The sequence below is a fragment of the Pelodiscus sinensis genome, chromosome 12 (genome assembly GCF_049634645.1).
Source record: "Pelodiscus sinensis isolate JC-2024 chromosome 12, ASM4963464v1, whole genome shotgun sequence".
NCBI classification, from domain to species: domain Eukaryota; kingdom Metazoa; phylum Chordata; order Testudines; family Trionychidae; genus Pelodiscus; species Pelodiscus sinensis.
The window spans coordinates 23,270,566-23,414,744 of record NC_134722.1 but is presented as its reverse complement, the minus strand read 5'-3'; the positions used below and the strand labels follow the sequence as shown (position 1 = coordinate 23,414,744).

The following is a 144,179-nucleotide window of genomic DNA, read 5'->3' as shown; positions in this document are numbered from 1 at the left end:
ACAGGCAGCAAACCCTGGCCCACATCTGGGATCCCAGCCCAAGCTCTGAGCCCCCCTCTGTCTTCCCCCTGTCCCGGTTCTGAGCTCCCCCTTCCTCCCCAGTTTCTTTTCTTATGACAAAAAAAACCCACAAAGATTTTGGTTGAATAAACTGTTGTATTTATTGACTGTACAGGGAAGCGGGGAAGAGACGGGTTGTGGGAAAGGCATAGGTGGGCAAGGCACAGGCCCTTAGTGAGGAGGCCTTGGAGAGGCTTACTGGGGTCCTTGAGAGAAACTCTCCCTCAGGGCCTCCCGGATGCGCACCGCCACTTGATGGGCCTGGCAGATGGCAGTTGTGTGCGGCTGCTCAAAGTCCCTTCCCTCCTGGCTGGCCTCTGCCCCCCCCATCCCAGAAGGAAGGCCTCCCCCTTGCTCTCCACAATGTTGTGAAGAACACAACAGGCCAAGATCACCTCAGGGATGTTGTGCTCCCCGACATCCAGGCGGGTCAGGAGGAACCTGAACTGAAGGCGCATTCCACCTGCATGCAGGTCCTGCCCAGTCCAGATGGCCAGTGTAGGGCTTCGTGAGCTACGGCATGATGGGGTAGACCTCATCCTATACAATATAAAGTGGTATCTGAACATCCCCGATCATGATGTTGCGCTGGGTGAAGAATGTGCCTGCCTCCAGCTGAAATGTCTGACCCAGCCTGACCACCCGATAAAAATGTCTGTAAACTGTAGTCGACCAGAGCCTGCAGCACCATCAGAAAAGAGCCCCTGTGGTTAATGTACTGGGCAGCTCAATGTGCTGATGTTCAGATGGGCAGGGCTCAACAAATCAGTGTATCTACTCACCCATGGCGAGTAGATTTCAGCCGGTCGCCCCGTTCACTGGCAGCGCGTGCATGCGCAATGTGGGTTTGACTCATGCACAGTGCGGGGCTGGCAAGTGGATTTCGCCACTGTTTGTCAGCCCCTGTGGATGGGTATATGGGTTTCATCTATGGCTCCCCCATAGTTGCAGAACCCCAGGGTGGCAAATCCAGCCATGATAAGGTCCAGGTCTCCCAGGTGGATAACCCTGATTAGCAAGATGGAGTTGATGGCCCTCATCACCTGCAGAAGGAGACAAAGAAACAAAGAATCAGAGGGGGTCCTGAGCCCTTGGGAGGTCCCCTCCCCACCTCAAACACCTCAGGAGCCACTCCCTATGAGGCTGCCCCCCTGCAGGGCTGTGTGAGGGCGAAACTGCAGAATCTCCTAGAAATGGGGCTTTCAACCTGAGCCCCACCCCCAACCCCCCTTTTCTATAGGGTCCCCCTTTCCAGTACTCCCCTTCCGACCCCCACCCCCAGGGACTGCAGCCCAAGAGTGCCTTACCTCCATGAGGAGGACCCTGACGGTGGATTTTCCCACACAGAACTGGTTGCCCATAGACCAGTAACTGTCTGGGGCGACGAACTTCCAGATGGTGATGGCGACCCACTTTTCCAGGGAGATGGCAGGTTGCATCTGGGTGTCCCATTGATGGACGGCACAGCTCCATGAAGGTGGCCGACAGAGGCATGTAGTGTAGACACAGCCCAAGAGACCATCTTGGCTGAACCAGAAGATATTGAATGATCTAAAAATCATAAAAGAGTCCTACAAAAAGTGCAAATTAGGTCAGATTAAAAAAGAATGAATATAAACATATAACACAGATATGCAGGGACAAAATGAGAAAGATTAAGGCACAAAATTAGATCAAACTAGCTAGAGATATAAAGGGTAACAAGAAAACATTCTATAAATGCATTAGAAGCAAGAGGAAGACCTAGGACAGCGTAGGCCTGTTACTCAATGAGGCAGAGAATCAATGGTGATTAGATATCTAATATTATGAATGAAAGTGAAAATGGGGTAGGATAAGAGGCTAAAATAGAAGAACAAGTTAAAAATTATTTAGACATATTAGATGTCGCCAAGTAACCAGGGCCTGATGAAATGCATCTTAGAATACTAAAGGAGCTGACAGAGCTTATATCCGAGCCATTAGCCATTATTTCTGAAAAGTCGTGGAAAACAGGAGAGATCCCAGAAGACTAGAAAAGGGCAAATATAGAGCCCATTTATAAAAAGGGGAATAAGGATAGCCCAGTTAATTACAGACCAGCCAGCTTAACTTCTGTAACCAGAAAGATAATGGAGTAAATAATTAAGCTATCCATTTGCAAATATCTAGAAGATAATGAGGTAATAAATAACAGCATGGATTTTTCAAGAACAAATCTTTTCAAACCAACCATATAGGTTTTTCTGACAGGGTAACAAACCTCTTGGATAGGAAAGAAGCAGTAGGTGGAGTATTTTGATACTGTCTTGCATGATCTTCTCATAAACAAGCTAGGGAGATACAACCTAGATGGAGCTATTATAAGGTGGGTGCATAACTGGTTGAAAAATTTCCCAAAGAGCAGTTATCAATAGTTCATAGTCATGCTGAAAGGGCATGAGTTCTGCAGGGATCCATTCTGGGTCTGGTTCTGTTCAATATCTTCATAAAAATAAGTTTTAAATTTGAGGGACTCTCAAAGGACGCAGCTTGACAGCAAGCCCCTCCTTTAAATTGAGTGTTATCCAGTGTATCACCTCTGATTTCAACTATAGAAGTATCAGACTGTGAGAGAAGCAGTCAGCACAATTGATTTAGGTCTTTGAAAGTTGTAACAAATAACTTAGACCAGCAGGCACCCAGTACAAGCACTGAGTCTCACACAATATCTGCTTCAGAAGCACACTCAATATTTACCATTAGCTTCCATTTCTAAATATATTTAAGGTGTTGCATAATCTCTAGGAGACAAAGCCATGGAATGGTCTCATTCGTTCTGCTCTTATTTGATCATCGAGCATAAGCTGGGAACTGCAACAGTCCCCAGCTTGCCAATGATATGAGGGCCATCAGAGGGGCAGATATACTAAAGCTCTTTAGCTCAACTATAAGGTAGACAAGATCAATACCTCAAGCCAGTCATTTCCTCTTATCTAGTAACTGAGGTCTGTTCCAGTATGTAGAACTTGATTTGTTCATTTTGTCCTCAGGTTGTTTTGTTTGTAATTCTAGTTCTATCCAGGAATGATGGATGAGCTGTCAGAGTTGAGAGAATTCTATGATCCAGACACAGTGGAGCTGATGAACTGGATTAAGTAAGAGGATTTTTATTTTATTTAAATTAAATTCCATTTATAATAATCCAGTGTACTTCTTAAATGTATTGCTCTCCTGTTCTATTTGCCACAAGTGTTCAGTGAGCTATAGTGACCTGTGTGAATAATTAAAGGGAATATCTAAGGGCTAGAACATCAGTGACTATGGAAATAGCTAGTTTTGATACTTGCCATCCTGCTGTGCCCTGGTACTGCAGTTTACCACTGTTTGACAAGGTTTCTGGAAACAAGTTGTCTCCATTAGTCCCTGAGGGTGGATAAGCATAGATGATTCCCTAGGTTGAAAAGGCAAGAGAATCTTCAGTTGGGAGAAGATGATGGTCGAAGAATATATTGTTATAATTGAATGTCCATGTGACCGTTCATCTCTCTTTTCATGCAGTTCTGCTTCACTTCGTCTTTATTTATTTTTTTTGGTATCATTAAAAAGTGAGGGGAATTCATCTGTGAAAATCTGTTTTCAGAGAGTATGCATGTGCTAATCTCTTACTTTTATTTTAAAATAACTCAGTCTATCTTGTGCATTTGTAGTGGACTTGCTGGCACATGATGGGCACGTTTCAAAGTAGCAGCTCCACACGGAGCTCGGGGTCAATTGGGGAGTCCCCAGTTGATCCCGTGCTCCACGTGTTCCCGCCCCTTTGAAATGCTGCCACGGCATTTCAAAGCAGGAGCACTGCACGGAGCCCAGGGTCAGCTGGGGAGTCCCCACTGATCCCAGGCTCCACATGGCATTGCTGCTTTGAAGTACCTTCCTTTTCTCCTGCCTCCCCCTTGCTGCCTCTATCTGATAGAGGCAGCAAGGGGGGGAGCAACTAGTCAACTATTATGTCTACTCTCTGATAAACATTTGCTTATCACATAGTCGACTAGTCTTTAACATCCCTAACTCAGACTGGGAGTTTACCAGAGTTCTAGTGTTTGTCATCCCTGGAAACTGCATGTATTTGGAATTCTGACATTGTCATTTGCTATTTTATTTTTAAAGCAGAGCTGTATTCTTGAGGAAATATTTTGAAAGTAAAGCCTGAACCTGCTGCTTTGTAGCCTTTAAATATTTTGAACATCCTAGTGTAGCACTGCATTTTATTCTTTCTTCTAAGCTTGCTGTTAACTTCAGTTATTCAAATGTAGTATATTATTAGGGTTGCCAATTTTAGTTGGATGTTTTCCTGGAAGTTTTAACACAACAGTCTTCAGTTCAAAATTAATCTTTAATTCTTGAAAACTCCAGGTCTGTGAGGGTTGGCGACCCTAGAAGCTAAATGGGTGCAATGTATTGTGATAAAACTAGTCACTCAGCAGTTTAACAGCAACTAACCTTTTTCACCACTAGCAATAATCTTATGGACCACAATGATATATTTTCCAGTTCTGTATCCTATGGGAATCAATGTAACTATTCAAAAGTAAATATGTTACTAATTTCACAGTGCTATTCTGAAAGCAGGCCCATTCTGCCTCCATCATTTAACATCTTTGTAGCCACATTGACACCACCTTATGACTAATTTTTATCAGCCAGTGCCATTTAATGCCACACATTTATTAAGATATGGTAAATATTTAATAGCTCAGGTCTCTTGAGTACCATACACAGAGTTGGATATAGGTTTATACATAAAATATACCTTGCTTTGGTTCCAACCATGAACTGGATTTCACTCAGTGCAATGAGAATAATTTCTCATATCTTCCCATTGCTGAGAATGTTAATAGTTTAATTTTAAATCATGACACAGTAAAGTATTTTTCTTTAGGATTTAATGCATTTAGAAATAATATTGTTCACATAAGCTAACTAATTTTTTTATGCACTGTTTGTAGTCAAAACAAATTTATGATGTTCACTTGAAGGTTAGACTAATATTGTCTTAATTTAGAAAGAAGTTGTGGAATCAAAACCTTATACAGTACTATCACTTGGCAATGTTGCTATAGTTAAAGGTCTGCCAGAATTTGCATTATGAACTCTTGATGTCAAGAAATTATTCATTCATTGAAAATTAGTGTAGTTGAATTTCAGTTATCTCTCTATATATACTAAAAAAAACTTGCTGTGGGATGATAGAGTGATGTCATCACGTCACTCTGCATCCTGAAGCCCCTCTCTCCTCCCCTTTCCCCAGTGCCCCTCAGTTCCTCCCTCCTTCTTCTTTCATCCACCCCCTCCCCTCACCCCGTGACTGGGAAGAGAGCCAGACAACCCTCTGGCAGCCAGAGGGAGAGAGTCGGGCCAGTCGCAGCCTGGGTCCAGCCCAACCCCCTAGCAGCTGGAGGAAGAGAGCTGGGCCAGCCTTGGCCCGGCCCAATTCCCTGACAACCGAGGGAGTAGGGAGCCGGGGCTGGCCCGGTCTCGTGGGTGTCCAGTGTGAGAACCTGGACTGCCTACCCCCAAAGAGGGAGGTTTGCGAGTGTAGCAAGCAGAGGGCACAGCCCCCTAGTCTCATATACTATTGAATTAAGATAGCATTGTTCCATTTTACAAATCATTCAACATAAAAAAATCTGATAGATCCAAATACAGTATAAGAGAGTGTACCCAAATACACACAGGTGACAGAAGCCATTAATCCAGTTTAAAAAAAAGTCCAAATACATATTTCCATAGATTTACCCCTTTTTAAAAATATTAAAACAATCTTGACAACCTGTATTGTTTTGTATTTTTAGTCTTTTACCATGTTTTGGGCCATTACTGAAGAATATTGTATCTTTTAGTTTGCGATCTTATATAGGGATGTAAAAGGTTAACCAGTTACCCGGTAAGCATTAGGCCTAACTAAATACTTACTTAGTTACTGATTAACCAGACAGCCAGCTGCGTGGAGCTGGCTGTTGGAACCAGACCAGGTCAGGGCAGCATGCAGGGCCGCATGGTAGGCAAGTTGGGCCACGGCCATGCTGCAGCTACCCCAGCAGGGTCAGGCAGTATCCAGCCCCAGCCATACTGCAGCGGTCTTGGATCCCAGCTGCTCTGCAGCAGTCCCAGAGGGGCCAGGCAGGACCTGGCCCCAGATGTGGGACCCAGCCTCAGATCCCGCCCTGGCCGCACCGTAGTCCCAGAAACCTGGTGGCCCTGCCAGTAGCTCCAGACCTGGTGGTGCCATCAACAGTGGCCCCAACCCCAGCCATCCCACTTGCTGCAGGCCCAGTGACTGCTGTGCAGAGGACCCGGACTCCGACCACATTGCAGTAGACCCAATCCCCGACATGCCTACCTGCAGCCCCAGTAAGAACTCTCGCCCTGGCTGCTCTTCCCTCACCAACAGTTAAACCTGTTAAAAAATATAATTTTATATTATAACTGGTTAACTGTTTCAATCAATATTTACATTTCTAATTTTATACATTCTCTGATACACTCCTGCTTCCTGCAAGACTATTTGTTATTTTTGAGGGTTTTTTTACACATTTGTGTGTGTACTAGAATGTTAAAAAATAGAGGAAGCAATCAGTGTCTTAAGGGTAGCCCATAGAGTTCTGTGTTCCCACATAGGAGCTCTATTAAATTATTAGCTTTGGTCTCTGTCCCTAAGACAACATTATCATTAGTGAGATGGGGAAGAAAACCAAAGTGAGCTCCCTTATTCAATTTACTGCTTGGAGGTGATCTAGGAGTAATGTCTTCCACCTTCAAAGGGGATTCTGACTATAATCATGGAATCCTTTTTAAAGAAACTAACCACCATGCAAAAGTTTGTCATAACCTAAATAGGTGCATGCCCACTTTACAGGTGAATTCAGTTGTGTGTGCAAAAACGTGAATGCAGAAAATCAAGGATGAGATGAAAAATGCATTTGTTATTTTCTATATACATATTTTTTCCCTATTTTACCAGTTGTAATCCAATTCAAATGCCAAATTGATCATGACAGAGTTTCCTTGAATATGTTTTACTGTGTACGAGTTTCAGCCAATCCCATAATATTTTTAAGAAGTAGTATCCTGTGAATAAATGGTATTTTCTTTTCAGGATAAATCTGTTCTGTATTGCTGTGTTTGGGAAGCCCTTTTCAGAAAACTCATTCTTTTTCTATTTTGAATAGATTCCTTCCTTTTTCATAACTGGACACTTGACTAGTAAAAGTATAACCTGAGATTTGCCACCTTTCATAACATTGAACTCCACAGTCAGCTTTCAGCTCTAGAGTGACTATTTCTATTGATAACAAGTAGTGTTGTGGCACATTAAAGACTAACAAGTGTCTTAAGGGTATCATGAGGTTTCATGGGCAAAGCCCACTTCTTCAGATAAGATCATCTTGAGTATATTTGCAATGTTAGCTATTTCAGTAGGATCTCCTTAAAATAAATGTATTAAATTTCCGTAGCAGTTTACCAGGATCAGCAAGAATTACTACCACTTTCTAAAGTATATACAGGTTAATCTCAGACCTATAATCCCTTTTATTGTTAATGAATTATTCTGTAGTATTTACATAATTATATAAATTCTTAAAAGTATAGATAAAGCACATTATATTATAGTGCGTAGTTTAGCCATTAGTTCAGCAATAATTAACTTGTTGAAGCTTAGAGCTTCAAATATAAATGAGATTATTTGTTCAAAATGCCATCAGGTTTGCTTGGAATGACATTTAAATTATATAATGCAAATCAGTTTGACCTGTAAGTCCTTGTCATTATTTAGTGACATTTCTTAGAGAATAAATTGTTTGCAGGTTGGGCAGCCTGCTACAGAGTTTGGCAGAAAGCTATAAAACCAAATTATCCTTTCATTTTATACATCATTTGTTCAGACATTTGTAAAAATTGCTTCTCTTTTTTCTGTAATAGAGAAGTGTCATTCAGTGGTTTGAAGCATGTTAATTGCTTTAGATACAGACTACAGCTGTTAGTGGCTGAATCAGAAGTTTTAGTGAAATATGCATAGAAATATTAGAAATATACATTGCTAATTATGCTGTACCTTTAACATACTGGCTACATGTGTCACGTTCCTTCTTGGGGCTAATCCATAAAATAAAAGCCTGCTACTACGATCATCTGAAGGAATTACACACTCTCTCTCTCTCTCTCACGGTACAGTTCTGTATTTTGTTTCTGATTCAGGGTTCAGTCACTGCTGACAGCTAGCGGTGAAGACCATCATATGTGCATACTGTTACATTCCAAGAGAAAATAGTTTCTTTTTGATGGAACAGTTATTCATGACACTTGTGGCTTTGAATGTTTTTAGTGCAAATATAAAGCAAGATTAAAGATTTTCAGAATTTCAAATAAAACTGGTTTTATAAATCACTGAAAGTGATCTATCAGTAAAATTAAGATGACATATTAAAAAATAACAGAAGACCTGGTAGCACTTTACAGACAAACAAAACATGTAGGGTGTGTCTAGGCTACAGGGTTTTGTCGACAAAAATGGACTTTTGTGGACTGTGTCTACACTACCGCCACGTTCTGTCGACAGTAAGTCAACAGAACGTGGCAGTTTTGTCTACAGCGGTGAACCTCATTTTATGAGGAATAACTCCTTTTTCGACAGAGTTCTGTTGACAAAAGGTAAGTGTGGATACGGGAAAGAATTTATGTCAACAATAAAGGCCTCCAGGAAGAAGCCCTGGTGGACACTCCTGCCGCAGCTTTCAACTCTATTGCTCCTGCCTGTAGCCATCTTTAAAAGGCACAGGCACCCAGGAATAGCATTCTGGCAGCAAGCCAGCTCCAGCCAGGACCCTTACTGCACAGCTCTTCCTGGTAGGAACAAGCCCCCTAAGGCCACCGTTGGCCCTTCCAGAGACACATCCCCGCAGGAAACCAGGGACACCAAACGGATCACCTTCCTGATCTGGGCCCGAGATAAAAGCCCTCTTGGAGCTCTGGTCCAAGGAGGAGGCTCTTCAGGCCCCACAGTCCAGGCGGAGGAACGCTGACATCTATACCAGAATGGCTGATGGCCTGGCAAGGAAATGCCACCACCCCAGCTCCTTAGATCATGTCAGAGCCAAGGTGAAGGAGCTGTGGCAGGAGTACGTTAGGGCCCATGATTGCAGCTCCCGCTCTGGGGAAATGGCACACTATTGTGCCTATTATGAGTACCTGGACCGGATCCTGGGAGCAGGGGAACCCCTGCCTCCTGAAAGGGTTGTGGAGTTGGCTTGGCGACCCCGGTGCAGCAGCGGCCGCAACTCCAGGGTAAGACCCAGCAGACAATCAGCAGCTCCAAGAGGAGGAGGAAGACACCACCAAGAGCACAGCAACCCTGACCCAAGAGTCAGATGCCCACACTCAGAAGGCATCCCAGACAACTTTGGACACCGGGGAGGGAACATTATGTGAGTGCTGTGGGGGTCCAACACACACAGGGCAAGGTAGGTGAGAGCAAAGTGGATGGTGCAGTGCTATGACATGTCATGCTGATCACAGCCTGGGAGGGCGGGCACACACATGGCCGACCTCAGGGAGAACCATCCTACCCCTGCAACTGCATGGCCGTGAGGCACCACCTGCTCCTGCAGGCAGTGATGCCAGGTGCAGGCCTGGGTTGGGGATGCTGGGATTGCTGCACAGCTTCAGGCCTCACAACAACCTGTGGAAACCCCAACTGTGGCCTGACACTTGTCTGTGCTGCTTGGCCATATGGTGCATGTGAGAAGGGGCAGGATGGTGGCCTGCATACCTTCTGGGCTCCAGGAAGGCCGTGGCTGCTGGCCAGGCCACACCATGCCTTACTGAGACACACATGAGCATCCTGTGACCCTAGGACAGGCACTGACTGATGAGAAGAAGGAGGGCATGCCCTCTAAGGGAAAGTGAGAGCATGCATGACTGACAACTTTTCCCTCTTGTCCTCCACAGCCAGACCAGCTGACCAGGAGGGAAGTGCCACACCTGCCCCACTACCCAGACAGCTGCAGGGAACCCATCGGCACTGGCACACGTATTTGGACCTGGTGCGCCAGCACATCTTGTCCTGCAAGGGATGCAGGATACAGTGAACCAGAGAATGGAGGCAAAGGCAGAGTGGCGCAGGCGCTTGCTGAATGAGTTTGTGCAGCAGCGCACTGAGATTTGTGCTGCTATCCGGGAGGCCATGGTCTTCCCCAGTTCTGTGCCTGGTCCTGTTCCTCCTGCTCAGCCTGCCCTCCCCCGCCCCCCCCCTCCCGAACCACTGTTCCCCTCCCTTAGCCCCTGCCATCCCAGACCCAGATAAAGCCCCACCATCTGTCCCAGCCCGTATATGCGGCCATCTGCGAAAAGGCCTCGGAGCCAAAGTGCCAGGGGCTCTTCATCAAGGAAGCACCCTCAGCCCTGAGCCTCCCTCCCCCCTTCCAGGTTGACATTCATCCTTCCAACTGTGAGAGTCACTGAAGGGAAGCACTTTACTTTGTTTACAAACAATTTATTTTTCTGAACAAAAGAGTATTTTATTTTTTCAAAAAACCAACAGTGAAATAAACTAAACATTTTTTCACCAACGCCTCTGTTGTCAGTGCGTGATGAATGCGTACAGTGTGTGAATGTGGGGCTGGGAGGGGTTTTGAGGAGGAAGGCACCGGAGGCATGGGGCAATCCCACAATTGGAAGGCCCTGGGGAAAATCATCAGGCACCTTGGAAGAATTGCTCCCTCAGGGCTTCTCGAATGCGCAATCCCTGGTGGTGGGCTTGCCAAATGGCAGCTGTCTGGGGCTGCTCAAAGTGCCTCTCTTCCACATCAGCTCGTATCCCCCACGCAGGGAGGAAGGCCTCCCCTTTCCTCACCACTAAGTTGTGCAGCACACAGCATGCTGCAACCACATTGGGGATGTTGTGTTCCCCCATGTCCAGCCAAGTGAGCAGGCATCTATATCTGTCCTTCAGACGGCCAAAGGCGCATTCCACCTGGAAGCAAGCCTGATTCAGGCAGGAGTTACAGAGGTCCCTGCTCGCATCCATGTGTCCCGTGAATGGCTTCATGAGCCAGGGCATAAGGGAGTACGCCGCGTCGGCCATGATGCACGTAGGCATCTGCACATCCCCGACTGCATAGTTCCTCTCTGGAAATAATGCCGCAGCCTGCATGCAGCCTGTGGTACAGGTATGAGTTCCAGAATATGCAAGCATTGTGTGCCTGGCCTGACCACCCGACACAAATGTCTGTGAATTGTCCCCGGTGGTCGACCAGGGCCTGCAGCACCATCGAAAAGTAGCCCTTTCTATTAATATACTGTACTGCTCGATGGGGTGATGCGCATATCGGGGTATGAGTCCCGTCGAGTGCTCCACCGCAGTTCAGAAAACCCAGCACTGCAAATCTGGCCATGATGGTCTCCACGTCTCCGAGGCGGACAGTCCTGTGAAGCAGCTCTGAGTTGATGACCCTCACCACCTGCATAAAGGGACAAATTCAAACACACATAACAGGACATTAGAGGAGTTGCATGAGCTGATGAGAGGTGCTCCCCCACCTCTCCGCTCCCAGACCCCAAGAGCCCCGCCCCTGTACCTCACGCACCACCACAGGGTGAGACCAGGCAGGCTTCTATCACTCCCGCCCCATCCACCATTCCTTGTGTCCAGTCCTGACCATCTCCCTTATCCACCTGCCCCCGTCCCCATGGACTGTCCCCCAAGAGTGACTTACTCCCATCAAGATGGCCCCGACAGTAGACCTCCCCATGCCAAACTGATGTCCCACAGAGCAGCCAGCTTCCACAGAGCAATAGCAATGTGCTTCTCCAGGGGGATGGTGGGCCGCAAGTGGGTGTCCTGGCATTGCAGGGCAGGGGCAAGCCAGGCACACAGCACCTGGAAGGTGGACTTCCACATCCAGAAGTTTTGGAGCCACTGGTCGTTGTCCCACTGCTACATAACAAGCCGGTCCCACCAGTCAGAACTGGTGTCCAGCCTCCAAACTCGCCTCTCCAAGAATAAGTTTGGGGGAAAGGGCAGTGGGGCTGCAGCCCAAGTGAGGGGCTCAAAGCTGGGCTCTGAATCCAGCTCTGCCACAAACGTCATGATGGTCTCATGCAGATGCAGCAGAACATCCAGCATCACAATGTGGAGCCATCGCCTGCCCATGGGCAGCTCAGGCTCCATGGCCAAAAACCCAGTGCAAAGCACAAAACCAAACCTGAAAATAAACTGCTGTGGTGTCCGAGGAAGCAGGGCAACCAGAGCAAAAACTGCAGCAGCTTTGCTTTCCCTCTAGGAGGGAGGCAAGCCAGGAGCAGAGCAATGGCTGTCCAGGAGGATCCCTTTAAGTACACGTCTCTGCAAAGAGCATGCAGCAGCGCCTGGAATTTAAGGCTGCCCCTGTGACCTGCCAGAAGCACTTCCGGGTGCCTTTTTTGTCAACATTGTATCCGGCAGTCTGGATGCTCTTTTTCAACAAAGCAGATTGCTTTTTCGATCCGCATTATGCAGTCTAGACACTCTTTTTCGACAGAGGCTTTGTTGACAGTATCTGTCGACAAAACTGCTGTCGAAAAAAGCCTGTAGTCTAGACATACCCATAGATGGTATCATGAGCTTTCGTGGACCCAACCCACTTCTTCAGATGACCGGAGTTATGAGTTTAGCATGTGTAGACCCAAAATATTAATATTTATTTTGGATCTGCACATCCTAACCTCATAACTCCGGTCATCTGAAGAAGTGGGCTGGGCCCACGAAAGCTCATGATACCATCTGCATGTTTTGTTAGTCTATAAAGTGCTGCCAGACCTTTTGTTGTTTTTTAAGTTTATCCTGTGCAGACCAACTTGGCTACACTCTGAAGCTTCTGATATTAAAAATTATTATCTTTGCCATTTTGAATGAGATTAACATGGAACTGGAAGAAGTTTTAGGAATGGCTTGTGATTCATTTTGATTCATTTCTAAGTATTAATTCCTAGAGGACTGTAGCAAATATATTACTTGTCTCTTAATATTGTCCAGCTTTATCATGGAATTCCTCATCATTTAAAGCCACTATTTATTTCATAGGCCTCTAAGATACACCTTAAGATAGCGGCTTGTACATCCATTGGCATGTGAAGAAAGCATATTTCCATACCAAATTATCTGGAAATTACTTTATTTTTATGTATGTGTGTCTGTCTCTGGGTATTTAAGCTTCAAATTCCCTCCTAATTCCATTTTAGTTTGTGCTCCTTTTCGTTGCCCTAATATCAAATCTGCCTCCGTCATGATGCCTACAAAACACTGAACAAAAGCTACACACCTGTTGTACTGTAACCACTGTTTACTACGCTAATAATAAGTCTCATGGCTACTGTGTACTCTGCCTTATCTGTTTGTTTTATCCACCCTTTGTGTCTCATCAAATATTTAGACAGTAAACTCTGGGTCAGAAACTCTCTTTTCATTGTGTATGTATATAGCGCCTGGCACAGTGCTGCTGGGATTGGTGATTGTGTCCCCTGTAGGCACTACCACAGTACACATTCATTATTTTGTCTGGAAGCTTTTGCTGGCTACTTCTACATTGGCATGATTTTCCGGAAATGCTTTTAACGGAAAAGTTTTCTGTTAAAAGCATTTTCAGAAAAGCACGTCTAGATTGGCAGGACGCTTTTCCACAAAAGCATTTTTTGCGGAAAAGCGTCCGTGGCCAATCTAGACACGCTTTTCCGCAAAAAAGCCCCGATCGCCGTTTTTGCAATCGGGGCTTTTTTGCGGAAAACAAATCTCTGCTGTCTACACTGGCTCTTTTCCGCAAACGTTTTTCGGAAAAAGACTTTTGCCCAAACAGAAGCAGCATAGTATTTCCGCCAAAGCACTGACAATCTTACATGAGATCATCAGTGCTTTTGCGGAGATTCAAGCGGACAGTGTAGACAGCTGGCAAGTTTTTCCACAAATCAGATGATTTTGCGGAAAAACTTGCCAGTCTAGACACAGCCTTAGTGTTTTTGTGACTGAGGCAAATTTTTGCAGAGCCCTACATTGTAATTTTCTCTCCTTCATGGTAGATAGGTTTCACTTTAGGAAAACTTTTGTTCAAAATAAACAAAAGAATCATTAATACTTGCATTGTGATTGTTCCAAGCTGTCAAACAGATTGCATCAGTAAAAGTGGAGAGCAGTCATTTCATCAGGAGTGAAAGATAAGAATTGTAACATATTTTCTGATAAGCTATTTTAAACACATGTCAAGTAGATGCCTAGAAATATTCACAAGATGTGGAATCTAGAGAAATACATTATAAATTGTAATTAGTAGGCTTTACCCAAAAACCCTAGCTCTAAGCAGCTATTTGCATATCTCAAATAATGTAGGATTTTCAGGCCCAGATTTTCAAGAAGCCTCTTTAATTGTGTTTGTAAAATTTGCAAGCACATCTTTTCAGGTTTCCAAAACTGTCATTTATACATGCAGTTTACTCATTTAGCAAATAGATTTATTTATGAAGACCTAGTATTTATGGAACACGTTTCCATTTTTTTCCATCATATTCAGTGACTTCAGAAAACAGTCACATATTCTAGAATATTTTGCTACTCAAGATGAAAGAGATTGGGGGACAAGGGAAACATTTATCCAAATCTATAACTGTAATGATGCAAAGTGCTGCCACAAAGATTTTTTCAATGTTCTCAACATTTGTGTAGGTCAGACACTCCTAAGAAAGCAGTGATTGCTGGGAGCATGCAGCTATTAGCAGGAGTCAAACTGTGCACTGGAAGGATCTTAACTAATCACCCTCATTATGAAGACAAGGGTCTAAGGGAGAGAACAAAACAAGTAAGAACATTCTGATCTTATTTTCATCTAATTCCCATTACTATGAGCTGGATCTGTCCCACATAAGCATGTGCCCCCCAATGGAGAATTGAGACTGAAATAATTTTGTCCACTGATTCTAGTTTATTTCCTGGTGCAGTTCAAAGAATAGTTGTAATCTGAGGCTTTTAGTGGTTTGTGCTAATTTAGGCCAGATTCTTATATTCTTTTTGAGAGCTCAGCACCAAACTTTCAGTCCATGAGGAAAGAGTTAAAATGGGTTTTGGCCATACTTGCAACATACAGTGTAATTTTGGGCTCCCTTATGGACAGCAGCATAACCAAAAATCTCCACAGTATTTTGTGCTACAGTCTCATTTCTTCAGAGACACAGCCATAAGATGGATTCCTCAGCTGAATACAGGACTTTTACAACCCTTTTATGTCACCCTGGCACTTCACTTGGTACAAACGGAGTAGCAGTGAGAGTCAGACCTGTTGAATAGTACCCTAGGTTATATATTTGTGTATACTGAAATCAGTGGGACCACATGTGGCAGAAGGTACTAATAAGCTTGAGTAAAAACATCAGAATCTGACCCTCAGAGACCACCTTCCCACTTTATGTGAGGATGTGGCAGTTGCAGTCATCCAATGTTATGGAGTTAGAAGCCATCTGCTTTAAATATGAAGAGACATTTTCAGTGAAGCACTCTTGAGTCTGTAGCCTGCTCCCTTCCCTTTATTGCAGCAGAGCTGATCTGTTGATCTTTAATGCAGGTCCCAAAATCTGTTTTCTTACAGCGTGTTCATGAAGATAACTTTAGCTACAGTGGCTTAGGGGTTCTCCTTTTTGGGGATAGAGCCAGATGAGCTTTAATGTACAGTTTTATAAATACTGTATCAGAATGCTGGATAGGGTTTAATCTACTAAAATGAATAATATAGCAGTACTGTTTAATGAATGAGGACACTTTCTGGCTGCTAATGGTAAGAGACTGACACAGGATTTCATTTCCTCCATTAATGTGTTGTAATATTGGGAAAAGAGCATTTTTGTAGCTATCCCTACAGGACTGCATTTGATGCATTTGGGGATATCACTCTAGCAACAGAAAACATTTAGATTTAAGCTACATCTAGACCAGTGTTTCTCAAAGTGGGGCACAGGTCCACCTTGAGAAGGCTGCTAATGGTCTGCTCCAATTTGGCTGTAAACAGGAAACTGGAGCCAGTGGGAGCCATGAGGCTCCATGGCTATGAAACCTTTAGATAAACAAACAGGAGCAGTCCATTAACAGATGAAACACAGATCTAGACTACAGCATTTATAGCAATGTTTGTAGAGGAGATGCTCTAAGGTGATGGGAGAGCTGTCTCCCACCAGCTTAATTAATAATAATAATTCCTGCCTCCATGAAAGGTAGTATACAGGGCAATCTACACTGGCACTTGGGTCAGTATAACTTACGTCTTTATGTGGAGTAGATATATCACTCAGTGCTGTGAATAAAGTTATACTGATGTAAATTGTAATGTAAATGAAGTCTTACTCTTTTTTATGTTTTGCAGAGTACTAAGGGGTGAAATTCTGGTCCCACTGAAGTCAAAGACAGAACTCACATTGATTTCAGTGGGCCAGGATTTCACCCACTCTATTCTTGTTCTCCCCATATTTTTCTTGAGGAAGCATAACAAACCATAAATGTCCTATGTAACCTGTAGTAAACTTATAGGTATTGGCGAGAACTTCTGTTGCAATAAAAATGACACCCAGATCTCTGACACAACTTTATACCAAAAGCAACCAAACAAGAAAGCCACCAGCAACCCTGCCACAAGCAGAGTTCTGACCCTAAAAGGGAGAACTGCAAGAAACTCCATGAAGTCTGTTAGAGACTTGGCTATTGTTGTTGATTTTACATTGAAAGCATTCAGGTGTTGTGGTGTTGGGTGAAATGGTAAAATCTTTAGATAGAATTAATATATTTCTATTACATTTTGAAAACCATATGATAGACATCTGATGGCTTTACAGTCACCAAAGATGATGATATTTGCCTTGAAGATTGTATTTTTAAGACAAACGTCTCATCTTTCTCCAATTCAAAATGAGAAAAGATCATTAAATTAGAACAAAGAAATCTTCAGTAATAACAAGTCTGTTTTTCTCTTACAACTTCACTTATTTTGTAGGTTTATCAGATATATGCAAAGAAATCTCCTAAAGATGTCTACAGCATACTGAGATCCTTTGGAACAAACTATGTGATCTTGGAGGATAGCATATGTTATGAAAGACGACATAGCAGAGGCTGTCGGTTACGAGATTTGCTTGATATAGCTAATGGTCATGTAAGTATACGGCAAGGTTTTTGAAGAAAAAAATGTGTTTTGTTTTTTTTCTTTTAGGAGAAAAGTATTGTGAGTGTTTGAAGCTACTAATATATCTTTTCCATTTTGCAGTGAGAGTGGGAACTAAGGCCCAGTGGAGCAATTTTTCATTCAGGAATTCAGCCTAAAAGGAGCCTAACGGCTATAACTGATAGGTGGGGGGAGGGGCAACAGTCACCACTTGCTGGACCTCAGGTGATCACGGCACATGCATAGTATTCCCTGTATATAGCCTTCCAGTGCCTGGGAGGATAGAGGCATGGACTCTTAATTCTCTTCAACAGGCAGAGAAGTTGGATATGCGTAAAGTAATATGGCTGTTCCCAGAGAGTTCTCACCTGTTCCTAGGTGATGGCTCCATAGGGAGAAGACCCTAAACAGACTGCACGAATACAAACAAAACTGCACAGACTCTGAGCCAGAAACAAACCAGGGTTAGAACTTAGCCTTTTAACTATAGTGCAGCCAGAGGTGATACTGTAACACATAACATTTTAATCTGGTCCTTTCTTCTCATTAGGTTCACATTGATCCTTTGAGTGTATAAAGTTCCTTTTTATGGCTTATAACTGATTGGTGGTTCAGGGTGTTTCACAAAGCTGTTCTCTTTCTTACAGATCATGGATGGTCTAGGAGAGAATGAACCTGATTTGAAAGCTTCAGTGTATCCTCGTTTCTGTGAGGAAATTAAAAAAAACTTATCTTCTTATACCATGTACTTCACTAGAGTGTTTCAGAACAAAACATTCCATGTTTATAAGCTTGTTAAGCATAAATAGTATATTCCCCACAGTGGCTTTCATTTCAGTATTTTATTACTAGGACCACATTGGGAAATGTGGAAGAAGTTTACAAAAAATGTTACTTTTTTATGTATTTTACATTGTGTTTCTTGTTTACTTACTGTAATTCTTCAGTTAGTTGTACACAATTTAATTTTTACAATATTCTTGACATTGATCGGGAATTTTCCATTTTTAGCTGACCGAAAAACAGACTGCATCAGCACTGCAGAATGACTAATCGTATAGTTCTGCTCAAGGGTTTGGATATTTTGGCGTACCATGAACATGATAGCTGAGTATGGACCTTGCTACTTCATAACTAAATGTATGTTAGCTGTAGTCTTAAGACATTTAAACAGTAAAAATCTGGTTACAATCCTATAAGCTGATCTTCTATATATGCCTGACATAGTGAATGCTAGTGAAAAGCGGGTAGGTTTAGAAGATAAAATTTAAAAAGAACAAATTAAAAATCACTTAGAAAAGTTAGATGTCTGCAAGTTACCAGGGCCTGATAAAATGCATCCTAGAATACTGAAAGAGCTGATAGAGAAGGTGTCAGAGCCTTTCGCTATCATCTTTGAAAAATCGTGGAAGAAGGGAGAGACTCCAGAAACTGGAAAAGGGCTAATGTAATGCCAATCTATAAAAAAGGGATAATAAAAGAACAATCCAGGAAACTACAGACCAGTCAGTTTAACTTTTGTGTCAGGAAAGATAATGGAGCAATTAATTAAGGAATTCATCTGCAGACATCCAGAAGATAAGATAATAAGGTGATAGGTAACAGCCAGCATGGATTTGTAAAGAACAAATCATGTCAAACCAATCTGATAGCTTTCTTTGATAGCATAATGAGTCTTGTGGATAAAGGAGAAGTGGTGGACGTGGTATGCCTGGACTATAGTAAGGCATTTGATATGATCTCACATGATATTCTTCTTAATAAACTAGGCAAATATAACTTAGATGGGGCTACTATAAGGTGGGTGCATAACTGGCTGGATAACCATTCTCATAGAGTAGTTATTAACGGTTCACAATCCTCTGGAAAGGCATAATAAGTGGGGTTCCGCAGGGTCTGTTTTGGGACCAGTTCTGTTCAATATCTTCATCAACAATTTAAATATTGGCATAGAGAGAACGCTTATTAAGTTTTCAGATGGTACAAAGCTGGGAGGGATTGCAACTGCTCTGGAAGATAGGGTCATAATTCAAAGGATCTGGACAAACTGGAGAAATGGTCTGAGTTAAATAGGATGAAGTTTAATAATGACAAATGCAAAGTACTCCACTTAGGAAGGAACAATCAGTCTCACACATACAGAATGGGAAGTGACTGTCTAGGAAGGAGTACTGCCAAGCTAAATACAAGTCAACAATGTGACTCTGTTGCAGAAAAAAAGCAAACATGACTCTGGGATGCATTAACAGGAGTGTTGTGAGCAAGACACGAGAAGTCATTCTTCTGCTCTACTCTGTGCTGATTAGGCCTCGATTGGAGTATTGTGTCCAGTTCTGGGCACCACATTTCAAGAAAGAGGTGGAGAAATTGGAGAAGGTCCAGAGAAGAGCAACAAGAATGATTAAAGGTCTAGAGAACATGACCTATGAAGGAAGACTGAAAGAATTAGGCTTGTTTAGTTTGGAAAGGAGAAGACTGAGGGGGACATGATAGCGGTTTTCGGATATCTAAAAGGTCACAATGAGGAGGGAGAAAAATTATTCTCCTTAGCCTCTTAAAGATAAGACAAGAAGCAATGGGCTTAAACTGAAGCAAAGGAGGTTTAGGTTGGACATTAGGAAAAACTTCCTAACTGTCAGGGTGATTAAACACTGGAATAAGTTGCCTATGAAGGTTGTGGAATCTCCATCTCTGGAGATATTTAAGAGCAGATTAGATAGACATCTATCAGGGATGGTCTAGATTATACTAGGTGCTGCCATGAAAGCAAGGCACTGGACTCGATGACCTCTTGAGGTCCCTTCCAGTTCTAGTGTTCTATGATTCTCTGGGAAATCTCTGTGCCCAAACAGAGCCTGTTTTGTCTTCATTGTGGCTCTCTGGACCTGTAGGCCTACAGGATCTGATGGCAGATTAAAATCTTTGAGTGCAAACATGGAGACTAAAGTAGCCTCCATGTTGTAAAACTTTTTTTTGACAAGCTGTTGCTTCTTTTCATGCTGTTTTAATACAATGATACATGTTTGTGTATTTATTTTGAGATTTTGGGGTTGGAATGTGTTTGATATATGTAGTATTTTGGTATCCGCTATTGAAAACAATTTAAAATGTTCAGAACAGTTATAAAAAATAAATACAAAATCCTTCCATATCCTTACAATACTCATTTGCAGTATTCTGCGTTCCGTAACGCAAGAAGGTCTTTTTCCTCTGTTAATTCCCCATAGTTACAAAGAAGAGAATATCCAAGTTGAGTATTGCAATGGGAATAAGGAGAGATTTTGCCTTAAAAATGGCAGCAAAATTGTATGCGCACAATGAAATTATTTGTTTTTCCAGTTTTTGAAGTACCCATAAAACTTTAAAAAAAATACTGTCACTTTTTCCTTTCTTCCCTTCCTTAGATTATCATTTATTTTGGACTAATTTTGAAGATGATAGTCTATCTTAAAACTTTTATGAACAGTGTGTTTTGTTTGTAGTCTTTATATTTTTTCCAGGCTAGAACTTTGTTAATTTGTATGCTGTTTTGAAATACCATGTATAAAATAAGTCACTATTATAGTACTTTAGTGCTAAGTTATGATTTTTATACTAAACAGAGAGTAGGTCTGCTTGAAAACCTAACAGCACACTCCCAACTTAACAAGGCACCTCCTATTCTTATTTGTTTCTTGTAAAAAGCAGAACAGGTAATGATCAATAATGATCAAGTGCCTAGAGGTAAAAGGTGAATTAATATTTAAATACAAATAGGTGGATATGTGGCCAACTCAAATTATTCATTTATGATAATTACTGTTGCAATTAATGGGAAACTTAAAAGTGCTACTGATAGCATATTCCACATTTAATCTCATCAAGATGTGTAATCAGATTAACTATCACAACTAAGCTGTGTTCCAAATGATTTACATCTTTTTCATTTGCAGTTGTACTAAGCTAAATTACAGCAGAGATAAAGATGGTTATGTCACAATTTTATATTCAGTTAATACTCATTAAGCAGCATTCAAAGTCTTTCTGAACTTTCATGCTAACACAAAAGGAAAGTGTGCTTTAATCAAACTGTATTTAAATCAAATATTGACAGTAGCTAGGTTGTTAAACCAAGCAACTGAAACTCCTGAATAATTTCTGTCCTGTATTCTTAATGAGGTTAGAGACCACTGCAGTTTAACATAATACAATAATATAACATTTTAATCTGTATTAAAACTTTAATTAAACCCCTAATGATGCATGCTATTCTTGCTGACTGTATTGGTCAGTAAATTCCTCATTGAGTGCCTTACAATAATTGAAAACAAGCACATGTAAGGTAGAGTATGTTTAGACTATGTTGTCTTATTTTAAAATGCAGATTAGTCCTCCTTTAAGGTGCAGTTACTTTTGCTCTAATTCCATTTAAATAGTCCAGTGGACATCAGTCTTTTCATTTTGAGAATCTTGCTCTCATAAGTATAATAGTAACTGAGAATAAAAAACATGACTAACATTAATTATTTTAAATACATTAACATTTGTTATAATTTTAATATAGATTGTATTTAATGTTGCCAAAACAGATCTGAAGCCTTTTGCCGAAACTATGACGTGCCAAAAAAATTAGACGGTATAGTCCAAGATAGCTTTGTTCTTTGCAGACGATAAGAAATATGGTTCTTAGTCTCAAGACTCCATGGCTGCGTCTAGACTGGCATGATTTTGCAGAAATACTTTTAACAGAAAAGTTTTTCCATTAAAAGTATTTCCGCAAAAGCATGTCTAGATTGGCATGGATGCTTTTGCGCAAAAGCATCCGTAGCCAGTCTAGATGCAATTTTGCGGAAGAAAGCCCCGATCACCATTTTAGCCATCGTGGCTTTTTTGCGCAAAACAGTTCTTCCCTGTCCACACTGGCCCTCTTGCGCAAGAGGGCATTTTCCAGAGCGGGAGCATGAAAGTATTTGCGCAAGAAGCACTGATTTTGTACATTACAAAGTCAGTGCTCTTGCGCAAATTCAAACGGCCAGTGTAGACAGCTGGCAAGTTTTTGCGCAAAAGCATTTGCATTTGCACAAAATCTTGCCAGTCTAGATGCACCCCATTAGTATAGGGCAATGTTGTTTTTTGATAATTCAAAATTCCCCAAAGGCATCGTGGTAAACCTATTTAATTCCTGAGTCAGTAATTGTTATTCCACAAAATATTTAATTCCTGAATCAGTAATTGTTAAGCTCTAAATAGTTCGAAAGACATGTGGCATTTTAAACATTCCAACTTTTCTAGGTCCTGAAATAATTCTAGATGGAAAGTCATACTTAAATGGCTAAATAATACTATATGGCTGTGTCTACATTGGCACCCCTTTCCAGAAAAGGGATGCTAATGTAGACTTTGGAATAGGCAAATCTGCGGGGGATTTAAATATCCCCCGCGGCATTTGCATTAACATGGCTGCCACTTTTTTCTGGCTTGGGGAAAAGCCAGAGAAAAACGCCAGTCTAGACGTTATTCTCCGGAAAATAAAGCCTTTTCCGGAGGATTTCAAGTAGGAATAAGAAATCCTCCAGAAAAGGCTTTATTTTCCGGAGAATAACGTCTAGACTGGCTCTTTTCTCCGGCTTTCCCTAAGCCGGAAAAAAGCGGCAGCCATGTTAATGCAAATGCCGCGGGGGGTATTTAAATCCCCCGCGGATTTGCCTATTCCAAAGTCTACATTAGCATCCCTTTTCCGAAAGGGGTGCCAATGTAGACACAGCCTATATTTGTATGCTTATGCTGTCTACTTAGAACAGAAAGTAAGGGAAAGCTGGAAAAAATATAAAAGGAGTAAAACATTTACCAGGTTGAAGGAAAGAGGTGATGCAACTGGTAGCACTATGCTCCAAGGTAATCACCTTAGTACTGCACCATACCGGCTATCCAGTAAGGACTAACTAGTAGAGCATGCTAATAAAGGGTGATCCCAAACTGGATAGTTCATTGGTGGCTAGGCAGCTAAATAGACAACATGCTAGCAGTGGTTGATCATAGGCAAAAAAAAAAAAAAAAAAGCTAAATTCCCAATTCTCTGGGTGCCATGATTAGGACACAAGAATTTCTTAGACTTTCCTTCCCTAAGTCTGATGTTTTGTGTATTTGTAATAATTATGTCCTCCTTTTTAAGTGGTTTGGTATGATATATGTTCATGCATTAAAAATCTGGATTCCTTTTTTAAAACAATGTCTGCCTCTGATTTGAAATGCATCACCCCCGACATCTTCACAATACCAAATGTCTATATATTTGTGCCAAATCAGATGCACCTCCATTGGCTATGAAAACTGTTGTGCATTTAGACAAATATTTAAATTACTAATTCAGTGATTCCTTGAATATATTGCATACTGTTCAGGCCGCAGTGTGGAGTTTAGAACAGATACAAATTATGCATTATGGCAAAAACTGGGAGTGCAGAGAAAACTTTAGCTCACAGAACTAAAACATCATCAGATAGCAAAGGATATTTTACTAGGTGACAAAAGCCTTTGGAGTTCAAAAGCACATTGCCCTTTCTGATTTGAATATTCCATTGGTGAGATCGCATTTACAATGGTCTATATGTTGTACTAAGACATTATGAATATTGTGTACTAAATAAAGTTGTGTCCTTTTAAAATCATAATAGAGAACCATTTCTTGTTTTTATGGTGAAGTAGGGGGAGATGGCAGCTACTTTGGAACCTGTCCTTTGTTCAAATCTCCTATGTTCTTTCACAAACGCTAAGCTTCACTGAGAAAGTTTTGACCTTCCCTTAAGCTTGTTACGTGACACATGGAGTTAATATTTTCTTAAAATAAGCTTTATGATTTGACAGTATATGAGTCATTTTTATTGAATTTCTGAGTTAATGATTTAGTAGTAGGGATTTTTGCCATCACACACTGCACTTAGCTTATGTGAGGTCAGTAAGCTGTCTTACGAAGTTACACTGACAGTGGTAAATATAATTTGGTTTTAAAGCTTTGGTAATTTTATATTGTAGAAAGGCACAAGTAGTCTTTGGGAAAGAACAAGAGAAAATAATTGCGTATGTCAGGTGCCTTTTTTGAATGTGTTAAGAGTTCAAATGATGCCACTTGTTTTTTAAAATTCCTGTGGTCTGGCCCAGTGTTACAAAGCTAATGGCAGTTAGCTTTTCAATGACTTAGCTATGTGTTATATTTGAATTTCATTTTAAAAGAAAAAACCATGAAGATTAATATATCTGACAGGCAGACAGATTAAATACTAATATCCACAAGATTATTTAAATTTCAGACCAATACAAATATTTATAGGAAATAAAATGTTCTACTACATGTTAGCGTCTGTAAAGAACTTGGAAGAAGATTAGTAAACGTACCAGATTACTGAAAATCCAACTACCTAGGGACCTACTGATTTTTTTATTTAATTATTTTTTCTGGTCGCAGGGCTTTTGGTATTCAAGCCAGCTGTCCCCTTTCTTGAGAGATATCAGTGCTTCTCTATGATAAGAGGGGTTTTTTGGTTAAGAAATAGAGAAATGTTTGTGTGTGGGAAGAGGGAACAAACTAAATGAATTATTAGCAACTCTAGTAATAGAAAATGTGGATTTTTTTAAATTAGGAAATGGCACCTGCAAACAATTATGCCTTATTCTGGCCATTAAGGATATTTGTTATATTCAGTAAGCATTTATTTTGTTACTGGTTTTCATACTATATGACCTTTCTATTATTGTACATGCATTCTAGCTGCTGAAACTATGTATTGTATAGAAGAGAGGGAAGAACTAAAATTGAAACTGCATTTGAAGGGTGGTAAGCAAGGAAAATTTGCCAGTCAGCTTCTTACAGTTTGCAGGTTCACTCATGCTTAAATTACAATTTTCAGAAACAAATCAATGTATTGTAAAGGAAACAGCATTTATACCAAGCTCTGTTCTTGGTGTATATGGATCAGATAGGAAGCAGGTTAACCAAGACCACAGTTATTGCAGTTATCTGTACTTAAGCTCATACAATAGGGCTACATATGCATCACCACTAAAGTGTGCCTGTAGCTACCTTGTGCCTCATTTTTTTGCTGCTCACCCAAAACTAGTTTCTACTCAAACGAATAAATAATATTGGCCAGGATGGCGAATATACTCCGTATTATGAGCTCTGTCCTAAAATAACTGTATTGATAACAGTGGTAGTTTTGTCTTTGTGAAGAGTGTATATTCAAGTTTTATTTGACACATAATAATCTAGCACTGGGTACAAGCAGCTAACCCATCATAGAATATATATATATATATATATATATATATATATATATATATATATATAAATTCTGGTTATCTGAGGGGAGGGGCTGGGGCTGGGATGTGGCCTGCTGGGGGGACCATGTGGAGGGTGGGATGCGGCCTGGTGGGGGAGGATGGAAACCGGGGGGCAGGAGGTGGAGATGGCGGGGGTGGCCTGCCGGGGGAGGGCGCAGGAGCCGCGGGGGAGCTGGCCTGCTGGGGGTGCCACGAGCCACAGGAGAAGCCGAGATGCTTGCTTCTTGCTTCTGGCTGCTGTTCACCCCTCCCACAGGTATATGCTGCATGCTTGTCTGAGGAGCAGCCTGGCACTTAAAGGGCCAGTTTCCTTTTTGTTTTTGTTTCTTCCCAGCATCAGAAATTTGCCGGTTTCTACAGTTTCAGTTTTCCAGATGCTTACGTTCTGGATAGTTCAGGTTTTACTTAAAGCAAGGTCACAGTTTGGTTGTGCTAGGACAGTGGGATATGCCTTGAATGTGATTGTTTCTCATAAAACAGAAAGAGAGGGCTCTGGTGGCAGGGATAGCTATACTATACAGTGACCACAAATGGGAAGTAAGGGGCCAGAGATGGGGACCAGGACAGCTGTAGCCCCATTGGGGTAGCAGGGTCAGGGGTCAAGAAAGAGACAGCTATCTACTATATATTTGAGAATGTGTCTGTTCCCCAAGACATGCAGCTCTCCCCTGGATGTGCCCACTGCAGCTGCAGCAACCACAGACAGGCACTTCTCACCCTAGCTGCTGCAGTGAGAGAGGTCTGGGGATATCCACTCTCCCGAGGGTAGGCTGCATACTGAACCCTCATCCTCATTCCCAGTCCCACACCAGAGCAATGATTTCAATGAAGAAAAACAAAAATTACTTCAATTAAGGACCTGAGCAATGCCGGGTAAATTCTCTAGTACATAGAATATTTATTATTAATACAATGCCTTCAATGTACATGGCACTTTAAAGGCAAATAAAATGTCATAGGCCTTGCCCCAAGGAACTTAAAGGCTTCTTTAGTTTGAAAACACAACCAAAATAACAGCAAATCATAGTGGTGGAGGAAAGGAATTTGGAGGCAGAAGAATTTGTTAAACACGGAGAGGGTATTTATTGCTCTTGGAAGGGAATAGGGTTTTAGTGAATATCTACCTCCATTTGTACAGTTTGTGACTGCTACCATTAGAATACATAGAACTCAACATACTCAACTTGTTTACAATTGCAACATATTATTTAATCTAACATTTCTTTCACAATTTTCTGAAACAGTTAAATAAAATATTGTAAGTGTATATTAGTAAAATTATATTTAGACTAAGTACTCTCTGAAAATGAAAAGCGTTAAGAGTAACATATTCCTAGTTTAATCTTTTCCAGATGAAAAGGCTGCATCACTGAAGAATGTAATCTGTTAGTTGGTTTCTGGGAACAAAATTCTCCAGCAAATGTCACAAATACACAGCAGGACTGTCAGGGCAAAATACTGCCGGTGCATTACTGACTTAAACTGGGATGTGCAAATCAGTAAAGCCTGCCAGGTCTGTATTGTCCTATATTCAGGTGAAACATGATTTTTGGTTTAGAGAGGTTTTACTGTCTTGTTGCAGCAAGAGTCCAGAATAATGTTTGGTGTCCAAAACTGGCTACTGATGTACTTGTTTCAGGTGGCTAGCAAAATGTTATGTACCATAATACATCCCATTCTGTCCATTGTCACCCAAACTACATGCATTTCCCTCTGTCAAATACACAAGAGAAATGTGGTAGTGATTCATGTTCCTTGTTTCTGTTTGATAACAGTGAATTTGGGGCAAGGCCACTGTTAGATATTCATCCTACACAAGTTGGAATTTCACCAGATATGAGGTCTTATTTTTGCCCTAAATGTTAGATGCTTTAAAATTTATTTTAACAGTTCGATTTAAAGGGATTTCACAATAAATAGCACTGTAAAAAAAGGGAGACTAAATTATTTTCTCTACTTTTTCATAAAGGCAAGTGTGCCCCTGGACAGTTTAACAACATTAGGATAACATTTTCAAGTCACTCTTCTAAATATGAAGGTATTTAGGCACCTAGCTTCCATTGATTTTTAACAGCGAGGTGCCTAAATACCTTTAAAAACCTGGGCCTCAGGTGCTTAGGAGCCTAAATCTTACTGCAGATCAATGCAACTTAAGTTCATAAGAGCCACATTTTCAGTCGTCTTTTGCTACCTACCCAAGTGGCTTTTGAAAATGGTATTAGGTAAAATTTTCAGACTTGCCTAAGTCTCATTGACATCCTCAGAGAGGTAGGCTTCTAAGCCTCAAAAATCACTTAGCCCAACTTCCATTTTCAAAAAAATGTTAAATGCTTCTTAAAAGTTACTTGGTGCTTTCATAGTGCTTCAAGAACCTGATATTAATGCCCATATCTCATTTAATTTCTTCCTCCTTCCTCAGTGATCTGTCATTTCTCCATTTCCAGCTTTTAATTTTCCATTTCTTCTTGCTTTCCTCATAGCATCATATCTTCCTGTTTTATGCTTCATTTACTGTAAAAAGTATACATATCAGCAGCACTCACATTTATTCATGTTCTCACTGTCAAAAAACAAAACATATCCATAGCTGTGCTGTTGTTGAAGAAAGTTAACCTTGACTTTAGTTTTTCATTCATATCAGTTTATAAATACAGTAAAACTCCAATTGTCCGGCATCCAGTGGTCCAGCACTCCCGATAGTCAGGCACCAACTGGAACCCGGAAGTGCTCCGGCTAGCTGGACAATTGGAGCTGCTGTGAGCCCATGGACACTCGCAGCTGGGAAAGGGAAGGGGAGAAGAGGGGGAAGGGGTTATACGCCTGTGATGGGTCTGCTGGGACCCGCACTGCGTCTGGCCACAGGGGTGAGGAGTGAGCGGGGAATGGCACAGCGAGGGGTGAACCCTCCGCCGTTTTGCTGGAAGACGGGGGAAGGCCCGCACAGCCGTGAGAGCTAAGTCCCCGAACTTGCCCCATTCCGGCTGCGCTCCGCCCCGCGCCGCCTCTTATGAGTTTCTGGGAGGGGAGCGGGCTTCCCACCCCCCCCAGACTGCAATAGTCATTGCCGAGCACGGGGGTGAGGGGCAGCGCTGCGGGATCAACCCAGCAGCACCCCAGCTGCTCTGCTCCGCCACTTCCCCAATTCCACCGCTCGTCAGTTTCGGGACCAACCCGGCAGCACCCCAGCTGCTCTGCTCCACTGCTTCCTCAAGTCCGCCACTCGTCAGTTTCAGCAGCGGCAGCGGCGGACTTGGGGAAGCGGCAGAGCAGAGCAGCTGGGGTGCTGCCGGGTTGGTCCCGCAGCGCCGCCGCTGCCGCTGCTGTAAATGACAAGCAGCGGATTTGGGGAAGTGGCAGAGCAGCTGGGGTGCTGCCGGGTTGGTCCCGCAGTGCCGCCACTCACCCCCCTGCTCGGCCATAACTACTGCAGTCTGGGGGGTGAGGAGCCTGCTCCCCTCCCGGAAACTCTCGGCGGCTGCGTGAGGCTTCCCCCACTTTCCTGCAAAACAGTGGAGGGTTCGCCCCTCGCCATGCCATTCCCCACTCACCCCCCGGACGCAGTGCGGGTTCCGGCAGACCCGTCACAGCCCCCCCGCCGGAGTACCTCCCGATACTCTGGCATATCCGATAATCCGGCACCAACTAGGTCCCAAAGGTGCCGGATTATTGGAAGTCTACTGTACAAATGCAGACCCAACTAAGAAGATAGAGTATTGTACAGAGCCATGTCACTTTCCAATATTAATTGTTTAGCCAGAAATCCCATTCGGTGTGCTAGCTGGTCAAAGAAAGTGGTTTCAAATAGCTTGATAATTTTGCAGCATTTCATAAAGCCGTCTCTTTTGACTGAAGAGTTCCACCTACTGTGATTTCCATGTATCAGGGTTCCCCCCGCCTCCCCCTCTCCCCCGCATATTATTATGATTTTCTTGGATGCACTGTCAAATTCTGAGTGCTGCATTATTACTTGCTGTGATAGGTTGTCAGCCAGCATTTTGTGTTCGGGTATTCTCCTACTCTATTTATGTTTTTGGAAAATTAGCCTCTATTCAGATTAGCCTACTGAAAGGATTCTGAGCTTTGGGACACTATTAAGGGATAAACTCAGAAGAAAAACTCTACTTTTGTTTTCACTGAAAGCATTTTTTTTCTTCCCAGAAAGTGTTTGCATCTCTAAACCCCCAGAACAAGGGCAAAATGAAGTTTTCTCCCACACTCATGCGGCGACAGTATAGTCAGTGATGCGGCATAGGCACAAACAAGGTCAGGATTGCCTGACATGGTTAGCGATGCAAATTTATCCAAGGCTACGTCTATACTGTAGCCTTCTTGCGGAAAAGCATATGCAAATTAAGTGTGGCATGGAATATTGCCGCGTTTCATTTGCATAAGTAATGAGCAACCGTTTTTGCGCAAGAGGCTTTTGCGCAAAATGGCTGCTAATTACTTATGCAAATGAAGCGCGGCAATATTCCATGCCACGCTTCATTTGCATATGCTTTTCCTCAAGAAGGCTACAGTATAGATGTAGCCTAACGGTGTTCAAAGAGTTCAAACTGTAATGGTGGGTCCAAAGCCTCTAAAACTGGTGGGCTACGTCTAGACTGACATGATTTTCCGGAAATGCTTTTAACGGAAAACTTTTCCATTAAAAGCATTTTCGGAAAAGAGCATCTAGATTGGCAGGACGCATTTCCGCAAAAGCACTTTTTGCAGAAAAGCGTCCGTAGCCAATCGAGACGCGCTTTTCCGCAAAAAAGCCCCGATCACCATTTTCGCGATAGGGGCTTTTTTGCGGAAAACAAATCTCTGCTGTCTACACTGGTCCTTTCGCGCAAAAGTTTTTCAGAAAAAGACTTTTGCCTGAACGGGAACAGCATAGTATTTCCGCAAAAGCACTGACAATCTTACATGAGATCGTCAGTGCTTTTGCCGAAATTCAAGCAGCCAGTGTAGACAGCTGGCAAGTTTTTCCGGAAAAGCGGCTGATTTTCCGGAAAAACTGGCCAGTCTAGACACAGCCGTGATGTTTAAATCCAAATCTTTCTCCGTACCTTGAGGCTACGTCTAGACTGGCCCCTTCTTCGGAAGAGGCATGCTAATTTCTAACTTTGGAATAGGGAAATGCGCGGGGGATTTAAATATCCCCCGCGGAATTTAAATAAACATGGCCGCCGCTTTTTTTCCGGCTTGGGGAAAAGCCGGAAAAGAGCGTCCAGACTGGCGCGATCCTCCGGAATAAAGCCCTTTTCCGGAGGATCTCTTGCAAGTAGGAATAAGAGATCCTCCGGAAAAGGGCTTTATTCTGGAGGATCGTGCCAGTCTGGACGCTCTTTTCTGGCTTTTCCCCAAGCCGGAAAAAAAGCGGCGGCCATGTTTATTTTAATCCCGCGGGGAATATTTAAATCCCCCACGGATTTTCCTATTCCAAAGTTAGAAATTAGCATGCCTCTTCCAAAGAAGGGGCCAGTCTAGACGTAGCCTGACAGTTTGGTCATATTTCAGTAAGATGGAGTTTTAACAAAACAGTGAAATCAACTTGTTTCATAAGCTTTAAGCAGGTTCTGGTATTTGTCTCACATTTCTAAGTTAATGCTTTTAAAAAAAAGGAATACCAAATGAAAGGTTTGGCTATAAGTAGCTGATTTCTTTCTATGAGCTCAAATTCAGCCTCTTTCTTTGTACCATGGCACAAAGGAATTTCAAAATTATAATCAAAGGTAAGACCCAATTGTGTTTTCAGCTACACCCAGGCAACACCCCTGAAATGAAGGCTACTATATTTAAGTGAACATTTTGTTCAAACTGTTAATTCAGAGGACAAGATTGTATATGGTACAATTTATATTTTAGGCCAGAAGGAGGTGAACAAAAGACATGCTTTCCAGACAGTTGACAATATTCCTATAAGGTGCTATGTGAATGCAATATGTCTAATACTGGTTCTCTTTGCGTTCTAACAATTACCTTGCTAGAACACAAAGCCCTGGAAAGGCCTTTATTAATTGTAGTAAAGGAGACATTTACTTCTCAGCATCACATGTCAATTACTACTTTTTTAAGGTGTTCCCAGTTCTTTATTTTTTCCATTTAGTTGCTGGACAAACAGAGAAAAGGCTAATAGGTCTGGAGTTTTAACTCCTATTTTGGAATGTTATCTTCTAGATTAAAAAAAAAGGCTCTTTAGTGGGCATTTGGACTGTATCCAACAACCATCAAAGAGGGTTTTCATGCATATCATCATAGCAAATTCATGAAAAATTGACTAGCTCTTCATGATTGCTTTCAAAATTTCAAGAAAAGTAAATATAGGAATCTACATGTCCTCTGTCTCCTTGTGTGAATATAATTCACTTAATTTTTCAAACTTTGGTCCCCACTCTTTCATGTCATCATATACCATCTCCTCATCTAGTCCAGAGTAATCAAGGGAACTGAGACTGCTGGCTACTGAGCCCTCTCCCTCTGTGTAATATACCTGCAGGGAATCGTGGGGCAAGGCCTGTGGCTGCTGGTCAACATCCCTAACAACATCTGACAGATAATGACCAAAGTCTTCATTGGTAAAGGAGGAGTTCCTGCTAGCTGCAAATGCTTTTAGCTGCTCCTGTGGGGTTGGTGCCACATTGCCACTCAAGGGACAGTTCAGCTCTGATAGTTTCCCTTTCTTCTTGTAGAGAGAAAGAGAGTAGGCTGGGCTAGTTTGAAGAGACATCTGGAGTTCTGCCATGTTGTAAGCATCCTGGAGAGAAAAATTATCCTGTTAAATGAACATTCACTGTAGCCCCCAACTGTTTATGCTTTAATGGACTAACCATATTGTTGTCATGGAAAGAAAACATTCACAAATAGTCTTTAGATTTGAGCTGAACACCACGCTAGAGCAAGAAGACAATGGAGAGTGTACTTTACTGGCCCATTAATGTAACTAGTGCCTGGGGAGAGCTATAGGAATGCCAGAGAACACTTTATATGTCTTAATGAACAAATGCAGCTTTCTCTTAATGCAGTTGTAATGGAGATATTTAGGTTTACGTTCACTCTATATTTTTTTTTCCAAAATAAATATTCTTCTCTAGCACTGAGAAGGATAAAAATCTTTATGGAAGGGAACAAACCTTTTGCTCTGCTTTAGATTAATTCCTACATGTACTTCCTTCTATCTTGCCATTACTACCAACACACATAAGTGCTGATTCAGAGGCAGCCTGTTCAAACTCAAGTTTAATTTTCTATTAGAAGACAAATAAAGATGATTAACATGATTGTTTTCTAATTCAGATCTGGCTGAACCCAGCCACAAGGTTAGAAGGGCAACTGGGGTATGTTTCAAAGAAAGTTGATGTAACTGATGAATTCATGATTGAGACACCTTCCACGTGTATTTCTGTAACATTTATTTGAACTGTGGAGCTAGTTAGTGAGAGGAATGTGTGGAGCAGGTTGCTGCAAATAGAATAGAGAATCTTTTGTTTCTAAAGCTGGCTATCAATCACTATCATGATAGTGGTTGATGTGCTACCACTGTCTGACAGTTATTTGAAGTTCCAGTCCAGTTTCCAGTGAACAGCTGTCTGCATAAATAAAACAATATACACTAATTGGGGCCAGTTTCAAAAAATAGACAAAACATTGATTATGTGGGTTATCTTTTCATTTCAAGAGATGGTCTTTCTAGGTACATTTACAGGCCCTGAGGATACGTTTGAAGTGCCTGTGCTATATGCAGCACCTGTCATGTAGCCAAATAATAATTCTTTGAATGGCTCATGCTTTTCAGCTAAAGCTAGAGAACATCAATTTGGAGCTGTCAATTTTTACATTCCAAAATACTACTTTTACATCAGCAAATCATGCTAAAATATACATTAGCTTAATGATGTCAGTGTAATTATGTCACTCAGGAGTGTGAATAAGCCCCCCTACACACACATAAGTGACAAGTTACACTAATCTAAGCACAAGTGTGGATATTACTCTGTGAAAGTGGTTTTATTATGCCAACTGAAGAGTTTGCTTCCCAGCAACAGATTATTTTCACCCAATATGCTATAATGTTACAGCAGCATTGGTACAGATTGTGTTTCTAGTGCAGACTAGCCTTTAGTCTTTATTTCCATTTCAGAGAAGTTGCTGTATTTGGCTGATGGATGATGTGATAACCACATGGCATGTTAAGCATGTTCACACGTCTCTTGAAGATGAAAAGTACTAAATAAGTGTAAATCAGTACTAAGTATTATATAATCCAATTGTGAATTTCTAACTCAGGCAAAACTCTCAAAACAGAATGCTGCAGTTTTTGGCCCTTCCAAAATTAGGTCAGTGCGTGCCTGAGCAGAGTTAAGGATCAGGTCTTCAGTGAATTTAGTCATACTAAAATCATGTTTTGATTGCATTTTCTGTTTCTTAAAATGAAATGATTCCATTTTGTGTAGATAGATAGATAGATAGATAGATAGATAGATAGATAGATAGATCTTTATCCCTATATGTATAAAAAAATCAGGCAATTTATAATACCAAAGATTATCCTTGGCCCTTGCTTCCCAGCCAGTGTTAACACAGCTCAACACTAAACAGTGTTAAGTATTTTGTCCAGCCATGCACTATTGATTTACTACTCTTTGCTGTAAAATCCTTATTCCTCAAAGGCACATTCCCTAGCTTTCAAATATAGAAACTCAGCATTGATCCCATTTGTTTCTCCAGTTCTGCCCTCAGCTAGCAAATGTGAAATTCATGAGTTGTCTTTTCTGTGCATACATTCTTATGTTCATTTTTAAGATAACATTGGATTGCAGCCATTTAATTCATATGAAGCTGTGGGGTGCTTAGTTTTGAAATTCTGGACCAAGAATCAGGCACTCTAAATCAGTAACCATTTATGAAGATTTTGGCCAAGGTCTCCACAGATTAAAAAAGCTGAATAATTGAGAAATGGCCTTCTACAGTAAGATCTCAGTGAAGCCAATATTAATTCTGTCTGCCTTCACACTTAAGTGATTAGGGGGCATTTATTAGTGTATTTAATTTTGCTGCAGAATATTCTTTAATTCTTCTTGGAAAAACTCCTGGAGACCTGTGTTAAAAACATTATTTCCTTAATATCTATATGGCAAATGTGCAAGGGTAGCACAGGAGAAAATCTTATTGAAACTAACAGGATCTATATGCCGCTTGAAAAATATCCCCTTAGGCATAAAAGTGTGTTCACAGTAATTCATCAAAAATTTGACGACATTTTACAAATGAAAGATTTTTTTCAAATGGTTCCCATATATGTTCAATATACATTTTAATATATCAAAACTTTTTGCTTATTTAATCAGAAGTTTAAGTATTCAGATTTTAATGCTATTTTCAAGTTATGTTTTCTTTGTTATTTAGCACTTGCAGCAGGCCAACCACAGCTCGGAAATATTGTTGCACCTTCCTCTAGATTAAATCAAGTGTTTTAAAAAAGGCAGTTGTCTTACTGTTTATGACATAACAACCATTAATTATTCAGGAAAATTATCTGGAAATGTAAAAATTAACAAGTCTCTAATTATTGTTTACATATTTTGGATGGCAATATAAGTCAACTCTGGTAATCCAGGTGCAGGACACATGGAAATGTGAGAATTAGCTCATATTAGTGAGGAGTGTTGTATATTAAAAGTGCAACAACAGTTTTATATTCTGGAATTATCTTCTCTTCCCATGGGAGAGGGGAACAGAAAGGGCCCAAGTAATTTATTCTAAGAGCTAAAAAGCTTTAGCTAAAAAAATATATAATAGTGCCAGCATCCCTTAATTAATAAAAACTGAGTGTCATTAAAGTGTCATTAAAAGAGCTGATCCATAGGGAGATTTCATGTTAGAGTTTTCCAAAACCTTATCACTACAGCAGTAATTGCAACTGACAACAGAAGAGCCTCCAAAGCATTTAGTCAGAAAAGGATCACCCATAAATTCTTTAACTGCTAAACTCATCCTACAAGCATTTATAACCACTCACAAAGGTACTTCTGCTTTAAGGCAAATTAAACTTTTATAAAAAACAGGACTATGTAGCACTTTAAAGACTAACAAGATGGTTTATTAGGTGATGAGCTTTCGTGGGCCAGACCCACTTCCTCAGATCAAATAGTGGAAGAAAATTGTCACAACCATATATACCAAAGGATACAATGAAAAAAATGAACACACATGAAAAGGACAAATCAAATTTCAGAACAGAAGGGGGATGAGGGGGAGGTAAATGTCTGTGAGCTAATGATATTAGAGGTGATAATTGGGGATAGCTTACCCATTACAAAGATAGCTTCCCCAATTATGACCTCTAATATCATTAGCTCACAGACATTTACTCCCCTCCCCCCCCCCCCCAGCCATCCTCCTCCTGTTCTGCAATGTGATTTGTCCTTTTCATATGTGTTCATTTTTTTAATTGTATCCTTTGGTATATATGGTTGTGACAATTTTCTTCCACTATTTGATCTGAGGAAGTGGGCCTGGCCCACGAAAGCTCATCACCTAATAAACCATCTTGTTAGTCTTTAAAGTGCTACATAGTCCTGTGTTTTGTTTCAGCTACACCAGACTAACACGGCTACATTTCTATCACTAAACTTTTATAGACATTTATGTATCCATTTGTAAAAAAAAATACCACATGCAACCTTACAAATAAGTTCATCAGTCACTTGCAGTAATGTAAGCAGACCTGAGGTCAAGGAGCACAACTGATTCCCTAGTGTTTCACTAGATTGGGGAACCACTAGCCCACTTGTATCATATTGATTTAATGGAGTGATCCTTACTTGATCCTGCTCCCCACCCCCTTCTTCATTATAGTTGAGGATATTTTCTCTGATGTCCTCCAGGTCATTATGATAGGCAGAGACATGGTACACTCCTCTGTTCAAACCTTTGTGACTTTTCCAGCGAGTCCACAGGAAGGCACCACTGAACAGAACTGTACACACACAGGAGTGAAGCAGAGAGTGATCATTCAGAAATTAAACCGAGACTTTAAAAAAAATATTGCAGTGTGATAAAGACACTAATTGTTTATCACTTGATATTGATAGCCAGTCTGAAGTGAAATGGGTAGAATGGTTTCAGTCTTCACACTGAGCACCTGAGTCTGCCCTCACATCATTGTAAACCAAAAGAAACTTCATTGAAATCAGTTGCCCAGATCCTTGCAGATATTTAGATGTTTAGCTCCCACTGCTTTCAATTGAAGTTAGATGCCTAAATACCTTTAATGAGTTAGCCAAAGTGGGTACACTGGTTTAAAGCTAGTGTAAAGAAAGTGGATTCTGGCCCTTTAAAAGACAACCTCATAAAATCATCAGCTGTAGTGATCAGCTCTTCTTTTGCTTTGAGCATTTCTTCCATTAATGGTAAATATAGTTGCAAGCAATATCAAAGATAAGCCTTGAGGTTTTCCCTTATTACAAAGTTAGTAACTACTGAAGAACTGAATGGCATGCAGAAATGGTTATTTAAGATCAAAGTATCTCTTTACCGTACTGACTTGGACAGACTTGAAGCTTAACAGAAAATGCATACAAAGGTGTAGCACAAAAACTGATGAAGATGAGTTCTGAGGAAGAGAGACAATTCTGTGAACAAGACAGAAATGAAGCATAAGATGACATGAGACAAAGGGAATTGAATTGTGCATCACACACTTTATTAGAAAAAATAATTCAGGCACATGTTTATGCCTTAACATCTGCAAGTTTATATAATTAGAAAAATTATGTTTGGTTGCAATTTACATGCTGAAAATTGTAAAAACTTCTAATATAGTGAAGATATTTATTAACATTATGTAAATACAATACATTTTGTTATCATCTTTCCTGTAAAAATTCATAATAAAATCCTTTCTTACAGCCTACTTCTGATCCCATTGGTGTCGATGTCAAGACTCCACAGCAATTTCTGTAAGAACAGGATGGGGCCTTTATGGCATTCAATTTAAAATGTATTTGCTGTGAGAATGAGCATTTTTTATAAATTGTTCATAAGTTATTTTGAGATTTCTGTGTTTACATTTTCATTCTGCAGTTTACCAGAATGTGATATATAGATCTCACCATATGCAACAATCCTTTGCCAATTTTTTTAATGGAATCTGATTCTGAGATACTCACATATAACAAATTTATATAACAAACCAGCAGCTTCTGAATTATTTACACTATGATAACTTACAGTTGGCTGGATATTTAAAATAAGCATGCTCCTAGTTGACATCCAGAAGTCAAAATCTACTCTCAGTGACAATTTATTTCTCATGGGCTGAAATAATCTGTTCCATGACTAGTTGTATTTTAAATAATGGCTTTCTCCTAGCAATCTTTTTTCTAGATATTGACTGAATTTGCCTTGTGCCCTCTGAACAGTTTCTTGAAAATGAAATGCCAAAAAAATAAAAATCAGAAAACTGCCAGGGCTTTCTACAGTTCAATCAATGCCAATTACCAATAAAACTTTTGAAGACAGGGATGAAAAGTGACAGCATTGGTGGATGGAACAGAGAGAAAGACGAAACAGTAAAGGCTAAGCCCAGTGTCCACAAAGAAGTAAATTTTCACAGGAAGACAACATGATGAGTTTCCAGGACAATAGAGGATGTATGAATTAAATCACCAAAGGTAGTATAAGATGTAGTTGCCATAACTACCTAAAAGTGCCAAAAAGCAAATGCAGATGGCAAACATGGAACTGAAGCTCAAGCCTGCATCCTTGTGAAAGATTGCCAGTGTGATTTCACAGTAGGGGCCAGTGTAGCCATCAGGACAATGACATCGGAACTTGGTAGGAGACTGGGAGATACATGTGCCAAAGTTACAGGGTCTTTTAGCACATATGGTATAGATACAGTGCCTGCCTGTGGCATTCTCCATGATCATGTGTCCCAGAGGGCAACTAGAAAGACAAAACCAAGAGTAAAACAATAAAACTTGTAACAGAAGTCATGAAAGAGCACTGATAATCCTATACCAGCCTAGGGACACATGCTATATGTCTGAATACAGTCTACTGAGTTGTCTTACATGAAGTTCCTACTTTCGCAGTGTTTACCCTCATGAATGGTCTCAGGGTAGTCAGAGAAGAGGCAAAAGAGTTTGTCTCTTTAAGGAAACAAAGACAAAAATAATGGCCCAGTCTTCCAACCACTTACTTATGGGAATGCTAGTGAGACGGACTGCTAAGAACAAGTATGTGATCAAATGCAGGATTTGCAGATCTAACGTGCTGTAAGATGATGTTAACCCCTCCTGTGTTTCCCCAGCTTAGGAAAGCTCCACACCTCTAAAGGTTGTTTTTTTACAAAAAACACGTATACAATTCTTATTAGAACAGCATTAGTACAATAGTGTACTAAGGAGTCGTCTTTATTTCAGAGTTAACTCCAGTTTAATAACTCAAGAGTTGTCCCTAATCATCTACAGAAAAAAAACCATTACTTGAGAGTGGTGATGCTTTTAACTTGAATCAGCTGGCACATCAGGGGGTACAAGATCCAGCTCCAGTCAGCACAACTCATCAACTGCTAACATAATCCCTCTGCTGTTTTAATGCCTGGCTATTCTCATTCAGGCAAGGCTAACTCGAGAGGTAACTTGAGTTAATTTTGCAGTGAAGCTATCTTAAGAATGAAGAATGGGCTGGTGTTTCCATTCTCAAGCAATAACTTTTAGGAACACTTTGACTCTTTGAAACTGCATCCAGCTGAACCTTGTCATTTAGACCATCGGCCTAAACACAAAATTTAATGTTTTTAGTTTTCTCCTGGTCTCCTGGTTTTTAGTTTTCTCCTAGTTTGAGCTAGCTTTATATTTGTTTGTTTGTTTGTTTGTTTGTTTGTTTGTTTGTTTGTTTGTTTAAGGAATTCAACTCATCAGGAGTTAACTGTGGATATGGATAAAATCCTTTTAGATTTCGCAGGAAAATATGTGTTGAAAAACAGGATTTTGTAAAGTCACTTCAAGCATTATCACAATTTTGATTATCCCATAATAATGAATGTTCAATGTAGCATGTTCTTATGAACTTAGTATAACAAGATACATTCTATAGTGAATGCTGTATCCTATGATTTATGCCTAACTTTTTATGTTGTATAAAGGGCATCTGACACACACAAAAACATTATTATCCAAGCCATCTTCAGAGCTATTCATTTTAGAAATCTATTAGCACAATCAATCCATATTACTTCCCAATTTCAGTTTTCCAAAAGTGGGTCAAACAGCTCTGTATTTTTTATATTCCATGAGCAGCTTTAATCAAGCAGAAAGCCGAATGTCCAGCTGGTGTTAATCTGCTTACCTTAATTTCAGTCAATGGTGATAACACCATTTTATACCAGCTAAGGATCTGGTTGAAAGGGACTGCTCTGATTTACATCAGTAAGCTCTGCTGAAGCTCATGAGGTTGCAGCAGCATAAGTAAGCGTGGAATTTGGCCCTGTATTTCACTATTGTTGAACTGGATGATGCTATGCAGAGGACTCTTTCCAACTTACACACTTCAACAGACAGCCCTCCTACATTGCCCTGGCATTTTCTATGCTCTTGCATCCCCTAATTACCTGCATTCATGCATCATCCACAAGTCGATACAAGTAAACGGATGGCTACAGGGGTTGTTCCTGCAAGCCTCTGAAGAGCAGCCTTCTTTCACTCCTTGGGCACTTAATACTGACACCAGCTCCTTAGTGTGAGTATCCAGAGGCAGCCTGTAATTATTAAATCTGACATCCTTCATACATCCTAAGGCAAAAAACAAGAGGGATTTGGGTTTTGAGAGCTGTTCGGCAAGAAGACCTATATGAAACAGCTGTCAGTACTATCAGGCTGAGAATGTATTGAAAGATGGGTCGAGAAGACAAAGTTATATCTCCAAACTTTAGGGGAGTTAGAGGTAGGGTTTTGAGCCAGACCATTCGATATAAATCAACTCCCAATATGCAAACTTTAGAATCAAAGAATCATAGGGCTGGAAAAGACCTCAGGAGAGCATCGAGTCCAGCCCCTTGCCCAAAACAGGACCAATCCCAATTAAATCATCCCAGCCAGTGTTTTGTCAAGCTGAGAATTAAAAACCTCTAGGGATGGAGACTACCTCCCTATGTAACCCATTCCAATACTTAAACACCCTCTTAGTGAAATAGTTTTTCCTAATAGCCAACCTAGTCCTCCCTCACTGTAACTTGAGATGGCCTTGTCCTGCCATCCATCACTACTGAGAACAGCCTCTCTCCACCCTCTTTGGAACCTCCCTTCAGGAAGTTGAAGGCTGCTATCAAATCCCCCCTCACTCTTCTCTTCTGCAGACTAAATAAGCCCAAATCCCTCAGCATCTCCTCGTAGGTCATGTGCTCCAACCCCCTAATCATTTTGGTTGCCCGCCATTGGACCCTCTCCAATGCATCCACATCCTTTCTGTAGTGGGGAGCCCAGAACTAGACACAATACTCCAGATGTGGCCTCACCAATGCTGAATAAAGGGGAATAGTAACTTCTCTAGATCTGCTGGAAATATTCCTCCTAATGTACCCTAATCTGCCATTAGTCTTCTTGGCTACAAGGGCACACTGTTGACTCATATCTAGAGTTGCATCCCAGTTAGTATCTAGGGGTATGTCTACACTACCACCCTAGTTCGAACTAGGGTGGTTAATGTAGGCAACTGGAGTTGCAAATGAAGCCCGGGATTTGAATTTCCCAGGCTTCATTTGCATATTGCCGGGTGCCACCATTTTTAAATGTCCGCTAGTTCGGACTCCGTGTCCACAGCCACACGCAGCACGAACTAGGTAGTTCGGATTAGGCTTCCTAGTGTGTACCGGTAGTTCGGAATAGGAAGCCTAATCCGAACTACCTAGTTCGTGCCGCGTGTAGCCGCAGGCACGGAGTCTGAACTAGCGGACATTTAAAAATGGTGGCGCCCGGCAATATGCAAATGAAGCCCGGGAAATTCAAATCCCGGGCTTCATTTGCAACTCCGGTTGCCTACATTAAACACCCTAGTTTGAACTAGGGTGGTAGTGTAGACATACGCTAGGTCTGTATGTGATTTGGTGAGGGACACCAGCACCAGTTACCATTTCACCATTTTATTATGATTTTTAAGGGAGGGTTCAAATAACCAGGAGGAGAGGATGTATATTTTTTCACTATTTACCTGTGTCTCAGGGAGTAGGAGTGGCAGAGGTGAAAACAAACGGCAGTTTATGAAGGGACTTTCATACAAGAACAAAAAAAAACCAATAATGATTGAAGCAAATGCAGATGCACTACCAATAAAAAAAATTATAATAATGACTGCATTTGTAAAACAGAATATAGGAACCTAGTTTTGAGATTCCCAGTCCTATGTTTCATCCATCAGATAATTCTGTAGGGATAACATATTAATGTATTGAAAATGATTCCCCCAAATGGAAGTGACTCCCCATAATTTGTTCCCCACAACTTAAAGTGTTTAGATTTATTATTAATTCTTCTTCTTCTTCTTCTTCTTCTTATTATTATTATTATTTGTTAAGATTGTTAAATGTTTAGATTTATTATTATTATTGCCCCTTTAGAATATAATGTATTAGGTCATGTAACTTAGAACTGTTAAGAATATAATCCTATGTAGCCAGAAACAGCCCCCCCTCTGTGTCCCAGGGCATGCTCAAGCTTGTGCAAGGGGCTGCTTGAAATTGACATTGCAGAGATACATTGTAAGAATGCACTGTCAAGCCACTAACTCTGCTATGGGAGCCAAGCCCTGTAATTGACTAAGGGCATTGTTACATAATTGACGCCTGTTCTCTTTAAAACATTGTAACTTTACTCAGCACTCAGAGAATGTTTTAAGCAATACCACCCAGAAACTTTTGTAACTACAACTCTTGAATATGTAAAGTTGTTATTATACGAAATACTGTATGGGAAATATTAATTAGGGAATGTATGTAAGAGAGAGAGTGCGTGTACAATTAATGAATGGTTCTGAGAGGTGCCAGCCTGAGAATACAGCAACAAAGGGCTGAAGAAGGCGTCAGGTGCCAGTGCAACCAAAAGGTGTCAAGTGGAGAAAACCAAGTACTGGAGGTCCACCCGATGAGATCACTGACAAGCACCTGGCAGCCACCCTGGAGACATCCGCATGATGCAGCAATTTCCATAGACTGGCATAGGAAGAAATTCCTGTAAGAACTGGACTAAAAAACTATGGAATGAGAGTCCAAGGTTCTGCTGCCAGCCTACCAGGAGCTTCAGATGCGCATCTGATCAGGACTTCGCTCCCCACTACCATCACTTGTGTACAGAGTACCTGGCCAGTATTCTGTCACAAGCCACTTCCAGGCTGGTAACTATACACAGAACTTGAATGAATGGATGTATGAATGAATGTTTATATATATATATATATATAAGGGTTAAGTAGTGACAGGAATAAGTAGTTAAACAACGTTGTTTGCTTGAAACTTTTCTTTATTTTTTTATTATTATCTTTACAATAAATGTGGCTTTTTGCCTTATCCCCCTCATAAGATCCTGCTTGCTTTTATTTGGTATAACAATTCCTCCCCAGAGATGTTACTATCTGGCCGCAGGAGGATTAACTGAAGGCAAGCCACTGATCATGGAGATGGCAGATAGGAGAAGGGAGTGATGCCCAGATTATACATTTGTCTGTGCACTGTAGTGGGATATGCCAATATTGTGTGCCAATAATGAAGATAGAGGTTGGTTGGAGTACCCTTAGCTCAGGGGTGGGCAAAGGGGCCTCTGCGAGCCAGATCCGGCCTGCCAAGTTGGTGGATCCAGCCTGCAGATGCCCTGCCGCTCCCCAGCCAATCAGGGCCTAGGGGTGGGAGGAGCATGCAAAGTCTCCTGTTCCCTGACCCCACCCTACAAGTGCCGTGTGCCCCTTGCAGGGCAGAGGCAGAAAGCAAGATACTTAGTGTGCTCCTCCAGACCCCAAACTCTGATTGGCCTCGGGACAGGGGAGTGCATGAAGTCTCCTCCTGCCCTGCAAGGGGGTGGGTGCCTAGAGGGAACCGCCAACTGTTCTGAACAGCTGGCAGTTCTCACTAGGTGGAGGGAGGGCGAAGGCAAAGACTTCACATGCTTTCCCACACCCAGGCCAATCAAGGTCTGTGGGAGAGGGAGCATGGAAATGTCCTGTCCCCGCTCCTTCCACCAGAGGCCCTGCCTCTTCTGGGAGGGCCCAGGGCCACTTCAAAAATGAATGAAGTGGCCCCCACATCTAAAATTATTGCTCACCCCACCTTAGCTCCATGTTTCCCTGCATCCTCTTTTTGTAACCTTAATTTTGCATTTCCTGCTTTGATGAGCTGTTTGCTTTTCAATTGACAACATTCAACAATCAACCTTTTCCCTTTCCATTGTTGGTACATATTTAAAACCTTCTTAACTCTACCTTAACAAACATTCCAGCTGACTCCATTATAACCTTTCAGACTGGAGACTATGAGCCCCAGTAATCCAAAAAATCCATATAGCCTGTTGCTGTTTTCCTAACAGTGTTTAAGATCTGTGTTGCAATGTGCTGTGCAATCAACAATGTGTATCACAATAAAGTAATTTGCCCAGCAATTTAGGAGCTGCCCCAGATGTAGCAAACTGCTACAGTTCTGCTTTGTGGGGGTTGGCAGTTGCAAAATGGATGCACAGAGTAGATCCAGGCTTGCATAACTAATTCACGGGAGGAATCTGGAGTGTGACTGGAGAGGGTTGCAACCAGTGGATTTCCAATTACACACAGAAGCTTTTGCCACAAACCTCTGAGGTGTGCAGGGTCACTGCCCCGATTTAGGCCAGTGGCTAAAGTATAATTGTGGATGGGGCTCTTCTGTACTTTTTCCCTAAATGAGGGGTAGATTTTTATTTCCTTCACAAATATCCAAAACGTTGCCGTGCCAAAACACCTGTTTAACTCAGGCTTTGTGCAGAGAAAGTGAACTTCACTTAATGTGCACCCTTCATACCAATATCCCTTCTACATTCTTATCTCCCACTTAAACCAAGAATTCTTTACCTTGAAAACTTTGGTTCTGATTGACAGGGTAAGTGTTTCCAAGGACCAGACTACTGGGATCAATCACAATCTCTTTGCATATTCCTGCTGCTCTCAGGATTTCTCTCTTCCCACCTCCTTCATAAAGGCGAAGGGTAAATTCATTTCCAATCCTCTCCAGGGTGATATGATGCCATTCACCATTATCAATATTGTAGGAGGGAAGATTTACGTCATAGTCTCCATCACCCAAGTTATATGAGACCGTTAAAAATCCCTGTACAACCTTGTGAAATATTAACAAAGTATTAGGGAAGACAATCACATTCTATCCTGTAATTGATCTGTCAGGTTACTTCAACCAAATTTCTTTTAATTAATGAACACTCTTGACAAAAAGATTTACTTACATTTAGACAAAGACAATGGATAGCTCAGGGAGTTCAGAATTCGATGCTGTCGCATTTATGTTGCCAGTCAAACCAGCCCAATTCACCAGTGACCCATCAGTTGCCATTTATGGCTGTTAGTTACCCTATGTGACATGAAACTGGCACTCTCAGGCTTTATCTACATTGGTGTGAGCTTGCACAAAAGCACCTGCTTTTGCGCCAAAACTTTCTGCTTGTCTACACTGTCTGCACGTTCTTGCACAAGAACACTGACATTCTAATGTATAAAATCAGTGCTTCTTGCGCAAGAGCTATGATGCTCCCGCTCAGGAATAAGCCCTCTTGCGCAACTGTTCTTGCACAAGAGGCCAGTGTAGACAGGCAACATGAATTTCTTGCGTAAGAAAGACCTATGGTTAAAATGACCATCAGAGCTTTTTTGCGCAAGAGAGCGTCTACACTGGCAAGGATGCTCTTGCGCAAAAGCACATGCCAGTGTAGACGCTGTCTTCTGGAAGAGTTTTTGCACAAGAACTTCTGCAAAAGTGTTCTTGCGCAAAATCATGGCAGTGTAGACGTAGCCCCTGTGCAGAGCCCAACATCACAAAAACTGCTTCTGGTATCTTTCCTGACAGGTCATCAAAGAATAGTGGAGACTGAGTTATTTTGTCTCACTGGAGGAGTGGGACATCCAAGGCTCACATGCATGTAGCCCTGGCAGACAGTGCTCAGATTAGACACTGGAGTAGATGGACCACTGTTCTTATCCTGAATGGCAGAGTTTCTCAAACATTGTAATACCGCGACCCCCTAAAATTCTAAATTAATTTGTCCCCCCACACCCTCACTGTTCCACGAGTAAAGGGGGAGTTGGCTGGGAGAGATCAGGCGGGGGAACTGGCCAGCGGGAAGCAGGGCTGGTGGGGGCTGGGGGGCAGGTGCAGCGGGGCTGGCCACGGGACATCAGGAGGAGGAGGGGAGAACTGGCGGCCAGAAGCATGGCTGTTGGGGCACTGGGGCTGGCCGGGGAAGATCGGGAAGAGAAGTGGGGGAAAACTGGCCATCTGGGATGGGGTCAGGGGGAGCGCGAATCAGTCAGTGGGGAGCAGGACTGACCCAGGCACATGCAGATCCCAAGGTGCTGTCCATCCCACGCACAGTCCTGGCAAAGTGTGAGTGAGTTCAGCTGCGGCTCCATCACACACTTGACCAGCACTCAGGAGCATGTACAGGGCAGCCCCTCCTCCCCAAGGCATCACACCCAAACAGAGGCTCTCAGCACTGATCGCGCCCCACCTCCCAGCCACTCCCCCCGCCCCTGCCAGCCTTCTGTTGGGTGCCCAGCCGAAAAACTAGAAAATACCAGACATTGCATATGTCCAGTATTTTCTCAATTTTTTTACCGGACTGTACCAAAACCCCCCCAAAATGGACTGTCCTGCGTCCCCCCTCAAAGTTGCTCACAACCCCTCGGGGATCGCAACCCACAGTTTGAGAAACGCTGCTGTATGGTCATCCCTTTGTTTCTGTCTTACACTGATGTCACTCCACTGCAGCCCATAAAATGACTTGGGTGCATGGTCAGTTTAAATAGTGGAGAATTAGATCCACTTTACTAGAATGAATGATTAGAACTGTACAGTACAGATTTTCAGGGACTAGTTTTGTTTTACTTTCTAGGGGACCATACAGCACAAAAGCATTCTCTCATCCATCTGACAATGTGTTTTTTACCACCAAAAGCTTATACCCAAACAGGACGCCTCATTGTTTAAGCCTATCCATGTTTCACTTGGCTATATGTGAGATAGAACTGAGCTCATTCTATGCTGAGATTATCTAAGACTGACCTGCAGGGTGATGTGTTCATCCTTGGCTCGGGAAGACATGCTCATGATGACACCATTGGGCTGTCGTGTCCTGACCATTACCTCTAACAGCATCCTGTGGGCAGGTGCAGCAACAGGAAGCAGATACCGAATGTGGCTCCCTGGCCCAAAGGTGAATTCTTTGGCAACTAAGAAATTGAAAAACTTGTAAAAATTGCCCTCCACAGGAAAAGAGCAATGTGAGTATAACAAAGATCACCAAATTAGTGTAAACAGCCCTGTAAAATGGCCCCTGGTGCTGACATAAAAATGCCTTTTCAGGGAACTCCTTCAAGACTCTGCCTCTGTTCTCCCAGTAACTATTCCCCTGCCTTCATTTTCAAAGACATAGTAGCTTCCTCCACTGAGTATGGCCAGGCACATCTCTACCTGGATCCTGTTAATGCTGCTGTTTAAAATGCTCAGAACAGGAGGTCTCTCATGCTGCTCCTTCCCCCAGGGAGACAGCATGTTTTCTGCATAGGGATCCCTGCTCAAGCACGTTGAGACCGCAAGGATGAATCTCAGATTCTCCTGCACCAAAAACGTAGCCCTCTTGGCTCTAGAAAACAATATTCTTTCAGTGTAAGCAATACAATGCTTATGACACCCAGTGGAGGAATTCTGATTCTGTCCCATCCCAATGACTCAGCGCAGAACCCTCAGTGTAAAAGAGATGATGTGGTGATGAGAATGACATATTTCACAAAGGAATTAAAATGAAGGATGGGATTGACTAAAAATGCCCAACCAAAAAAAGTAGACGACGACCCTGGATGATCAATATGTTCAAAGCCTTGTTAGAAATGTCATTAACTGGGTACAGCGTATGCATTCTGTGCTGTAAATTGCACCATCAGTAACATAACAGAGGGAAAAAAAGACTTCACCTTTGTCACATCTGTGGCCATAGTAACCTGGCAAACAGTGACAGCTGAATGAGGCCCACTCGCCAAGACATCTCCCATGAATGCCACAGGAAGAGGCACCCATGCTCTCACAGCTCCCATCAGTCAATGTGCAACCAGGGGAGCTATTCAGGGACTCTGCAGGAGATTCGAGGTCATATACCTTGAAGAGAAAAATCATAGAAAATTGGGATTTTGTTTTAACAAGCAGTTAAACTTTATCCTGTAGATCAACTCTTACACTAATCTATACTGTACAACTTTATCTAATCGCTCTGTTTTGTACAGCTGATGCCATGTTTTGTTTTCACAGGCACTATTTTCCAGTGTATTTAATAAAAATGTTTGACCTTTAAATATTAAACATTAAGGGTCATCCTTTGTAGTCAGATATGCTCAAGCAACACACACTGACAGTAAAAGAAAACTCCAATATTCAAAACAGAGCTGGCATAGGTCTATATATATTTCATTAACATTCAGAAATTCATTGAGTGGGAATGGGGGAGTTAGGGAATGTTACCTGGCAAGAGAGATGGATAAACAATAGAAGGCTTGTATAAGGAGATAAACAACAGCACAGTTTCTGTCTCCAGAAACATCTATTTTCAGATGAGAGAGAGCTTGTTATGTTTATTATACTACCCTTGTAAAAAAAAACAGCCAATGCCATTCTATTGTGTCTGATACAAGCTGAAATTAATCTGACATTTAATAGAAAATGAACCCAAGTTCTGGTTTACTTTAACGGGAGCTGCACATGTCTGAAACATCTTCTAACTATTCAACCAATATCATAGCAGACTGGAAATCAGGCTTTTCCAGTTTTCCAGGGGACTCCCACATTTCCAGAGAAACACAAACAACAATACATTTCAGTAAGATGGCTGCCCTCAGAAGGGGCTCAGAGATGCCTACTGTTATTAAAACCACAAATGGTATGTTCTATCTTCTATATATTTTAAAGAAAGTTTGCCTGTGTATTTGATCAAGAACTCCTAAATAGTAAGAGCTAAGACTACCACACACAGCCCGCGGCTACACGTGGCACGAACTAGGTAGTTCGGATTAGGCTCCTCGTTCCACGAGGAGTAACGGTAGTTTGGAATAGGAAGCCTAATCCGAACTACCTAGTTCGTGCCGCGTGTAGCTGTGGGCACGGAGTCCGAACTAGCGGACATTTAAAAATGGCGGCGCCTGGCAATATGCAAATGAAGCCCGGGAAATTCAAATCCCGGGCTTCATTTGCAACTCCGGTTGCCTACATTAACCACCCTAGTTCGAACTAGGGTGGTAGTGTAGACATACCCATAGAGACAGCCAAAGAATCCTTAAAGCAACAGAAAGGTTTGGTTGTGCCAGGAAAATGGGATGTTCCTGGGATGGGACTGCTTCTCATAAAACCAAACAAAAATGAGACAAAATCACCAAAGCAAGTACTGTCTTCAAAACTGACATAACTGAGTGAATGGTGGAACAGATTGATCTAAGATGGGCCAGAAAAATAGGATGAACCTGGAATAGGCAGGGTCGACTTATCCATTAGGCACAGTAGGAGCAGTGCCTAGGGCCCACGAAAATGTTTTAATTTCTTTTAAACTCAGAAGAAATAAAATGAACTTTTAGGGCCCACGAAAATCTACTGAATTTTGCCTAAAACAGAAAAAAATAAAATGTTGAAGTATTTAAAGTTATATCAAAAATAATTTTTTATATATATTTTTTTTTTATGGAGGAAGGGGCCCACGAAGGCAAAAGTGCCTTGGGCCCACGAAAGTCATAATGTGGCCCTGGGAATAGGCTTGCTTTCTCAATAAACCTTATAGAAAAGAGATAACTTGGAGAAATTTGGAGTAGTACTCTGTTTTCCCACAGCTAAATCAAAGCTTAAGGTTTGAAAACAAGAAAAAAATGTTACTGGAAACCAAACTGATTATAGCCCTTTTTTGTTAATACATAGCAAATGATAAGAGTTTATAGGTATGAAATCCCAAAATGCTCTTGATAGACTTCCTGAATTATGGACCCAAACAAAGTTGGGTAAATCTGCTAGTTTCTTTGTATATGGCAACAATGTATCTATCTTCTACATTTTTGACAGAATTGCTAAGCAAAATAAGCACAATTATTTGTGGAGGTTACAACCTTCTCAAGCTTACTAATGGCAACTATTTCCCCATGATATAGCATTATTTGAAATGATTCATCATCCTGGCACCTTAACATTAAATTCTCTATTTGCTACTCAGTGTAAATGCCATGCCTTATACATGGACATTCCTGTTGCTGAATATACAAAAATTGCTCAGAAAATGATAAAAAATAAACATGTAAGCAACTCATTAAAAATAAGAGATGTTCTATCAGGCCAATCCTTCAGGGAGCTGCTTAATCCCTTATGGGATCAGTCCATTACTAATCAGAGTGAAAAGAATGCCTGTATCTTCAGAGTACGAATTTCATGTGTCATACAAAATTCCTAAATATCTAGATCCAAAAGTGATACATCTTTACAAATGCAAAAATCATGACACAACCTCTCTTACCTGAGTATCCAAGATGAAATTGCGAAGGCAGCCAGTAAAATGCTTGTGCTGTAACTGAGGATATGAATAGGGAATGGATTCTTTTACACCACCCAATTGAAGAACTTGTGTCATGTCTAAATACCTTTGAAAAGTGAGATGCATAATAAAAATGAATATGAATGGTCATGTTTTACCTTCAAATACATACTGCAATAAAAGGAAAATAAAAAGCACCACTGCTGCATTTCCAAAGAATAAACTGGGGAATAGAAACTTTCTAAAATAATACAGAAATTTTTTTAAAAAAATCTTTGCTGGTGTAACTCCACTGAAAACAATGAGTCACCCTGCAGAAAAAATTGGCCCTAAAGATTACTGATGGAATTTTCAAGTATAGCACTGAAATTATGGGAGTATTAAGATGCTGAGCACTGCTGAACAACCCCATTCTAAATGTACATGTGAATAAGCCAGGAATGTGGGTTTTGCACACTAGTAACCAGACTTCAGGATTACAAATTACTCTTAATGGGTGTGTCTAGACTACATGCCTCCTTCGACGGAGGCATGTAGATTAGCCAGATCGGAAGAGGGAAATGAAGCCGCGATTAAAATAATCGCGGCTTCATTTAAATTTAAATGGCTGCCCCGATCTGCCGATCAGCTGTTTGTCGGCAGATCGGGGGAGTCTGGACGCGATGCCCCGACAAAGAAGCCTTTCTTCATCGACACAGGTAAGCCTGGTTTCACGAGGCTTACCTGTGTCGATGAAGAAAGGCTTCTTTGTCGGGGCATCGCGTCCAGACTCCCCCGATCTGCCGACAAACAGCTGATCGGCAGATCGGGGCAGCCATTTAAATTTAAATGAAGCCGCGATTATTTTAATCGCGGCTTCATTTCCCTCTTCCGATCTGGCTAATCTACATGCCTCCGTCGAAGGAGGCATGTAGTCTAGACACACCCAATGATGCAGATTGGTACCATTAAGGTAACCCTGTTGAAGTAATAAAAATTACAGAAATGTAAGGCTCCGGATTTGCACTTGTATAATTGACAGCTAAATTTTCCCATATACATGTAGGTTTGTTATGAGTGTTATTTGAGAATTTACAAGATTTATTATATTGAACAAACAAAATCTGATCTAGCTGGAGTCGATCCCTGCTCAGTTTAAAGTCAATGGATCAAATTAGTTGAGTAAAGTTTTCAGGATCAGGTCTAATAATTGCTTAATAATTAAGGAGTGTCTACTTAATACTTGTTTATTAATTGCTTAATAATTAATGGAGAAAAATCCTAGGGTAAAGGCAGTGTAATGAGGACCAGGAGATACGGATTCTTTTCCTGGATCTACAACAGACTTGATCTACAACCCTAAGCATATCTCAACAGTTGAGGTAGGTTAGTTCATTAATATTTGTATAGTGCTTTGAGATCCTTGCCTAGAAGGCATTGTAGATATGCACAGATGTCTTCTGAAGCATTATATCACACTGCTTGCAGCTTGATAAATTAGATGTTCAAAGATATTATTTTTTTAATCTCCAGAAGTATACTGTTACCTTCCTCTTTGTGGAACTGTCCCAGTGACCTCACAGTTTGTGCGGTCTTCAATTGAAAGCCATTTACCTAGTCCCTCTATCTCTGAAACAATAGCTGCACTGCAATGATCCACAGTGAATCGAACATCCTGCACCAAAACACAGAAGGATACTGTCATACCAAAAATAAAAAGAATTAGAGTCTGCTTTACTAAACTGCTTCAAATGTTGTATTGAAATTTTTAATCAATTCCCTTTCCCTTGCACTATGCAAATGGCAGGTCCAGGCAACTGGGCACTGGAAATTCACCCTACTGGTAGGTCACTAGACCATGCCAGGGGCCCATGTTAGCCCTGTCATTTGTGATTGAAAGAGACATTGTGAAGCAAGTCAATGTCTGGAACTGCAGGCCCTCTATTGAGCATTAGGCCAGCAAAATGGCAGGTAGATTACAACTGAGATTCAAGGCTGCAGCTGTGTGCCTGTGATGATATGGCTGATCAATTCACACTTTCTCTCACTTGACGATGGCCAAACTGAAACCACCAAATGTCCTGATTTTTCACCTTGGTGTACTGTAAACAGTGGTGGGGCTTGCACCAGATTAAATTTAAGAATTAGCATCCAGATGGAGCTGATTAGAGGGTGGAGATCATGAACAAGACTGGCTTTGTCAAAAGGGTTCTTGCAAGGCAAGTTTGGTGGGAAGTTGTGAAGCCAACCCTGTTTCCAGCCAGGAAATTGCTACCAAGCATTGTGGGTCAGGATGTGACCCTAAATATGATACTAATTGTTGGTGTCCTCAGAGGCCAGCACAGGGTGACTCAGGATTGCTTTTATAGTCCTTTTTCCAATAGAAAAAAGAGGAGACCTGAAGTCTTGGCTGACTGAATTCCTAGTAATAACATATAGGGGGAGATGAAGAGGATTTGGAAGTGAATTGAATCCTAGGGGAAGGCACAGGGAAGGGTCCATTCTAAATTATTGGTTTTATGGTCAGAGTCCTGACAACTCAGATAATCTCCTGGCATGAGAAAGCAGAGGTGGCCCACATAATACCCTCCTTCCCCCGAGTATTAAGTACATAAAGTTGTACCCTGTTGTTTAAAATCCTCCATGTCTTATGTTCATTTAGCTGCATATCATGATCAATATAGAGTTTTGCCATTTTCTGCACCATTTTCTATATTGCAACCAAAGGCAAGGGCAATATATAAAAAAGGGAAGAATAGACATGCACCTGTGCATTTAATTATAATAGTCATGCTCACAAAATGGACAATAGCATTTGTAAACAGATACTGTTGGCACATTTTCCCACACAACTGAGTTGAGAGTACCCAGATGTTAATTATTTATGAAAATTAAGGTCAAAATTGCATCTACAAATTGCATGTATTGGTCTGCCTAGTTTTTAAAAACTCTGACCCTAAACCCTGTAAATGTATAAGATCAGGAAATGTCTTACCAGATAATTTCCCTTCTGCTAGCAGAATCTCCCACAATTCTGATACATATGGGCTATTCTCTCCTATCTGCTCTTTCCGGAGGCAGTTCAAAATTGCTGCATTGCCCATGCTAGCCACTCTCCCTTCTCCAGCCTGTTGCCAGGTGATTCATTCCACAGCGGTGATTAGTAACAATAACATCAGTGGGAACAAGTAAATTATGTACCAGAGGGCACTACAGCCTATACGCATAGCTCTCAAAATTAAATACTATCCCTTGGCTAGGAAGCCAATCAGGGAGGGTAGAATTGTGTGAGATGCTGCTGGCAGAAAGGTAATTATCAGTTAAGAAATGTAACATTCTGCAGTTTTGTATCTCTCATAATTCTGATATGTATGGGATCCTTGGGGGAGGGTAGTAGTGTGTTTGACACAATGAGCTAAGCATAGGCCAGATGGAGTAGTTGGTCTTTGGTGTTGAACAGTGGCAAGTCATGACAGTTTTAGTAAGGCATGCAGCAATTCACTTACATGTGTTTATGTGGCTCAAATGGGCATCCTCCATGCAGCATGATTTCACTCACATGGTGGCATGTCAAGACATACTGTGTGGCATATCCTCCATGGGGCCAGATGGAATCATCTTGCCTGCTGGATCCAGCCCAATGACCTCCAGTTGGACAATGCACAGCCAGCTGGCAATGCAGGCCATGAAATACATGGCTTGATCTGCAGGCAGCTAGTTTAAGCTCACTGGAGGAGAACAGAGTTCCAATCCCTTTGGAAGATAGTCCTACTGCAGCTAATGCTTCCCACTCAAAAGCCAGGCTGTCAGTTGTAGACACTCTGGGTCTGGATGGAGGGCCCTGGTAAAGCATGTAGGCTCACTGGTAGCTGAAAGGTTGGTTCTAATTTCCGTCCTGTCAGATTTGGGGAATCAAAGTCTCTTTTGCCAGTGCGGAGCTAACATTTTCACTTTAGTTTCTCCAAGCTTTATTTTCTGGATCACTTCTCCTAGAAGTGGAAAGGGTGGGAGTGTGTATAGCAGGCCTCGTGACTACCTGTGCATCTATTCCCAGGGATTTGGGGCCTGCTTCTCTGGTGAAGTGCTGAGAAATCAGAGAGAAGACTCCTTGATTCAGATATCCTTCTTCTGAGTGGTTGACAGTGCATCTGCAAAACCAGTCTGCACTTTGGTTCATCTTTTCTTTGCTGTATTACTCTTACAGAAGAGAAGGTCCTCTCTGTCTATTAAGTTATCTCCATTGCTTCTGTGTGTAGGGTTCAACTCCTAAGTCCCCTGGCTTGTTGATATACACCATAGTTGCCATGTTGTCCAATTGGACCAGAACAAGTTTGCTGTCTAGGTATTTCTGGAACTTTGGTTGAGCTACTCTCTGAGCTCCAATAGGTTGATGTTATGGTTCCTCTCCTTAGGGTTCCAGGCACTTTGCTCTGTCCAATGCTCAGATTCCATCAGGCTGGCAGCGGGCTGTGAGTGCCTGTAGGTCTGGAATGCAGCTAGGTAGACACTTCAGGATACACTGTGGGATTGTCCACCACAGTAAAGAGATGAGTACCTAGTTCAGAAACAGTATGTGATCTTGCATGTGCTCTGGTGAGTGACTCCATACTTTCAGGGGAGAGGCCTGGAGGCACCAGATAATTTTGTTCCTGGGATGATTCCTACTCATAAAATCATGAGGCCAGATAACTGTAGACAACGAGCTGTCAGCCTTGCACTTTGCCAAGATGGATATCAGGTTCTGGATCTAGAGGAATCTGACCAGTGATGGAAATCGGCTATGCCACTTTTGCCATAGGGTCTATATCCACTCCTAGGTGAGCTGTCTATGTGGTGCAACAAAAAAAAGCTTTTTTTGGTGTGTATCACAAATCTATGTGCTTGAAGCAGACCCAGGACTTGGACTGTGGCATTGTGCATCACCACCTGGGTCATAGCTCTGATAATCTAAGAAAGATACAGGTAACTACTCTGAAACCTTACTGTGGCTATTTTGATCACTAGCATCTTATGAAGACACTAGGGGCTGATGAAAGCAATTCATCAATCTGGGGTAGTATAGCTATATGGGAATCATAGAAATCATAGGGTTGGAAGAGACCTCAGAAGATCATCAAGACCCCACTTACTCATTTGTTTGTGGTCGACTGAGTCTGTTCTTCTAAGAAAATGGAGCTATGCATCTGTTAAATTAAAGACGTGAGAAAATTCCATTGGAGCAGGCATGATATTATTAAAGCTAGGATCTCTATCTGAAATTTCATTTTCTTCCTCTAGTGTTCAGCTGCTTGAAATCCAGGACTGCTGTTATCCCCTACACACCTCCGGACAAAGAAGAAAATGGAACATAGTCTTAAGAATCTTTCTTCTGAGGGAACTCTTTCTAGTGTGTCCTGGATACATGAGATTCCATTTAACACCGACTACTGTTTGATGGAGGATTGAATGAAGGAAGGTTTTTTTTTTTTTGGCAGGAGCACTTAGTTTGAGGGAGTATTGGCAACTCACCATCTCTCTTACCCACTTGTTTGTGGTCGATTGAGTCTGTTTTTCTAAGAAGCGGGAAGTTCTGTCTCTTAGATTCAGGTCTCGGTGGAGGTACTTTTGTAGGCCTAAAGGGCTCTCAGATGAGATGAATACACCTCTGGATTTTCCACTCAACTCCTGGTTCCAGTATTTTCCCCAATATAGCTGATGTCTTTCTTCTGGTATATTCATGAGGATGATGGACAAAAAAGAAATTTTTGTCTATTTCTGGGTTTGTAGATCCTCCTCAGAGCAGAGAGGGGAGAGGAGAGACTGTTTCAATGTAGCAGTACTTCTTGCCATAATTTTGTCTGATTTTCCCCCAAAGAAGAGACAGCCTGTGAATTAAGATGAGCACTAAATGTGTTTAGATTGAGAATCACCCTTTGAAGCAGATGTGGTATCTCTGTGCTGGATGCCATGATCCTACCTAAAAATCTCAATGCATCCATTATGGACTGTGGATAGGGAAATTTCCTTACGTGTAGGATAGAAGTCAGGATGGTTTTGGTCCTTCATGGTTTTAAAATCATCCAAGCCAGGACATTGTGGCTCTTGCAAATCATGTAGCTACTATGGATACTTTAAGAGTGGCTGATGAAGCCTTAAAGTCCCTTCTCAGTGTGGCTTCCACTTTCCTATCAGATCTTTCGGAAAGAAATATCTCACCTTTTACTAGAGATGTCACTGCAGCATCAACTTTTGGTCATGGCATTTTTTTACTCTTGCAACTTCTAATATCTGAAAGTGCATCTGCTTGTGTGTTTATCCTTGTAAAGGGTTTCCCATTTCACTCTGCTCACTTCTTCAATGGATGGATGCAGCAGGATTGCTGTCTCAAGCAATGACTTAGCAAGATTTGTCTTTAGGCTTATCCTCTACTGCCTGCTCAAGCTGGATCTGGATTATGGATGCTACTTTTCTGCACATGGTTTCAAACATTTTTTGGGGGGGAGGGGAGCAACCTTCGCTGCATTTTTCCATATCCTGTTCCATTCCTGATTTGAAATCTGCCCTTCCTCTGTAGGAGTTGGTGTTAGAGTCAGACGTGTAGATTTTTTAGCCTTTGGGACCTATTTGCAGGTGTTATAATCCAAGGCAGTAAGAACTTGCCTTGAGCTCTCTGGATATGTCTTCCTCAGTGGGATCCCACTCCTCTTGTATAGAGAATGGGGTCCAATTGCCAGAATTCCCTGATTCAAGAGACCGAAGAAGAAAGCATTATGAGTGCTACTTCTTTCTCCAGGGAAGTTAGGACCTATTTTAGGACTTGAGGTCAAAACCTGCAACTCCTTAACAGCTCCCCTCCACCCGCATTCTTCTTCTGTCGCAGGTCTTATCCCTGGGGCTTATTGGATAGAATCCTCCTTTTTTTCCTTTTGAGTTTCTCCTTCTCTTCCTCTTCACCTCCAGATTGGGCTTTTCTGTATTGTAGTCTTCTCGAGCTGGGGGAACCCAACATGCCTGTCCAATTCAGAATCTTGTGACCTATCAGGGCAAGTGTTAGCTGGCGGAGAACAGGCAGAGCACAATTTGCCCTCCCAACGGCCTAGAAAAGCTGACTCACAAATAGGACACCACTTTGATTTAGCTCACAGTTTGCACAAGAGTTGTGCCATGCCTTGGGGGAGGAGAGGAAGCAGAAGAGGTGCCAGGTACTTGAAGCCAACCCGCTGCTCAATACCTCATCCAGAAGAGAGGAAGCATGCTTGCCACTTCCCCCCTCCAAAAACCTACATAAAATACAGGTGAACTGTTACTTGACAGATCTGCTAGCACCATGGAGCTGGAGAAGGAAAAGTGGCTAACACGGGCTATGCCACAGTTTTGAACTGCTTCTGGAAACTGCAGACAGGAGGAAAATAGCCCATGCTAGGGTTTCTCAAACTTCGTTGAATTGTGAGCCCTACTGACAACAAAGTTACTGCTCCCTGCCCGAGGGTGGGGCACAGAGCCCAAGCCCTGCAGCCCCAGGTAGGGGGGGTGAGGCCACAAGTCAAGTCCCGCTGCCTCAGGTGAAGGGAGAGGGGGCTGCAGACTGAGCCCTATCACTCCAGGTTGGGGTGAAGCTCAGGATTCAGCTTCAGCAGCTGGTCCCAATTAAAGGTCTAATGCTGGCTAATGCAACCCCATTAAAATTGGTTCGCATCACACAGTTTGGGAACCATTGGCCCATATGTAACAGAACTGCAGGAGATGCTGAACTTCAGAAAGACAGATTGTGAAAATCACAGCTCTATCCCCTCAGTATTCACATTGTGCATCTGGTCTACAGGCACGTATGGAATGAAACACACAATTTTCCAGTCTCTCTTTTATACCTTTCTAATTTTGTGTATGCAAGAGCTACATGGGAGAAACAAAACTGCAAAGTAGAAAACAACTGACCTGACCCTTAGTTCTGACTTCAAGCCGATGCCATCTTTTGTCAGTCAAATTCAGGTGATTTGGGAAATGCAGCGTCTCAGTGCCTGCACCATGGTTCATTTTCAACACAGGAATGCCATTGGAAAGTTCTAAAAGGCCAACAAGAAAAACTGAAAAGTTACATTTTTTTAAAATGTAGCAGCAAATATATTTTTCCACTTTTACTACTTTGGTATATGTAGTGACTTGATTAGTTTAACAATAATTGTCAACCACAAGTTACTGGGCTCAGCAGCCAGTATTATGCAGGAGATGTTATTTCCAGTTGGCCTTGTTATTTGTAATTGTTTTAATGAGTATGCTAACTCTTTGTTAATTAATTGTATGTGGAAAATACGCTGCACTAAACATTTTTTCATGAACAGGCTCCTAAGCTAAACATTGAAATGTATTCCTTACTAAGGCACGAATACCATATTATGTTCTAAAGTAAAAAATAATACTAATTATATGCATGCACATAGGATTTGCTATGTATTAAATCCTGTCCAAATTCGTAAGTTAAACCACAAAGTAAAAATCAGGTCATTTATAATTATTTCCGATAGATTTATATCTCAATATTTAGTGCAATTTAAAATATACACAATTATGCTTACATCTTCTTACAGTAACTCATTGAAAATAATTGAGCAGCAATTAAAAAAAACTATCAGATGTATAGATAACTTTAAGCCACTGCATATACATCTGTGATGGTGTTTTAAGACTGGATTCATCTATCAAGTCACAGTCTGTTAAAGAAAACATGTTTCAAAAATGCCTTGAGACTAAAAGAATTTTAAGAAGTAGATTTCTGTCTTTCCCAACCATATAAAATGACATGCAACTAAGAATGCATTAATCATGTAATACCTGTCTCAAAAGTACCTGAACTCCTTTAAAGCACTAGATGCTTTCTGGTGGGATTTTTTTAAATAAATCTGTCTATTCTGTTTCACTTTGATTTCTTTAGCTCTAGGATCAGCTAAGAACTATTCGCGTAAACTACAAAAATAACCACAATGTCAAAGAAAAATGAATATACTGAATATACTGCTAAAGTATATTTCAGGAGACTTTTTTTCCTAATTTTTCTAGAGTCTGAAGTAAGAATTTACACCATAATTACTATATTATCCATGGAACATCAATTCCTAGAAAATCCTTACTTCAAGGTCCTACAAAGCATTTTGTTATGTGTACTGGACAGAGTATAAGTACCTATTGCCATGAAATTCTCTGTACTCCCAGGCTCTGGATCTGATAAAGGACCATTGTATAGTAAAAGACCATCTGGAAACTCAGTAATAAACTCAAGGGATAGTAAGCTCTCAAAACAAGGCCTGATGGGACGAAACCATGCATATCCATTTCCATGGAAACTGTGTTTAGTCTGCTGGCAGTCAGGTCCATGAAATGAAGTAGAACAACGACATCTGAAAGAACAAATCAGAAGAAGAATAAAGCAAAATAAATAAACTAATAGATAAAAATACTATAATCAAAATACTCATTTTCAGTTAATCTACCAACCTGGGCTGGGTGTGAATCAGTGATCTAAAAGTTAAAAGGTCTGTGTCCAATAGCCAATATTCTCAGTCATCCTGATACTTTTTGAAAAGCTTTTCAGAGTAAACATTTCCTACTGTTAACATAGTGATCTTACCCACAGAAAAAATTCTATAAAAATGGTATGGAAATTCTAAAAGATTTGGGGATTAAATCTTGGAAAATATGAAAGGAACTCTAAAAAGTGATTGAGCTGTGGCATCTGAAATCATCATAAAATCACTGACAAGATTATCCCAAATTTTGAAGAACAGCAGAAAGAGATGATTTAATACCCCAAGCATGTTTTCATTGATTTCCATTTAAGGGTATGTCTAATCTGCATTCCTTTTTTGAGAGAGGAATGTAAATGAAGACAAACGAAATTGCAAATGAAGCGCGAATTTGAATTTCCCATGCGCCATTTGCATAATCACGTCCAGCCTCATTTTCGAAATACTCTATTTCGAAAAAAGAAACACTGTCTAGATGCGGTTATTTTGAAAGAAAACCCTTCTTTTGAAATAACCCTTACTACTTATAAAATGAGGTTTAAGGGTTATTTGAAAGAAGGGTTTATTTTCGAAATAACCGCATCTAGACAGCGTTTCTTTTTTCGAAATAGGGTATTTCGAAAAAGTGGCCAGATGTGATTACGCAAATGAAGCATGAAAAATTCAAATACGCGCTTCATTTGCAATTTTGTTCGTCTGCATTTGCATTCCTCTCTTGAAAGAGGAATGCAGTGTAGACATACCCTAAGGCCTTATTTGACAGTGCTTACTCAAACATTACTTTCAATGACTCCAGGATTGCAGGATCAAGACCTGACCTTTAATAAGGAACTGTTGTTATTACTCAGTTTACAGTCTTCTGAAGATGTATCACTTTTCTGGATTTTCCTCACTCTGAACTGCAGTTTAATACAGATCCGAAGATGAAGTCTTCACTTTTGTAGTCCTGTGTCTTGTTAATTACATTTGACATTAAAAAAAAAGAAGAAGAAGAAAGAAGCAGTAGAGACAGTCAGAAAAGCTGCCATACAAGTTTCCTCACCTGTAACCATTAAGAGTGTCGATACATGTCCCACCATTGAGACAAGGGTTGCGGGGGTAGGAGGCACAAGACTGATGAACTCGGTCTCTCGCTGAACAGGTGCAGACTGCGCTGATGGTGATTGCTACTGAGACAAATGACACATTCCCAGCATCCACCACTGTTGGGATGTCACTCACTGTGAAGTAGTTTGTACACCCACTGCCACCATGACAGTCTATTCTCCCACATACATCTGCGTCAATTTGTGAAATGTTCACTTTCAAAACTGATTGGATCTAAGAGGAAACATAGTTTAACAAATCACCAGTCTGTTCCTAATGGAATGTTTTCATTTGTTTCTTTAAGTTCTGAAAATCTGTGCAATCATACACTTCATGGAATACTTTACTTATATGAAAACTGGTTATTAACAGCCTGGACTTTGTGAATGACTTAAAGGAAATTATATTATGTATTCACTGTGTGTGAAAGTTTACAGTAGTAGTATTTCCTGGAAATCAATTATTGGTATCCCTGATAGCCATCTTAGCAGTAGAACCTTGAAAATCTGCAGATATCTATTTTCTATCCACAGACATGGATCTGTGGCTCATTTTGTGGATATGGATGAGGATACAAATTTTGTATCTAGAATATTTTGCAGATGCAGACACCAATTTTGTATTCACGCAAGGAACCCTTCTTTCCAACCTTGCATGTCCACAAAGGGCTAGGCATAATCTGGTCACAACTACCAAGAAAATTCCATACTTTTCTACTCACCCATATGCTGTAAATCATAAGTTTACTCCCCAGGAGGAGTACGTCCTGACCAGGGCATATACACAATCGCAATGCATTCAGGATTTCTGAGTACCCCAGTGCAGTAGAGGACATACCTTGCTACATTTGCCATTGGCACATTTTTGGACATGTATGTCTAGTTGTGTGCAGACTCACTGACACACCTCCACCAAATCTGCATTTACATCCTACTATCTCTTCAAAAAGTGAGTGATATTCATGGTGTGCGGAGTATTGTGGGAACACTCTGGACATGACCTCATTTGTCATTTATTTATTGTTTGGATTACATAACTTCATAGAGCTACTCCTGATTTGCACTGCTGCAAGAGTAGAATGAAGCCCTTAGGGTACGTCTAAACTGCATGGCTCTGTTGACAGAGCCATGTAGATTAGTTTACATGAAAAAGGGAATTGAAGCGGCGATTATTTAAATCACTGCTTCATTTCCCTTTGCCGGCCTGACTAATCTACATGGCTCCATCAACGGAGCCATGTAGTTTAGACATACCCTAAATGTCAAGGGTTTGACATTATGGTCCAAATCCCGAAGCTTTTCATGATCTTATGAAAAGTCAAAACCTCTCATTCAGTATCAAAAGGCTTCCCTCCTAGGGTATGTCTACACTACCACCCTAGTTCAAACTAGGGTGGTAATGTTGGCAACTGGAGTTGCAAATGAAGCCACGCAGCTACACGTGGCACGGACTAGGTAGTTCGGACTAGGCTTCCTAGTTTCACAAGGAGTAACGATAGTTCGGACTAGGAAGCCTAGTCCGAACTACTTAGTCCGTGCCACGTGTAGCCGCGCGGCACGGAGTCCGCACTAGCGGACATTTAAAAATAGCGGCGCCCGGCTTTATGCAAATGAAGCCCGGGAAATTCAAATCCTGGGCTTCATTTGCAACTCCGGTTGCCTACATTACCACACTAGTTCGAAGTAGGGTGGTAGTGTAGACATACCCCTAGAAAGGCATCACAAAGAGGCCAAAACTGGGGTTGGCACCCTCTTGTATCAGACACCACACAACTCAGGCTGTGACCTAAGGAGCTTACAGTCTAAATTGACAAGACAGGCAAAGGGTTGGTGATAAACAGAACTACAAAGAAGTACGGAGACTTGCCTGAGGTCACACAGCTGGTAATGACAGAGCTGAAAATAACTCGGCTCTCCTGCCTCTCATTCAGCGCACTATGCACCAGATCATGTTGTCTCCCAATCAATCAATCTGTCTAAATAATTGTTATTTATTTGTATTATTGTAGCACCAAGAGCCCCAGTCATGGACAGGCCCTTATTGTGATAAGCACAGTACAAAAAAACCAACCTCTATACCCAAGAGCTTACAATGCAAGATAAGAGACAACAGATGGATACAACTAGATGAGGAAGCACAAAGAAACAAAAAGACAACATGGTTAACAAAGGAGAGTTGTAAAAAGGATTCTGAAGGACAATAATAAGTTAGTTTTATGAATATTTACAGGAAGTTTGTGCCAGATGCAAGGGGCAGCATGGCAAAAAACACAAAAGTGTCTGAAACTTTAATTCCACAGACTGACCAAAGGCAACATTTTGGTTCTCAGCCAGAGGTTTTGACGTTTTCACAGGTGCATGGAAAGCTTCAAGACTTGGACTACGGTGTCAGAATCTCAACACTAAAGGCCTTGTTCTACCCTCCCTGTGGTGCAAATCAGGAGTAACTCCATGAAGTTAACAGAGTTCACGGATGTAAAACTAGTGTGAGCTCAGACTGAGGGCCTAGTAATTTTATATGTTTAATAAACTGTTACTTTTAGTGGTACAATATATGAAAACAAGTTTTAAAAATAAATTCTAATGTCCAAAAACTGATTTAAAAACCTTCCCTTCTTTTCTTCTCTTTCCATTTCACTGGTACCTTCATTTCAATCCACCATTCTTTTAAGAATGTTGACCCCTATGACTAATCTTAAGTACATTCTCATAAATATCATGAGACATATTGAAAGAGGTAGCAATATACCACCCGGTGACATGATGTATCCTGTTAATGCAGTCATGGGGTAGGCTATCTCTCTAGATTGCTGTTAGTGATAATTCTGTATTAAAAAGATGTAGACAGTTTTGCAATATTTGTTACAGAAGAGCCTGGTGCATACAGGGAGTCATGGTTCCTTTAAACTACTAGATGGATATCTTTTGTTGTACAGTAAGAACAATTATCACAAAGCCATTTCCAAAGGAGTGTAACAAATAATATACACTTCATCATTTATTTATTTATTTAAAATGTTAATGAATAATTCTAGCACTAATTACCCATTTTCTATGTTTATAGTTAACTGAAACATATCTACAAAAGATAATGGAGGAATTCTATATTTATGTTTTGTTTCTGTAAGTATAGAAAATTGGTGATTACTCATCAGAGCTATTCATTAAATTCCGAAAGGTGATAAATAATTAATAGAAATGCCATTTCCTCAGTAAAATATGTGAAGCAAAAATTACCCTCTTGTTATCACTATGATGAATCATCCCACTATGTATTATGAAGCAGAGTCTATTTGAAATCAATGTAACTTTCCATATTATCATTGTAATTGCTCTATAAATATGCAAGAGAAGCAGCAGTTATTTTGCATGAATAGTATCTGCCTCTCTGATTCTGTGACCTTGGCCATTTGGAGGATTTTAATACTCTATATTATTGTTTAACAGACAATAAAATTACATACTTTACAGTCTGATAAAAGTTGGGCAGATGGCGACTTTTGATTACTGCTCCTGACTAAGAATGACACACAACCTTTTATCATTGATACGCCCTCGTGTCTCCATCTCCCCTCCACTCCACATTTGTCTCCTTTCTTTCTTGTGTCTTGTCTCTTACATGATATACTCCTTGTGGCAGAAGCTGTTATTTACTATGCGCTTGTTCAATAGTTGGCACACTTGGGCTTCATAAATACCCAGGCCAGAAGGGACAGGTGTGATCACCTAGTTTGACCCTACCCTGTAAACTTACCTCCATGGAACTTACTTCTTCAAAATAATTCCTAGAGCAGATCTCTTAGAAAAAACACTGTCTTCATTTTAAAATTGCCAGTGAGGGAGAATCCACCATGTCCCCTTGTAAATAGTTACAATAGTTAATTACCCTCATTGTAAAAATGTATGTCTTATTTCCAGTCTCAATGTATCTAGCTTCAACTTCCGGCCTTTGTATTGTATTAGACCTTTCTCTGCTAGACTGAAGAGCCCATGATCAAATATTTGTTCCCCATGTAGATATTTATGATTGTGATAAAGTCATCGCTTAACCTTTTCTTTGTTAAGCTAAATAAGTCTGAACTCTTTGAATCTCTCTCTATAAAGCAGGTTTCTTATTGTTTATCATTCTTACAGTTCTGCTGTGGACCCTTTCCAATTTAGCATTATCCTTTTGAAACTGTGAACACCAAAACTGAAAAAAAAAAGATTTCAGCAGTGGTGCAAAATACAAAGATAAAATAACTCTATGCACCCAACAATTGCATTAGCTCTTTTGGCCACAGAATCGCATTGTAATCAAAATGTCAAGGGGAACCAAGTCATGCTTTATGAAAGCCTAAGCATATCACATCAAAAATAATCATCAACTAAACTTGTAGTCTCACAAACTTATCAAATTAGCTAGAGAGAATTTATTTTCCACAAACCCATCTTGATTGGCATAATTTTTAATCTTTCTTTTAATTCTTGATTAATTAAGTCCCGTATCAGTTGCTACATTATTTTCCCTGGGATTGATGTCAGACTGACAGCGCTATAACTGCATGGATCATCCCATTTACCCATTTTAAATAATGTAATAATAAAGTTTTTATATGCACACACAAAAAATCACACAAAGTTGACCAAAAAGCTATGATTCAGAAGAGGGGATTGTCCTCTCTTAATTCAAAATGGTCAAACATATTGAAATGGAACACTGTAAAAGGGATTAATGAAAGGAAGAAAATTAGTGTCAAAACTATGACAAAAATGTGTATAACAAAATTTCAAGTGAAGAAAAAAGTAATTCACTAGGCCTGGTACACTCTTCTAAATTGTGGTTGAGTCTGCATAAATGATGCTAAGATAGTTAGTTTATATTTATTCAAACCTCCCTAATATTGAGTTCACTGAATTAAAACTGGGGCACAAACCTTGTTTTTAAATGCTGCCATTTCACCATGCAATTTCTCAGGTCTGTAATATGAAGAGTCACCACGAACTGCAAACCTTAAGCTTGTTTGTCTTCCATCAACATTCATCATACTGAAAATAGTGATATCACTAGGATGAGCTGAGAAGATTTCTGCCAGTAAGTCCTTAAATTTGTCATGTCTGCTTTTCCCATGTTCGTCTTTCCTTATAAACTCCTCCGCTGTGACATCTGAGTTGGAGATTTATAAGTACAGTATACCAAAATTAAATGCCTGCAGAGCTCTGGTATCTCTCTCAACTCCCCCCAGCCCACATGTACTAGTAACACATTGCAAGTGCATCAGTCTACGAACACATTTGCAAATTCATCAGAAATGGAGCTCAAACAACAAACAAAACTGACCTGCCAGACAAATAGTGGCTGAACTACGTATGGCTTCTTTTTCCAGTTCTTTGACATGGATCTGTACTGTAGATATTACATCAGGCCAGACTCCATCTGACACTCTGACTCTTAAGTTGTATGTCCCCTCAGGAGCATTATCCACCATTACCAGAGAGCCAGTCCTTTGATTTAATCTGAAATACCTAGAAGTAAAGTCCCAAATGATGAAAAGCCTAATTAGTCAAACCAGAAACATCCTGTACTAATCACTGAATTGGTCTTTTTCAGAATACATGTTCTACCATATGAGGGCCTGGCTGAATAACACAATATGTGGCCTCTGAGTATACAGAAGCCTTCGAAAGTTATTATGGAGCATCCATGGTCAACCGACCTATCTGATGGGTACCAGAGATCAATCTCACTAAAAAAGAAAAAAGCTTTGTACTGGGAAATTATGGAGAAGCTTATGTTTATGAACAGGAATTGCTTTTCTGCGATTCCCAGATCCACGGGCTTCCCATGCTTAACTCACAGCATGAAGTCTACAAGAATTAGTACATGGGAATACCCATGGCACAGGTCCAAGGAATGAGTAGGGAGAAGTGACAAGAGGAGGGAGGAAACTGTCTTGTCCTATACAGGTTCCTGTCAAAGAGAGGTTCCAAAGGAGATCTCTTGCATCATGCCCATGAGGCAGGATGAAGGGGGCAGTTTTGAGCAGCAATGGAGGTGTACTATGGCCAGGTCACTACTACGGAATAGTACCCTCCAATAGCTCAGTATCCTCAATGGCTGCTGATAGGCAGAAGATCCAGTTGCAACCCTGGGCTTGCTAAGGCTTTAACATCTTCATTTTCTAGAGAAAAGAAAGCGTATTTGTCTCCATTTCGGGAAACAAACACAAAGCCACTTCAGAACTCTATTCCTGCTCATTTCACCCCATGTTTTGTGATGTGGGCAGATGAATTAGTATGGGGCCTAGTTCAACACTAGCATGAACAGACACAATAGCTTATGTAGTGGTGAATTTATCTTTAGGAGGAGATTGAAATTCATTTTTACTTCTGATATTTTGAATTATTCTACTCTATGCTCACATTAGCTGTGTTTTTTTTGTGATCAAATACAAATAAACTGTAACATTTGGGGGGCCAGCAATAAAACCAGAACCTTTTTTTATTTGGGTCTAAAACAAAGTACATCCTTAATGCCTAGGAAAATTAATGGAGAGCTCTACTTAAAATCAATGAAATGACGTAGCCCTACATTATTTGACATGAAAAAAGCTACTGTGCACACCAATTTCTTGAAATCTAGTTATATAAGAGACAAAGAATTTTCAGGAGGTACATTCCTTGTTGCATGGGATAATCCTGGCTTTTACGCACATAACACACACAGGGAAATCTCATGGTGAGTAAATAATTACAGAAGCATAAACATTATATATTACTCAGCTTGGCACAATCATAATCCTCACTTGAGCATCTTTCCTTCAGAGAGAAATGTTTTATTGTCCCAGTCATCCTGATCTGGTGCAAACACTTCCCCAAGCATGGTTGTTGACCATTTCCCTGATGAGATAAATTATAATAAATATGCATTTAATTTTTGTTTTTCAAAGGCTTTTTAATTCAACTGCATTCATTACTACATTTATTATTTTCATATTCCTGTTTGATGTTGTTATGGTGAAAGATGTGATCCACAGCACTTGAAAAGCCTATAGTCTGAGCTCGCCTACACATGTGCCTAGAAAGCTGGGCATAGATCACAGACACTACATGAAGGAGGAAAACCCCCACAAATAATCAGGAAAAATAAATGAGATTATAAAACTATACAGACTGATTTTTCGGAGACAAAAAGTTATTAAACCAGAAGCTGAAGACCCAGTCTAGGGAAACCACTTTACACTGTATCATCAGCAAAATCTGCATATTATAAAGCCATGACAGTCACCCTCATAAGGAGCATTCTGTACCATGAGAGAATCAGAATAGCAGCTCTCTCTGAGCAAAGAAAAAAGCATGATTGGAGAAAAGGGAGCATTGGCAGAATACTTCTATGTCATCCCCATTTATGGCTATGTTTTCAGCCCCTCTTTAGCTCTTGTGGTCTCATGCAAAGTCAAACAGTTGCTCAGACACAGCCTACAGAGAGCAGCAGTGCAATCAGGAGAGTAGAGAGTGAGCTTTGCACATGGTACTCTATGCAGATTAGTTATAGCCGTGATCTGGTAAAAGGGTGAGTGCTTGGTTAATGTGGTGATGAGCCCAGTATAAGAACCTATACAAAACAGAACAGAAACTGAACAGATTTTTTTAAAATTCAGAGCTTCAGAGTCTACCCTGAAAAGCCCCACTTCACCCTGTCCTGCTCTCCTGTAGAACTTGCTTACTCTGAGTTTTGGTTTAAGTGCACCTAGTTCAACAAAATTAGGTGCACACTTAATTAAATGCAAAATGGTTTTCTTTACATATTGGACTTCTTGCTACAAATGTTTCTCAGGCATGCTGGCACTGTAACTCTGACCTAGATATTCAGTTAAATTGTGCCTTTGATTCAAATACTTTTTGGGACAGTGATGCATCCTGCACAACAAAAGCAATTAATTATGGACACAAAGATACCCTGGGATCTTCACTTCTTTATTTTATGGGATTTATCTATTTTCTGTTCTTCATTCTATTAAAACCAAAGCAACAAAAATATGCTTGTATATTAAAAACATATTTTTACGACATAACAACAAGGAAAATGCTGAAATACACAGAAATAGGTATAATTACTTCCCAGTGTTTTCATTATAAAACCCTCTTTTCAGTCATTTGTTAAAAATCCCCTGGTTTTTTTCAGGCTTAGTCTCCACCCAAAGAAACTCCCCCTTCCCCACCCCCCCATGAGTAAAAGCACTTTTCTGTTCAGTTATATAAAACTATATAATATTGTTTTGTATAAACAAATGCATACTCATTTAAAAAACAAAGAACAGATCTTTACAAATACATTTATATCTTCCAGGATGGGTAGGAATTGTGTTCCTAGCCTCTGTTTGTCAGAGGCTGGAAATGGATGACAGAGGGATCACTTGATGATTTATTTCCTCTGGGGCATCTGGCATTCATCACTGTTGGAAGACAGGATACTGGGCTAGGTGAACCTTTGGTCTGACCCAGTATGGCCATTTTTACATTTTTATGTTCCATAGTAAATAATGCTTTCCCCATTATGACTGAGACCTTGCATACAGATGTGGCAGCAGGGGCCCACACAGCCATGCAAAATCCTACTGACTCTATACATATGTTTGCAAAATTGGATGCTTAATCTATAAATATACAAAGCATAAAAGATTTAATAACAAGAACAACTTAAAGAAAGTATTAATAGCAATTAAAAATTTAACTTTTCTATGTGTCTGGCTTACTCTCTGTATACCACCTACCTTTGTGGGTATAGACAAAGATTTCCTTATGGCCAGCTTCATGGCAGTTATCATTTTCATCACCAATTGTTATAGTTAAGGTGTTTGTAGCACTCATGGATGGAGTCCCACTATCTGTTATAATTATTGGCACATGGAACATCTTCTGCTCTTCTCTGTCAAAGGATCTTAGCGCTGTAATAGTTGCTGTGTTATTTCTATTGTCAGAAAGAGAAAAATCCAAAGAATTCTGATAACTAGGTGGCAACAAAAATGTAAATGGTGGCCCATTTTCATCACTGTCTGGATCCACGACATACAGAAGTTTGGATGTATGGTTCATATACACCACCTGAGGTCCTAACCCATTTTCCCAAACCACAGGCATATACGATGCCTCAAACCTTGGCTCATTGTCATTAATATCTAGCAAGTTAATCAGGACTGTAACACTTCCAGTTTGGGCAGGAGTCCCTTGATCTGAAGCCTGTATGATTAAATTGTATTGCTGAATGACTTCACGATCCAGTGTACTTGCAACAGTCACATGACCATCTGGGTCAACTGCAAATTGTCTGATAGGATCTGAATCTGATTTAATAAAATAGATAATGTCCCCATTTAAACCAGAATCCTCATCAGTGGCTCTGACTGTGGTGATGGTAGTACCAACAGGTATGTTCTCAAAGAAAGGGTTAGTTTGGATAAACTGAGAATTAAAAACTGGACTGTGGTCATTACAATCTTCAACTTCAATCAAGCAAGTTGCAACACTGGAAAAATCAAGATCTTCCACTTTAATCGTGAGGTTAAACCACCTTTCATGAGGTTTCTCATAATCCAGTTTCTTTTTCAATCTGATAGTTGCACATTGACCTTCTTCATTACTTTCAATGTAAAACTTCTGATCTGGATCTCCCCCAATAATACTGAATGTTAAGTGAGCATTTTCCCCATTGTCTGCATCTGTAGCCGACACTTCCAGAACATCTGAGTTGATTGCACTGTCTTCAGGAATCACTGCCTGCCAGACTTCCTGCGTGAATTCAGGTATATGATCATTGACATCTGCAATCCAGATAGTGGCAGTACCAGTTCCTGTCAGTCCTCCACCATCTCTTGCCTCAACAGTAAGGAAATATTTATCAGTCTTCTCTCTATCCAACACTCCCCCTGCGACATGTATTGTGCCAGTATTGGGGCGGATATTAAAGAAGTCTGTTTCAAACCCAGTTTTTACATTGTCAATTATCCTGTATGTCAAAATTGCATTAAGACCTACATTTTGATCATCTAAATCCAGAGCTGTCATTTCCATGACCAAAGTGTCCGCAGGAGAATTTTCAAAGACACTCCCAGTGCAGTCATCAGGCATGCAGGTAAACATGGGGGCATTGTCATTTATATCCCATACATTAATAATTACATCAGCAAATCCAGTAAGTCCTTCTCCTCCCTCATCAGTGGCCAACACAACAAATCTCCAAAGTGCTCGCTCTTCCCGATCAAGCATCTTCTGTGAGTAAATGCTGCCTGTGTTCTCATCTATTGTGAAGACATCAGTTGCACCATGTCCATGAAGAGAATATCTCAAATTGCCTTCATCCATGCTGCTATCAGGATCCTTTGCTGCAACCTAGAAATGTTTTGCACATAATTTATGTTAATGACAGAATATTCAGTTCCTGAATTATATCCTATTTGCTACCACGTCCTATCATAGATGGACAGACATAATTCCCATTAGAACAATAAAATTATCTATGTTTTCTTCTTTATTTGTATAGCAATAATTGAGCTACAGAATATAAAAAATATGGTAGATTACAATGCTAATTATATGGCAAATGCTATATACTTAGGTCTACAAAAGATCAGCCCTGCTTATTCAATATTAGAGTCACAGTCATTTTCTTTTTTAAAAAATTGCATGCTTCTCTCTCCACTGAGAAAATAAATTTTCTTCACAAAACTGGATTTCACATATTACAATAACAAAACTGGAATAACCCATATTCTTCTATTGAAAGATCACTAACATCTGGAACTCCATAGTACCTGAAGTACAAAGATGGGTAGCACATCCAGTTCTTCAATCACACTTCCATAGTATTCATTGATAGAGAAAACAGGAGCCTCATCATTTTTATTCACAACATTGATTATGATAATTGCATAATCTTCCCATTTACCATCAGAGGCCAACAAGTGAAGTTCATACATTTTCACTTCTTCATAATCCAGTGGCTGAGCAATAAAGATGGCTCCTGTTTCTGGTTCTACATCAAGTACTCCACCAGTATTTCCAGCTGTGATCTGGTACCTTAATTTAGCATTTGCTCCTGCCAATGCCCAAAGAATAATCAATAAGATAGGTGTCATTTGAGTGCATTGAAATAGGTTTGATCCTTAACTTTTTTCTACTTTAATCCCATCAATCAATTCTTATCCTGATTAAAATCTACCTACAAAGTCCTGTCAAGAGTTTCTAGTGTTTCATTATTATAGGAAAGCCAGTATACAGTACTGTAGTTAGACAGTCTTTTAGAATGCATAGTCAAGAAAAAATATTTACAAGCATTTTTTCTATTTATAAGTTTCAATAAGTATAATATCTTTAAGTTAACATGGCACAAAATGTTTATTGAACTAATGATAGTGGTCTAAATTTTGCTTTCTCTAAGAACCCCATGTTGGGTATAGGAAGACCAGTACACAACTCATGGCAACTACAGTAAATGGTAACCTGCTTACACCAATAAGTTAGCATTATAAACTTATAGAAACATCTTATGAAGTAGTTCTTATTCCAAACTCAGGTTCACAGTTCACAAATCTACAGTTTTAAAGGTCAGAAGGGATGACTGTGACCATTCAGGCAAATCTCCTATGCAACATAGGCTATAGAATTTCAGATGCAAAAAGGGCTCTTGGATTATCCAAATAAAGATTTTTACCTTTTCATTCTAGTCCCCTCTTCTTTTCCCTAGTGTTACTCCCAATTATTTAACTTGGCTGAGAGATCAGAGACAAAGAGACAGAGCTGTACTCCTCTTAAGGCACCTTCTCTGCCACCACAAAGCAGACTTAAAGTCAACGTATTAAGGCCAGCTAAGGAGCTACCCTTGTGTCAGGGAATCATCCAATGGCATAGTTACATACAGCACAGATAACTTTCCTTGCTTCTTTGCACCCCCTAGTATAGGTGAATGTGACAATAGAGCCTTTGCACATCAGAGACTTCCTACTGCCAGAACAGAACTCTTGGGACTGTTAAAACGAGTGCAACTTGGACTAGTCTGAGTCTGGTTAAATTGCTTCTTTAGACTAGGGATGTGAATGACTAGTTGACTAGTCATTTCCCCCCCTTGCTGCATCTATTGGGGGGATGCTTCAAAGCAGCAGTACTGTGTGGAGCCTGGGACCGGGCCCAGATCCAGACCCTGGGCTCTACTCAGAGCTGCCGCTTTGAAATGCCACGTGCAACCTGGGGCCAGCAGGGGATTCCCCTGCTGACCCTAATCTCCATACAGTGCTGTTGCTTTGAAACACTGCATGGAGCCTGGCATTGGGCTTCCCATGGCATTTCAAAGCAGCCGCAAACCACCTTTACTGTCTTCTTCAGATTTGGACTGCCAAATGGCCTGTCTGAAAATGTGGCCTTGTATCAATACCTTTCTATAAGTCAATCAGATAAAATCATAGTTCAACTAAGCAATACAACAAAGCCTACTGAAATACCCTATTGGCAGTAGCCATATTAGTAGCTACAGTTATTTCTTACAGTCTCTAAAATTGATAAAATCAATACTATTCCAGGCTATGTTGAGTCCCACTAAACTTTCTGTTCTTTCCTTTGCACGAGCAAACAACTCCTGTCCTTCTAGTAACAAAGTACAGACATTAAGGCCTCGTCTACATTGAGCGATATGGTCAAATGTATTAAGGTCTATTTTTAGCACTTGATTTTATAAAGTAGATGGTGCATGTCCCCACTTTGTGCAAGAGTTTGATGTAGTGTGTCCCCAGTAGGGTGGCTACCATCAACTTTGACAGCAGTGCACTGTGGGCAGCTATTTTACAGTTCTGGCCACCTCTTTGCATTCTCAGTCATGCTCCCAGTGCCCGATGGGTCTAAGACAGTGCAGCAGGTGGGTCTGGGCACATGTCATCAATGTCCCATAATGCTCTCATCACCTTCCTCCCTCATGCTTGAAAGCAACAGGAAAGAATCTGTTTTCCCTGGTTATCCTTGCAGTCAACATAGCAGGGTAAGCATGGAACCCGTTCAGCAGCAAAGTACTGTGGCAATCATATTAACCATCTTGCGTCTTATGCTGCAGTATGCCCAGAGTGTATCCAGGCTCCAGTAGAATGAGAAAGAATCTCAGGAGGCCATGAAAATATTCTTCTGCAGAGCACTTGAGATAAGCGATTGGCAGATGCCACCAATATTAGATTATCTTGATGCAGTGGAACGCTGGTTCTGGTGCCATGAGACAAACACAGACTGGTGGGACTGCATAGTTATGCAGCTATGGGATGATGAGCAGTGGCTGCAAAACTTTTGCATGGGTATGGCCACTTTCATGGAAGTTTGTGAATTGCTTTCCCCCACCCTGAAGTGCAGCATTACCAGAATGAGACCTGCTCTGACTGTGGAGAAGCAAGCGGCAATAGTCCTGTGGAAGTTTGCAACACCAGACAGCTACTGGTCAGTTGGGAATCAAATCTACAGTGGAGGCTGTTGCAATCCAAACAGCCAAGGAAATCAATACCCTTCTACTATGGAAGGTGGTGACTCTGGGAAACATACAGAACATAGTGGATGATTTTGCCACAGTGGGGTTCCCAAACTGTGGTGGGACGATAGGGATATGTGTACCATCTATCTTGGCATATGACTGCCTTACCAAGAGTACATAAACCACAACGTGTACTTTTCAATGTTGTTGTAGGAATTGGTGGATCTCAAGAGCCATTGCATAAGGCAACATCTTTAGGAACTCCTGTCTCTTCAGAAAGCTGAAAGTTGGAACTTTCTTCCCAGACCAGAAAATTAATATTGAAGGCATTGAAATGTCAACAGTGATCCTTGGAGACCCAGCTTACCATTTGCTCACACAGCCTTGTACAGGCAGCCTAGACTGCGGTCAGGAGCAGTTCAACTACAGGCTAAGCAAGTGCAGAATGGTGGTAGAAGGTGCTTTTGAACATTTAAATGGAAAATTTTCAGTTTATTGACTAGCTTAGACCTCAGCAAAAGCAATGATCCCATTGTTGTAGCAGCCTGCTGTTTGCTCCATATTATCTGTGAAAGTAAGGGGGAAAGATTTATGTCAGGGTGCGGGGCCAAGGCAGATCATCTAGCCACTAATAATAAGCAGCTAGTCAGCCAGGCAATAAGGAGAGCATATCGAAGGGCAGTACAAATCAGAGAGCCTTTGAAAAATAGCTTTGTGAATGGCCAGGCAGCAATAGGACAGTCATGCATGCTGTTCTTAGCAAGGTGCCACCTGCGTTAAGTGTGTTTACCTGTAACACAGACACGCACACACACACTCAACACAAGCAATACAGAGGGAACACAGGGAAATAGTGGATAATACAGAAGATGAGTTCAGGGAGGGACATTTGGGGGGAGAGAATAGAAAGCAGTATATTTCAGTCCCCCTGTTTAACAATCACACACATGTGAGAAGGATAGCCTTTTGCTCCATAACACATCCCTGGGGGTTGAGTGTGAGGCTGCCTTTGACACACAACCCCTCCCTGCATTCTAGGACCCCTGGGAGAGATGACTATGGAACTTGGTGAGGAGGAAATGTGGGTCTGCATGGACTGAAGGGGGTGCCTGTGCATCTGGCTGTCCTGGGAGCCCACTATGTGCATCATCACCTCTGCCATGACCACCAAGACTGTCTCCTGTCAGGTTGAGGCTTGAGCCTATGGGCAGATGGGAATGGAGGAAGCAGGGCTGGGGCTCATGTAGTGACCGTGTGACCAGAGGGTGCAACTTTCCCCTCCCACAGGAGCCAACGGGAGCGGGAAAGGGGTCTGATTGTGGCAGCAGGGCAGAGGCTTTGTTGGGGATGAGCAAGTGGAGGTGTACTGCGGTGGTATCAGTTATAATAGCTTCTCCTGCTTCATCCAGCTTGTCATGCGCAACATCAGTCTTCTCTGAATCACACAGAATAAGGAGTGGATGATGACTGAATTTGGCCATAAACCTGGAGCTTTTGCTATAATGACACCAGATTACTTATTGCTGGCTTGGCATGGTGGAAGGGTGACCTGCCATGGAGAACAGAGTAAGGCAGGCCTCCCCAGAAATCTCATGAGAAGGATGAAAGAGTTACTCTATCAGAGCTTCATGGAGATGTGCAGGGAAGATTCCTGCTACATCTCCAGACATGTTAACAAGCTGTTCTGGGAAGCCCCCACAGTGTAGGAAGAGTGGCCACCACAGATCACACTCAGTTGTCTTCACCCACTTGTAGCATGATTAAAAATGTGAACTCAGCAGAAGTGCCCTCCCCAACATCAGGGCCCGGCAGTGAGATGTCCTGGGAGGGGGGATTGTCCACAAAGTTATAAAAAGGTTCTGGCCATTGATGAGATTGCATGCTCCAATCTGCTGACCTTTCTCTTCCTCCTCCTCCGCACTGTCCTCCACACTGCTGCCCAAGCCTGCCAGAGGAGTTGTGGGAGGAATCCCTGGACTGGCTTGGGAAACTGGTCAGGTCCCATCCTAGAATACCATGCAGCTGCTCATAGAAGCAGCACGTTTGTGGCAATGATCCAGAACATCCATTTTCCTCCTTTGTCAGCTGGTATGCCTGCCTGTGCTCCTTTATTTTCACAGGGTACTGCTGGGCATCCCTGGTGTATCCTTTTTCCATAATGCTCTGTGCAATCTTGGCATAGATATCAACATTTCTTTTGCAGCATCATAGCTCTTCCTGAACAGATTCCTCTCCCCACATAGCAATCAGGTCTAGGACCTCATGCATGGTCCATTATGGTGTTTGTCTGCAACTCTGGACATTCATGGTCAGGTGTGCTGCTGAGGTGTCCTGCCTGCTATGAGATCTATTCACCATGCTAGCCACACAAGAAACAAAATTCAAATTTTCCCGGGGCTTTTGCTGTGCACCTGGAGAGCAACACTATTAAAAGTCCTGGCAAGAGCGGTTACAGTGGGGATACCTCCTGGATGCTAAAAACATCGACCTTTCCAACGCTGCAGCTGCACTACCCTAAAGTCAACCATGAAAGGTTGAATTTGCCATTACTCCTCATGAAAAGCAAGAGCAATGAAATCGACTTTAACAGCCCTTAAAGTCAATGTAACAGGCTTGGGGGTGCAGACTCATAGTTTAGAAAATTGACCTAATGAAGCAGGCTTTATCCCCAAAAGCTCATGATATAGTTTTTACTCTATAATGTGCCACAGGACTGCAAATTGTTTTTAAAGTTACAGACTAACACAGCTATCCTTCTGAGACCTAATGCTCTTAAGTTTGACCTAAACGCCCAGTATAGACCAGGCCTAACCATTCACCACCTGCCACACAGAAAATTAGGTCCACCTCCAAACAGAATCTGCACCGGCGGTCAGAGGAATACCAATTTTATTCTAATTTAGTAGTCAATAGATGGGGGATGGAGGTTTCCTAACACAGGACAGGACATGAAAAAGGTCTGGTTATGAGACACATTTGCTTGTCTCTACAATAATTGTTTCTAAATTCCTGACTGTTCATGATGATTGATCTGTAAGTTGCTTTGTCTCCATACCATTTATAATGTCCAATTTCACATAGACAAGCTATTCCTCAGTGTGCCAAACAAAGGAGAATACAATAAATATATTGTCAGTACAATGAAAATAAATTAATTTTGTTGGGTTTCAATAGGAATTATTCTCGTTAACTGAGAAATATTTTTATCACCACCTTTCTTTAAAAGAGTGTATGATCTATACCAAATTTGTATGTGCTGGCACAGAAGTTATTCACCATCATCCCACATTAACATATTGCCTGACATAATAGAGTTATTTGCCTTATGCCTCACAGTCCCATTTTGAAGTAATATTCATGCCCTGTCAATTTAGACATAAAGAAGTTTTAAAATGTAAAGACAAAGACATTTTCCCTCCTAACGCCACTAAATATGTCTTAGTGTGCTGAAATTAACTCATTAATATTTTAGACACAGCTATGGGGAATTCCAATACTTTACCTTCATCTTCATCATTAGCACTGACTGTAATGACAGTAGAACCCACATCCTGATCTTCATCCACATTAACTTCATAGACACTCTGAGTGAAGACAGGCTTGTTATCATTCACATCGCTGATAAAAATGTGCACGTAGGCTGTGTCTAGAGAGACAAGAAACAAGAGATTAAAATACTCAGCTGTGCCACTTCTGTCAGCTACAATTCCTTAAACTGTCTAGCTGCACATTAAATGAAGACGAATATGCAGACAATACAGAAACAAACCCTTAGGGTTATGGACAATTTATATACCAACATTACTCAAAAGCACTTGGATATCAAATGAATGTCACATCCAATTTGTTTAAGCAGATAACATGTGAATAATTGATGCCTAATATTGCAATTGTACAGTTTTAAGTCATAACTTTTTGTCCTGAAGCCACAAAAGCCCAGTTTTAACTCTTTGTTTAAATACAACCAATATGATTTTTTTCTTTTCTATTCAGCATTTAATTACTGCCCCAAACTGAGTACAGAACAATATGCAAGGTTTGGAGACTCCCTTCCATTACCCACACTAGACTTGCTTCCTGTGTTAAAGTAGTAGGTGTGATTTTGGTCATTAGGAATTACTCCCTAAAATCCATCAACTATACCATAAGATGATAGTTTTCTTTTTGTTTCAGAACTGAAAACTTCCCTTGTAATCATATTAAATATTTATTTCACATCTGAGACAAGTGACCCAGAGAGAAACAGCAAATAGATACATAAATAAATAATCCTATTTTACCAGTAAGAAACATAAGAACAGCCATACTGAGTCAGACCAAGGTCTAGCTAGCCGAATATCCTGTCTTCCGACAGTGGCCAATTCCAAGTACCCCAAAGGGAATTAACAGAACAGGCAATCATCGAGTGATCCATCCCATGTCCCAGTCCCAGCTTCTGACAAACAAAGGCTAGAGACACCATTTCTGCCCATCCTGGCTAATAGCCATTGATGGACCTTCATGAGTTTATCTATCTCTGTTTTGAACCCTGTTAAAGACCTGGTCTTCAAAATATCCTCTGGCAAAAAGTTCCACAGGTTGACTGTGTGTTGTGTGAAAAAATACTTCCTTTTACTTGTTCTAAACCTGCCACCTATTAATTTAATTTGTTGATCCATAGTTCTTATGTTATGGGATCAAGTAAATAACTTTTATCTCTTTTCTAAAATGAAAAGTGCCAGTCTATTAATCTCTCCTCAAATGGCAGCTGTTCCATACCCTTAATCATTTTTGTTGCCCTTTTTCTGAATTTTTTCCAGTGCCAAGATATCTTCTTAGAGATGAGGTGACCACGTCTGATGCAATATTAAAGATGTGTATACTATGGATTTATATAGAGACAATAAGATATTCTCTGTCTTATTCTCTGTCACTGTTTTAATGATTCCTAACATTCTATTTGCTTTTTTGATTGCCGCTGCATCCTGAGTGGATGTTTTCAGAGAACCATCCACAGTTACGTCAAGATCTCTCTCAAGTGGTAATAGCTAATTTAGTCCCCATCATTTTATACATATAATTGGGATTATGTATTCCAATATGAATTACTTTGCATTTATCAACATTAAAGTTCATTTGCCATTTTGTTGCCCAGTCCCTCAGTTTTGTGAGATCCTTTTGAAGTTCTTCACAGTCTGCTTTGAACTTAACTATCTTGAGCATTTTTGTATCATCTGCAAATTTTGCCACCTCACTGTTTACTCCTTTCTCCAAATCATTTATGAATATGTTGAATAGGATTGGTCCCAGTAAAGACCTCTGCAGGACACCATTAGTTACCTTTCTCCATTCTGAAAACTGACCATTAATTTCTAGCCTTTGGTTCCTATCTTTTAACCAATCCATGAGAGGACCTTCCCTCATATCCCATGATAGCTTACTTCGCTTACAAGCCTTTGATGAGGGACCTTGTAAAATATTTTCTGGAAATCTAAGCAAACTAGTATCCACTGGATCCCCATTGTCCACATGCTCATAGACTCATAGACTTTAAGGTCAGAAGGGACCATTATGATCATCTAGTCTGACCCCCTGCACAGTGCAGGCCACAGAATCTCGCCCACCCCTCTTAGAATAATCCTCTCACCTATGTCTCAGATATTGAAGCCTTCCAATACTTTGAAGGCCCCAACATGCAGAGAGTCCTTCAGCTGTGATCTGTGCCCAATGCTACAGAGGAAGGCGAAAAACCTCCAGGGCCTCTGCCAATCTACCCTGGAGGAAAATTCCTTCCTGACCCCAAATATGGCGATCAGCTAAACCCTGAGCATGTGGGCAAGACTCACCAGCACCCAGAAAGTTCCCTATAGCAACTCCTATCATCCCTCCATTGACCTATTTCCAACTGCTTGTTGACTCCCTCAAAGAATTCCAGTAGATTCGTATGGCATGATTTTCCTTTATAGAAATCATGTTGACTTTTCCCTAACAAATTATGTTCATCTATGTGTCTGAGAATTCTGTTCTTAACTATAGTTTCAAACAATTTGCCTGATACTGAGCTTAGACTTACCAGTCTGTAATTGCCAGGATCATCTTTAGCGCCCTTTTTAAAAATTGGCATCACATTAGTTATCCTCCAATCTTTAGGAAGAGAAGATGATTTAAAGGATAGGCTACAAAGCACAGTTAGTAGTTCTGCAATTTCACATCTTAGTTCTTTCAAAACTCTTGTATGAATGCCATCTGGTCCAGGAGCCATGTTACTGTTTAGTTGATCAATTTGCCCCAAAACCTCCACTAATGACACCTAAATCTGAGAAAGTTTCTTGTATTTGTGACCTAAATAAAAAGCGCAGGGTTGGGAATCTTTCTCATATCCTCAGCCACTATGCAATGACCTTATCATCTCTGGTGTCAAGTATCAGAGGGGTAGCCGTGTTAGTCTGAATCTGCAAAAGCGATGAGGAGTCCTGTGGCACCTTATAGACTAACTGAAGTGTAGGAGCATAAGCTTTCGTGGGCAAAGACCCACTTCGTCAGATGCATGTACATGCATCTGACGAAGTGGGTCTTTGCCCACGAAAGCTTATGCTCCTACACTTCAGTTAGTCTATAAGGTGCCACAGGACTCCTCATCGCTTATCATCTCTGAGTGCTACTTTAGCATCTTAATCATCCAGTGGCCCCACTAGTTGCTTAGCAGACTTTCTGCTTCTGATGTATTTACAAAAAACGTTGCTATTATTTTTTGAATTTTTGGCTAGCTGTTTGTCAAATTTCTTCTATGCACACCCCAAACACAAACACACACTATAGATAACCACTTGCCCCACAGTTCACATAAGTGAGCATGAAAAACAATAAATTATAATTAAAAATTTGACTAAAGAGTTTTCTATTACAGGCAGAGAGCTAAAAAAAAATCAAACTTGATACACCGGTCCATTTCTTACCAGAGTTTGGCTGCCCATGTTTTCCAGGTCGAGCAGATTCAGAGCCATCTATTGATTTTACTTCCAAGAGATATGACCCCTTTTTCTCTCTATCAAATACAGAAGTACTGTATATGGAGCCTGTCTGTGAGTCCAAGCGAAAACATGTATAGTCCCCACTACGATCATGTAACAGAAAGTAAGTGATCTGAAAAGTTAAAAGTAAGATGGTTATGCCATACTTACATTCTTTTTGATAGTTTACAGGTAAACAATTACTGAAGAAAGAACAAATGTTCTCGTAGATAAAGCACTGTGACAGGACTCAAGAGATCTGGGTACAATTCCAAATTCTGTATCAAATTCCATGTGTAATCATCAGCAAGTCACTTAACTCCCTTGTGTCCATAAGTAAAATGGAGATAATCATACTTATCTTCTCCAAACCTATCTAGACTGGAAGATCTCTTCTGCAAATTTATAAAGAGCTTAGTACAATGAGCCCCAATCTCAGCTGGAGCCTCTATGATACTGTAACACAAATAAATAAACAAACAAACAAATAAATAAATAAAATCAAAAGCAAATTTGAACTTTAAGAATATATTAAAAATTATGGGCCAAATTCTGATATTCGTTATACATATGGGTAGGTCTGACTGACTGGTGTACACCCAAGGACAACATTTGTCTGTAAGTACAAGCCAAGATTTTCAAAAGTGAATACTGATTTTTGGATGCATCATTTCTTGGATGCTGAATATGAGACACTATAGAGGTGCCTGATTTTCACAGAGAAAACATTCTGAACTTTGTGAAAATCAGGCATCTTACACTGGGCACATAAAAATCAAGGGGGGCCAAAATTATTAAGGACTTTTAAAAATCTTTGCTGTCGACAGCTTTCTTAATCCCTGATAGGAAGAAAAAGGCTGTTCTGAGAGTTGTGGTATAATCTAAGACTCTTCAACTCTTTGCTTACCTTGCCATTCTGACCCAGGTCTAGGTCAGTGGCAGAGACTTGAAGAACAAAAGTCCCAATATCAGCTCCCTCTTTTACTGATGCTTCATATACTGACGAAGTAAAGAAAGGGACATTATCGTTGACATCTAAAATATTCAAAAAGAAGAACTCATTATATATAATAAAATGAAAGTGAGAATCATAAAAAATGTAATGAGTCTTTTGGCTCAAGTACTACAGTGTCATTACCATGTTACATACCTGTTATATTAACATAGACAGTAGTGAATGCTGCCAGAGGCACTGCAGCAACATTCTGTGCCCGAACCTTCAGCACAAAGCTCTTTGTTGTTTCATAATCTAATGGCTCAGCTACTAGGATTGAAGCAGAACCATCCTCTCTGTTCGGAGTCAGATAGAAACGAATTGGCATGTTGGTCTCTGGAACAAGCCCATCTTCTAGATTATAGGTCACACGAGGATCACCCAGTGGCGAAGTTGCTTTAATTGTCTGTACAGTTGAAAATGTTCAAATAATCAATTTTGTAGGAACAGAATTTTTTAAATACAAGGTACTTATGTGTATCCCTCCCCCAAAATTCTTCAAAACTTTGTAAAAATCTAATCGTGTTAAATGTGTATCTGAATTATCAGTAAGGTCAGGTTCAATCAGAGATTACCAGTCACCACAGGTTATGAGATAGACCATATAGCAAGTGTGAAAAATCATGTGCCCGTATAAGAAAAAGCCCTGAACAACAGGAACTATTTCTATAAAATCAGGACATCTGGTCACTTAGTATATAAACATATTTTACAATTATTTGAGAAAGTTGTGTAAGTTTCTGGTTCTGTGCAATCAAACAGAACAAGTTTGTCAATATAATATATATTGTAGGCCCTATAATTCTATTAGATAAGATCACAAAATTTAAAAAAAGCAATTAAGAAAGTAATGATGAGACAGAGTCCTATATTTCAGGAAACACTTAAATAGAACTTTTTAATTACAAATACTAAGCTAAATTCTGTTGTAATATCCGTCTAAAGCTACTGAAGTCAAGTGGAGATTGCATAGACATAAATGAGAACAAGGACTGGACCATTATTTTAAACCTTCTTAGAAAGGAAAATGACAGCAGATCAGTAGACATGTCACTCTTTAATTGTCTAAAAAGTATTAACAATTTTTAACCAAAGAGGCATTTCCAGGCATTGCACAATCTATAAAAAACAACTTACGACAATGGATGTATCACGTGTGGTATTCTCTGGAATGACAACTTCATAAATATCTCTTTCCCACTGTGGGGGCTGATTTTTTGCATTAGTAATTGTTACCGCTAGTTCAACCTTACTGCTCCTGTTTCCTCCATCTGTGGCAATAACCTCTTGACTTATAAATGACCTCTGAGTAAAACAAATAAGTTATTGCATTACTATTGATATTTACTACTGAGTAGGACATAGACATCTTGCCAGGTATATGTGGATTGAACAGTCAAAATATCTAGGGACAAACTATGGCTTTTCTAGCATAGGTATGCTTTGCATCATAGGAGCCTTCCCCATCTCAGTTCACTAATCCTCGGACAGCTCAAATTTGAATGCAGACACTGGGGAGTGAGGATGGTCCATTAGCCCACCTGGCAGCAATCATGGCTCCAGACGGGGCATCTATAAGTGAGGTGATGTTAGAACCAAAGCATTGAACTGCCTATATGCCACCAGATCAGAAATGCCACTCAGGTGCTGGCCCTCTTCCCCACTGCTCAGAGCACTACTGCCTGAGAAGAGGGATAATTTGGCCCACCCCACAGAATGCATACTAAATCAAGATACAATAAGCACATTCATATATTTTGGCAGTACCTTGTCAAGAAAGTAATGCACAAAGGACAACAATGGTTTAATTAATCTAATGATTTAATTAATCCCCAAAGTATGTTAGAAAAAGCTCAGCCATGTAATTCCAAGTTTCTGACATTCAAGATACAATTACTTTTTTTCCCCAAAAGAAGCCTAAATGTTAGCAGGGAAAAAAAGGTTCTCCTTTAATGTGCATTTCACAGTGGTGTAAATTCAGCTCCCACTCAGACACGGGATTCAGATGCAAGGAGGGGAGTAAGTACTGCTATTTGCCTCAGCTATTTTCAAACTTGTGCACCTAAAGCTAGAAATCTAAACCCACTTTTCTTTTACTTCAATGGGAATTAGGATTGTTTTGTTTGGGAGCTTGAACGTGAGTTCAAGTTCTAAATTTTAGGCACCCAGTTTGAAAATTTGTCTCTAGCGCTTTTATCTTTCAGGTGGCATATTCGTGAGGGACAGCTGAGTATGTAGCACAGAGTGTATAAGGCACATAACATTAGAGTGGAGTGGGAAACCTTTTTTGGGTCAGGGGCTGCTGACTCTCAGAAAAATGTGTTGGCGGCCACAAAAAAACACCTTCACTGACATGGTCCATGACTGAGAAGGAGAAAGACACTCCCCACATTCCCCTCTCACACCAGAGCCTGGGGGGGGGGAGGGGGCAGCCTAGTAAATTTTGTGTGCTCAAGCCCCACATGGGGCAGTGGAAAGGCTGGAGCACCAGTGCAGGCTCCCCAATGATGTGGGGAGCCCTAGGACTTGGGAGCCAGATCCAGGCAAGCTGGGGGCCTGAGATTCCCCACCCTTGCAGTAAAGGGTTCACAATAGCAACAAAAAAACTTCAGACCCCTTGTATGCACGTTCAAGGAAGAAGAACAGCACAGGGGCCTCTCCTCCAAATGTGTAGCTTCATATAGAAGACAAATAAAATTTTATAGTTACTATTCTCTAAATTTGGAGGGTCAGGATGGATCTGGGGACATTGCCTTGACTCAGTCAAATCCCAACAGTCTGCAAAGACTGGTCAGGCTCGGAGCGCAGTGCACACTCTACCTGAGATATGGGTTGGTTGACATACACCCAGCCTGTACTAGGATTCACTTGGAAATATGCTGATTCTTCATTTGCTATGGAGAATGTTACCGCAGCATTTGAACCATAATCATCATCATGGGCTACAACACGAAGAAAACTAGTCCCAACTTTTGTGTCTTCTCTCAGGAAATCTGACAGAAGGAAAGCAGATTTCAAACTAACCCTTTACACACTGGAGCAATATGAGCAATTCTTTAAGAAACATTAAAAAGTACTTAAGAAAAAAAAACAAATGAAAGTTACACTTTATCCACTTTTGTAGCTATACCATAGGAATCAAATTAGGTGTTCTGAACAGCTAATATTGATTGTCAGGAAGCATGGGAGTTCCAAGGGCCAACTAATTTTATCTTAAAATTACCAAAAAGAAATCAAATTATCAAAATTGATCATGGAAAAAAACAAGTAACTACATGGAATTGATAACTAATTTTTTCTCATGCAACCAGGTAAGAGAACACCAAATCAAAAGATAGTATTATTGACGATTGCTATTTATGTTGTTTCCTCCAATTATCAACGTTGATAATTTGGGTTGTTTTCTTTTAATAATTTTAAAAATACATGGCAATGAGAATATCTTGGCTTTCCCACAAAAAGGAAGAGCTGAGGATTACATTTTAATTTGTGCTACTAAATATGGCTGGAACATTATTTTTGTGAGATGATCAGTCAATTTTCTTTAAAACCTTCCTAAACTTTTTTTGTTGATTGAATACATACTGGCTACGTCTACACTGGCCCCTTCTCCGGAAGAGGCATGCTAATTTAGAACTTTGGAATAGGGAAATCCACGGGGGATTTAAATATCCTCCGCGGGATTTAAATAAACATGGCCGCCGCTTTTTTTCCAGCTTGGGGAAAAGCCGGAAAAAAGCATCTAGACTGGCGTGATCCTCCGGAATAAAGCCCTTTTCCGGAGGATCACTTATTCCTACTTGCAAGTCATTAAAAATATGCAAGTAGGAATAAGAGATCCTCCGGAAAAGGGCTTTATTCCGGAGGATCGCGCCAGTCTAGACGCTTTTTTCCGGCTTTTCCCCAAGCCGGAAAAAAAGCGGCGGCCATGTTTATTTAAATCCCGCGGGGGATATTTAAATCCCCCGTGGATTTCCCTATTCCAAAGTTCTAAATTAGCATGCCTCTTCCAGAGAAGGGGCCAGTGTAGATGTAGCCACTATGTATGAATGAATGATACTGTACACGTATTTAAATGGTATTGTAATTGTCTGTATGATATCAGAAATAAACATGGTGGACTAAATTTTCAAAGGTGATTTCCTAAATTTCCAAATAAAAACTTCATTTGAATTGTCAGTCAGGAAGAAAGACAATTAATACAAAACGGTGTGAAAACAAGAGGAGCTGCAAAACTTAAAATCCATGAAAATCCAGAGTTGAGTCTGAAACCTGTTGTGCCTTTATTTTACAGCATAAACAGGACTCTCCAGTCTTTCAGGAAAGTGCCTCATAATTTCCATTAATTTTTATGAGCGCTATATATGCTAGGTGGTGAGAAAAGATTCCAATAATATAGTACTGTGATAAAATAAAAAACTGTTTGAAAAACCTGCAATGCTCAGCGCACTGTGGGGTATCAGAGATATAGTTTCAGAGATAAGTAAAATATCTATGCTTTGTGAATGTAATTAAGTATTTCATATCTAATAATTATACAATGCTTAAATCTGATAGACTGAAGCATTATGATATAATTATGTCTTTAGATGGTTTTAACAATATATTATTTATTCAATAGACCACAACATTATGATCTATTCATTCAATAGACTAAAATAAAAGCAATATGTGGAGATCTTCTCCATAGTTCCATAGAATCTCCTTTATGGACTGACAATTATGCATGCATAATTACATAGAATTTTACTTTGTGTTTTGTTAATTCTCATGCCAATCTGCAGTATGTATTTTATTCTAAAATGGATATGTCTTTTTAAAGACGTTATTGAAAATGTTTCTGCATATATACAGGAGCCAGTTTTCAAACTGAAATTGACAATATCTTTAATGACTAATTAGCTTCCCAAAAACTTAATTTTTTTAATAATAAATTTAGAACCATGAACAAAACTAACAACAAAAAAATTAAAAAACCAAAGGAAACTTAAATGGATGAAACTCAAATGTTAAAAATGAAGCATGCAACCAAAACATGTTAAGTGGAAAAGAACATGAAGTAATAGTAAGGTCTGACCTTACACTTAGGCTATGTCTAGACTACATAGCTCCGTTGACGGAGCCATGTAAAATGGTTTATTTGGCATAGGCAAAGAAATGGGGATTTAAATAATCCCTACTTCATTAAAATAAAAATGGCTGCTGTGCTGTGCCGATGATCAGCTGATCCATTACAGCAGGGCAGTCTAGATGCGATGCGGTCAACAAGGGAAGCCTTTGTCGACTGCTCCGGTATGCCTCGTGAATTATCACCCCTAATGTCATTACTTCCCAGATACTACACTAACCTTCCCCCCTCACCCCTCCTCTGTTCTTAAATCTGATTCATCAATTTTATATGTGTTCACTTTTTTTTATTGTATCACTTTGGTATATATGGTCGTGCCAATTTTCTTCCACATATTGATCTGAGGAAGTGGGTCTGTCCCATGAAAGCTCATCACCTAATAAACCATCTTGTTAGTCTTTAAAGTGCTGCATAGTCCTGTCTTTTGTTTCAGTTAGACCAGACTAACACGGCTGCATCTCTATTCTTACTCAGGACTGTGTCTAACTACCATGCGCACGATATAATACTAAATGCACCAGTCTGACTATAGCAATGCCCCACCGCTATATATCTTGGACAGACTGGACAGTCCCTATGGGAAAGAATCAATGGACACAAATCAGATATCCATAAAGGGAACATACAGAAACCTGTTGGGGAAGACTTTAATCTACCTAATCACTCTTCAAAAGATCTCGAGGTGGCTGTCTTGTCACAAACCAGTTCTACTAATCAAATACACAAGGTGGTATTGGAATTACAATTTATCCACAAATTCAGTTCTCACTCTGATCATCATCTCCTCAATCGGGACAATGGAGGGCTGGAACATTACCAACCCAACATTCAATGAAGGTGCCAACAGCTCTCTGTGTGGATTTTTGTGTTAGTTCCCTTTGATCCTTATCTGCTTTCTTTTAACTATCCAGCTCTGCCTACTTGTTTTTCCCTTTGATATTTTCATTCCCTCTGTCTTTGTTTCCCGTCCCCTTCTCTTTTTCCTTCCCCCCTTTCCCTTCTCCCCTATTTATTTTGGCCCTGCACATCCTAAACTCATAACTCCGGTCATCTGAAGAAGCGGGCTGTGCCCATGAAAGCTCATGATACCATCTACAAGTTTTGTTAGTCTGTAAAGTACTACCAGACCTTTCGTTGTTTTTTAAGTTTATCCTGTGCAGACTAACTCCTGTATAGACTACCCCCTGAAGCTACAGTTACATAGTAATTTTGCAAATTAGGTCAGGGGAGGAGTGGGGAAACCAAACCAAAAATCTTAGACATCAGGTAAGCTCACACTCAGAGTACTGAAACTCTATCCAATGACTCTCAATTACATTCATAGTGGGTGTTTTCAAATCTGGGATCATTGTCATTTTGGTCCAGGATGACAACGTTTATCTGACAGATCCCAATGAGAGGTTCTGCAGCTTGGTCTGTTGCAGTCACAGTAATAGGATATTCCCTTTGGTTTTCTCGATCAAATCTCTGAACAGTTGTCAAGACCCCTGAAAACAAATTATAAAGAGTTTTAATGTTATGTAGTTCACTAAAGACATTGTTTTCTTTGAAACCATTTTGGAACTCTTTTTTTTCTTTTTGACTGTCAAGTAGTAGAAAAGAACATATTGAACTGCAATGTAATGGGTTATCATCAGTGATGCGAACAGTGGTGCAAATTGCACATTGAATTACAGACACCAATCCTGCAAAGTCTTAAGAACTTCAGGAGCACTACTCTCTACCTAGGTTGTGCAGAAAGAATCCAATTTTTAAACATTTGCAGAATCTGACATATTTGGTATATTTTGCACCACTGGAATTGTAAATTGGATTTACATGCTGGAAAATTTGAATTTGCAAGATATGTTTTCTGACAGGTTTGGGGGGGGGGTTATTTCTAAAATTTCTTTGTTCTTTGAAAAAGAATTTTGAAATCGTCCTTCAGATATGTCATTCATATTTTATACATTGATCTTCAGATAATGCACATTTTTTATTTATGGATTAAAAATAAACATAAATCACACAGAAGAACTTCTATATTTTGAAGAAAACATAAATCCTAGTTAAGTTCAGAATAGCTATGGAAGTAAAAGTAGAGGGAGATTTTTTTCATACTATATTTATATTTTATTTTGATATCTCAATTACTTGAGTCTCAAGTTATTTAAACCAGTATTGTACCAGTATAACTATAACTGATTTAAACAGAATTACTCTTGATTTATCAGACTGTAGGTCCCAGGGTTCTGGGATTTGTTTTACCTGTATCAGGATGAATACTAAATGCTGGTAAGGCACCATCTCTGTGCATCATGCCATATTTCACTCTACCATTAGTTCCTTCATCAGCATCAGTTGCCTCAACCTGCAGTACAAATGTCCCTGAAGGCTGGTTCTCCAACACAGAAGCCTGTCCCCGATAATACTGACACTAGGGAAAATACATAAACATTTTCCATGCCATTTTACTGAAATTAACATAAAAAAACTATTCAGCCATTCTGGAATATGCACATATTTATTATTCCTGAACATATCTTGAATAATACAGAACTTCCATTTTTCCTTTGTGATTTTACCTTGTGAAATATAGGTTTGTTATTGTTGACGTCATCAATTCCCACAATGACCAGTGAGGTACTAGTGAGAGAGTGAGGCCCACCAGAGGCATTATCATCAGTGGCTGTGACATTCAGTATGTATTCCGTCCCCTGAAGCTTAGGAAGAGGGCTCGAGCGAAGTCGAATTAATCCTAAAAAATCAGTGACAAGAGGTTTTGTTTGTCTTTCTTGTCTTTCACTTTTTGATAATTATTATTTCCCCCCTCCTCTAGCAACCACCAACTATGCCTGGTTTACATACAAAGTTGCACAGATTTTAAACCAATTTAGTTAAACAGGTGCAACTAAAAGTACACACATTCTTAATCTAATTTAATATCCATGCAAGGGGCATGAGCCAAACCCATTGACATCAACAGAAAGACTCTCGTTGACTTAAATGGATTTGTACCACCAGAGGTGGAGTGAGGTGTTATTCCAATTTAACTAAATTGATTTCAAAACTGTAATTTTAAACTTAAGCTGAAATTGCAAGTCTCCAAACTTCGGCTAAATTCACTGTGCCTTTTTTCCCCAACTAGAGTGAAATTATTTCTTACAGTGTAACCCAATAGTATAAGTGAGCTTCCAAATTCAGATTCCCCAGTTAATAACAGAATAACCTACTCCTGTGTCTAAAGCTGCCTGCAAATACCCACTGAGTAGGTCTACCTTAATTTTGCAGTCAGGTAACAGTAGTACCGTAGGGTACATCCAGCCCAGGTAGTTAGGCCAGGCGCTAAGTAGATGTACAAAGGGGAAAGGAATCCTGACCCCAAAAGGCCACAGACCATATGTGGAGCCAGTCCATGGTGACTCTGTGGGCCCTTTTGCCCCACTTCCAAACACGGCAGGGAGAACCAGAGGAACTGACCCCGCCCCCCATATTCTGAGACACAGATGCCCTATTATACAGTGTTGAGATTGCTGGGGCTTCACTGCAGCTGTGGAGGCTGGGGCAAGATTTGTCCATGAGGAGATAATACAACTTACTGTTATACATATAATAGCATGCGTGCTAATTTATATACCATACATTGCTTGTTTTCATATGAATTTATCTCAATGAATGTAGTTTTGTGTATTTACTGAATTATCACGTTAAATAAAAACAACAAAATGGCTGGCTCCTCCCTACATTCTCCAGGTAGCATCACTTGTCAGGGCACAAAGGGACTGCCAGAGTAAAAGATATGAAGGGTCCATTATATGGGCACCTCAGACTGAAGCAATCTGAGAAGATACAGTGAGCAGCTACCACTCTTTTGCACCAACATCCATCAATCACATCTATTATTTATCTGGCATAATAGAAATTGTCACAGGATCAGCGTCACTCACTTTGCTTGCAAAATGTCTCATCCTTGCTGCATTCATTTTTGATGCACAGCTCAGCTTCACCTGGGCACTTCTGCAACACTAAATTATGACTGTTTCTTTGACATTATCTCTTAAATTAAATCGCTGTCGGCCACTGCACCAATCTCTTTGATTTTATCAAACTAACCAAATCCAAAACATGAAGAAAGCTGCCACGCTTAGATTAAGATCCAGATACAAAATAAAAGTAATCCAGAAGCTTTCACTGCATATTCTAACACATGTATCTACCAGGTCTGAGGTGCAAAGGGACAGATTTTTGAAGGCATTTAGGAATATAAAGACACAGAAAAGTCACGTATTGGGATTTTCAGAAACACAGGGGTGCCTATCTCTGACTGAAATCAATGGGAGTTAAGAACTTCTGAAAATCCCATTAGATGCTTCTGTATCTTCAGGTATCTAACTAGCTTTCAACTCTGTCCCTAAGAGCCTGCCACTCCCATCTCAAGTTGGGATGGGTTACAGGACATCAGCACATTCAGGTTTAATCTTCAGACTTGCATAGTGGCTTCACGCAGCAGATTTCATGGACATATCTTTTTGGAACGTTTCTATTAATTTTGAAATATGTTCAGAACTGTAACATTAATATTACAAAAACCACCATTTACACTGAAATTAAACTTTCATACTAAGTGAACCCCTGTGACAGTGAAATGAACAGAAGGAAGGCTCTATGACAGCTCACTTCCATGTGCTCAGCTGCCAGAGCTCACAATTTGCAGAGACTTGGGGTCACATTCTGACAGCAGTTAGGTTATATATCAAGTTATAGAGAGAGTCACTTCACTGAAATCAGTGGAGTTACTCCAGATGTAAAGTGGTGACTCAGAGGTCTGAGTTTGATTTTTCTCTTTCTAACTCAAAATATCTGTTTATGTTTTCTCACATCAAACCAATCCCATTAATATAAATGGATATGCCAGCTGTCTCGATGTGTGCTTTTTAAATAGGATTATATAAATAGAAAGGGGTACTTTTCCATGGTTCTTCAGACCCTTGTGGACTGCCTGGGATGCTTCACCAATATTAACGTAGGGTGGTCAGGAAGGCGCATGATGCCTGTGTCTTCAGGAACTCCAGCCTGTTCCAGAAGATTCACGCCAGCACTTTTTTCCCTGACTTCACCATCAAGGTCGGGGATGTGGACATGCCCGTGTGGATTGTGGATGACACAGCTTACTCCTTGCTCCCCTGGCTGATGAAGCCCTACATGGGACACCTGGACCCCACCAAGGAACGGGTCAACATCAGGCTCAGCAGGTGTCGCATGTTGGTGGAGGGCTCCTATGGCTGCCTCAAAGGGAGGTTCCAATGTCTACTCACCTGCCTGGACCTTGGCACCTGGAACATCCTCCAGGTTGTGGCAGCCTACTGTGTCCTCCACAACACATTTGAGAACAAGGGGCAGACTTTCTTACCAGGGTGGGGAGAAGAGGCCAAGCAACTCACAAGGACCTTTGAGCAGCCACATTCTGCTGCCATCTGCCAGGCCCATCAGGGGGCTGTGCGCATCTGGGAGGTCCTGAGGGAGAGTTTCATCCAAGGCCACTCTCCGCCAGGCTGCCCCATAAGGGGCCTCTACATTGCCCTTCTGTGCCTTTCCTCCCTCACATCTCCCTTCCCCTGCCCTCCCTTTCCACCTTCACCCCATCCTCTTTCCACCTTCCACCCCTACCCTACCCTACCCAACAGATAAAATAAACCAGACTTTTTGCTGTCAAACAATAAACTGATGTATATTTATTTGGGGAATATATATCTGGGGAGGGACTATAGAAAGAACCTGGAGGAGGATGGGGGGGAAGAATGGTTCAGGGATGGGGCTGGGACTGGTGCCTGCCTTGGGTGGTCCCACCGCCTTGTGTGCAGAGCCCTCAGTGGCCCTGGTGAGGGCTACGAGGAGAAGACAGGGGGCAGGGCCAGAGGTGGGTGCTGAGGGGAAGAGAGTCCTGAGGGGTGGCTGCAGGACTGCTCCAGGGTGGCAACCATGTGCTTGATGGCACTCGTATATGCTGTACACATTGTGTTCTGGTGCCGGGACAGTTGCTGCCAAATGTTGTACCACAGTTCCCAGTCAGCATGGCACTCCTGGCAGTCCTCCTCAAAAAGTTCCTGTTCATGGAATGGAGGTAGCCCAGGTGTTTCTGCTCCAGGTCATCGTGGGGTTGCCAGTGCCTGTGGCTCTCACAGGCTCAGGAGAATGATGTGGGAGATGGTAGACATGCCTCACACCTGACCTATCTGTGAAGAAAAGAGCAAAGGGCAGTCATCCCAGGAATCAGTGTGCACAAAGCCTAGCCCTTATCTGTGAGCTGACAAAAAAAGGTCTGGATTCAGACAACAGCAAAGTGCTTCGAGCAAAGCCATCTGTGGCCTACACAATGCGCACTGTCTTGCAGGGGTACACACGTTGAGGACAAGAAGGCATTGGAAGGTACCAGCCAGGCCAAGAGCCTGTGGGTGGGAGGCAAGAGAGAGGGCAACTCGGCTTCCCTCTTTGTCCTGGCACACGCCGAGTTTGGCACTCCCACAGGGAGAAGACTTTGACTCATGCCTGCTGGAGTGGGGGAGGAGGGTGATAGGGGAGGTGATAGGGGAGGTTTCTGGGAAGAATGGCACGTGGGTCCCCTCTGCTTCCTTCCCCGGTAGGTTCCCCTGCAAGGGATCAGCGTCCTCCACCTCGCCACACTTGACCAGGAGTGGATGCTGCCCAAGAGTGTGGGCATGAGCCTGTGCCATGTGCTGCACTGCTGTGTGTTGCCAGGACCCCAGCCTCCTTCGTGGTGGCTTATGGTGGGAAGGTGTCCCATCATGGAGTCCAGAGCAAGGCAGGCCTGTCCAGGAACTTTGCGAGAAGGAGCGCAAGGGTCCTGTGTGAGAGGCTCATGGAGCTGTCTGCTCTGGACTGGCGCTCCATGTGCACCCACATGTACAGGCTGCTGTGTGATCCCCAGGCCAAGGAGGACAAGTGAGGAGTGCACAGCCCCTTGCAGCTCACTGCCTCCCCCCATGTGTGTCTAGGGAAAATAATGGAACTCACCTGAAGTGCCTTCCTCGGCCTCGTCCAAGCCCTGGGAGACATCCAGGGCAGGGAGGAGGAAAGGCTCCAGGCTGAAGATAAGCTCCTGGCTGGCGCGCATGTTATCAGTGTTGGCCTCCTTCTCCTCGTGCTCCTACTTCTCCACAGCCTTGCCCTCATGGAGGCTGAGGACAGGCATGGCCAGGCCGGAGTCCATGACGGGGAAAGGAGGAAGGAGGTGACCTGTTCCCCTCCCGGGATGGCATCCAGCTGCTCAAAGTAGCAGCACATGTGAGGTACCCACCCCAGAGCAAGAACTTTCCTCCCTGGCCTTCATGTAGGCCTGCTGGAGTCCTTTGACCTTCTTCCGAATCTGATCGTGGGTCTGGTGGTGACCCTTCTGGGCCAGGCTGGCAGCCATTCGGCCATAGACTTTGGCATTGCACCTGTTGGTGTAGAGATCCTGGATATTGGTTTCCTCCCGCCAGACTTCAATGAGATCCAGGAGGGTGCCCCCCTCTTTTGCCCCTAGCCAGGGGCTTCAGAGGTGGCTGCCAGCTTGCTTACAGCCATAGGGAGCTTGGTGGGAACACTGGGTCTGCCATGACATCAGGGAAGGGAGTGCAGGGTTCTGCGGTGTGGCACAGCACTGGCAGGGCCAGTGTGGTGCCACAAGCCTTCTCCCTTCTACTTGCACCTTTAAAGATTACAAGGGAAGGAAAACTAGAGTTTTGATTGGTGTGGTCCAGTGTTCTCTCTAAGCTGCACTACAGCACAGCTTAACAGGTGATTAATCAGCCCCGCCCAGTCAGTCAGCTCCATGCAGGGAGCCCTGAGCCTCTGACTGGTCGGGACTGATTAATCACCTGTGAAGCTTTGCTGTTCCGCAGGTTAGAAGGAACACTGATGTGGACAGAGTGACTACCAAGGCACCTGTGAGAAGCCCTGGAGGCCAATTATTTCAAAATTAGCACAACTGCAGCATCCACACTCACCTTATTTCATAATAGCTATTTCAAAATAGGCGTTATTCCTCATAGAATGAGGGTTTATTATTTCTAAATAACAAGCCTGTTATTTCTAAATAATTTTGAAATACCGGGCTTGCTCTGTGGATGCTCACCTTGTTATTTTGAAATGACATGAATTATTTCTAAATACCGCTGTACTGTAGACATGCCTACAGAGTTTAAGACCAGACAGAACCTTTAGATCATTTAGTCTTATTTCCTGTATATCACAGACATTAAATTTCATCCCGTTATACTTGTACTGAGCCCAAGAACTGGTCAATTCACTTTGAAAGGAAGTGTGCCATGGTCTGTGCGTGAAATCCTAGTCCTGCTGAAATCAGTGGCAAAATTCCCACTCAGAGCTAGCACTAGTATAGGTATACTAAGCAATTGTTAAAGGCCTCTAGCAGCTCCAGGAGACTCCATTCACTTTGTTAGTATATGTAGTGAGGGAGCCACGATACATTCCTGCTTAGGGCCCCCAATGGGCTAGCACAGTCACAGCTCCCTATACACTACTGTTTTCAGAGAAGGAATTATAACTCTTTCAGTAACATGGTCACTGACTCCAATTCAGAAGAACATTAAAGGTTAAGTTGTGGCACTGAGCAACCGCCTGCTTTAGAAGGTAGAGGGAAGGTGCATCGCCCCAGCAAGATTTCCTGTAGGCATAGTGGCTCAGATTGGCATGGCCATTAAGTGAAGAAGGTGTATTATGAATTGTCCCACAAGAAAAAAAGCAATGCAGCCCCTTTTCTGAAGAGATTACCATCAGCTGTTGCACTAGTCTGGAGCAGCCCTCGCATAGAATGGAATGAAATTCACAAGTGCAAGGTGAAGGCTACATACAAGTATTACTTACATTCTCTGATAGGACACAAGTGGGATTTAAGTTGCTATCACAGTTAGGGGAACTAGAGTCAGAAAGTCCATATTTGCTGGAGTGACTCTTACTGAGGGGACCCTAGGGAACAGGGAATGTGTGGAGTTGGGCTGGAACAAATCAATGTACCCACACATGGCCAGAGTGTGCACAGGTTTTAATACTTTTTCAAATTAATCTGTGTTTAGATTCACTCTTTGCTAATGAAACATCTGGAGAGTTCTCTGAAGTGCACAGCCAGCAGCCAGACATGGAACTTAGTTTGAAGGTCCCTGGAGCAGAAGAATCAAAATAAAGATAATGAAAGCCCTAGGAGGCACTACAACCCCAGCAGTACAGGCTGGATCAACAGCAAAGGAGAACCAGCGGCTAAGGTGCCACACCAAGAAGCATTTGCTGTGGGAGACAGCATGAGTGGGTAAAGACGAAGTACCGTGCACTAGGAAAGCATTACAAGAAATGTGACGAGTTGAACCTTTTTAGCAGGGTGTGCAAGAGCACAGGAAACGTCAGAAAGATCCAGTCAGATTTGTACAAGAAGGGGATGGCATACCACACAGCGGTGATGACACCACGACTCTCTCCTTGAGTCTGAGTCTGAGAGCACCCCTTCACCTTCTCTTTGTTAAGTTAAATAGCTTGAGCTCCTTGAGTCTGCCATTTGTTCCTCTTCTGAAGTCTTCTCAGCTGAAGAATGCCACTGCAGCCCTCACAGAGCCTACTCCTTCTGGTGTCACTCTAATGGCTGGATCCCCACAGCCATGCCTGTCTCCAGGTTAGCCGTCCTGTTGTACTCTAGTGCCTGCTTTTTCTGATTCCTACCACTGATCTCTTCTCAGAATTATCTCTACACTTCAGGCCGCAACAGGTACCAGAGTTTTCTCCTTCTCCTTATCAGTGCCTCTGCTGACTGTTTTGGCAACCCTGTGTTGGGGTATTCCTGTGTGTGCCAGAATACTGAGGGTCTGAACCATAAGACATAATCTTGTGTAACATCACAGAATCATAGAACACTAGAACTGGAAGGGACCTCAAGAGATCATCAAGGCCAGTCTCCTGCCCTCACAGCAGGACCAACCACCATTTAGATCATCCTTGATAGATGATTATCTAACGTCATTGGGAGCCTGAAGGCAGACTCCTTAGGCCCTTTTCTTTTTGGAACATAACCAAGCTTTAAATAAATGGACAGTGTCAGTACAAGGGGGATTTAAGGCTACATTAGCAGTGTAAGTACTGGATATGGTAGTATTCTGTTCAATAAAACCACAGACCTTGCAGTCCTTACTCAGTCCTTCATTTAGCCCATTCCAAGAAGTCAACAAGAGTTTTGCCTGCTTCAACACTGCACCGTGAAGTATTAATATATACGGTATGTACTTGTACCAGCATATGCTAAATCAGACAATATAGTGCAATATCTTTGCACATCATAGTATGAAGGTTATGCTTTTTTACACCATTTAGTCTTTTCTCACAAGAATGTTATCAACTAAGAAAACAGCCTCTCCTATATTCAGTATCAAATCAAAACTGTAAACATGGCTTAAAGCTCTTTGTGGCAGTTCAAATCCCTCATGTATGCAAATAAACTGAAAATTGTCAATACGGTAGACAGAATATCAATGGAAAATGTATTGTTACCTTTCTGAGGATCAATAACGAAGTTTCCCTTTTGATTCCCTGCTACAATGTCATAAGTCACACCATCACCATCAGGATCTATAGCATTGACTGTAGCAATCAATGTATTTGGGCCTGCATCTTCAGAAACAAAACTCCTGTAGCTGTTAAAAAGAAGAGTAATTACAACATATGATGAAAAAGTCAAATTAAAATATATGTACAACTGAATGTTTGTTTCAGAGCTGTATTTGTTTAAATGTAATGTAGAGGCTTATATTTTAGTAAATCATGTAGTAAAGCTACCCTTGCTAACCAGTGAAACAATAAAAGTTGGACATCAAATCTTTAGCAGACTCTTCTTTTTCTCTTTAATAGATTTCCCTTGCAAAATTCTAGGAAAAACTTTTTATCTTCAACAAGGATTGGGTGAAATATGGGGTTCACCATTTTATTTTTACACATAATAAATAAAGAATGGACATATGAATGTCAAGCTATACTGTACCATACATGATACATCGGGACAGGGTACATAAGTTACCATCATTGCTTATCACTCCAAAACTGCAACCAAAACATGGTGTTATAACTTATCTGAAATAGTTCCTCGGGAATACCTGGTTTTGACAGAGTGAACAGCATCAAGTTGTGATCAAATGTTTATCTAAGGCAAGAGTGGGCAATAAAATGAACACAGTTCACCAGGGTTTGTTCCAGGAGGGTCACCACCACTATATTTACCTGTGCCTCTGCAGGTACAGGCGATTGTAGCTCCCATTGACCGTAGATCACTGTTCCTGGCCAATGGAGCGGCAGGAAGCAGAGTGGACCAGGACACATTAGAGTTCATCCCTCAGGTAAAATTATCACAATTTTTTCCATATCTGAGCTCTCGCTCAATTTAGAGTACACCAGAATTTTTGCTCAAAATACACAAAACAACTTCCTCCCTCAAAAATATGACAGAATGAAGAGGACATTGATATAAATCTAGGGTAACTTCACTTAATTCACTGAGATCAGAATCAGCCTCAGCATGGCCAGATTAGCAAAATGAAATTAACCACACTCAGATACCATGGCAATGAGGGCCATTTATATTGCTAAGCAAAGAGACTGAATTCAAGATAAAATTTCCCTTATGTTTTACATGTACTGACTTTTGTGTACTTATTGGTACATAGGCATAGGGTTGTGGGGAGGTTAGCATTTAATATGCATCCCAATAAGGGAAATACATTATTTTGGTTTAGCTCAGCTATTCAAAACCCCAGGGCCACTGTCTTCGCTTCATATCAGAAAACTAAATGAACTGTAACTCAGACAACTTCAAGCATTAAATATGGGGCAGAAAAGTTCAAATCATCAAGAAAAGTCCTAAAGAAGAAGAAAACTGACAAAATGAAACAGAATGGTAGCCTACAGCAACCCATAATTGAGGAATAATATAATTATGGAGAAAGAGAACTTCGAGCTAAGAATTATAAATTTATACTGGACTATAAATCTATTTAAATAGAGCACTAAAAGAACATCATCATCTTGATTTGTATTTCTGCCATGATCCATGATTGAGCATAAAATAAACTGCAGATTAATGTCATTAGAGGAACTAAACTATAGGTGATCATGATGAACTCTATAACAGAGGACATTCTTGAAGTTCATCCTTAGACCTAGGAATGTATGAGCAAGGGCAAAATAAACCAAAATGAAAGTTTTCATCTGGAATGTTGATAGAGAGTTAAAGAACAGCTTTTGGAAAGAAGCTAAAGAATTTGGGGCCTTAATCTTTTAGGTACTGAGCAACACCTGCAAGTGCTCAGCACCTTTTCCTTAGGTGTTCAGACTGTGTCTATAGAGCATGGAATGATCATGAAACACTGAGAACTTCTGTTCTCACTTTCACCCATTCCATCCAAATGAGTTAAATAAAAATTGCATGCATTCATGTGAGGGCAGAATTTGACTTGATGTTCATCTCCATTTGTATGTCATGGCTATATAGATGGCAGATGTAAAAAAACCTCATGTGAAAGCATTTTTCACCATTAAATATAATGCTTACTTTTTATAATATGCTCTGGTAAACTAAAAGAGGAAGCCTGTTTTCATTTTGCTGTGCATATGCTCTCATTTGACAAAGAGCTGTTCACAAAATCAAGAGTGCTAGCACTCATTTTCTAAAAAAAAATCGTGTACTACTACGAAGCATTTGTTTAAAAAAATAACCATATATAAGATTAAACAATTATTCAGACTCTGCAAAAAGATACGAGAAATAAGAGAATAATGAATTAGTATGCCTGTCAGCCTTGACAATGTGCATTTAATAACCTGGACTATTAAAAGAAAAAAGGGAGGAAAGACACGTTCTGATTCTGAAGAAACACGGTCGTTAGATTCTGGATTAGCCCTATTTGGACATCCACTACGAATTTTGTTTTACAAAGGTCAACTCTTTTCACAGCAAAACTATCTAAGGGATCTTTAGTTTCCGCTCAGCTGTCTGCTCACTAGAAAGAAGCAAAATAGGAAATTGTGAAGACACATATTACCTTTAGATATTATAAAGCCTGTCAAGAAGCTTTGTTGTTGTATTCAGACAAACCACAAGTTTGGCACCATCAAAATCCCTTCCTGATCTTTGCTCTGAGCAACTTCTACTTTTAAGCTGATGCATAAAAGTCAAAATTTGACAGTGGTAAACTGGGAATTCCACTGCAGAATCTGTAACTTTCATGTAAGCTTATAGTGCTTTTGACACAGATTCAGACACTTGTAAGATACAAGGTTTGAAGAGGACTGTGCTTACTGAAGCCTGGAGAATATTCCCTGTGTTGATGGGAGATGGGGCTGGGTGAGAGTAAGTGCATTCCACTTATTTATTATTGACATTTATCTTGTGACTTCTTCCATATTGAGGTAATCAGTTGGGACTCAGTCATCTACTGAGCATTTTGCTTTAACAACTCAGTAAAATAGTTAGTGCGACAAAATATTATCTCCAAACCCTAATCTGTCTAATTAAGGGCAAGAGTCTGCCATGCACTCTGGAGTAGTGCTGGGATGTGGAGGGACAAAGTTGCTGCTTGGACTCCCAGGACATGATGTACTGCTATCTCCCCACACAGCCACCTCTGACCCACCTTGCACCCTGACTACTCCAACTGTTCATTAGGGGTGTGCCTAGACTACAGAGTTTTGTCGACAAAAGTGGACTTTTGTCGACAAAACTATACCTGCGTCCACACTACCGCTGAGTTCTGTCGACATAACGTCGACAGAACTCAGCAGTTTTGTCGACGTATGTAAACCTCATTTTACGAGGAATAACACCTTCTGTCGACAGAGTTTCTGTCGACAGAAGGTGTTATTGAATGGAAACTGTCCTTTGCGTCCAGACTACCATGTCAACAAAAGCAGCTTGCTTTGTCGACAGAACTCAATGTAGTCTGGACGCGCTTTGTCGACAGAAGTTTTGTCGACAGTATCTGTCGACAAAACTTCTGTCGACAGAAGCCTGTAGTCTAGACGTACCCTAGGATTCTGGCCAGCAGTTGTGCAGGGCAGGAAGTGGGGAGAAGGGATAGGGGATAGTCTCCAACACCTTCTCTATAATAATGGGAGTTTTCACTTCTGGTTAATATGTTTTCTACTACGAATATAATTTACATGACAACTGTAAACTATCTAGCATGTGTAGAGTACAGAAGTGGTTGAAGCCTAAAGTAACATAATATTTGTCTACACTAGGACTGATGATGCAGTCCTGCAATCAATGATTCCACTGACGTGGATCCAGTGAACAATTGGAAACTGAGGTACTTATCAATCACTTTGTTTGAGATATAAGCTGGACAGTATTTCCATTCATAGATTTCTATACAAATCGCTTCAAATCCATAAAGACTATAACAAAACTTCTCAATAAGAATTTTTAGGAAATAAAACTATTTTTGTAAAATGTACATGCTTGAACCTTTTCTCACTACAAATTAATGTCTCGTTGTTATTCCTGTATATATCAATAAAGGTTTTGCCAACAATTGCTCTTGAGACTTCTATCAGCTTGGGATACAGGCAGTCCCCGACTTACGCGGATCCGACTTATGTCGGATCCGCACTTACGAACGGGGCTTTCTCGCCCTGGAGGTCGAGGTAGCGGATTGCTACCTGCGAGCTCCGGGGCGAGAAAGCCCCGTTCGTAAGCTGCTCCGGTGCCCCTGGTCTGCTGGAGACCGTCTCCAGCAGACCAGGGGCACCGGGCGGGTTCCCGCGCTTCTGAGGCTTTGCCAGAGCAAAGCCTCAGAAGCGCGGGAACCACCGCTGCTGCCGCTTGAGACCCGGTGCCTGTGGTCTGCTGGGGACCGTCCCCAGCAGACCACAGGCACCGGGACTCAAGCGGCAGCAGCGGGCGGGTTCCCGCGCTTCTGAGGCTTTGCCAGAGCAAGCAGCAGCAGCGGCGGAGCAAAGCCTCAGAAGCGCGGGGAACCGGCAGCAGCGGCCAGAGCAAAGCCTCAGAAGCGCGGGGAACCACCGCTGCTGCCGCTTGAGACCCGGTGCCTGTGGTCTGCTGGGGACCGTCCCCAGCAGACCACAGGCACCGGGACTGAAGCCACAGCCGCGGGGGGCGCGGCACCCCGCTGCCGCTGCTGCTCTGCTCCCCGTGTCCCTGGTCTGCTGGGGGGGGGGGGCGCGGATAGTGTGCCCCCCCCCAGCAGACCAGGTTTTTGTTTTGGACCCTGGAGCAGAGCAGCTGGGGCGCTGCGGATTGGTCCTGCAGCACCCGCTCTGGGCACTACTGGACCAACCCGGCAGCACCCCAGCTGCTCTGCCCCAGGTCCTGATTCAGCCGCTGCTGGTCAGTTTCAGCAGTGGCTGAATCAGGACGCCTGGGGCAGAGCAGCTGGGGTGCTGCTGGGTTGGTCCAGTAGCGCCGAGGAGCGGTGCTACTGGAGCAACCCAGCAGCACCCCAGCTGCTCTGCCCCAGGCGTCCCCAAGTCAGCCGCTGCTGAAACTGACCAGCGCTGACTACAGGAAGCCCGAGGCAGAGTTGCTCTGCCCCAGGCTTCCTGGAATAAGCGCTCATCAGTTTCAGCAGCAGCTGACTTGGGGAAGCTTGGGGTTCTTAAGTTGAATCTGTATGTAAGTCAGAACTGGCGGTCAGTTTCAGCAGCGGCTGAATCTGGACGCCAGTTCCGACTTACATACAGATTCAACTTAAGAACAAACCTACAGTCCCTATCTTGTACGTAACCCGGGGACTGCCTGTATATCCAGAAAAAAAATATGACTTCATATTTTAGATCTGACCCAGACCCAGGGCTCCTGTTTTCAATGCAGGAATTCAAATATTAAAAACAAAAACTCAGGAAGGGAGATGTTAAATAGGAGGCTTCATTTCAGGTCTCTCTCTATTTTTTTTAAATATATTTGTTGCTACTATTTGAAGTAGCCTTCCAATGAAGAAAGATGACTCTCAGGGCCAAATTCTGAAGGAATATTTAAGGATATATAATTTGGATTCAGACCCCATTAATCTTACTTTCTCCAATTTGCCAATATGTGAGTGAATGTAAAATATTCTGTGTTGGTATGATTTATTTTATGAGGAGCTGGAAGAAGATAGAAGGGGCAGTTAACATTAGCATAGATGTTTTTAAATGCTACTCTTCACTCCTTTTCTTGCTTCACTTGTCTCTTCCGGACTATTGATGTGTGAGTTACACCAGCTTAGATTTACTGGACCAAATTTAGAGGTGATATATAAGGGTGAGTATAGTCTAAATTACTTTTAAGTGATCAAGTCTAAATCAACCTATGGAACTCTAAGCTGGTAGGACTTATATACTGGAAGAATGATAAGTTTCAAGACTAACTTGAATTATTGAGATTCATTAGTAAAGAACATTTCTCACAATCGCTTGAAATCAACTCTAAATTCCATGGAAAGGACCCAAATTTAAGGATTCATTTTACTGGGAGTATGACATTTCTGGGCCAGATCCTTGTGCAGTGTAAATCAGTGTAAATCCACTCATTTTGATGAAGTTATGCCCATTTAAACCAGAAGAAGACCTGGCCTTCTGACCATGTCTCAGTTATCGTGATAACTTGTAGATATCAAGACAAAAGGGCAACAGTAAAAAGATAAAAGCAATATTTACAGAGTTTTAAAAACATCATATATATTTACATTGTCTGAGAAAACTCAGGTGCTTCATCGTTCACATTTGAAACACGGATTCTAACAGTTGCTGTCCCAGTCTTTGGATCTTCTCCTTTATCTACAGCCATAATTATAAATTCATAAAGATGGTTGGGCCGCTCGTAGTCCAATTGTGTTGCTGGGAAGACAGTACCATGTGAAGATATGCTAAAATCTGGACTCAAAGTGTAATATAATATTTCACCATTTTCTTCTGAATCACAGTCGCTGGCTGTCACTATTAAAGCAGAAGAAAAAGACACTTCCTAGATTAAGGTCTACAGATTAAAATGATAAATTTTAATAGAAGAATTAATGAATGGTAAAAAATGACAGTAATGACATTTATTTTAACATGTGGTACAGGATATAGTATATTTTGTAGTGATTAACTATGGTTTGAAAACAAGCTGTAAAGAAAGCACATCTTTTACTTAAGTTTTCAATATTTATATAAAAAAGTAAACCTTCAAAGTAAAGCATTTAATTGCTTGGCTACTTCCACACATTGTTATGCTTCCACGAAAGAGCCCTCTACGATAATAGCTCTTCTCCCCATGTAGGTACTTATATGCTCATGCCCACTTGATTTGCACCGTTGACCCAAATTTACTTTGTTTCCAACAGGTCCACGTCCTGCAAACACACGATTTACTTCATACACAAGAGTGGTCGCACAGAAATCAATTAGACTACTCTTGAATAAACTTAATACATTACTACTTTAGGGTACATTTACACAGCAGGGCTAAAGTTGGAATAAGCTACACAACTTCAGTTAGGTCAATTGTGTAGCTCAAGTCGAAATTGCTTAATTTGACTTTTGGTGCTATCTACATGGCAGGAAGTTGAAGGAAGAACATTCTTCCTTTGACTTCTCTTACTCCTCATAAAATAAGGGTTACCATAAGTTAGAGTAAGAAGTCCTCCAACTTGACATTCAAAATAAAGGCTTGTAGTATCAATGCACATTTTGCTATTTCAGAATAACACTAGTTATTCTGAAATAACACTGCTGTGTAGACATACCTTTATAAACCCAATGCTTTCAGCCTTCCTTCATAGGTCATGTTCTCTAGACCTTTAATCATTCTTATTGCTCTTCTCTGGACCCTCTCCAATTTCTCCACATCTTTCTTGAAATGCGGTGCCCAGAACTGGACACAATACTCCACCTGAGGCCTAACTAGCGCAGAGTAGAGCAGAAGAATGATTTCTCGTGTCACAACATATAGGTTAATGCATCCCAGAATCATGTTTGCTTTTTTTGCAACAGCTTCACACTGCTGACTCATATTCAGCTTGTGGTCCACTATAACTCCTAGATCCCTTGCTGCCGTACTCCTTTCTAGACAATCACTTCCCATTCTGTATGTGTGAAACTGATTGTTCCTTCCTAAGTGGAACACTTTGCATTTGTCTTTATTAAACTTCATCCTGTTTACCTCAGACCATTTCTGCAATTTGTCCAGATCATTTTGAATTATGACCCTACCCTCCAGATTAGTCGCAACCCCTCCCAGCTTGGTATCATCTGCAAACTTAATAAGTGTACTTTCTATGCCAATATCTAAATCATTGATGAAGATATTGAACAGAAAGAGGGGCACAGCAGCTGCAGGGCGACTGCAACCATGAGGCAGTAATAGCAGCCAGGGGCAGATGAGAGTGCTGCGGGGCCCCAGGCAGCGCGTGGGGCCCCAGGCAGCGATAGTTCACGGGGGCCCCCCTTTGGCACGGCGCATGTGCTGTGGCGCCACAGCGCATGCGTGGGGCCTCAGGAAGCGCGGGGCCCGGGGCAACTGCCCCGCTCGCCCTGTCCTAAATCAGCCGCTGATAGCAGCCACAGCATCTGTACTGCCACTTCATAATCCTATAAAAAGATTTATTTCCTTTCTTTCCCCCTGCATCCTCACCAACTCCTTTCAGCTATGCATAGAGTAGAACCAATTCTGCAAGGTGCCAAGTACCTCCTCAAAGCTGTTGCACATCCCACACTGGAATTGGCACTTTGTGCTTCAGGAAGAAAATTCTAATTAGCAGCAGAAAACAATTTTCCTATTGACTGTAGTGAACAGTTTTAAAAGCACTTACCTTGCAGAAGCACAGTTGTCATGGGAACTGTTTCAGGAACATTGTCTTTGCTGTAGATTGATTTCTGGAATTCTGGGGCACAATCATTCTCATCTGTGATTACAACCAAAACCTGAATGGAAGAGATGAGAGCATTAAGTAGTATCAAAGTGGATCAAAGCAATGTCTTCACTTGTATAGATATATTGGATGCAAGGATGTTCCAAAAATAATCTTCTTAGTGGATTTCAGAAGCTATAACCCATTGGGAAAGCCATTTTTGTTAGATTGTTCATTTCCTGCTAAGAACCGTTTTTATGTTAGACAGAAATTCTTAAGTAGTGGCAACTGTCATATCCAAAAATTCTTCTACTGCAAGATTTTTCCATTTTTTTCCACGTGAACGTTGACAGTTTTTTTCCTATTTAATTGCAGGGCAAGTGGATTCTCCATTTTCTTTGCATTTTTTCCAGTTTTTCCACTGTTATATCCTTCAATACATTCTTATTATTTCCACGAGGAGTAATGGTAGTTTGAACTAGGAAGCCTAGTTCGAACTACCTAGTTCGTGCCCCGTGTAGCCGCGCTGCACGGGGTTCGAACCAGCGGGGTTTTAAAAATGGCGGCGCCCCGCTTATGCAAATGAAGCCCGGGAAATTCAAATCCCGGGCTTCATTTGCAAGTGCGGTATGCCTACATTACCCTCCTAGTTCGAACTAGGAGGGTAGTGTAGACATACCCTCAGATACAATATATGCATTAAAATTACCATTGTTTTATTTTTATAAGATTTCTCCCCATTTTTTAAGATAAAAATCATTCTGTGTTCACATACTCTGTTTTTTACATTAAAATGGTATAAAATGTACATCATGCTATGCATGCAGTTTAGAATAAGGAGACTGATATCAGGTCTGGACTGTTGATATTTCTTCCCATATGAGCAGGCAAGGGCTAGGAATTGTGCAGAGGCAGGAAACTGAGCCCCTGAAAAGGAAGGAAGAATCTTACAAGAACAGATCATTTCAGGAGCGCTTTGATTTCCATGCAGACCTGGTTGAAGGTCCACACATGTCCCTTCTCTGTCAGGCTGTCAGCCATATGGCCGTAGACATCTGCATTCCGCCTTCTGGTGCGGAGATCCTGAATGAGGTCTAGGATCTCTACACCAATCCAGGCTGCTGCCGTCTTTTGTCCCTGGCCAGTGGCCACCAAGGGTGCTGCGGGAGTCCTGGCAGCTGTCGGGGGCACAGAGGGAGCGCTGAGGTTAGCCATGGCTCATGGGATGGGTGCTGTGTGGCACAGGGCTGTCAAAGCTCTCCTCATGCCACAAGTCCTTTCCTTTCTGCCTGCAGCTTTAAGTTCTGCAGGAGAGGGGGAGCATTGGAGTTGTCAGGAGTCGCCAGAGTGGCCACAAGTACACTGTGAGAGGCCTCTGGAGGACAATTATTTCAAAATAACAGCAGGGGAGTGTCTACACTCTCGCTAATTCAAAATAGCAATTCTGAAATAGGCGTTATTCCTCATGAAAAGCAGGAGTTATTATGAAATAACAGGCTTGATAGAGTGGATGCTCCGCATGTTATTTCAAAATAAGGGGAGTTATTTCGAAATAACTCCCAAGTAAAGACCAAGGTCCAGAGAGAAGGATACAACACAAAGATTAGGAGTGCAGTGGGATGGAAAGTGAGGAAGAAAGGAGGGGATGGGAATTAAAGCGGGAATAACCTGGATAAAATGCAGGAAAATCAGGGGAAAAAATGGAGAAAGGTGTAGCTTTACCTCAACTATACTACTAAACTCCTGTGGACTTTCTGTTGCTTTGACCAGAAGCAAGTATTGGTGTTGGTCGCTTTCATAATCCACACTCCGAGTCAAGCTGATCTCTCCTGTTGCCTGATGGATACTGAAGAGCCCACTAGGATCAGTTAGTAAATTGTAGCTCAGGGATTTATTTTGATATGACAAAGCAGAGACTGTAAGAAACCTGGATAACAATGAAAAGCAAAAAGGCAAAGAGAAAAGGCATCAACACAAAATTCCTATTTTCCTCTCTGAAGTTCTTATCCACAAAAACAAACCTCTTATATTTGTTTTCCTAATATTGTGATGTTGAGTATTAAAATTCTGAAACAGCAGAATATGGTAAAAGATACAATAAACCGCATACCCAGTTCTGCATGCTTGATGTGAGCAAAACTCACCAAGTATGTGAGGATTGTGTCTAAGACTATGCGACTGGATGCTATTTTTATAAAATGTTCCTCAGACCTGCTATCTTAAAGGCAAAACAGGTTAAGAGCTGGGAACCTTAGAAATAGGATATATTAATAATTGACAATCTAGTCAGGCTAGAAAGGGAGGACTTTATTTTAGTTTTAACTGAATTTGCTTAGTCTGCTTTCTTGACAATATGGTGCAATGATTTTCAGATCAGGAAATAAAGTTAAATCAAGAGCCAAGGATACAGCCTAATAAGGAAACAATTAATTTCCTGTCCTCATCAGAGGAGCTTAATATTTGAGGAGCTAACTGTAAAAGAAAAAAGCAGGTCAGTAATACAGTATATATAAGATCTAAGGCCATATGAAAAGCCTTAAAAGATAAAAGTGAGATTCTTTATTCTAGTATGGCACAATCTTGTTTCCAATAAAGTCGATGGGGGTCATGTACTGACTTCACTAGGGCAGTAACTGAGTCAAAGTAACACACTACTTCACTCAACCACAGTCAGCTACTAGAGACCCATTTAGTTTTTAACAGGGTCCAATGTATTTATATGAGAGAACCTTTAACGTTAAAGTCTTTTAATACAAGTTCCCAGAACTGTGGATCAGAACTTTTATTAGTATTATGGAAGCCTGTTGATTTTCAAAATTGGGTAATGTTGTCCTAAAATATCTTCAATTTTTTAACTTTCAATTTGATCTTTTTTGTTAGTGCATGTTGTTGGTGCTGATTCTGTTGAGGTTTGTGGCCATCTGCAACTGTGTAGATATTTAATACATATTTAAAAGAAGAAAAATCAGAGAAAAAACATACTATTTCAAATAGAAAATATATCCCTTAGCCATTTGTTGCCTGATCCTTCAAGGTGCTAAGAGCTTTGTTGAAGATCCCCCAAGCTTAAAGGAGCAGCAGGATCAAGGTTTTAATTTGCATGAAATGGAGACAAAAACATTACATCTTCCAGTAAATCATAAATGATTACATTGCAAATATTTTACTAAGATGGCTGATGTGGTTTTGTTTTAATCCTCTAGAAAGTGCAATTGCTCTTTTAGACTGGGGCAAATGCACTTTGATAATGCCCAGGCACACCTACCTTCTTTTAGTGTTCCCATTTCAGTATGCAGCAGCTTTAGTACTTTAATATACATGCCCAGTTATTTGTGATGGCTACAAAGTAAATTAATCAAACTTTTTCTCTCTCAGACACTCCTCTCTCCAGGATATCTATTGCCAATCATCATATTTATTTGTCATCTGCAAATAATGTGAAGGCTTCTGGGTGATGATATCACAGTTAAGCTTGTGCTATAACCCCCTGATATTAACCGGTATTACTATGACTTTTAACAGGTACTTACGATTTTCCCTGGAGCGTGTTTTCAGGAACATACACAACATATGACATGTTGGTAAACCGTGGTGGTCGAAGCCCCGCAATCACAGAAACAGAAGCAGGAGACCCTTTATTACCAAGTTTATCTGCTGCTAACACAGTTAGTAGGTATTCTCTGTCTTTCACTAGTGGCAATCCTGTTGTTTTAATCCAGCCACTGTCCTTCTCAACCTCAAATCTGTCTTCTCCACCTAAGTAGAAATATAAACCCAGAGACTATTGTTAGGTAATTTTTTTACTGGAGTAAAATTGGGAGAATAGCTCCTACTAGAAACTCCTATCTGGAAAAAAATCCCTGGCTACTCTCGAGAAACCAATTCATTGCTAGGGCTGTCATAGCCTTCTGCTCAAGGTTGTCAGTTTTAAACTACAGGCAGTCCCCGGGTTACATGGATCCGACTTACATCAGATCCCTACTTACAAACGGGGTGAGGCAACCCCGCACTAGCTGCTTCCCCCCAGCAGACCAGGGAGACGCGAAGCTAGCACTCCCCCTCCAGCAGACGAGGGAGACACAGAGCGGCTTTTCTCCACAGACACCTCAGCTTGAGAATAAAGGACTGAGGGAAGTGAGGTGTGGGAGAATAAAACTGAGCTCTGGAGAAATGTTTGGCTAGAGTTTCCCCTACAATATGTACCAGTTCCGACTTACATACAAATTCAACTTAAGTACAAACCTACAGTCCCTATCTTGTACGTAACCCGGGGACTGCCTGTATTGCTGCAGTTTCTTGAGAGCCCCTCTAGCAGATGAGAGATTACCACTGAGTCTGCACACTCACTTCAAGCTAACTTGTGCTACAGGAGATCCAGTGGATGAGCTCCATCAGAAGGACTTAGGGATGGAGAGGAAGAAACAAAGGTAGTGATTATGTGTATGTGTACGTGCACATATGTACATATAACTAACTTACCTTCCAAGAGAAAGTATTCTACAGCTCCATGGATCCCTTCATCTCTATCCACAGCAAGAAGCTTATACACTTTAGTTCCTCCTGCAGCTTTAGGAGATACCACAGCCAAGAACGGGAAAGGATTCATCACCCATTCAGGTGCATTGTCATTCACATCTGTCACAATAAGTTCTAAACGCAGCAAGTACCATTCCTTTCCTGACATTAACAGAAAAACAAAGTCATACTTAGCTTTCTAACTATAGCCACTGAAAATAACTGTGAGATAGTATTCTTCCTAAATTTCATTCCTAGGACTATTTAGGAATATAGAATAAAATGTAATAGAAAAAAATTATTTTGTGGGCTCCGATCTACAACTGACAGCATGCAGATGGACTCCTATATCTGTGAGGAGAGCCACTGACTTCAATGGGTGTCCATTAGGACACAATACTCAATCCAACTACAGAATCAGGTTCATATTGACAGTATATAATGGTTAGAATGGTCAATAATTTTGACTCTTCAAGAATTTTCTAAGAAAAATTTTATAAACATTTTTCAAGAAATGTTTTCTGCCGTTGTTTACAGTGATAGGAAATTTTCAAAAATCTGAAATTTCTACAAAAAATTTCTCTGCCCTTTTAATCAGCTCTACTATACTTACTGATTTTACAAGTTTTCAATGTCAGTGAAAGACTAATCAGATTTTTACCTTTCATGACAATAAAATTGATTTTTTTAAAACAAAAATGGAACCATCCTATAATCCACAAAGAGAAAATAGATAACTTGTTATGAACTAGCTACATCTCTCTCACCATCTACCCAGCCAATGAAAGTATTAGAACTCTTGAAATAGCGACTCACATCAGCACTCAAATTGTGACAAAAAAGGAAAATATTTTCAGATACAAGAAACTGTTCTAAACTTTGCAGTGCCTGAACCTCAAAAGTAAAGGTTAGAGATGAATAAAATGGAAAATACTTTTTGTGAAAAATTATGTTGAACACAGAACTCAGGGACAGCACTGGAATCCCAGCTCAAAGGAAAGCAAAGAAGAGCTTCTCCACCAGTTACTGATAAACTGATGAACAAATCCATACATTCTTGTAATATATAAATACTTGCCCCAGATATTTCTATTTCTAAAATTTTTTCCTTATTATTGTTACCAATATCAACCAACGTCATACAGAAATATACTTACTGAACTAATATACATTACAACTCTTAACTATCTTCAGTGATTCGAAGTTGACACTAAGCAGTGTTAAATAGAACTGTTTTCTCTTTGGGAGATTCTAAATCCACTTCTTGGTATGACTGATGGCAAGATGTACCCTGATCTTGAAAAAAATGTAGCCAGTACTTACCAGCCTGGGGACTAGGGATGTTAAATATCAGTTAATTGAATAGTTGAGTAGCCTCAAGAATTCTTATTGGTTAGTCAACTATTCTGTAGTCTCTGGGGGTGGGGCCGACAGCCAATGCCTTTTGCGCAAGATCTGGTAAACCTCATTTTTTGAAGTTTTGAGGAATAAGGGATCTTGCGCAAAAGGTTTTTTTTCTGACAAATGGCCCCGTCTACACAGGGCTTTTTAGCGGCAAAACCTCTTCCGCAAAAAGGATTGGCAGAAGATATGCAAATGAGCGCACGATTTGAATATCTTCTGCCACGAAAAAAGGCAGTGTAGACATAGCCTCAGAGATAAAATACAGACATCAGAGCAAGACATGAGCCCAAAGCAGACAACTGCATATGTCTAAAAATGGTCTCTTGATATTGTGTCCAGTAATTTCAGAATATTTTCTTCATTTTTTAAACATTCAGTGCTGCAAGAAATAGATCAAGAGCCTCGTAAACAATTAGGGACAACTTTAAAAGCATTTCACGTAGTAAACTTAAAATAACCATCAATCAAGTTTGAGCTAAGTATTTAGTACTCTAAAGTGTTACCAGATTCTTATAATCTTATAAACAGTGTTATCTCACTGAGACACAATATTATCCTAGCAAGATCTGCCATTTCATTTAGGACAACAGAATTCATTCTCTCCTCCACACTCTGTCGGCTGCAATGTTACCCACTCCAAAAAGTACAGAGTTTCTGACTCTATAGCAAATGGCTTTTGTCTGAATTACGCATTTTATGGATATATCTCTTACTAAAGCAGTACTAATACATCTTGCACATCACAATTTAAAGCCTGTTGCAAACTATACAGAGCTTTTCATAATTAAGCTCTGGTGATGCCAAGTGGCATATTTAGCACACTCTATCATAATCTGCCATCTATAAACAACCAGTAAGTAGATTGTAGGAAAGAAAATTCCTTGGTGCTTTGATTAACAATGTCAAATTTAAGTTTCTTAGTAATAGCTTCCAAGAATCTTAACCCATCATGACCTCAGAGAATTTTCTGCCCTTTCCAAGAAAACTCCCTCCATATAAATAAGTATTCTGTTGCTAGGTCTCACAGAACATAGTGGGACTAGTTCTTCTCTTAGTTAAACCTGTAAAACCAAACTGAGTTTTACAAGCGTAACTGAGGACAAAGTGTCTTCTTTCCAAAGAGCAATGAACATTGAAGTGAAGAAAATCTGTTAATTCTGAGCACAGTTTTTAATTGTCATCTTCTGTATTCACAAAGGCAAATTACATAAGGGTTCAGATTCCTGATATAAAACCAATTTGTCTCTTTTATTGCTTATATTATGCACCTAATTTCATATTTCAACTAAAAAATAAATTATCCCAGTTATCATATATGAACATAAGAATGGCCCTACTGGGTCAGAACAAAGGTTCATATATCACAGTAGCCTGTCTTCCGAGAGTGGCTAATCCAAGGTGCCCCAAAGGGAGTGAACAGAAACAGGTAATCATCGAGTGATCCCTCTCCTGTCATCCATTTCCAGCCTCTGACAACAAATGCTAGGGACACAAATAAGTATTGATGAACCTAATCTCCATGAATGTATCTAGTTCTTTTTTGAATCCTGTTAACTGGTTCCACAGGTTAACTGTGCGCAATGAGAAGAAAAACTTCCTTTAGTTTGTTTTAACCTACTCACTATTAATTTCACTTGGACCTCCTAGTTCTGAAACTGATATTAAATTATATATGGAGCCAAAGCTACCAACTATAGAAGATATACTCCAAATAAAGGCAGTTAAGAATATGAGGGCCAAATTAAGACATGCTGAGGCTCTAAACTATATCAAATTTAAGAGGCCCCACAGCAGTACCTAAAAATGTATAATATTCTAACAGAAAGGACAATGAAAACAGAAATAATAAAATTTTATATTTGCATATTTACCAGTATTTAGGCAAAGATGAAACTAAAAACTAGTATATTTTTTCTGTTTAGAGGCCCCAAAGTGTGGTTTAGTTAACCTATGCATAAATCCAGAATCACATAAAAACATGAAACTTGAATTTAGGAATGAATACTATCGCCTAGCTAGAGCAACCCTAGCTAAGAGCTTGGCTGGATTCCTGACCATAGTTGAGAAGAATTCCATGTAGAGGATCACAGTTCCTTCCTCTGTGTTCTAGCACACAGCACAAGAAGCACCCAAGAGGAATGCAAGGAAGCGTTTAGAGGAATTAAAAAGGAAATAAGAGTAGATAATATTATTTCCCACACTCAGGTTGTTAAATGGAATTGATGGGTTTCAAAGAGGAGGATATTTAAGAATCTGTGGCTCAGAGTAAAAGTCCAAAAGTTCCAAGGCAGCCCATCAGAGAGACCATGGGAAAAAGGGGACGATGCAGTTGGTGTGTTCAACTGTGACAAAGAGTTAATGGGGATCCACAATTCTAAAGGGGATTTGTTGAATTAACAGTTCTGAGCAAGGGTGATGATCAAATAAGATTAGAATGTGCTAGAATAGCTCAAAAACCCTCACCAAAAAGATTTCCAGACAGAATAAGTATCATCCGTATTTGCGAAGATCCAGCATCAGATTTCACCCACATCCCTACCAGCCAGTTGGAATTACTTGCTTCTCAGAACAGATCAGAAGTCTTTCCCACCTTCTGTAAGCTGTCAAGTTTGTAAGCACTCCATGGTCCGCTTAGTTTGCTCAGACAGACTGCAGGCTCAAAATAGCAGTAACTAAATTAGAGGCTGGATTAAAACGCTTCGAAAATCTGGATCTGCAACGGCAAAATCTAGTTTAGATTTGTTTGCCATCTTGTTAACCCTGCTCAGGGAGTGCAGGTTATTGGTTTATCACGAGTCTCTCTCTCTGCTCTGGAAAACAACACCCTATTGTGACTTGTTAACTGTCTGTATTCCAAATTATTCTCACTGCAGATGGATTTCTAGTTCTTACCACATGTGCCTGTCAATTAAAATAAAAATCCTGAAAAACGCCAACTCTCTTCCCCAGACAGGAAGAAACACAACAGAGGTACAAATTCCCCTCCTATCTATCAGTCACTGATTATCAGCTCTTTGAATATTGGTGTACAGTACTTGCCACGTATTTTCTGCAGAGAAATATATTTCAGCATTAAAAGAAGCTGTAGAAATCTAGATCAGGACTGACATCAGCCCTAGCAAACCCTATTAATCAGAAACTAGGAAGCCTTGGAAATTTTCCTCCAGTACTTGTGTGTTTAATAGCTCAGAGGCTATAATGTCATTTAACATCTTTACAAGATCAAAGTTTTCAACAATGTGTTGGCAAACTTTGAAGTATATGAATACCTAACAACTTGGATAAGATAATCAATATAAACCACAAGAAAGACAAATAAAAAGATATGTTCACCTTTCTACATCAACCAAACACACGCAGGTTCAGCCTGGAAAAGTACCAAATATACCCTCATAGTTTGACATGATTTGAGATGAATGTGAGTGTCAATCAAGATAATGACAATGCTACCACCATGGAAGCTTAGCCTTCATCATATGTAACACCCAGGATACACCTACACTGCAACACTATTTTGAAATAACTAGCGCTATTCCAAAATAACTTAGTCTGTGTCTACACAGCAGGCAGTTATTTCAAAATAGTGTCCAAATACTGTCAATCTGGAGGATTTCTTACTCCGACTCCTGTAACCCTCATTGTATGAGGAGTAAGGGAAGTTGGAGGAAGAGTGCTCTATTTCGAAATAAGTGTTGTTGAGATACTCCCTATTTTGAAATAAGATATGGTGGTTGGCGAGTAGGATCAAAATTGGAACTTCTAAAATGAAATGCATGATCCTCTACCACATGAGCTAAAAGCCACATAGCTCTTAGCAAAGGCTGTAGAGCAGACTCACTAAACTCTCTCTAAAGATATGTCTATACAGCAGAATTATTTCGGAATACATGTTATTCTGAAATAATAAAGAGTGTGTCTACACAGCAAGCCATTATTTTGAAATAATGGTGAGCTAGGGGACTTCTTACTGCAATTCCTCTAACCCTCATTTCACAAGAAGTAAGGGAAGTCAAAGGAAGAGTGTTCTTCCTTTGACTCCCTGCTGTGTACACCGTGCCAAAAGCTAAATTAACCTATTTTGGCTTCAGCTATGCAATTGATGTAGCTGAAGTTGCCTAGCTTAATTCAACTTTTGCCCTGCTGTGTAGACATGACCTAAGTGATCTAAATGCCACTAGATGGAACAGAACACCAGGAGGTGTGTGGCTTACACATGCATCACCCATTGCAGCAAGAACAGTAGCAGATACTGTATAGAACTGCACTTTTCAGCACTGAGACCTACAAATATGACCTGACATTGCAGAAGCAATTTCAAAATATCCAGTGAAGCATAATCAGACAAGGACTTGCTAGAGGCTAGTGAAAGTGATGAAAAGACTGACATGGACAATAATGTGTAAGGCATGTACGTATAGCAAGACAGTACATTTAAGAAATTTCCAAGTATATTTGCACGTACGGACTGAAAAAGCATGTCTGTACATGTATTTTAGTGAGTACAGTGACTCTTTATAACTAGTTAAATTTTGTTCATTGTAATTATCTTAACTTGGATATGTCTTAAAAATACAAGACAAATGCCTCAATATCTTAATTTTAACTTCCAGCTTTTCACATGGATCTTTATTGTTTTCATCACAACTTATTCTGTAAGCCACACTGGGACCCTGGGCAAGATGAAGGGGCCCTGCTCCATGCCCCTTGAACAGGCGGGGCCTGAGGTGGAAGGGGCAGGGTTAGAGCAGGCAGCCCTTGGCACTGCCCAGACCACGGTGTGCCTCCCATTCTCCAGGATGCCCAGAGTGCGGTGGTCCAGCAGTGCTTTAAGGTCAGAGGCTCTGGGCCCTTTTGTGACCCTCGGCTGCAGGACAGCTCCCTCCCCTCCCACCTTTCCACTCTGGATAGGCCTTTATCTGACTTAAGACAAAACGGAATCATAGAATCCTAGGGCTGGAAGAGAGGTCAAGAGGTCATCAAGTCCAGACTCTTGCCCAAAGCAGGACCAACCTCAACTAAATCATCCCAGCCAGGAATTGGTGAAGCAGAGACTTAAAAACCTCTAGGGATGGAGATTCCACCACCTCCCTAGGTAACCCATCCCAGTTCTTCACCACCCTCCTATTGAAATAGCTTTTCCTAATAGCCAACCTGGACCTCCCCCACTGTAACTTGAGACCATTGCTCTTGTTCTGCCATCTGTCACTACTGAGAACAGCCTCTCTCCAACCTCTTTGGAACCTCCCTTCAAGAAGTTGAAGGCTGCTATCAAATGCCCCCTCACTCTTCTCTTCTGCAGACTAAATAAGCCCAAATCCCTCAGCATCTCCTCGTGGGTCATGTGCTCCAGCCCCCTAATCATTTTGGTTGCCCTCTGTTGGACACTCTCCAATGCATCCACATTCTTTCTGTGTTGGGGGGGAGGCAGAATTGAATACAATACTCCAGATGTGGCCTCACTAGAGCTGAATAAAGGGGAATAACTTCTCTAGATCTGCTGGCAATGCTCCTCCTAACACACCCTAATATGCCATTAGCCTTTTAGGCTACAAGGGCACACTGTTGGTTCATATTCAGCTTCTCATCCACTGTAATCCCCAGGTCCTTTTCTGCTGAACTGCTACTTAGTCAGTCAGTCCCCAGCCTGTATCAAACAGTGATTTATTTTCTTACCCAGTGCTTGAGAATACATCATTTACAAAACTGACCCCTACTTAAAGATGTTAAAAAGAAATTTCAAGTGAATTGCTACTTTCAATGGGGGGGGGGGAGGTGTATACCAGTGAGACCCCACCCTGCACAGCACACATGCATGGAACTGTGACATCACAGTTTGTAAGAGACAGAGAGAGAGCAAGAGAGAAGCAACCAGTTTACATGTGCAATATTTCTTCTAGTTTGCACAGGAAATAATACATAAAAATCATCAACTTAAGGCAATCTGTTCACATGTTTAGTAATGCATTTAGTTTATTCATGTCTGATCATGCAAATAGCTTTAATTGAAATACACGTGTTTACTGGATTGGAACCTTGCAATAGTTACACACAGACTATGGATGTGAAGGATTAGTTGACTATCCGATAAGCAAATGCTTATTGGATAATCGATATGCTAGTTGACTAGCCACTTCCCTCATCCCTTGCTGCCTCTATCAGAAAGAGGCATCAGGGAGAAGGAAAGGAGTGGGCACTTGAAAGCGGCAGCGCTGCTTGAAGTCTGGGGTCAGACCCCGGCCTCCAAGTGGCACTGCTGCTTTGAAACACCATGTGCAGCCCAGGACAAGCTGGTGTGTCCACAGGCTGCATGCAGCATTTCAAAGCAGCAGGGCCACATGGAGCCCAGGATCAGCTGGGGAATCCCCCGCTGACAGGCTCCATACGGTGCTGCCACTTTGAAACACCATGTAGAGCCCAGTGACTATTCGATTAGTCATCTAGTCACTATTTAATATCCTTAACACACACACACGTAATCTGCTCAAAGAGTGAAATTCGTCCCACTCAAGATGTCTTCTGCTAGCAATCTGAATGTGGTTGAATTCCACCCAAAATAATTTTCAAACCATTCTATAAAATATTGACAGAATAAATTTTTTCTCAATATTAAAGATTTCTTACATAGTTGTAGCATACAAAATTCCAAGCTAGAAGATTTGCAAACATCTAATATTGTTGTATCCACATCCATTCCCAACAATTGAATAAATGAAAAAAGTTTAAATTAAATAGTTTAAACAAATCTAGATTATTCATTTCTCTAATTTCTACGGTATAAGAAAAAAAATCATATGAAGGGGAAGAACCAAAGCAGAAAACAGAGCACCTAATTTGAGACAAATTCTGTACGTTAAAACAAACAAACAAAAATCAAGGAGTAACATCATTGCACAGAGGTGTATTGGTAACAACATTACCGTGGAACCTGAATAAATAAATATTTTTTTTTAAAAAAGCAACGTTATTTTAACACTTCCTAGTCAAAATGACATAATTGTTCTAAAATATTTTATTTGACCACACGAAATAAAGCTTTGTCTTCATTTTATAAATATTTTCCTCTATTTCTATTATGCAAAAATAGATGCTGTAAGAAGATGATTTTCCTACCTGCACATGAACAGTGTTCATAAGCCCCCATGAAAGATCAGAAGTCACCTTTTTCTGGGAGATTAATTTTATTAATAAATGAACAATACAGTGAAAAAATCAAATCCAAGATTTCTTCTTAGATGAGGCCACTCCTAGGGCTCCTAGTTCAGGATAGCTTGGTCTACCCTTGAGTTTTACACTGCCTCAGATGCAAAAACCCTCCTAGAGCAATAGTCGTAAGGATGCCTACTTTCTCCTTTCATTCCCTCCCGCTGGAGTGCCCTCCCTCTAAACTTGGTATTTCTGGAAAAAATTGCAGTATTGAAGTTCAATCCCAATCTCCAAAATAGATCATTAACTTCCTTGATCCAGTGCAGAAAACCCATCACAGACTCCTATAATCACTCTTTTTCTCATGCCTCGGCCTGCAGCTCAAAACTCCAATAACCACACAAAGTGATTTTATACCCTTTCATATCTATTTGAGTTCATGCTATGTTTAATCATGCAATGAACTACCTGGGACGAATTTGTGTTCTCTGAAAATATATAACATGCAGAATCAGATTCTCATCTTTGGAAGAAAAATTCTATTTAATTATAAAATAAAATAAAATAAAATAAAATAAAATAAAATAAAATAAAATAAAATACTTTTCTGGGAAGCACTGCGGGAACACTTTTAATGGCAGAAGAATTTTTGTCAAAGTAGGATCTCTGACCTTCCTGGATCTGCTTATCAGTCCTGCACTTCTGGTTTTCAGTCCTACACTTCTGGTAAATAAAGTCAGTTTTTCAGCAGCATATATTGTATACATTGTCCATGCTACATTTTACTTAAAAGTTATTGGTATCTACCATTTTCGTCATTTGAAGTAACTGCTGCTTAGCAAGTTTTGGGAGTATATATACATATAGACTAGGGGGCTGCACTCCCTTACCTCCCTGTCAGGCTCTCCAGGGAGGGCCAGATTGTGGCCACGCCAGCCAGGCCCCTTACCAGCCCCTTCTCCCTCCCTGCTCCTCACTCACCACCAGCACATCGGAGCAGCTGTTTTTAAACATGAGGTAGCTCAGGGGGCCAGGGTGTACCCCAGTCCCAGCCCCAACCCCCACGAACCTCACTGCTTCCCACCCACTCGCCATGCGGCCCTGTCTGCCCCCGCCGTCCTTCCCCCACAAGTCCAGCAGCAGCTTACCTTCAAGGTGCAAGGAAGGTGAGTGCTGCTGTGGAGGAGTCAAAGCCATATTTAGATCTCACCGTAGGCTGCCGAACCCATTATGAGGTTAGCAGCAGTGAGGAGAGAGGAAGGAGGCTGGGTGGCTGAGGGGGAAGGGGCTGTTGTCCCACAGGAAAAACTTTTTTATAAGATACACATATAAACACACACCCTGAACATAGCACAGATATATCATAGTAATGGTGATTACCAATCACACAGGAAAAGAATATATGTTGTATATATGTAAAATGCTCCCAGCAGTCTCACAATTTATCTACATGATGTCCCTAAGTACTAGACTTCACATTTGGATCTTTATTTAGACATAAAACACATGGTTAGAAAGCTCCCTGAGCTACCCATCTGAGGAAGTTTGAGAATACAAATTATTCTAGTTGGTCAGAAGTATCTGCTGCTCAGTGATTTGACTCCAGATCCACTATTTCACAGGTAGCATAGGACGGATTTATGCATTTTCCTAAATCTGCCCATTTTGAGGAAAAACGTCCGCCTCTTTTGGATGATCACTTGTATACTAACACAAGACATGGAGTCAGCAATAAGTGTTTTTTTGACGCATGGCAGTGAAATGGCCAATGAAGCAAAGAGTCTACTGTCAGCATCTTAGCCACATAACTTATTCCAAATCTCCAAATTCATCTATGTAGTTCTGAGGGGATAATTACATAGAGTGTATTTCCTGAGGTTTATTGTGAGATGTTACAAAAAAGTGAAATATTTAACAAGAATTTAATTTTCACTCCTGATGTTGAAGGATTTGTGGTACTTTCTCTTATTCAAGTAGGAATAAGAGATCCTCCGGAAAAGAGCTTATTTTCCGGAGGATCGCGTCCAGACTGGCGCTTTTCTCTGGCTTATCTACAAGCCGGAAAAAAGCGGCAGCCATGTTAATGCAAATGCTGCGGGGGATATTTAAATCCCCCGCGGATTTGCCTATTCCAAAGTGCTACATTTGCACCCCTATTACGGAATAGGGGCCAATGTAGACACAGCCTTCATGTTTTGTTAGTCTTAAAAGTGCTACCAGACTATTTGTTGTTTTTTTAAGTTTATAAATGTGTTGTACATCTGAAATGACCATCTACAAAAAATGCATGAAAAGTACATTTTTGGACACTGAAGAACATGTATTGCATTATGTGAAATGTAAATAATATTTAAAAATTAAGAAGCATGCTGAGAATTTCTAACCTTCAGAGAACTACTCTGATAATACATTGTTATTTTAAGTGTATTGGGAAAATAGAAACAACTCAAAATAATTATAAATAATAATATATTTGATGCAGCCTTTATAAATGCAAACTCCCACTGTATGTGTATTATTTAGACAAAGAAAAAAGAGTGGGTTTTATATAAATATTTTTAAATTCCCCCTAAACTATACATTCTAAATGTGACACAGAACAAACCAAACCTGGAAATCAGCTGTGATGAAATAGGCTAAGTTGTGATTTTAGATTCTATAAGCTGGGGTTTGCCTCTAAACCTGTCTCCTTTCACATGTCAAATCATAAAAGATGCTGTCAATCTGTGAAATTCAACATATTTTCAGACTTCTGATTTCATTAGTACTGTCTAACTTTATCATCTCTCTCAAAAATGCAATGGCTACTTTGGTAAGATTTGTCTTGAAAACAAAAATACTCATATTCATTAAAAATGTAGGCTTCTCTGCATCAATATAATTGATAAAACTGACAGTGCCAGTGATTCTGATAAAAAAACTGACAATATAGACTATATACTTGAGTGAGCATGTCTCCACGATTATGGACAGATACTCTACATTCCTTGATTTTACTGAGAGAAGAGGTATTGTATTATTATGATTAAACAATAATGAGTGAGAAGTTAGGTTGCTCTTGGCATTTTTAGGTCACTTCAATTTATTTAAAAAAAGAAGATTATGGGAGCATTAAAAGCCTTGCAATCCTTCAGGTCAATATTGCTATTACATGCCAACCTGCATCAAAAAGTGTAATCTATCAGCTAATGAAGTGTTCAAGTTGATATTAGTTTTTTACTTTTTGAAGTTTATCAGACATATACCTGCCCCAGTTACACAGAAGCTTTGAAAATTTAAAGTTCCATTAATTGTTCATTCTATGTTCTTGTTTATTTTTATGTAACGGCTTAATCTTTTATTCTACAAATATAATACTGAACTTTTATAAAAGCCCAACACTTTTGAATGCAAATTTTCTATTGACTTCAAAGCGGAGTAAGATAAAACTCATTAAATCCCCACATTAAACAAGAGAAATCCGTGTTCCCATTTTAATAGTACAACCGAGATGAAAGTTACTGTTAATCTGAACATCTACTTTTATAAAAAGTAGAACAATCATGCACAAACATTACTTCACTGTCAGTTCTGGAAACTCATGTCACATATGATGGACTTTGCTCTTAAGCACAGTATTTTGCTCATTCATAAAGCATAAGCCTTCCAAAGAGATAACTTTGATGGGATCAAGATGTGGACAACCCATATTCTCTTCTAATATACCTTACCTTGCTTGTTCTAGATAAAAAGATGTCAGTCTGTCATGTCTCTCTGTTTCTTACTCCTAACTAGCTTTTAAAGTAAAAGTTAAAGCACTTAAAATAAATCAAAAGCTAAAAGTAAGAAAGAAAATTATAGAAACTGAATGACAGGATGGATTTTAATATAAATAATATCAAATTAAAAGACATGGAGATATATTCATTTTATTAAGGACATCCCTGTGTGGCATCCATTTCTTGAGACTGACAGGCAGCAAAATCAAGCAGGCCTGAACATGAAATGAAAAAGTATATATTAATGGTCCTAGCATGCATTTTTAAATAACAAATCATGTCTCTAAGTAAATTATGAACTATTACCAAAGTATGTTATCATTGTTGAGAGTTAATTTATCAGTTAAGCAAGTACCAGTAGATTTCTGAATTTTTTAAAATGAATTCTCCTGAAATCATCTTTAAAAATATATTGACACGAGTCCTATTTTATTCCTTTGTTTTCTCAGATTTTTTTTATTGCTATAACCAGTATTTGTTTCAGTGAAAGGGAGATTTAGTATCTAAAACATGTGATGGTCAGATTACAAAGTTTTTCAAGGTGAGGAAACTATCAATAGTAAAGAGACTATAAAATAGAATTTATCCTAGCTTAGCAGCACACACACACACGTGTGCGCACACACGTACCCCATTAAAATTCATGTGGCAAATAAGCAACTGACAACAGAGTCTTATAATAATGGGAAATGCTGAACAACCTTTATAACAGGTGGTGCTACCAACCCTGCCTATAATGCAAATGCTCAGTCAAGAATGATGTTTAGGCACATTAGCAAGCTATTATTGGGAATATAGCACTGAACCTCACATACACAGAAATCCAAGTAGATAGGTATATATATATACTATGTTAATTGACATACCAGTACTATGCTACAGAGGAATGTCATGTCATCAGGTAGTATGAGCTAATTTTAGTTCTCTCTTCTGCTCTCTTAGGCTATGTCTAGACTGCAAGCCTCTTTCGAAAGAGGCTCTTTCGAAAGTATCTTTCGAAAGAGCCTCTTTCGAAAGAGCGCGTCTAGACTACAATACGCGGATCGGAAAATCGATCCGCTTTTTCGAAAAAGAGCGTCCTGACTGCTGGACGCTCTTTCGAAATTCAAAGCCACTCGGAACCGCTTCTGCCAGGGCATGGGGCAGCATTTCCTTCCGGGTGCTGCTGCCTGCCTGCCCTTTGCAGAGACGCCGCGTGGTGAAAGGGACACTCCTGAACACCCGTTGCTCTGCTCCTGCAGCTGCCTTTGCTGTCCCTCTAGGAGGTAAGCAAGGCATTGCAGTGCTGGTTTGGAGTGCTCAGCTTCCTGGGACACCCCAGCAGCTTTTTTCTGTGGAGGTTTTTCTGTTTGAGACCCATTTTTGTGGCATGGAGCCAGAGCTGCCCCTGGGCAGGCGATGGCCCCACACCATCATACTGCAACTGTTGCTGCATCTGCATGACACAGTCATGAGGCTACTTCCCCAGCTGGACCCAGACCAGAGGTACGAAGGGCTCCTCCGTCAAGCAGCCGCACTGCCCTTGCCTCCAAACTTCTTTGTGGACAGGCGTGTTTGGAGGCTTGAAACCAGCTCTGACTGGTGGGACCGGCTCGTGATGGAGATCTGGGATGACCAAGAGTGGCTACGCAACTTCAGGATGCGAAAGACCACTTTCCAGGAGCTGTGTACCTGGCTCGCCCCTGCTCTGCAACGGCAAGACACCCACCTGCGGCCCGCTATCCCCCTGGAAAAGAGGGTCGCCATTGCCCTCTGGAAGCTGGCAACCCCCGACAGCTACCGCTCCATGGGACACCAATTTGGAGTGGGCAGGTCTACCGTTGGATCCATCCTGATGGAGGTAAGTCATTGTCTGGGGACAGTCACAGTTTGGGGTGGGGGGAAGGGAGACTGTCAGGAAGGGCCAAGTGGAGTGGGAGTGGGAGGGAGCTCCTCCACTCACCCTGAATTGTTGGGGGGGGGGTTCTGAGGAGGGGATTCCCAGGGTGTTTGAGAGGGAAGGTGGGTGGTGGGTTCTCCTCCTAAGAGATAAGGCACCCCTTCTAACATTTTGTTGTCTGTCTCGTTCTGCAGGTGGTGAGGGCCATCAATTCGGAGCTGCTCAACAGGCTCATCTGTCTACAAGATCTGGACAGCGTCATGGCCGGCTTTGCTGCCCTTGGCTTCCCGAACTGTGGAGGAGTGCTCGATGGGACACACATTCCAATCCGTGCACCGCCCCATCAAGCAGCCCAATTCATTAACAGAAAGGGCTACTTTTCTATGGTCCTCCAGGCCCTGGTCAACCATCGTGGCCAGTTTTCGGACATTTGTGTTGGGTGGTCAGAACGGGCACATGATGCCCGCATCTTCAGGAACTCGTACCTCTACCGGAGGCTTCAGGCAGGAACATTTTTCCCGCATCACGAGTTTGCGGTTGGGGATGTGCACATGCCGGTGTGCATAGTGGCTGATGCAGCCTACCCCCTGATGCCGTGGCTGATGAAGCCCTACACCGGCCACCTGGATGCGAGCAAGGAGCAGTTTAATGCTCACCTTAACCAGGCTCACAACCAGGTGGAATGTGCATTCGGACGTTTAAAAGGCAGATTCCGGTGCTTGCTCACACGCCTAGACATGGGGGAGAGCAACATCCCTGAGGTGGTGGCTGCGTGTTGCGTTCTCCATAACCTGGTGGAGAGGAAAGGGGAGGCCTTCCTACCAAGGTGGGGTAGAGGTGCTGATGGCCAGGAGAGGCACTTTGCCCAGCCCCGGACAGCTGCCATCCGCCAGGCTCACCGGTCTGCTGTTGGCATACGGGAGGCCCTACTGGAGCAATTCTCAAGTGGAGGCCACTGACTCTACTGAGGGGCTTCTGCCTGGGGACTGGGCCCTGGCCCAATAGAAGCTTCCCTCCACAACCCATCTCCTGACCCTGTTTGGAGAAATCATTAACACCAGGGTTTGTTGCAAAATAATATGTTCTGTTTAATTTTTTTACATATCTCTCAAAAAATAGTATATGTGTTGCAAACATAAAAAAGCTTTTTTTCATTTTTGATGTTGACAAAACTATGTACAATAAACATATTGTTGAACCCTTTCTTTGTGATTTAACTGGGGTGATGGGGGTGCTTGAAACCTGGAGGGGGGAAGGGGACTTGAAACCTGGAGGGGGGAAGGGGACTTGAAAGCTGGAGGGGGGAAGGGGATCAGGTTGCACGGTGCTTGCCTGATTTCCCTCTCCTGCCTGGGCCTCGTGTTCCGGGTGCTCCATGGCCACGGGATCGGGTGGTGCACCTGTCGGTTGGCTGGCTGGGGTGCTCTTGGGATGTGGAGGCCTGGGGGAGAGGAGGGCCAGGGGGAGAGAGGGGCTGGGGAACTGGGGGGGCTGGGGGAGAGGGAGGTCCAAGGGGGGAAAGGGATGCTGTTGTGGAAGTGGGGTTTGGTGGGGCGGGGTCATGGGGTGCTGGAGGAGCAGGACCAGGCACAGGAACAGGCAAGCCGCAGACCTCCCTGAGAGTGGCAGTCAGGGACGTGCGCTGCAGGACCAGCTCCTCCATCAGCCGGTCACACCAGCGATCCTCTGCCTCCGCCCTCTCTCTCAGGATGGAGTTGAGCTCCTGCACGGCCTCCACGTGCTGCCTGAGGATGTCCGCATAGACACGCCTGTGTCTGCGGCTCCCATGTCCCCGAGATGGAGATGGAGGTGGGGCTGGGGTGCTGCGGCCCTCTTGCACGGCTGGTCCGGCTGTGGAGGAAAACAAGAAGACACAATCAGTCCTAAAAAACTGGACTCTGTAGCACTTAAAATACTAACAGGATGGTTTATTAGGGGATGAGCTTTCCTGGGCCAGACCCACTTCCTCAGATCAGAGTAACACGGCTACATTTCTATCACAATCAGTCATGTGTGCAACACCTGTCCAAAAGGGCATGCCCTCTCCTTGAGACAGGGGAATCAGACATTCTGAAGGTAACACTGTGTGTGACCTGGGCATCAGCCTGAGCATGACAGGTTTCCCTTGTGCATCACCCACTGTGCACCCACCTACCTCCCCCCCCCCCCCCGGGTGTTACACAACCTCACTGCAATCACCTGCTGCTTCCTCTCCTGCGCCAGATGACACCTGGGAGGCCTCTGGGGTCTGGGTGACTGGCTTCAGGGTGAGGGTCGCCGTCTCCTCACTGTCCTCCTCCTCTGGCACCATGTCCCCGTCTCCAGACTGCTCTGGGTCCTGCTCGGGAGCGTCCACCACAGGGTCTGCCAATCCTGACTGGACGAAACGCCGTGGTGTGCGTGCTTCACCACTGCCACCCAGGATCTGGTCCAGCTCGGTGTAATAAAGGCAGTAGTAGGGGGCTGCCCCAGAACGGGCGCTCTCCTCCCTGGCCTTGACGTACCCCTGGCACAGCTCTTTTACTTTGGAGCGCACCTGGTCCTGGGTGCGGGGGTAGTGGCCCTTCTGGGCCAGGGCTTCTGCCATGCGGCCATAAATGTCGGCATTTCGCCGCCGGCTTTTGAGGGCTTGTAAGGCCTCCTCCTCTCCCCAGAGCTCCAGAAGGGTCTTGAGCTCTGGCCCAGACCAGGATGGTGCCCGGCGTTTGGAGCCCTTGGCTGGGTCCCCAGAAGGCTCTGTGGAAGGGCCAGGACGGTCTTGGGGCTGGGACATGCTGCACCAAGGTAGCCGTGTGCTCTGGCTCCTTCTCTGCAACAAGTGGCTGTGAGGGTGCCTGTCCCTTTAAGAAATGGCTGCAGACAGGAACCACAGACATGCAACCCATGCCCCAGATTGTCCACCAGGGCTTCTTCCTGGAGGCCAATATTTTCGAAAAAAAGGCCTCCCCCCGTCCACACACACTTATTTTCGACGGATCTCCGTCGAAAAAGGCGTTCTTCCTCGTGGAATGAGGTTTACCGCCGTCGAAAGAAAAGCCGCATTCTTTCGATTTAATTTCGAAAGAACGTGGCTGCAGTCTAGACGCAGGTGAAGTTTTTTCGAAAAAAGGCTACTTTTTTCGAAAAAACCCCTGAGTCTGGACACAGCCTTATTGGAGAGAAACTGAGGCCTTCCATTTTAGTGTTGTTAATGATGCACTTTGCACAATGGCTAAATCTAACTGATCATATTTAAAAGGGTTATTTTAGATATTTATATGGTGCTCTTTGCCCTAATGTCTGAGCTCCTGTGAAGCAGGGCAGTACAGTAGACTTCTGATAATCCGGCACCTTTGTGACCTAGGTGGTGCCGGATTATCAGATATGCCGGTGTATCGGGAGGTCCTGGTACAGCTGCACGGCTTAATAGCTGGCCGGGACACAATCTCCGTCCCTCTCCCCTGCCCTTTCCTCTTCATTTCTCCTCCGTGCTGTAACCTGATTCTCCTCCCTCTCTCCTCTCCTTCCTCTTCACTTCTCCTTCTCCTTGCTGTAACCCGATCTCCTCCCCTCTCCTTTACCCTTAGCTGAAGCAAATCGCTCTTCTCCATACTGTAACACGATCCCACTCTCCCCCTCCCCAACCTTATGCATGGTCCAGGTACAGCCAGCATGTGTGCTGAGCAGCAGGCTTTTTAATCAGCTGGACAGGAGCGCTTGACATTTTGATGCCGGAGTAACGGGAGTGCCGAACAATTGGATGCCGGACTATCGGAGTTTTACTGTACTATTATCACTGTTACGGATGGAAAGCTAAGGCACAGAGAATCTAAAGGTAGTGCCCAAAGTTACACTGGAAACACATAGTAGACAACTAAACCTAGGTCTCTGGTGTCCGAGGCTAGCATTCTAGCAACTGCACTAGTGGTGCAGGAACATTTTTAAAAGTCAGAGTGCTGAAATCCAGCCCTCTTACCCCTGTCCACTCTCTGCTTCAGCTGAAGCCGGGACCTCAAACAAGAGGCCAACAGCCAGAGCCCCCTGACACGTGGAGTGGCAGACAGGAACTCAGGTGCAGGGGCAGTATACTTGATTCCGGTGCATAAGGCTGGCAGCAGAGCCCTCAGCACATGGGAAGGCAACCAGGAGCCCAGGGATGGTGCAGCCGCTTCCCCTTCTGCACCCTTAGTGCCCACACGTACGAACCACACCATTATTCAAACATATCCACACTCACCAGATTGAAGGTTTCCTTCAACCAAGAATTTAAAAAGCGTTAGCAAAGTTTTTCAGACTATTTATCATTAAGGGGCCCGTTGTGTATGTTATTTGCTAGAGAAAGAATGAAAAATAACTACAATTAGTTTTGGCACCCATCACTGCAGCATCTGTCAAACACGATTACAGTGCCCTGGAAGAGAAGCATATTCCAGTGGGTGTTTCAGCAAGCATTAATGCATCCACAGGGCCAAACAATAAAACAGGTATGTTATGAATAATAGATTTAATCCATGTCATTATGAATAAACATTGTGAATTAAATATGATTAAACTTACACCGTTGCATTTGTTTTTCTACATATTAGCCCAGAATTGCACTTTTCAATTCTTTCTCCACTTGCCTAGCAATGATATCTCTAGTAGAGACATGAAGAGCCAGATTTCCAGCTAGTCTCAAACATGTCTCTAAATCTTAATACATAAATTTCCATTTGAACATACAAAACATGATTTCAATGCACAAATCAGGTATGTACAAGGCTACCCATCTTATGTGTGCAAATGTGTATTTTGCATGTATGTACATATACATATGCAATTTACAGTTGCAAAATTAAAAATCTGAGATAAAAAAATATCCTGGAACACTCTTTTGCAGGATCTCCTTAATTATTTCTATAATTGAAAAAAAATATTCAGATATTTTTTTAGTACATCTCTTTAGAAAACTGGACACACAAACTGACTTTACAGAGCTAATTTTTTCTCTCTGAACTACATACTGCACTTTTTTTTCAAATATATTCATTATTCACATGATCACAAAATATTCACTATCAGAGGGGTAGCCGTGTTAGTCTGAATCTGCAAAAGCGACGAGGAGTCCTGTGGCACCTTATAGACTAACTGAAGTGTAGGAGCATAAGCTTTTGTGGGCAAAGACCCACTTCGTCAGACCCACAGCAGCTGCCTTTGAAGGGGGCAGCACAAAGCAGAGCCAGGGTCAGCTGGAGTCCCCAGCTGACCTGGGTTCCATGAAGCACTGCCCCTTTGAAATGCCGCTGCCGTGTTTCAAAGGGGCAGCACTAGCAGAGGCCAGGTCAGCTGTGCTGCACTGCCTCTTTGAAACACCACACAGCTGATCCTGGGCACCATGTGCTCTTCCCCTTAGAAATGCTGCTGCAGTGATTTAAAGGGGCAGCGCTGCAGGGAGCCCAGGATTAGCTGGGGACTCCAGCTGATCCCAGGCTCCCACGGTGCTACCCCTTTGAATCGCCACAGAGGCATGTCAAAGGGGCAGCACTAGCGGGGCCCGAGGTCAATTAGCATGTCAAAGGGGCAGTGTTGCATTGAGCCTGGGGTCAGCTGGAGACTCCAGCTGATGCCAGGCTCCCAAGGCACTGCCCCTTTAAAATGCTTCAAAGGCAGCACTGCACAGCTGATCCTGGCTCCACTTGCACTGCCCCTTTCAAATGCTGCCATGGTGTTTCAAAGAGGTAGCACTGCCTGGAGCCAGGGTCAGCTGGGGAATCCAGCTGATTCCAGCTCCTACACCGTTGCCCCTTTGAAACACTGTGGCAGCATTTCAGCGCAACTATGAAGCCGGGAGTCAGGTGGAGTAATTATTGTTTAACAGTGTGATTAATTCTGATTACTTTTTTTAATTGCTTCACAGCCCTATTTAATAACATTATCCAGTGAAACAAAAGAGACTAGCAAACAAATAAAACTTACAAACGCTATCTTAAAAGAGTTGTGTTGAAGTCACAATAACTGAATTAAATTATGGATTGTGATATCAAGTCAAAATGTTGATTTACCATAGGAGAAAAGTTTCAACAATTCCCTTTCATTTTATTTTATAACCTAGAATTCCTCAAATACATTAAAGTTTTTGAAGGAGTTCCACTTAATTTTAGAGGATAGATTTGAGGTTGTGAGAGGCTAAATAAGCTTCAGGATAAACTGAATTGAAACTACTTAATAATCAACTGAAGTGCAACATACATAATGTATCAGTTAACCTGATTTCTAACATGGCATATTTTAAACCAGTTTTAATAAAGGTTCTAATAATATGTTCTGCAATTTACCTCTTCCATCAGCTTAACAGATATGTGTTGAAATTTTTAAAAGACAAAACATCCATCAGAAGCTACCAATCTTAATTCTTAGGGATGATCCTCATAGAATCAATACAGCTAGTAAATGACTAAGGGCTTGGATAAAATCAAAACAGATGATACTTAGATTTCTTTAATTAAAACCTTCATTGCTTAAAATAGGCAAATACTATAAAACTGGTGATCTTGCCACATTATGTACTAGTTTAAAGACTACAAATACACATCAAATGTAATAGGATGGAGAGCCTGCCAAACATCACCCTAAGTAAATCCTCTGGTAAGAAAAAAGTGAATCAGAGGAGATTACACAGCTAATGCCCAGGGATGAATAAGGTCATAGAACCTCGAGATGACAGAGGATTACATGAACAGGATCTTTCAAGTATTCCACCCAAACATTAATGAAATCTGACACCATTTTCTATTAAATGTTAGAACGGCATTAAAATATTAATGTGTCTAGCAGTCTACAATCTTCTAACTTCCTCCAAGGGATAAATATTTATAATAGTGTTAATCAAATACAGTGACATTACCACTGTGCAATATAGCTGTGGATATTAAATATATGCAGATATAAGAAAGACATGAAATATACCTTGTGAAATGTAAGTACAAACGAGAAATAAAAAAATCTATATGTGTGATATGTGGCTGAAAAGATACAGAAAATATTACAGAATAATCATTTAATAGTTTAAAATACGGGCACTAATGTATTCAATAGTGCAAACCTTAACTTATACAAAAATTTAGCCTGTGATGGATTATATAAAATATTACATACAGATAGGCCAGAAAGGGTTAACACAAGATTAGGGAGAAACAGGAAGTATTCCAGTTGATCCCTCCTTATTCTGACCTCTTGCACAACTGGGCTCTGTCTTGCATAAAATGAAGAAATCTACAGAGTTGGAACAGATGATGCTGTTAAATGCAATTGAGAACACAAGATTTAAAGACCAAACTATATGTAGCAAAGGGTGGCTACAGTAAGCCATTTATTGTTTGATTGAGCTAGAAGGAGCCAGGTATTACGCATTTGGGAGTGACTAAGCAAACGAAGGACAATGGCTATTTGATCCATGGAGTGGCAGATTCACCACCATTTCTTGCCTAACCTCAACACTGTTACCATATCTGACATATCCCAAATCCCATTTTCACCTATTTTCAACCCTTTATTTTATTAGAACGCACAGGAACTTTGTGGAGCAAAGTTGTGCAAGAGAACCGCATCCGCAGTGTGGACTCTGCAAACATTTGCCTGTACAGCAGAACCCACGCCACATATAAGACTCCCTGCACCAACATAGTCATGTCTGGATTTTCCCATTATTGTGCTATGGGATATTTTAAAGTCTTGGGGTAATCAAGGAGCGCTCACTGGTCTCTTTTATTAGGGAGAATCACCAAAAGGCTGATGTTTCACCTGAAAAGGCATTAGTGGAAATTTAGGCTGATGAAAAAAGATGAATGTCAGATAGTGCAGCTGTGTATGCTATTTGACTTTCACACTCCTCAGTAGGAAGATTGCTTAGGGAGCAAGGCTTCCATTGAGCTCACTCCCCTGGCATGCCATGCCTGCACCTTTCTCCCTCTATATAGAGAAGGAGCAGCACAGACATTGATCTCGCTATATTTCTACTACACGTCTGCAGATCACATGGGAAACAGGCTGTCCTCCATTCCCTCATTCAAATCAACACCATCAGAATCCAAAGAGCTTAATCAATGGAATTCAAACTTAGGGGTTGTGACAGAATCCTAAGGAGAGGGAAGCCTGTAATTTTGCAGGCAGTTATTTGTGGAAGTAAATGAGGACAAATCTGATCTGTGAATGCAATTAAATAGATGGACATTTACATGTCCCCATTTGCATGCACAAATAATTGTGCCCATAAAACTGCATCTACAATTAATGTGATAGCAAACTGCAGGCAGAAAAAAAAAGTTAGATAAGATTTCAAAAATCAGGCCAGATATTTTATCTGTGAAGAAACAATTCACAGGAGAAAGTACTGCTTTTATTCTTTATCTTAGAAATAGTTATGATGTATGTCTTTTACTACATGGGGTGTCAAAAGACTGTTTCTTAGAAGTCAGATACATCTTTAATTATTTTCTTCAACTGTATTTTTCACTTATTTTTCCTTATGTTCATAAGTGATATTTTATCAGTTTATGAAAACTAGTAAATTATGAAAACCTGGTATTTAGGCTCCAAAATACCTGATTTCAGTGCACAAGTGCACTTCTGAATGGCCTAAAAGAACTGGCTGCCCTAATTAAGTTGTCCATATTAGAAAATGGGAATACTAGTATAACATAGGAAATAATAGCTCAATCCATTAATCTAAAAATGGATACAAGTATTTTAAATATTGTTTAAGTGTGCGTTCTCACATATATCCAGACATATCAGAGAAACAAAAAGCTGAGTGGAAAAGAAGATGCAGACAACATAAAATCTAAGTTTCTGATTTACCAAACTTCCATGAGACGACATCCAAGTCAGAAGCACTGCATCTCATACAAGTAGTTTACTCCTTTTTATGTGCCAGCTTTTCATCAATTACTTATATTATGGGTGCTGCAGAACTTAGATGAAGTCAGGGCTAGTGACAGACTTCACGGCCCCTAAGCAGTGGGGGACAGGGTTCGTTCCAGGCCCCCCAGAAGAAGCAGGGCTAGGAGCAACCAGCACTCAGCACTGCCCAGACGGAGTGTGGATCTGGTGGTGATTTAAAGAGCCAAGGGCTCTTTTGAATTCTCTATTGTGATTGAAATTAACATATTTGAAAATGCAGAAAAACATCCAAAAATATTTAATAAATTTAAATCAGTATTCTATTGCTTAACAGTGTGATTAAAACTGCAATTAATCATGATTAATTTTTTATCTTGAATAATTTTTTATTTAATCATGTGATATAACTGCAATTGATTGACAGCCCTAGCTGTCAAATATTAAAATATAATTTTTAAAAATGTAAACTATCAGCTTTTGGAAAATAATTTAAATTGAAAACACAAAACTATGTGCAGTGACTTCATTTAATATTTAAAATTATTTCTTATGCTATATGTTGCCATTGCAAAGTACCTATAATAACATGTAAAAGTCAAATAAATCAAAATAAAATAAATGAAAATTATCAACAGGTATATAAAACATACCAATGTTCTCAGATCCCTACTTACTTTCCCTATATATATTATATATAATTTATCATACCATCTCTAGTGCAGTACCTAAACACTACAGTATTAGCCACAATTCAAACTCCTTCATTTTCTCTGGTTTTAGTTAGAACCTTTGCAATGAATTCTGTGTATATAATAATCCATACTCTTGGGAACAATCTGATATTACTGTGTTTTTACCATTATTGGTTGCAGACTACAAATGAATTGTTAAAAAATAAACAGGACCAACATGGAGAAAGAGGGCAGAATTTACATTCTAAAATATCTAAGAGTCTTATCTTATCATTGACATTGTTGCTTGGCTGTGGAGGAGACTAATGCTAATTGTTGAAAGTACAGCACAGATCCAAAAAAACCCAAAACAAAACAAAACAAAAACACCAACCTGGAAAAGCAGTTTGTGTAGACATTTCAACCAGGTTAATGTAAATTGCCTGGAATATAGTATGTCACTCTATCATGCAAGAGTAACTTCAGAGCACTGTCTACTCAGACCAGATAAGAGTAAGAACTGTCATAGAAGTAAGGCTTTTAGTAACCAGGGACAAGGTTAGCTACCACTTCTCTAACAGCATTTTATACAGATAGAAAGAATTGTGATAACAAATGGATGAGGCTGGGCTACATCACAGAGTAGATGAAAATCTGCCGATTGACCTAATAGCTTCTGTCACCATCTTTGCTGATGAGAGACTAGGTGGCATAAAGCCTTGTTCAGGACTTGGTAATGAGGATATAACAGAGGCAAATCTCCTACTTTGGAATTTAGTCTTTCACCTCTAGATTAGCAGTTCAAACTCAACCCGACACAGTGACCAAAAGTTATGACAATATGGCCAATGCCTACAAACTACAATGACATTCTCCACAGAAGCAGAAAGGGAAAAAGAAAGAAATCTGAGTTTGATAGCTATTCAGTAACCTACATGAAATAAGTTTGTGATTTCAGTCCCCAAAGGACAATCATCCACGTAGTCAAAATTAATAATATTAATTAGAACCTATATTGGCACTGTCGGCAAGGAATTCACAGTACTACAGAATAAACTACCTTCTCATTCCTATAAGTGATCCCTCAAGTCAGGACTTAGAAAAATTAAGGGGAGGAGCAGTATGGGAAGTGTTTCCAACTACTCCCATCTTTGCTTTAGCTGTTATATGGCTGGAAGTAGTGACTATCCCCTGTGGAGCATCTGAAAACTTTTATGAGAATTAAAGTCACTTAGAAGTAAAGAAAAAAAATCTAGAGTTTTCTCAAAAAATCAAACTCATTTCAGGTGAAAATTATTTAAATTAAATGCCCCGTTGCCATAACAAATTAAGATTATAATACTTATGTTAAATCTAAAAGAGTGTGAAAAGATGAATAATGTAAAGCCCCACTTACTACATACCCAGGAGTAGGCACTATATTCTGAATTAGTAAGCTGCTTAGTTATACTTTCACAGCTCCAAATGAGAAACACAGTAAAGACAAAATTGTGTTGCTTATTAATTCAAATTTGAAACCAGAATTTAAAAAAATCATAGGTTAAATCTGTCAAAAGGTGAAAATGGTGTAAATTATTACACATAGGACATGGCTACATTAGGAAATTATGTTGAAATAACTAAATTTGAAATAATGACTCCAGAAATAACAATTCAAAATAGCGTGTCCTCACTTTGGGGAGCCTCAAAATAAGTCCAAAGCAGGCTTCATTATTGTGGATTCACTACCTCAACTTAGAGCCCCAGAAAGCACTGGAGAGTAATTACTTCAAATTAACAGCAGCGGAGCATCCACACTAACACTATTTCGAAATAACTATTTCGAAATTAGCATTATTTGAAATTAGCATTAGCATCTCCTCTCCAGAGGAAAGCAAGAATACAGATTTCAAAATAACAAGCCCGTTATTTTGAAATAACAGGTTTGGTAATGTGGACACTCCGCTTGTTATTTCAAAATAAGGGGGGTTCAGTGGCCCCCAACCTTTCGGGGCTGCCGGGCATCTGGGGGAGGGGCCGCTCACATGCCGGGTGCCCGAGGTCGGCGCCGCCCATGCGCCATGTGCCGGGCATGGGGCCAGCCCAGATCAGTCAGCAGGCGCACATAAATGCCCCGACTGTCATTGTGTTGGGGACCACTGGTTTACTTGAATAAGATTTATTTTGAGGGTTTCTGGTGATAGTATAAACTCTGTAAGGGTCTGTGAACCATCAGAATTCTCACATAAAAATTCAATCATATAATATATAAATCATGTTATCAACCTTGCAACCACGTATATGCTTAACTTTAAGCATGCTAGGTGTCAAATCTCATTTCAATAGAACTACTCACATGTTTAAAGTTAAGCACATGCAGGATCAGTGCCACAGAAAATAATTTACTTTAGTGTAAAAATAACCCACTACCCCTAATATACTTTACTGAAACTGTATACACAATTTATATCACTTAATTCTATAATATAATTTTGTGTTATTACCTCTAAAATTAGCATGCTGCATATTGATGTCACTGACTGTTTCTAAACATTTCTAACTCTTTTTAAATATTCAGCCACGATTGTATCCTTACAGCTTTTTTTTTTAAACATTATACTGTGACTCATAGAATTGTAATGCCTGTACATTAAGGCTATGTCTAGACTGCAAGCCTCTTTTGAAAGAGGCTCTTTCGAAAGAGAGCTTCTAGACTGCACGTTGAACTTTCGAAAAAGCGGCTTGCTTTTTCGAAAGAAAGCATCCAGTGAGTCTGGATGCTCTCTTTCGAAGAAGCCCTATTTACATTGAAGAACGCCTTCTTTCGAAAGAGGAACTTTCGAAAGAAGGCGTTCTTCCTCGTGAAATGAGGTTTACCGCCATCGAAAGAAAAGCCGCGTTCTTTCGATTTAATTTCGAAAGAACGCGGCTTGAGTCTGGACACAGCCTAAGACTAACACTCTTTCAGGTATTTAGTTTTAACTTTACTGATTACAATTTTAGAGTATTTTTGAACTTGCTATTTCTTAAAAGTTAAATGTAAACAAATTTCTAATTGTACTTTCTACAAGAAGGTTACTTCAAATGTTTAAAATTATGGCACAGTTAATTTCCACCCTTTAATTTAGTGAACTTTGTACAAGACCAAGTAGCAAGCTTATAAAAAAGGAAGTTACACTACCAACTTTTTTATTACCTTGACAAAGGCAGACACCTATATATTTGTAATAGCCTTGGGTGCTTGCATGTATTTGTAAGTGTGCACTTATTAAATTATGTACACAGATGTGAGCATACATGTTTGCATTTCCATTCCACTTATGTATATGTACTTGTGTCTATGTATATTAATGTATATGCACATTGGTTTGTACTAGGGATGTTAAATATCGTTTAATTGAATAGTTGAGTAACCTTGTGAAATGTTATCTGTTAGTTGACTAATCTATAGTCTCCGAGGGCAGGGCTGGCAGCCACTGTTTCAGAAGCAGCAGCATGAGGTGCCAGATGGGAGTTTGTCTGTGAGAGGAGCCAATTTAAAAACCAGCTCTCCTCACAGACTGGCTGCCTGTCACCCTGTGAAAGAGGCAGCAGTCCCTGTCTAGGGGATGGTATGAGCTCCTGGATCCCATGCAAGCCAGAACTGAGCTGGGTTGCCTGCCCGCCTGGCTCTTAATACACTTGAAATGCAGAGTTGAAACAGAGGTAGGTCCTGGACCCAGAGTGAGCCAGGACTAAGCCAGGCTACCTGCCCCCTGCTCGTAATACACTTAACCTGCAGAACTGCAGCAGGGGTAGGTACAGAACCCCTCACAAGCCAGGACTGAGTCAGGCTGCTGAAAAAATTATTGGCAGGGAGAGGGACTTGCCTGCAATCTGTAGCATTAACCTATAAGCTTTTGCTTATCATTAATCAACTATACTGTTACATCCCTAGTTTGTACTGGTGCACCTCTGAATGTTTGTAAAAGCATGTATGCTTCTGTGCACACGTGTAAGTGTCCATGTAGCATGGCTGTGCGTGCTCATGTGTAGATAGTGTGTGCTGCCCTGTAGGCGGGTGCGCACATTCAGTGTCAGCCCATGTTAACTATGCGCGCACAGATCAGCGCGTGCACTTCACCAGCGCCCAGTGTGGCTGCGGGCCCTGCCCCCGGCGGTACCTTGCCTCTCCTGGACGCGGAATATGAACTCCCAGCTGGAGGACGCTTCCCTGTCCAGGGTCCTGACGAGAGTCACCTCCCCGCTCTCTCTGTCCACTCGCAGCGGGGACTCCTCTGCGGACGGAGACACCAGCTCGAACCAGGCTGAGGAGAACCGGGCCGGAGCCAGCGAGGTCAGCAGCGTCCCGGGCCGGGCATCCTCGGGCAAGGAGAGAGCCAACGGGGAGTCGGGCTGGCGCAGGGTCCGGCGGCTGCGCGGGGGCGGCAGCGGCGGCAGCTGCTTGACCTGCGGCAGCACCTCGAGGTCCAGGGGGGCGCTGAGCAGGGGCGGCTGCCCGCGGTCGCGGGCGAAGAGGCGCAGCGGGATGGGCGTCCGCACGTGCAGCAGGGACTGCACCAGCAGCACCCGGCCGCTGCGCGGCACCACGAAGAAGTGCGCGCTGCCTGGCCGGGCGAAGTAGCGCAGATCGGAGTTGGCGCCGGCGTCCGGGTCCTCGGCGCGCAGCTGCCATACCTGGGAGCGCAGCGCCAGGGTCTCCTCCACGCGGAGCCGGGTGACGCCGCCTGGTGGGCCGGGGCCGGTCAAGCACGGCGCGTTGTCGTTGGCGTCCAGCACCAGCACCGTGAGGGTGGCCAGCTCAGCCGGCGGGGCGCCGCGCGGCGGGCAGTGCTTGCAGCATAAGCCCAGGCGGAGCGCGTAGAGCGCCCGCGCCTCGCGGTCCAGCGGGCGGCTGGTGCGCACCCACACCTGGCCCGAGCGCGCCTGCAGCGACACCTGGAAGTGCGCGTGGTCCTCGCCCAGCAGCTGCAGGTGCCAGCGGCGCCCCTGCACCTTGGCGCACCAGGGCTCCGGCCCCAGCCGGGTCAGCGGGATACTCAGGCCGCTCACCCGCGTGCCCGCCGGCCAGTTCTCCGGGACTTGACCCCGGAAAGAGGGTCTCCGCCTCCGAGCGGCGTCGGACGCGGCCAGAGCCCAAAACAGCAGCAGCCAGCAGGAGAGCCACAGACGGCCAAGCCACCCCATGCCGCCTCCCAGGGCGAAGGAGGTCCCGCCTGCTTGGGACTCCCAGAGCGGCCGCCGCTGCAGCCGGGCACCGCGCTGGCTCCGGTCCCTCCTCTGCCGGCTGGCTAGTGCCGAGGCGTGCTTCTCTAGGCGGCTTCAGAGCAGCTAACGGGTCAGGGAGGGGACCGGGGGTGGAGAGCGAGGGGGGATTAGTGCTGAAGATTCCCCGGGGATTTGGTGGCCCATCCCCCTTCGTGCGCAGTCGGTGTCTCCGCAGGCTCCCCTTTGGAGAGGTTGTGACAGCCAGGCGCGCCCCTCGAGTCTCCCTGAAAGCCCTCACTGCTCTAGTGACACCGCAGACTTAGGAAAGTTCTGCTAACGTGTAAGATTCGCAGTTGCTGCGCTCTCTCGGAGAGCGACCGTAAAGGGGCGGGGCGGCGGCTCATCCCTTCTGGTATTAGCGTCTATTCCTGTGCCGGGACAAGATGCTCTGGAGTGGGACGCACGTATGCTCCACAGAGTCTCTTCTGTGTCTCACCGGCACGCAGACCACAGCTACGGACAATATAGAGCCTAGGCACAGACACTGTGTGAAAGAGTTTCTCCCCTCTACTTCTCACAGTCTCTGTCTCCCGTAGAGCCCTGGACTCTCACAGCCCCGCTTTCCTTTAAAAGATGGTCTCTCAGGTCTTTCTCATACAAATACCTCAGGGGATCACAAGATTATTATGTGAGGGTCACGAAAGCACAAAACAGAAAGCAACTGCTATAAAATACATAATTTAAATCTAGCATTTTAGAAAATTAGACACTGGTCTACTGCAATATAATGTAAAGTAGAGCCCCATTTACCCAACTCTCCAATATCCTGCTCGCCATATGAAACAAATGGCGAGCCTAAACAAAATATACATTTGTATTACCACCATTTTAAAGAAATTTGATTCTAGTGTATTATCCTGGACATAGGTTTGTTGTCTTCAGACTAAAAAGGTGAGACTGAGACAACAGAGGGCTTGATCAGCAGCTAAAGAGCTGCATTAAATTGCAGATCAATCAGAACACAGCAAAAAAGATTTAAAATGTAACAGTCAGACACACTGGTGGGGCAGTGCTGGGTGGAGACTTGCACGAGCTACAGCCCAGTGTTCCCTGCAAGCTGTGCACTTGGACAGCCATCCAGGAGAGATTCAGATGCTCCCCAACTGATTAGCAGAGTGTCCATAGCTAATGTGTTTCTATTGGTGGTGCACATCTCCACATCCCTTGGTGCAATAACATTTATTCTGCACATGGATAAAAAGTTAGAGGGAACATTGCTAGAGCCATCCCCAAAATTGCCTTACCTCCATATTGCCACCCTCCCCAACCCAAAAATCATAGCTGGGTGCCCAGCCAGCATCTGCTGTTTTCCAGACACCCAGCTCTGAAAGGCAGCACCAACACAGGTAGCAACATAGAACTGAAGAAGTAAAGGTGGCAATGGGGCACTAAGTTCACTGACATTGACTGGGATGGGGAGGAGAGGAGAGAAACCACACTAACAATAATTTGATAAAATTTAGTTCAGTAATTTAAAAGCATTGAGAAAATTCATTTTAAATAGGCCGGTATATTTAGCATTTAAAAGTGTTAAATTTAAAAAAACCATGTTTTTAATTTAGAAGGGGAGATGACACTTACAGGTTTGTTGTGTGAAAGGGATTGCCTGTACAAAAAATGTGAGACTCACACATTGTTCTAGACTCACACCATTGTCCTCCCATAACTGTGCAACCCCATCTTCAATCCAATGGATTTGTAGTTATAACCAATTTCAGTTTAATGTGCAATCATCCAGTGCAGAAGAGGGAATAAAGTCCATTCCTCATTTTTCTCTGGTGACTTTGCAGCATGAAGATGAATACAACGTAAAAACCTAATTGCTCTTTAAGTTAGCAGCTATGACTGTGTACACAAAAAAACAGATCTGTTAAATAAGAGATCTTTCTACAGTCACTTTGGCAACAGAGCTGCATTCCTATTAACAAATTCAGACAGAACTTACAAGTGTTAGAAATTCAACATGTTATTCAAAGTTTAAACCAGATCATTTATTCACTTTAAATATGACTTATTTTTTTAAAGATTAAAGAAAAATCCAGAAACATTTGTTAGTCACTTTATTCACAATTTTAGGGTGATCTTTCTGTGGCCCAGAAAAGAATCTTCAGCAAAAGAAAGGAAGTTTAGAGGCCAGGACTCAGAAAACTAGACTTTAGAAAGTGAGGAGAGGGAGAAAAGACACAGGGATGGCGAGGGAGGTTATCCCACCTGCAGGGCTAGGACCTGGAACTCCTCTCCAAACCCTGGAAATCCCTCACTTGTCAAGTGGCATCATGAGCAGGATCCTCGGGACGAACGTTTGAAGCAGCAGGGACATCTTTGAATCATACAGACTTCCCACACAACTAAAAATAAATGCACATAAAATGGGATTGGATAAAAATCAGCCTTTTAGTATAAGTGCTTTTCAGTTTAGAAGTTGAATGGGTTGCCTTGGATAGGTTATCCATGGCTAGGGCACTTCTAAAGAGCAGAGCTCAACCGTGTCCACTGAGTTAATGCCTGCACTGGGAAATCACATCAGTTCATCTTATTAGCAATTAGATGAACTGGTGATCAACGTGATTTAGTTCAAATGTAAACCAAAACCAAAATGTACAGAAATGGTGCTGAATACAGCTTCTCTTTGTTTACACTTGCATCTACTCCATATTCAACTGCACTCATTATCAGTGACAGGTCATTTTTCTCATGTAGAGCAGGCATCAGAGAGAAGAACCTTAAAAAAAATCCACCTGGCCAACAAGCTTTCTTTTCTCTTTTGTTTTCAAGCTCACTGTGCTTGCCAGCCTGGATACAGACTAAAAATAAATTGAACACCAAGCTCAAAAAGCTCTTCTGATTGGTCTCACTATCACATACCATAACTCTGATTCTCAATATACATGCATTTACACAGGCAATTTTCTGGGTTTTAGTGCAAGACTAGCAGCTGAACAGCAGTGAGTGTGAGCTTGACTCTGAGGAACAGAATATTTAATTTAAATATTCATTTTGGCTAAGTGGTGTATAAAGTGGTATTTCCCACATTTATATCAGACTTTAATTTCTTTTAGTATTAAAATATGTACTAAACTAACTCCAGGGGCAGTCTAAGGGGGCTATAAATCATATTACTATAGAAAGGGTGCTAAGGGACTCAGTAACTACCTCATGACAAAGCTGCACAGCTGTAGACAGAAGAGTACTCCAGGTAGTGGCACACATGCCGGTAAGATTCTGCCTCTTTATCATCAATAATATTGAATTATTTATCATAATCTAGTACTGCCATGATTAAGACCCCTCACATCACGATCTAGAGCAGGGGTGGGCAATTATTTTTTACCAGGGACCACTTCAGACATTTTCAATGTGGTCCCAGGCTGCCCCAGAAGGGGTGTGGCCTCAAGCAGAAGAGGTGGGGCCAAGACACTTCTGTGCTTCTCTGCCCACAGATCCTGATTGGTCTGGTCTAGGGGTGGGAGAGCGCATGAAGTCTTTACCCCTGCCTCCACCTCCTCCCCAGAGAACTGCTAGCTGTTCTGAATAGCTGGTGGTTCCCTCTAAGCACCTGTGCCCCTGGTGATGGGTGGAGACTTTGTGCACTCCTCCCCCTACTGCCAGGTCAATCGGGATCTGGTGGCAGGGGAAGCACGCAAAGTCTGCTCCCACCCTGCAAGGGAGTGCTGTGCTTAGAGTCACCTACCAGCTGAGCAGCAGCTGGCAGTTGACTAAGTGCCAAGCCCCTTGCAAGGTAGGAGGAGACTTTGTGTGCTCCAGTACATTCCTGCAGAAATGTGTACAGTGTTCCCTTGGGGGGTGTTTCCTGGGTTGCTGACAAAGTCACTGCCACTTGCCTTTCTGCTCTTTGGTGCTTCCCACTGCTCTGTCCTGCTGGGCCAGCTCCTTGATCTGCCCCAGCCAAGACACAGAGCTAAGATCACTGACCCGCTCCCCTAAGAAGCAGTACAGACCCTGAAACTCTTCAGGTCCAAGGAAAATAGAGTTTTGGGCCCAGCTTTTTGGGATACTACTCCCCAGATGAGATCAGAACCCCAAATGAATTATTTAGGTAAGTCCCCTTTAACAATGAAAGGGGGAAATGTACACTCTGGTTGCTCCCCCGGGTAACAATTATTTACACTGGGCTTAATATTAAATAAGTGATTTTATTAAGTACAAGCTGTAGGATTTAAGTGGTAATAAGTGAAAACTGGCAGAGCAAAGTAGATTACCAACTTAAAATAACATAAAATGCTTAGCTGATTCTAACATTAAAACCTCAGTACAAGCTCATTACAAACTCACCCTAAAACTTCCTTTTCCAGCTAATTCTTCCATCCAGGATCTCCCTTTCCCTGGGGTCTTTGGTTCATT

The 144,179-nt window shown here is 41.6% G+C and overlaps 2 protein-coding genes across 12 annotated transcripts in view; one reads left to right on the top strand and one right to left on the bottom strand.

Annotated features, from left to right (window-relative positions):
* DPY19L3 (dpy-19 like C-mannosyltransferase 3) overlaps positions 1 to 18,062 on the top strand; it is an 84,755-nt gene extending 66,693 nt beyond the window's left edge. For 6 of the 11 annotated variants that reach the window (XR_012906692.1, XR_012906693.1, XM_075940150.1 and 3 more), the window contains one exon: positions 1 to 3,064. This exon is cut by the window's left edge. Coding sequence is in view for 5 of the 11 variants with exons in the window: in XM_075940149.1 (XP_075796264.1) it covers positions 3,094 to 3,176; positions 14,765 to 14,897; positions 17,073 to 17,231; positions 17,888 to 18,049 (537 nt within the window). In the remaining 6 variants the exon portion in view is untranslated. Of the gene's footprint in view, positions 3,065 to 3,093; positions 3,177 to 14,764; positions 14,898 to 17,072; positions 17,232 to 17,887 lie in introns of those variants that run through there. The other 5 variants (XM_075940149.1, XM_075940147.1, XM_075940148.1 and 2 more) reach the window with 1 other exon arrangement.
* Positions 18,063 to 31,474: 13,412 nt separating this feature from the next.
* On the bottom strand, positions 31,475 to 140,075 carry LOC102450325 (neural-cadherin-like). Its single transcript, XM_075940140.1, has 33 exons — positions 138,713 to 140,075; positions 110,824 to 111,021; positions 109,875 to 110,100; positions 108,067 to 108,271; positions 106,306 to 106,417; positions 104,200 to 104,449; positions 98,018 to 98,160; positions 90,052 to 90,224; positions 89,735 to 89,903; positions 88,804 to 88,974; positions 85,180 to 85,352; positions 83,497 to 83,664; positions 82,516 to 82,765; positions 82,273 to 82,400; positions 81,312 to 81,498; positions 77,879 to 78,022; positions 71,690 to 71,973; positions 69,653 to 71,267; positions 67,685 to 67,778; positions 66,220 to 66,404; positions 65,816 to 66,045; positions 60,857 to 61,134; positions 59,474 to 59,688; positions 58,232 to 58,359; positions 51,865 to 51,992; positions 50,321 to 50,444; positions 47,757 to 47,937; positions 46,849 to 47,015; positions 44,628 to 44,892; positions 40,159 to 40,339; positions 38,245 to 38,489; positions 36,365 to 36,519; positions 31,475 to 32,298 (listed from the first exon to the last, which is right to left on the bottom strand). The coding sequence occupies exons 1-33, from the start codon at positions 139,734 to 139,736 to the stop codon at positions 31,873 to 31,875; spliced, it is 8,622 nt and encodes a 2,873-aa protein (XP_075796255.1). The 5' UTR covers positions 139,737 to 140,075; the 3' UTR covers positions 31,475 to 31,872.
* Between the last annotated feature and the right edge of the window lie 4,104 nt (positions 140,076 to 144,179).

Coding starts and splice junctions, on each gene's coding strand:
- LOC102450325 (XM_075940140.1), bottom strand. CDS start 139,736: ATGGGGTGGCTTGGCCGTCTGTGGCTCTCCTGCTGGCTGCTGCTGTTT. Junction 88,975..89,734: donor TAGTATTCATCCTGATACAG/GTAAAACAAATC, acceptor ATTTGTTTTCAG/GGGTCTTGACAACTGTTCAG. Junction 71,974..77,878: donor TGCTAATGATGAAGATGAAG/GTAAAGTATTGG, acceptor GGGCATTGGCAG/GAGCAAATGCTAAATTAAGG.